This window comes from Artibeus jamaicensis, unplaced genomic scaffold (assembly GCF_021234435.1).
Source record: "Artibeus jamaicensis isolate MK-2021 breed Jamaican fruit bat unplaced genomic scaffold, CSHL_Jam_final contig_497, whole genome shotgun sequence".
Classification (NCBI taxonomy): domain Eukaryota; kingdom Metazoa; phylum Chordata; class Mammalia; order Chiroptera; family Phyllostomidae; genus Artibeus; species Artibeus jamaicensis.
The window spans coordinates 5,749,481-5,877,802 of NW_026521863.1; the positions used below are offsets into that span (position 1 = coordinate 5,749,481).

The following is a 128,322-nucleotide window of genomic DNA, read 5'->3' on the forward strand; positions in this document are numbered from 1 at the left end:
GTGTGAGTGGTGGGAGGAAAGCGGCAGGCAGCAAGGGGGTGGGACTTCGTCCTCACGGTCGCAGCACCGAGGACCCCCGTGCCGCTGCCTCTCGGTCGATTTCTACTTGGTCAAACTTTCACTGAGGCCGACCCTGGGAGAGTCATGGTTTATCCCTCTTGTCCTGGCGTCATTATCAGTTGGGTCCCCTTTCGTGCTCTGGTTTGTCCTTGCTCGGATGACATTATACGGCAAACTTCCGAGGACCCAACTCCTTCCCTCGTGGTCATTCGTCCCGGTGAAATCCTCAGGTCCATGGGGACATGCATGCAATACTTGTGGCACCTGTGAGGGCACCTGAGTGTCCAGCATAGGAGGGAGGACAGGTGGGCGCAGACAAGTGGGACTTCGCAGGTGCAGGGGGCAGGTGCCAGGTGACCCGCAGCAGCGCGGTGGATAAGAAAGTGGAGCTGCTGGACTGGTGGAGAATCAAAGGAGGTACAGAGCCTTATCTCACTCATACAAATGGAAAGTGTGTGTAGACAAAACCGTGCACATTTTGCAGAAAACAGCATGTGAACGAAGGCACACGTATTCAACACAGGATGACGAGGAGACAGAAAATGGAAAGAAACAGGAGTGATTACAAAAAGGAGCTGGAATTATTCTGACGGGAGAACATCCTGAGAGTTCTCTGGGGGTGAAGGGTCCGCGAGCCGCCCGCTGCCCGTTGCTGCCCCTCGGCTGTCAGCTGTGGGCAGCTTCCCGAGACTCCTGGTGCCGTGGGAGGGGCGGGGAAAGTGCCCCCCCCACCACAGCCTGCCCTGGGGCAGACCCTGGGTAGACCAGGGAGCAGGGACACACCCAAGGCCCTGCCTCCCACTGAAACACCCTCACTGGTGAAAAATTCTCTGTGATGTGACGAATTCTAAACATAAACGCCCAGACCAAGTACATCGAGTCACAAAGGTTTGAGCATCGGTTGGTACAGGACTTGAGAGAAGGGATCGCAGTTCGTCATTTAGGGGAAGTTGCTTCCCGAGCGGCGTCTGCAAAGAAGGACACGGCATAGTTGCTGCGATGGGGGGTCCCAATGGGGAAAGTGGGGGAGGCCAGGTGGGAAACAGCCAGTCGTCCGTGTGGAGGCAGGGACAGATCTTCTCAGCGGTGCCTCCCAGAAGACCAGAGCCAGGCGTTGGGGTGAAGGGGAGGGAGCAGGAGACACCAGCCTTCTGAGCCTCCGGAAATTCTCGAAACCGTTTCACCCCACCGGCCCGTTAGCACACACCCAACGTCGAGGACACAGAGGGTGACAAACCCCACCCTGAGACTTACAATCGCTTTCGGATTGTGGGTGGACAGTTTCACTTTTCTTTCGTAAAAATAATCTCAAAGTGAAAGCAAGTCTTAGGAAAGCTTGTCTAATGTCCCGCGTTCTAAGACGGCCAGGTGTCCTCGGAAGGGACAGCTGCCTGGAAGCGCAGTGGGTCTGTGTCCAACACCTGCCTGGCGCTCATGATCACCTCTGTGGGCTCTCGGAGCGGGTTGCGGTGGCAGCAACGAGCGATCACAGGCCGGTGACGAGGCTGTGGGACCTTGCTAGCTTAGATGCAAAACGCATCTGTGCTGGCAAGGAGTCGTGCAGGGAACCGGAAGCCGCCTCCTGTGTGGAGTGAGTGCAGAAAGGGCAGAGTGGGGGTGGGCTGTCGGCTCAGAGGGGACCTGCCAGGGAGCGCAGGCCTCAGCCAGTCCTTCGGCCTGCAGGGTCCACAACAAATGAGGGGGCCTTTCCCTCCCTTAAGTGCAAGAGTGACAATTCTCAGAATAGAAAGCATGACCCCCAGAACTGACTTCATGTGTGTGCAGAATGGAAACTTGTGGCCTGGGCCGGCCGGGGCATTTCCTACCACGTGCAGACACACGGAGAGCAGCCCCCACCAGCAATGTCACCTTCAGGGCGAGAACTTGCCCACTAGGACCGCGCTCGGCAGTGAAGCAGGTGTCACGTGGCGCCAGGCGGAGCCCAGGGGTCAGGCAGATGACCCAGCAAGTGCATCCGTGGAGCACGAGGCTGCCAGTGTACCCAGTGGAGTCTGGCCTGCAGAGTGTTTCAAAAAACATCCTAAATCATTGCTAACATTTAAGAACGGGGGGATTTCATGTTAAAATCAGGATTTCAAGCTTGTCTTGAAAGTTATACGTGTGGTAGGACAGGGCCCACATGCTAGTGCGGCAACAGCCGGCAGCAGAGGCTGGGGGTGGCTGGGTGTCCTGCCTCCGCAGTGACCACCTGCCTCCAGCCAGCAGCGTTCTTCTCCAACTGCCTGCTGCCGCCCGGCTTTGTCTGGGGCGACACGCCTGCATTCCCTGTTTGTGGGGGAGTTGGGGCCAGCTCCAGATGCGTGAGGCTGTCCACGCATTCCTGAATCAAGTTGCTGGAGGGTCACTTGAGGACCCAGTCTGAGGAGGCTGGCCCAGCGACATGGCTGATTTTATGGAAATTCATGGGAATCTGGTAGACCCCGAACAGCCAAAGGCCAACCATTAATGAAGTGTCATTTCGGGGGTTTCAACTGTCTGCCCCCACCCCCCCGTAGCTCAGTGCCTGACAAGGGGTAGGAGCTCAATAAATATTTGTCCAATGAAGTCTGTGGCTCGTGTTTCAGCCTACAGCTTTGCTTAGGATGCAACCGGGATGACTTCATTCTGGATCGGCTCCTTTCACGATTCACTAAGGTCCACGTGGGGCGGATAAAACTCATCACCGGCTACAGAAATCCGTTTGCGCCATTATCTAACGCCTTTAAATTTTTTTAAAACTGTCAATTCTCCGGTTCACATGTCAAATCTCCAGGACCCAGACAACGATGAACACATAGGAAGACACTGTCGCTACAGAAACTACACAGGGCTCAGGGCTCGTTCAGTTCGGTGAGGACTGACTGAGCCCCGCCGAGCGAGGGCCCTGCTCTGGGCGCTCGGCCACCAGACCTCGGACTGCGGCCTGGCCTTTGGGGAGCCCATAGTTTGAATGGGGGGCAGTCCAGGCGGAGGCCAAACTTGTCTGCGCCACGCTGGGCACTGGCTGCTTTTATCAACTTGGCTTTCACAGTCTAAAGAAAGAGAAGAAAGATGAGGATTGAAAAATGTTTCCTGTTTGTATTTTGCAGCCAAACAGCCAATTAATAAGTCTAATGTATTTGAGAGGCAGTTTGTTTCACAAAAGTGGATTTTTTTTCATGTGAAACTTAAATCCTGCTTAGAAAAGACACAGCAACTTGAGGACTTTGGAAGGGCTCGCTTTGCAGGGATAAGGCAGACTGGAGTGTTTTCCTTTTTTCTTTTCTTATTAAAAAAATTCTAAAAATAATGTGACGACGTAACACTCTATTAAATAATCTGGATAGTAGTGGGTATGTAGTTGCCTTTTGAATTATTTTCTGAAAACATTTAATAGTTTTTTTAAAGTACACAATGTCATGTTTGCTGATGATACAGAGCAGACACACCTCCCTCGTTTCCTGAGAAAACTAGAGCGTGAATGCGTCGCTGCCCTGGCCTCACCTTCATCTAGGGCTTCGGGGGCACGCAGACCAGGCCTCTCTGGGCTACGGGCCTGGTCACCTGGGCTTTGAGCTTTGCTCCGCTCTTCGCTGTCAAACAGACTGCCTCGTGGGTGTGGGTTTGTGCCTGAAAACAGCTAAAACGTGGACCTGCGGGAGGGTACCCCACCTGATATCGGAATCAATAGACTTTCAGAGAAACCCAGAAAGATTCTAGATAGATGCGTTCCTTTTTCTTCAATGTGTTGTTTACTGTCTCTGGTTTTCGACGGTGGTTCGCACTGCTGGGAGGCAGGTAAGCGAAGGGTTCCCCAGTTGGCCTTCCAGCAGACAGCAGGCGGTGTGCTGGACAGAAAGCTAGCCTGAGAAACCAGCGTGGTGCTAACTAGCACGGCTCATGCTTTCATTTATTCGACACCTACTTACTGGACACCTACTAGGCACCAGGCCCTTTAGTGCTGAGGACACAGCAGTGGACAAGGCAGATGGGAGCTGCTGTGTCTGTGGGCCAGGGCGGGGGGGGGGACAGAAAATAAAGATGCACACAAGCAAGACCACAGTGGAGACCACTGAGTGCCCTCCACACAGCAGGGCAGGTGGTGGCATTTAGGCAAAGACCTGGGAGGACAGAAAAGGCCAGGCTGGCAGAGGCGGGGGAGTGAGTGCCTTCCAGGCAGAGGAAAGTTGAGTGCGAGACCCCTGAGGCCCAGAACAAAAACCCAGGTGGCTGGAGCAGGGGGTCATACAGGAGGAGGGCACAGCTGGAGAAGCAGGCAGGAGCACCATCCCGCATGGCCAAGGCAGGGGCTCGACTCTTACTCTAAAATCCACAGCAGGGGCGGGGGAGACCCCGCCTGATCTATTCCGCAACGGGCTGTTAGGTTGTTGCGGTGGATGTGTGGGGTGAAGGGAAAGAGAGCAATCCAGGCTGACTTCCAGGTGCAGGGCCAAGCGACGGGGCCCCCGGCGGTGCTGTTCGTTGACTGAGACGGGGAGGGTGGCGGTTTTAGAAAAATCAAGGACACAGAAGACACACCACGTCCACAGTTGATGCCGGAGAGAGAAGTCGGGGCTGCGCATGCGGTCTCACCCTTGGGATCAGATCGAGGAGCCCGGCAGAGAGAGCACATGGATGAGCACCCTGCAGTGGGAGCCATGTGGGAGAGCCAGCCTAGAGGGAGGGACGAGGAGAGGGGGAGGGGAGAAAACAGAACCTCCCCAGGGAGCATCCGCAAGCCCAAGACGGCTTAGGAGGCCTGCAAGATGAGGCAGAGAAGCGCGGTGTCTGCACAGGGCAAGATGGCTGTCACCAGCGACCTCCACAAGAGAGGTTTGGGTGCAGGAGGGTGGACAATTCACTTGACCTCCACGGGGCTGTTTCTTCTCTAAGTGGAGGAGGGCATTGAAATAGACGGTGCGTGAGGTCCCGGCCACTACCTCCCTGTGCCACATGCTTTCAAGGTGAAACAAAAACTCATAAAGTGATCACGAATAAGACAAAATGTAATAAAAGAGCCATGCTATTTGGGAATTTGTTAGTGAAACCAGTTTTGCAGTCCTTAGTACCCCTTTACCTAAAAACTGCTATGGCTTTTTATGTAAATTATTTCAAAACCAAGGAAACCGAGAAATAATAATTTCATAAATTAATTGAAATTTATGAAATTCAATTAATTTCATAAATTGAAATTTCAATTAATTTCATGTAGAAATAGAACAACTAGGGGCCAGAACTTTTCTTTGAGGACCCAAATTATATAAAGTATATCATCGAAATAGTACCCAGAGGTAAACCGTCACCGCTCCAGCAGAGGCCTTCGTGTGGCTTCCCTGTCGCCCTCGTCCTCACCGTCATCCGGTCGCGGTCCCACCGCCGTGGAGCCCTGAAAAATACCCTAAATCCTTCTCTTGCCCAGGGCACTTCCTATGGCTCCCTGTTGCCTATCGACTGTCCTCTTGAAGTGACTGAGTCTAGAGGTCGTCCCACTATTTGCGAACCTGTCTTTCTGGGATGAGCCTGGCACCAGCATGGAGACAGGCTCCGGGGCAGTCTGATAGGAGGCCTGTAGGCAGGGGAGGTGGAAGTTCCGGGTGACAGTTCCCGTCCTTGCTGCTGCTGCTAAAGCTGCCTCGAGGGCTGCCCTGCCTCCCTGCCGCGTCACCTGCCTGCAGAACTCCCAGCACTTCACCGCCAGGCTCACGTATACACACGATTTCCTTCCTCCAGCTGAAAAACACAAACCTGCAACAAGGAGCCAGTCATCCAAGGTCACTGGTCTAAAACAGAGCAGGGAAGGGTTTCCAAGACTCCCGGCTCCAGGTTTCCTCGCTTCCTTGCTTCCTTCCTTGGCGCTGATTGTCAAATGTGAACAGAACTGTGACTTACAAAGACAGGGAATAACTTCACAAAAGGAGAGGCCAGATAACTGAATGTGTTGGGATCCTGCCACGCCCTAAACCAGGGGTCCTCAAATTTTGATGTGGACTTGTTAAAGATGTTGAGCCAGGGTTTACCTGAGGCTTTTTTTTTTTAAGATTGCATTTATTTATTTTGAGAGAGAGGGGCAGGGAGGGAGACAGAGGGAGAGAAACAGTGATGTGAGAGAGAAACATCAGGGTTGCCCCTTGCGTGCTTCCAACCGAGGACTTGGCCTGCAACCCAGGTATGTGCCCTGACCAGGAATGGAACCGGCGACCTTGTGGTTCGCAAGCTGGTACTCAAGCCACTGAACCACACCAGCCAGGTTCCCTGAGACTTATTGACCCCCAGTTCCTAAGGTGGGGCATGAGTGATTTTTATGCACATCAAAGCTTCCGTACCACTGTCCTAAATAATTCTTACAGATTCACTGAGCTTGTCTTCAGTGTGTGTTGTGGGAGGAGGGGGGCAGATGTGGCTGTGTGGTGGGGTATTAGGCTCTGTAAGTAGGTGACAATAAATTACCACTGGAAAGTCACCTGAAACCACTCATAAGATACAGTAAAAATCTTTTTTTTCTTGGGAGAGGGCTATATAGTAGCAAGTAAATATAATGTGTAATACTTCCCTAATGTATAATATATGAGAAATGCATATGCAAAATAGGACTCTATATTATTTTGACCAATGCAGGAAAAGTAGACCTGCAAGTCGAATTTGAGTAAATTAAACACTCCCACCCTGTGGCTCAGTGACACAAGAACAAGACCACCTCCACTCCACGGAGGAGGAGGAGGAGGAGGCGGGGGCTCAGGCTGAGAGTTGCGCCCAAGGGGACTGCTGCGAGTGCTCGGTCTGAATTCAGACACAGCTCTCTGCTTCCGAAACCTGCCATCTCCTTCGTTTTCAGCATTTCCCTAAAGGGTCAAGTTCAGAAACAAAGGTTGTGGGCCACTGCTATTCCAAATCTCTAGTTTAGAAGACAATACGCTGACATGAAAGACTGGGAGCATAGACTCTCAGCAGAGTTAGACCAAAAGTGGCCAGCAAGGCTCTGGGCAGTGACGAGAGGTGATGGTCATCTCCTGCAGGAAGATGTCTGATCCGAACCTTTATTACTATAGGTCACTTAGGTGTTGCTCCAAGTTTTCTTCCCACCACAGTTACCTTTTCATCTTCATTTGAATGAAAAAGAAAGCCAGCCTTTCCGAGGGAACAGTCTTGTCTGCATAGTGGACAAAATATCAGGAAAGGCCACCTTCTTCACCGGAACGCTGCAATGCCCTGGGCCTGCAGTGGGAAGGTCACAGGTGCCCACTAACGGTGGGGGGGGGGAGCGGAAGCAGCCAGCTCCTGTGGCAGGTCAGGCATCACCAGGAGCCCCACAGTGTGCTAAGCCTTTTGCACACCTGATTCCACTGAATCCCCACAAACCTCCGTAGGAGGGTGTGCTACGAGTGTCCCCGGTCCGCACATCGGGGGAGTGTGGTGGTGCTTTGCCCCAAGTCAGTGGTCACTCTGTATAGGGGTAGACTTGAGCGCTTCTATGTGCTAGGCACTTTTCTAGGCATCTTACATGTTATCACCTCCTTTGATCCTCATAGCCACCCCATGACATAGGTGCCATAATTACACCACAGGCAGTCAGTGGTGAGCCCAGGAAAGGAGTCCCGCAGGTGCTCTGGTCTCAACCCTCAGTCTGCATCACAACCACCTTGAGGGAAGACAAAGGCTGCTGGGCCCCTCAGCCCAGAGTTTCTGATTCCTAGGTTTGGGGGAATTCCTGGAAATGGCTTTTTCTGCAAATTCCCAGGGGATGTGTGGCGCTCCCGGTTTGGGAAGCAGAACTCCAGACCAGCTCTCTGAAATCATGGTGCAGCAAACCCTATTGGCCACCGAAGTGCATGTGTTTTTTAAAATCCCTGAGAGCTACTTGCAAAAGTACTGAAAATAAGTCCTTGCATTTCTCCCTCTGGAGATTTTTGTTACAGCTCCAAAAATCTGGAGATTTTTGTTACACTGTGTGTCCTTAAACGAGAGTGTTCAGCGATACAACGTCCTCACGCTCCTGCCCTTCTGGGCCACTTCGGACCCGGCTGGCCGGCCACGTGCACTGGGACACAACTGCCAGATAAAGTCCAGCCCAGGCTCCGGGTTCTCAGAACCCCGCCTCGGTCCCGGCGCAAGGACAAAATGACCTGACCACGGGGGCAGCCGCACCCCAGAACGGCCCAGCACTTCCACTGTGGCCACCGGTCCTCCAGGTTTATTTACATTTTCTTGATTTCCCTCAGTCCAGATGGGGCAGGCAGTCTCACACTTTACACCTGCAATCAAATTCGGCAAAGTTCTCCAAGGGCAAAGGGACGGGCAGCGAAGAAGGAAAGGTCTTTACGTAGAAAAGAGGCTGCGGGGCGGGTGGGACAAGGAACGCGCCTCACTCCGGTCTCCGCGGCCCCCGGGGCGCTGGGCGGGGCAAGGCGGGGCGGGTGGGAGGCGGAGGGCGCCGGGGGCGTGGGCAGTGGCCGCAGCCATCTTGCGCGCGGGCGCACCTCGCAGGTCGGGCGGGCGGGGCGGTTAGGGGCGCGGCCCCAGGACCCCGCCCCTCCGGGGACACAAGGCTGCACCGGCCGCGGGCACACAGCGCCGACGCACCGAGAGCCGAGGAGCTCAGCAGACCTTTGCACGCTCCGTGGGTGAGCCGAGCGAGCGGCCCTAGTTGGCGGGCGGAGGGGTCGGTCCGGGCCGGGGGATTAGCGACGCGCGCTCCGCGGAGGGGACAGTGGCTGGGGCTCGACGACAGGTGTGGCTGGGCCGGCCTGGCGGAGGGGTGGACGGCGCCTGAGCCCCGGACTAGTGGTCCCTGAGGGGAGCAGGCCTTGGGGTCCCGGGGTCCCGGGGTGTGCGGCCCGTAGGGTCGCCGCCTGGCCCCCAGCGCACGGTTCCTTGGTTGGCCCCAGTGAGCGGCAGGTGAGGCTGAACCTGCCAGTGCGGTCGCGCCGGCTGCTCCGCGCGCCGCCGTCTTCTTTCCTCTGCCCCCTCGGGCCCCCCTCCCGAAGTGCCGGCGGAGCCCGGGCTGCGTGGACGCGCCCCTGTCCGCGTCCCTCCCGCCTCGCCGAGCCAGGCGGGGACAGTTTTTAAAAAGTGTTTCTCAAAGGCTTGACGGTTGTGGTTTCAGCCGTGGGGCAAACGGTTGCTTCACAAAGTGAAACTTGTTTCTACCGGGCTCCCCGCTGGCTTCCGGGAAGCCCCGAAAAGTGCCCGGTGGACCCTGGCCCGGCCGCCCCTGCGTCCCCGCGCCGCCCCGCCCGCGCTCGGCGCCCGGGCCTCCGACACTCCGGGTCCCGGGTCCTCGCGGCCCGGCCTGCGCGCGGTCCCCGCCGAGGCCCGCCGCCCGCGTCCCGGCGCCCCTCGGCGCGCGCCCGCCCGGGCCCGTCGTCACGGCAGATTGGGCGGTGACTCATCCCGAGCGCGCCGCCCGGCCCGCGGGTTCTTAAGCGGCAGCGCGCGGGGCGGGAGGACGGGGGCCGCCTGGGCGCTCTAACGCGTGCGCCTGCCTTCAGGTCCCGAGAGCAGAGCCGTCTCAGCTGCCGCTGGCGACTAGTGTTTCCTGAGAATTGAGGAAAACCCACCAGGAACCGAAAATGCCGAAACCAGTAAGTAACCCAGCCTCTGAGCTGGGTCGCACCTTCAGGCTCCATTTCCGAGCGGAGTTAACACCTGGGGGAGGTGTTGGGACAGCTCTTTGTAAACAGGGTTCTTTTTGAGCCGCCAAGACGGCGGGAGCAGATCGTTTTGTTCCTTGTTGGTCGTTTCGTGAACTCGAAGAAAACGCAATGGGGGTGCTTTTTCTTTTGCGAGTCCCCCCCCCACCCCCCGCCCCGATAGTTAGGGACTTTTATAAAAACCAGAATCCCCTACTACACCGCTTCTGTCTGTTTAAAAAGCGGATTCTAATGCAACTTGGTTCTTGAAAAGAAGGTTGTCCAAATCGCAGGGAGAGCCAGGTGGCTTCCGGTGACGCACACAGACTCCAGTCCCTGCAAGTGCCCTGGACAAATGCGCCCGGAATCTGCCTGTGGCACTTCTCAGGGCGTCTGGCGAAGGAAGCAGTGTTGTGGCCGGCACTCGGGCCGTTCCCCCGGCCTGCGAGGCGGTGCTCGGTCACTCCGGGAATTTGCTAGTGCAGCAGGATTCCTATCTCTCCTTGAGAGGGCTCGTCTTGGACCTGAAGTGCAGATGAGGGAGGGCAGCCCTGGAGTTCGATAAGGTGCCTCTTCCCCGGCCTCTCTCGGCGGCGCGCGCCTGCTGCATCCCATAAACATCAGCTAATTAAAGTGCTGCCTAGCCGCACCTGTCCCTGAATCTGAGCGTGTCGCGTCTCGGTGAGGTTGCCGGCCAGGCGGAAAGGTGTTTCGGCTTTCTTTCTAGTTATGGGAAGAAGGCAGGTCCTTTGTGCGGGGCATTTCTTAGAAAGTTGTGTCTTTAACACAGGGAAACTGGTGGCTAGATACTGGGGAGAGGATTTACAGTTTTTTAATTGAGTTTTGAGCCATGGTGGAGAAAATATCTGGATTCATTAAAAATTGCAATAAAAGATTCATATGGAATTTATTTCTAGCGTTACAAACAAGTTCTGTAGTTAGTGCTCGTGAACTTTTTCTACTGTTAAATGTTAGATTTTCTAAAAGGAGCTTTTAATTAATATTTTATTTTACTGTTAGGTTAAGTAAGTTACTGTATTAATATGCCAATAGAGGCAGAAGCTAATATAGTTTTTGCCTAAATTACATCATAAAGATGATTCATTCATGCTACAAAAAGTTCTTTTCCTGCACGACATTCTTTTTTTATTTATTTACTTTTAGTGATAGGGGAAGGAAGGGAGAAAAAGAGGGAGAGGGACCACAGTGTGCGAGAGATACATCCATGTGTTGCCTCCCACGTGCCCCCAAACTGCGGACCTGGCCCACAACCCAGACAGACATGTCTGGGTTGGAATTGGCTAGGAATTGAACTGGTGACCTTTCAGTTTGTGGGCTGTAGCTCAGTCCACTGAGTCACTCCAGCCAGCGCCCTACGCAAAATTCTTCATTTCAAACTTGCAAGGGGCACGTGACATCCAGGCTCTTTCCGATGAAACTGACCGGAACACAGGCCCTCACTCAGGGCCCAGGGCCCTGCATCCAGGCAGAGCTGGCCTCGGAGCAGGCCTGCCGGAAGCGTGGTTTTCTGCGTTTCCATAAGAGAAAAGGTGTGCGGTTCAGCATTTACGATCTCCCTCAGAAAAAAGTCAGCACGCCAGTTCCCATCCTACTTCTCTTTCTCATTTCTCACACTGAACCTGAATTTATTTTATTTTTCTGTTTTTATTGTAGTTAAATGTACCTATCGTCTTACCAAACGGAAACTCTGTACCTATTAAACACTGCCTCCCCTTTCCCCTCCCCCCTCTCCCCTGGGCCCCGGCAACCACCCTCTCCTTCCTGTCTCAGTGAGTTTGCCTGCCCAGGGACCTCAGTAAGGAGAGTCACAGTATTCGCCCTTTTGTGTCTGGCTCATTTCACTCAGCACGATGTCCTCAAGGTCCACCCAGCTTGTCGCATGTGTCGGAATGTCCTTCCTTTTCAAGGCTTTTTCTCCTGGTGGGTACATTTTAACTTCATTTTGCTTTCAAGGTCTTCGGTGATGGATCAGACACTTAGAAAATGTTTTTCTGGCAAAGCGAGGATGGTTGTTCAGTTGGTAAGAAGTGGGAGTCGCCATCACCCCATGTGTTAGGGTCCTGATAACCAGAACCCCATTTTGAAAGACTGATTTTATATAATGTCTACAGCTGTAATTTCAAAACAGTGTTGGGGAGCCCAGGCTGGGGAGCTCAGTTGACTAGAGTCACCCCAATACACTAAGGTTGTGGGTTCAACCCCCAGTCAGGGCACGTGCAAGAATCAACCAAGGAAAGTGTAAATGAGCAGGACAGCAAATTGATGTTTCTCACCCTCTGTCTCTCTAAAATCAAAGCAGTGTTGGAAGGTCGCCTTTTAGGTGAACCACTTGGGACAGTCCCACCTGCCTACTTTTTGGTGGTGTGGGAGCAAGAGAGAGAGACACACACACAGACAGACAGACATGTGCGCGCGTACACACACACAAAAGGAAGCCTTTCTTCATCTGAACTGAATTAGGGCCACCCCGCAGGGTGGCTCTTCCCTGCAGGTGGCCGAGAAGAGCCTGGGAACTTGCACACGCTGGATATGTCCCTCACAGAGGGGTCACTGATTCTTACTGTTCAAGCCCAAGCTGAGCATTTTGTCCGGCGGCTTCCGGTGGCCTGGGACTGACCACAGGGCTGAGCCGAGCACCCTGCCCCGCAAAGACAGGTGCATCCGAGTCCCTGGGGTTTGGAGCCTCCACCTGGCCCTGGAATGTGTAATAAGTGTTTTTGATTGATTTGTCTAAACTGAGTCAGTGGATGGCTTACTCATAAAACAGTATAAATGAAACGATATGTATTTGCTTTCTCCAAACACTGCTTTTCCAATCGCCGCTTGTTGGAAAGGCGGAGTGCTCGCTCGTCCAGCAAGGCACGGGGAGCCCGCACAGGTGGCCAGGCCACGTCTGCCCCGGCGGGGTGTGGTTTGCAGTCATGAGTCCCCCACCTGGGCTCTTGCTGAAACACGGGCTGTGGCACGGTGAAGAGGAAGCCCACCTGGTGGGGGAGAGGGTGGGCCTGGCTGAGAGTAACTCTTCAGCTGAGTCTTGCCTGGGCCCCTGGGAAGGGACTGCTGGGCCCAGTGGCTGGCCTTGCCTTGCCTTTCCCCAGCTGCCTGGAGGCAGGACTCCTGCATGACTGGTAGAGGCCAGGGAGGCCAGCTGGAGGGCCAGCAGCCCCCACACCCGCTGCTCCTCGCAGCTCCCTGCCCCTGGGGAGCCGCTGGGGGTTGGTGTCCAGGTTCCCGGCTCACAGGAAGCAGCCTTTGTGCTCACATTCAGCCGAGGGTGATCCGCGGCGCTCCTTCCCCCTCCTCCCGTCCCCCCACTTGCTGTCTTCATTGTAATGGAAAGGCGGTGCGGGCATTAGAAAGGGAAACCTCTGCCATCCAGCGTGGGCCTGGAAAGGGGGACACGGCAAGCCCCCAGCTCTGAAAGCTCCTCTGAGGAGCTGAGGGCTGAACTGCCTCGAAGCGGCCCCAGCGGGACGGGGCCCCAACCTCTCATTCCTAAAGTGTTGGTGTGGAAGTTTCTAATAAAAAAGTACATTTTCCCTTCAGAGAGACACTCGGGAAGTGCATTCAAAATTCTGGCCCATGCCAAAACTTTCAAATAATTTCTGAGCTCGCCTTGGCTCTCTGGGAATACACAGCCTTTTCCTCGACAAGGTAACAGGGTCGGAGCTTGCTGAGTGTGCCGCCGGTCTGGCCTCCGCCCTCCCACCCGTGGAGGGGAACACATTGCATCTGTGTTCTGTCCGCCCTCCTCCTCCAACATGGGCTGAGCGCCAGGTAGGTAGCTAAGACTTTCCCATGTGGCGGTGGGAAGTGCTGGCTGGGGTTAGTCATTTGTCCTCGTCACACTGTAGGGCACAATGAGTCTGTCTGTCCATTCCCTCATTAGTTCAGGGAGTGCTGACCCCCATCCATCACTGTGCTAGGTGTTGAGGCTGCCGAGATGGGCAGGCACTGAAACAGCTCCCCCCACCTCTTCACGGTGGACTTACACTGCAGGGGGGGGGCAATGGTAATCACTGGTGACTTGGGTCTGTAATGATGTGCGCTGGCCACAGTTGGGGGCAGTGCTGGCCAGGGAGGTGAGGGAGGCCCCAAGGAGGAGATGGCTGTGCTGAGCAATGTGGAGAATGAAGGCGCCTTTGCTAGTGGAGGAGGAGGCGGCAGAGGCGGGGACTGGGCCAGGCTGGGGGCGGCCTCTGCAGGGGCCCCGTGGGCGAGGGAGTAGGCCGAGTTCAGGGTTCCCAATGAAGGCCAGCATGGAGAGAGAGGACAATGGAGGCCAGTCAGGCAGAACCTTCCTCGTGGGCTGTAGCCGGCCGTATCTGGGGCTCACCTCCAGGGGAGGCAGCGGAAGGAGGGGACGTGACCGGATCTCCCTTTGGCAAGGTCACCGCAGCCGCAGTGTGGGAGTCTGCAGGAGGCAGGGCGCCAGGGGTGGGGATGGTGGACCACGGGGGCGGCCCTGGGTGGTGGTGGTGGGGCAGGCGGAGAGATGTGGATGCGTGTGGGAGGTGAACTTGCTGGGCGCGGTGATGGGCGGGTGGGCGGACGGGCGGTGTCGGCCTGACTCCCGGTGTCTGGCTTGCATAACTGAACGGCTGGTGGTGCCATTCACTGAGATAAGGCACCTGGAGAAGGACCAGGCGTGGGAGGGAAGGCGGAGGGTTTGGTTTGTACATTTGTAACTGCCGCTGATGACAGAAGCCCTTGGCCTTTTTTCATTATTGTAACCACTGCCTCCCAAAAGGTACACAAACACCAGACTTTTGAAACTGCAGCATAAGTTTAATCCACGTAACGAAAAGTAATCAGCAGCTTCTTAGGTTTCTCCTGAGTGTGTGGACACACACACACACACACACACACACACACACACACATTCGAAAGTTAGGGTTGAGCCAGTGCGGTGCTCTTAACCTTGGGTGGCCATGATCGTGTGGAGACACAGAGGTTCCTGGGTCCCACACAGCGCTGCCGAATGTCCACCCCTGCAGCCCGCGGGACTGGGCACCTGCATGTTAAAGAAGCTTCCCAGGTGGTTTTGATGGGCCCCAGAGTTGGGGGACTGCTGATTTCACCAGAAAAAGGGCAGGTTCAGTGCAGCAAAGCCCCCGACAGAGCTGGTGCTGAGGGTTCTGTGTGTGAGCAGGGACCGGAGCCCATGGTGTGTTGAGGGGGCAGCAAAGCCTGGTGTCCAGAGGGTCCACTCAGGCTGGTGTGGGTGTGGTTGCACAGTCCCTTTCCTCAAGTTCCAGCGTCAAGGCCGTGGGCGCCATCATTGGTCTTGGAGCCTGGCCTGGCCGGGCAAGAGGAGATAGCGGGATGGCGTCGAACTCCAGAACGTCGGGGCCAGCCGAGGTGGACGATAGCATCTCTCTGATTTGAGCTGCTCTGTGTAGGGAGCTGGGGTGCAGAGCTTGTCTGGCAGTGACCTGGGAGGGGCTCCCACACTTTGGCTCTCTTTGCTTTTAAAGAGAAAAGGGGGTGGGGGCTTTCTGTCAAAGAGCAGGGAGGAGAGCGCCCCCTGCGCTTCCCTCTCTTCCTTGCACCCTGGCGCTTCCACACTGACCTCTCTGGTTAGTCCCGGTCCTAAGTCATGAGATCGTGGCTTCTAACAAGAATTTGAACAATTGTATTAATACCTATAGTTTGGGAAGGTAAAACAGCATCACTCTTTTTAGTGAATTACAATTTTTCTTAATCTTTTTGTGCTTAAACTTTTGTGTATCTTTGACAATTCAGAGAGTCGTAGGACGGTTCGGTATGCCCACCCACTTTGTGAGTGTTCAGTCATTTTACTTCTAGTCTGAAACAATAGACTTCAAAGCCTGCTTTCAAGATCAGTGAATGTGTTTTTTAATGATCCCTTATGCGTTCCCCAAATACCGTAAGTAGTTTTTAAGTTAAGCATTAGATGTGTTTGCCACCACTAGTTAAATGTGGAATATTTATTGAAGAGACCAGAAGGGGGAATTCTTTTCTTTCTAACATACTTTACCATTCATGCCTGTGGACATAAAGAATAGAGAGCTTATTCTGTACTTCTGTAAATAGTTTTTTTTAAGAAAAAAATCAGCATTGTGCTATAAGGTGATTAAGAGACGTTTATTAAAGTGAAATGCTTACTATGTAATGTACATATTTTTCCAAATACAAACGTAAATAGCCATATAAAGAGCAGTTTCATAATCAACTACTTACCTGTACTTCAGCAACCCATTGTGCTTTTTTGAATCAATTTTGTCATCTGTAAAATGGGAGTAAGGCTTTTAAATAGAAAGAATGTTACATGAAATAAACTGAGACAAAGCCTATGTCTATGAAATTCAGGTAATTTACCTTCAGGTACTGTAAGGGTTGTATATTTCCTGTGCACTTTTTCCCCTGGAAATTTGTTTCCCAGACTTTTCGGTGTCACCTATAGCTAAAACTAAGGGTTCTTGTTTCCAGGTTGCTATGAGCCAGGTGGTCGGCCCACAGGCCTTTCGGGGAGAACCGCTGGGGGCGGCGTTGGGGCTTGTGGTGAAGGGAGCCCTGTGACGGGGTCCGCCGTGTGTTCCAGTTGTCCCAACTCCCTTGGGGTCCCGTGGGTCCCTCCCTCATTATTGAAACCCTGTCGTGTGCCATGACTGCTGTATGCTGGGACTATGAGGAGGGACCCCTGAAAAAACAATGTATTTATTGCAAATTGTGCGTTTATTCTCACATGCTTAAACTTCGGTCACCTTTAAACTGCTCTTCATTTGATGCAGTACAGCTTTCGAGACTTTCCCCACTGCTCAAAGCAGTTTTGAACTCATCGATTTTGATGCCTGTTAGTGCTTCTGCAGTTTTTTGTTTCACCTCTTCCACATCTGCAAAACATTTCCCTTTGGGGACTTTTTTCATTGGGAGAAACAAACAAAAAGTCACTTGGGGTGAGATCGGGTGAGTAGGGAGGATGGCATGCAGGGTCCTGTCGTTTTTGGTCGAAAACTGCTGAAAACTCAGTGTGGTGTGGGCAGGTGCACTTGTAAGTCACCCATCGTGAAATGGGCAAAGGCATCGAAAGAGTCTTCAAAAAAAATGTCACTGAAGCCTAACACAGCCTCTCACAACAACACCAGCTGGTCCACTGATACAGATGGGTTCCTGCAACACTCACGTAGCTGGGGAAGCCTGTACTCCAAGGGAGCCACCCTCCAGAAGATAATTTGGGTTTTGGGGGGATCCCCTCATATAAAAATAAGGAAGATAAGTTTTGCCTTTAACAGATTCTCAGTCTAATAGGGGAGTCAGGCTGGTTAACAGAGAAGAGCATCACTGGGTAAGTTAGGTGGTAGGGGTGCACACAGAAGATGAAGTTCTGCCCTGCAGAGCTGGGGGGTGCAGGTGGGTGTGGAGGGACACATCAGAGCTCCCAGGACACCAGGGCAGAAGAGCGTGGAGGTGGTGGCAACGGTCAGTTCTGTTTCTCTTTAATTATGATTCACATTCTGATCTCTGAGCCTTTTTAACATTTTAGAGGTAAATGGCAATACTGTTTCAAAGGAAATGAAAACTAATTAACATAATTACCTTTTAATCTGTTATGTGAGGAAACAAACCTTAAACACAAGGTGGAAGTTCTGATCTTAACCTGTTATTGATAAAACAGAGGAACAAATACCACCTAAAGATCAAACCGCAGTACTGATTGTACTTGACTAGAAATGGTAGTTGGGGTACTCAAGTGTTCACATAAAATATTTGAGTTTTTAAAAAAAAGATCAAACTGCAGTAGCCAAATGTGTCAGATTTTGCTTATCTTTTGTTAAGTTTGAAGTCACTTTCCACATCCTATTTTTTTTCTATTTTTGCCCGAGAGATCAGTGTAAAACTGTCTGTCAAAACATTATCATAACAGATATTGCAAATAATTGTTTTTACTTGAGGATGAGATAGGCAAAAGCCAGATCTGGCCGTGGCCTGTTTTTGTACAGGCTCCCAGCTAGAAACGGTTTTTACATTTTTCAAAGTTGTTTAAAACAACAAGAACAGCCATATGCGCCAGACACCGAACATGGCCTGCAAAGCCAAAAATATTTATCTGGCCCTTTACAGAAAAGTTTGCCAACTGCTGCTTTTGGACAAACATAATTATTGCTGCTAAGCATTTGTTATACCTTATATATGTTTTATGATTGAGCTGGTAGTGCTTGGGAACATACCACCACGCCGTTCCCAGTTTAAAAACCAAAAAACACCTCCCAGGCTCTGAGCTGGACACGTTTGGGAGGGCTTCTCCAAGCAGGCACGGCCGGTGCCAAGGTCAGACTTTAAACAAGGCTGGTTGGTGTTGGTGGCCCTTGTTTCTATTGAGAAAGTCATAGTGTCTAGTGTCACACTTGCTAAGCCATTGTATGATGACAGGTTTTTGGCATGTGCTAAAAAAGAAAAAAAAAAAAGGTAGTTTGTACCTGATATTTGAGTTGGAAGGTGACTGATAGATACATAAGTAAGTTGCTTTTTTTTTTTGTCAGTGACCATTTAAAATTAACTCGGCCTCCCAGTGTGTGTGTGTGAGTTTCTGATGACAGACGGTCGAACGTCAGGCCCTCTGTCCAAGTTTAGGCCACTCTGTCCAAGCCTCCCTCACTGCCCGGCCTGTGCCCCTGCCCTGTTTTATTTCCTAGAACTTAAACTCCTGCCTATAACACCAATGTTAGATGCTCATTTCTTTGCCTCTGTCTTTTATGGCTGCAGCAGCGGGAGGCACTGTGGTTTGGGAAAGAAGGCATCGTTCTCTGCTCCTAGAACAAACTTTAAATTCTTGCTTTATTGGCAGATGAAGGGAGGGAGGAGGAGGACCCAGTGGGTGAACATGCTGCCTCTTACATGGGCGCTCTTGGGCGAGCGTCCCTGCTTCCTCCTCTGGGACACTAGGCCCAGGGACCTTCCCTGGCAATTCTGATGAGGCAGATGGGGCGGCCTGGCCCCTGTCCCCACAGAGGACAGAGTAAATTCTGTAGAAGACCCCACTTGTAATTACGAAAGCCAAAACTGATGAGTAGACTTGCGGTTCTCAGGACAGCATCCCTGTTTCCTGATTTGGCCCCACAGTCTGTAGATGTGACCTCACTTCCTGTCCTTTTGTTACCGCAGTGGGCACCACCGCGTCCCTCCACAAAAATTCATTCATTCATTCAACTCATGCATTCCTCATTCAGGACCCACAACAAGCCTGGGGTTTGGGCCCCGAAGGTACCTTGAAGCCCCCGAGACTGTGGGGGAGGGACGGCTCGCTGCTTTGCCAAGAGGTGCAGGCAGTTTGGTTCTCTGTCTTTGCTGGGTGAGGAGTATAAACTAGCGGGCAGAGCGGCTTCTGAGTGGGCAGAGTGTGACGTGCTTTTGTCTGCTTTTTCTCCTGGCCCGTCACTCTGACAGTGGACGTGGAGCCGGGCTGATAGCTCTCCAAGAGCTTGTTCTCACCTGGTTTGGTGGCCAGCACAGTGCCATGTGCTCCCCACTTCAGACCTTCCGTCGTTTTTCGAGCCTTGAGTTTCGGGGGGGTCGGTGCTTTTTCAGATAATATTTTGCCCGCTGCACCATCACCGACCGCATCTATAGGTTCCTTGTAAAACAGGCCTCTGAAGGATGTCCAGCCTTGTTCCTTATGATCTTAAAGAGGAAATCGGACCACCAACCTCTCGGTAAAAGCCTGGCCATAACTATTGGATGAGAGCCATCTCTGTGAAATGTTGTGCGTGTGAGTGTTGATAGTGAGCGTTTCATTGCCTTGGTTAAATAACTGCAGACGTCTCTGCTTCTGGTTGCGGTATCTGCTTACATCACACATTGCTATTTGGGTGAGACTCCCAAGTGGGACTGAGATGGGGAGCGCGGGTGGGGACACTCAGTGTTTGTTATGAAGGGACTGGCCGGACAGGGCAGTTTGGAAATGTGGTTTGGCGGCAGGCTGCACAGCGCGTTGCCTGGTCTGAACAGATGCCCTGTGAAGAGTTTGTGATGCAATGGGGGGAAATTGAATACTGACTACGTTCAGACTATTAAGGAACAGTGTTCAATTATGTTGGAAATAATAATGGTAGGAGTGTGTGTGTGAGCATCCAGTAGGCCCCATGCTGATGTTTTTACAAGTGAAATGATGTATATGCGCACCTTCAAATACGCCAGCAGAAATTTTTTATAGTGGTGGAAAGCTGATGGATCAAGAATGCTAGATAGTTAATGGTGTCAGAGCCAAGCGAAAAATACACGGGGACTCATTAAACCATTTTCTCCACTCACGTGGATGTGTCAGATTTTCCAAAACGAAAAGTTTGTTTTTTTAAGCATATTGAGGGTGGACGGGAAAGATGCTGTTGCATTTCCAAATCACTGAGTGCGGGAGTCCAGTGAGAGCCACGGTGGGAAGGGAGGTCCCTGGGGCAGAGCCACGGTTTCTCGGAGACCCTTGGTGTTCTGAGCAGTGTGGGACTGACGGACGGAGTCCCACCTGGGCCGTCGCTCCCTTCACACACAGGTTTTATTAAAAGGCGACCTCCAGTCACAGTTGCCGTCGACTGGGAGCACACAGAGCTGTTTGTTCCCAGCTAGCTCCGCTCTTACTCTGTATTCCCACGATTCTCCGGGTGGGGGAGGGGGGAGTGCTGTGACCCAACTGGAAACAGGTCACTGTCTCAATAGCAGCATTCTCACGGCTGGAAACTGGAAGTGAGCGTAATAATTGTGGGGCCTCACTAAGTGGAATTTTGTGCAGCCACTTTGAGAGCTCAGTGTAGTGGGGGGCTGGGCCTGGGGGGGTAGACACACCCAGTGGAGCCCCAGGACTTGGGTGGGTGATCGGCCTGGTCCCACCGGCTATCTGCACGCAGTTAGAATCTCATTCCAGACGTGACAAAGCATAAATTAAAGAGTCTTTTTTATTTTCAACTTAATATAATTTCAGAAATACAGAGTGGTTTAGAAGTTTTATTGAAGTTTGCTTATTCAATAGACTTTGTAAGCTTACTGATTTAGTTTAGATTTTTTAAGAACCTGCTCGGGTCTCACTCTTCATTTATGATAGATGGCAGAAGTAAAGACTGCTTGGCCAAATTCAAATACATCTTGTCTAAGCTTCTCCCAGGAGAAGTGTTCTTTAACACTGCACCTTATTTCTGCACATATTAACTAGGGGCGAAGATTTCCAGCAGAAATGGCACAGGATTTAAGTGTAGTTTATTTTATACGTTTTCCCCCAAAACAACAGGCTAGCAGAGTGGTGTGTTTCGGCATTTAGCTTTTCATAGCCTCCCCACGCCCCCTACCCTAGATTAGAAAGACTCTTGACAGACTTCTAAATTTACAAAGAAAATAGTGTATTCCAGGTGGAGAGTGAAGTTGAGTCTTTGTCTTTAATCGCCTCTGTTTTATGAGCCTGGAATTCAAAACCACTGTAGCGCGTGGTAGCCATCTTGGACCTGTCCCTTACCCTGCCTTTACGGGACCTCGAGTCTGTGGGTGTTACTAACCTCACTTCAGTGAGCTAAATCGGTGCTGAAGTACGTATGACATGGCCAGGAAAACTGAAGTCAAGACTTCAAGCTCATTAGACAAAGAGAAAGTGACCTTGAAGGCTAGTTGCTTTTGCCTGCCTTGGGGTCGGGAAAGGAGGGGGTAGATTATTTGTTTCTGAAAAGTAATAGTTGCTTTTGCAGAACGTAACATTTTTGACTATTTCTTTGCCCCTTCCTGTGTAACGTGGCGTCCACACATTCTGGTTTTGTTCCTGTGTTGAAAGTGCACACGGTCATTCCCAGCGCAGGGTCAGCTTCCACTTGGAGAGGCTCACAAAGAAAGATCTTGCATTGCACACGGGCAGCTCATGGCCAGCAGAACTGTTGTCCCTCCCTGCGATTGGCAGGTAAGGAAGTGCCCTCCAGGGTCACTCCGCAGCACCGACCTGGCACTGGGGTGACAGTCACGGCCCTCTCGTAGGTCAGAACCCCAGAAAGCAGTGTTGGACCCCCTCGGTCTCCTGCTCCCAGGAGCGGCATCTGAGCCCAGGATCAGCACGGGCTGTCCCCAGCACACTTTATAGTGGAGGGGACTGGCCACTTTTAAATGCGACTGCCCAGACCGGTCCCCTCCAGCTCTCCCAGGGCCAGATTTCCTCTGGTCATAGTGAGTACAAGCAGGACTGGTTTGTCCGCTTTCTGTGTTGGTAAGAGGCCTTGGCTGACAGGAAGTGGGTCTGGGGGCCGGAAGTGGCTTACTTGCAGAGGCAACAGGAGCTGTTTAGAAAGGTTTGGGATTTCACTACATGTTCTTGAAATCATGGGATGAATATTAGTTGATGTGGGCATTTCCTTATGCATAATTTTATGTAATTTTTCACCCTGCAATTTGAGGATACAAACTTTTCAGAAGTTTAAAACCATTGACTATATTGAAAGATACAACTTCAGGAATAATGAATAATGTTGGGGTGGTTTTTTTTTTAAGATTTTTAAAGTTTATTTTTAGAGAGAGGCAAAAAGAGGGAGAGAAACACTGATCTGTTACTGGGGACTTGACCCACAACCCAGGCATGTGCCCTGACTGGGAATCGAACCAGCAACCTTTCGGCTTGCAGGCTCAATCCACTGAGCCACACCAGCCAGGGCAGGAGTAATGTTTAAGAGCTACACAAATACAAATACTTTTAGGAGCCAGTTACCAGAAGTTGAGAAAATAGTGTAAACCTTTCTGAGCCTCAGTTTCCCCAGATTTTATAGGAAGGTAGTCAGATTAGGTAACTTTACACTTTTTACCAGGCAGTCTGGTTTAAAATTACCGTACAAAATAGTTACACCGTGTCACTGTTTTAATTATGCTACTCACAACATGTATTTGTAAAACAAAAAGTGATATAAAATGTAACAATGTCACATTTTATTTTGGCCTATTATCGTTATTATTGATGTTAAAGAATTTTAAAGAGACTTTAAAGGAAGGGAGAGAGAAGCATTTCTTTGTTGTTCCACTTATCTATGCATTCATTGGTTGCTTCTTGCTTGTGCCCCGACCAAGGATTGAACCCGCAACCTTGGCATATTGTGATGACTCTAACCAGCTGAGCTACATGGCCAAGGCTGGCCTCTATATCCTTAAATTGTAACATATCCTACCTGAGAAAAGTTAAAAGTTAATTGGAAATTCTAAGACCCAGTTTTCGTGTTAATACTCTGCCCTGTTGTTATCTACTATATATCAAGAATTTAGCTTTTAAGTTGTGTGCATGGCCCAAGGGTGGAGGGGACCGCAGCTCAGACAGGGAGGGAGGGTCTACAGTGTTCCTTCTCCTGAGTAAGTGACCCTCAGGGCTCCTTCAGGTGAGGTGGGACTCTGTGAAACAAGCTGGGTGCCCACGCCACGGTGTCACAACGCTCTCTGGGTGAGAGGCATGGGGCTGAGCGGGGGGCCGGCACCCCCACCCCCATTCCTCCGAGTTAAAGTTCATGCCCACACTTCCTAAAACGAAATAAGTGAGCACCGTGCTTACACGGAGCCGAGAAACTCCCCCGGACAGTCACTTGGTTTATGAGAGTTAGGTTGGCTCCCTTGCAGGTGAACTCTGTAGTTCGGACCTTGCTTTTCATTAGTAATCAGCACATTCGGCAAACCCTAACTGATGGCTATGTTTTTACACCTCCATCAAGAAGGGGTGGGGGGCAGGGGAGTGGCCAGGAATGTTCCAGTGCGAAAGGGTAATAAATGACTGGCCTGAGCCAGAGGCACCAGGTGGTGGGTGGTAAGTTAGTGAAGTTTCTTGACAGGTACCACCTGCTGGGAGAGTCATTCAGTCCCCACCAGCACCTGTCCACCCGTGTCCTAGCTTGGATTTTCCTTACGGGGAAATAACTGCCTTCATGAGGGCCAGGTTTGCCGGGCGCTCTGTGCTGGGCACCAGGAGGCCAGAGAGCAGCAGTCCGGGCACCACACAGCCCTCCTTGGTGACTTTCGGGACCTCCTGTTCCCAGAAGCAGTGTGACCGCCCGGCCACCATCCCTGGGTGAGTTACAGGGATAACCGAGACTATGGGCCAGCACTTTGACCATTTGGGAGTTGCCCAAGTGGACTCTTGTCAGCGCTGACATTTGGTGGCTTTATTATTCCCATTGCCAGGCAATAAAAGATGAGACTATCATCCCGGGGTTGGGTGATTGTATGAAGACTCATCCGCACACGTGCCCTGTCTCTATCCTGCCCGGCTGCCTTTGTCCGAGGGCTGCGCTGCGGGCAGAAGGACGGGAGGGGCTTCACCGCCCGGCCTGCCTGTTTGTCACGGGTCGCTCCACAGCCTTTTACAAGGTCTGTGGAGCCAGAAGACCAGTTAGTTCTCTCTGGCATCCCCGAGTTTTCCTGAGCCTCACTGGCCCGTCTCCTCACTGTCACTCTGTTTCTGTTTAACCTTGAAAGAGAAGACAGTATCAAATGATGTGATTGTGTGTCTTTTACACTTAAGATACAGAAGAGCTTGAACGAAAGGAATAGCAATAATATGGCATTTTCCATTAGTTGACAGACCTGCCGTAGGACTCATGTATTAGTGAGGTATTTTTATACCGCCACTTCCACCTTCTCTAAAGGTCAAGAAGCCTCGAGGAGTCTGGTGTTAAGAGCTAGAGCTTAAACACGTATCTGCGCAATTTCTGCCTTTGAGGCCAGCCTGCCCTGGGCCACAGTGACGTGAGACTCCTGCTAGTGGTGGGACCGAGTTTGGAAAAGGGACCTCGTGCCTGAGGAGCAGCATTGATGTCTGTGCTGGTGCAGTAGCACCGTGTATGGGACCGCACTCAGTCCAGGGAAAAATCGTGTTGTAAGGACCATGTTTCTCTTCTCTCTGAACGATGGCGGTGTTTTGATACGTTGATGAATACCGTCCTTAGCGACATGCTGGCTTTTACTTTGACGCCTCCGTTAGCAGAGTTGCGCCGGACAGGGCACTTTGGGGACCACCTTTCTTGGGTAGAAGTCGGATGCTTCTAAATGTGTGTTAACCAGCAACCAGAAGAGTGACATACAGTCGTTGGCTTTCAGTGGCAACTACTTTCATACAGTCTTGTTTACGTAGACACTGTTACCGAGAGCAGCATAGTGAACTGAGATGAAGGGTCATTCTGTATGATCTATAGAAACAAAGTTATCTTTTAAACAGTAGCCATTACTGTACCTCCCTGGCAAGGGTTGGTGATATGGAAAAGAGCTAAAAAACCAAATCCCACTTGCCTCTGGGACTTTCCAACGTTGCCCTCCTGGCCGAAGTGCCGGGGCTGCCCTTCCACACTCAGCCACGACGTTTGCTGATGAGTGGCGGTGTCTCACGGAGGGCGGCTCTGTGTTAGCCACCATGTGTCTCAGCTCACGCTGCAGTTTACTGAGTCGGAGTGATGTTTGGAGGCTGGCTTTTCTCTCTCAAGGGCAGGAGAGGAGGGTCCAGAGAGAGGACAAAAAGAGGGACCCGTCCTTGGGACCCAGAGTTCCGTTAAGGAAAACCTGCCTCTGCACATGTAGTCTGCACTCCGTGAATGTGAGCGACACTTTAGTGAGCCACCTTCCTTCCCATCATGGAGCCTAAATAGCAGCAGTAACTACGTTTAATCTGCCAGAAGGAGTCGGGGCCTTAGGCAGGTTCAGGATGCTGCCTGGTGCCTGAGAGCAGCGGCAGTCTGGGTGTGGCCTCACCTGTGAGCTGGGGCGAGCAGGAGAACCGCAGGCCTTGTGCCAGCTGCCTGAGTCAGAATCTCGGCCTTGGGCTCGGGAAACTGTTTGGACAGGCTCTCCCAGTGGTTCTGCACACTCAGGTTAGAGAGGCGCTGCCTTGGCGGCCCGTGTGCGGCCGGCCCGGGGAAGGGCACACGAGGGGCGTGGGCCCTGTCTCCCAAGCCACTGCGAAGGGGCAGCAGACTTCCCTGGAGCAGGCCTGGGATTGCCACGTTTCCTTGTGCAGCGGGTTAAGTCACCCAGCAAAGCCCGAAATATGCAGGCAGTGATCGGTGAAACAGGCAGGGCTTTGGGCACCTAAGTCGAGCGCCAGCTGTGTGGTGTGTCTGGTGCCGTTGCAGTTAGATGTGTAACAAAAGACTCAGCCCCTCTTAAAATTTCAGGAGAGGGCATGATTTGCTTGGGAGGACCCTGAACAAGAGTGAGGTTCTCACCTCTGCTCCCGGGGCCGCACCCCGTTTCTGGTGAAGACGTGGCTGGTACGCAGGCGGCTGCCATGACCTCTGGCTCCAGGGAGAGAGGGTGTGGGAGGCTGGGACGCAGCATTCCCACCGGGTTCACATCACTTCGCTTGGCAGTGGTGCCTTCTTCCTGGGAGCACAGACTGCTTCTGCTTCATGGGTTGAAAACAGTGAACCGAAATTGAACGTTCGTTTTTTAAAAATTGACTTTCTTTCATTGTTGTTTTCCCCTGATTTTTTTTTTCCTTACCCATGTGGCCGTAGATCATCTAGTGCAAAGCTCACTGACCAAAGGGGCCTGACCAGGCCATGGAATGTTACCTGGCAGTAAAGAAAGGGACAGGGCGCTGACCTGCTGCGTCAGGGTGATCTGGGAAACCTCAGGCCACGGGGCCGGAGCAGGTCGCACCGGGTTACACGCTGAGTATAGGAAGTGTCCAGAACAGGGACACCTGCAGAGACAGAGCCTGGGTCTGTGGAAGCCAGGGCCGGCTGGCCGGAGTCGGGAGTGGCTGTGGTGGGCATGGGGTTCTCCGGGGGTGATGAAATGTTCTAAAATTAGGTCGTGGTGTTGGTTGCATCACTCTGTGAAAATGCTAAAAAAAAAACCCACTCCTCTGAACAGCACAGTTTGAATGGGCACGCTGTACGGCTGTAGGTTATATTTCAACAAAGCTGTTATTTAAAAAGTACATGTAGCACAGCATGAAAGTCAAAATACAGTATTATCTCCGTGATTGTTCAATTAAGTGAACCAAGCTGGCATCTGAAGACGCTTCTCCAATTCATTTATCGTCTGCCCCGAGACCGCGCCTGGCCTACGCCCCTGCCTTTCCCCCCATTTGCGGGAGGAGGCAGACTGCAGCCGCTTCCTATCAGAGAGTCTCCAAGTACTCGAAGGTCTTATCCAAATGTTTGAGGGCTGCTCAGAGTTGCTGAAGTGGCACCTTGGGAAGAGGGCTGGGGTGTTGGGGAAAGGCCAGGCTCTCGGTGTGATCTCGGTGGTGCCTGGAGGGCCCCGCACAGACTAATTTTTGAGTAAATGCAGGTGTGATAATACAGGGGTTAGTCTGTTATCGCAGAATCCAGTGCCTGAAATTCAAACATTCACATGTTACATGTAGAGTTTCCTGTGTGTTCTAAATGGTCCCCTGATTCTTCTCAGCCCGTGGAGAACCAGCACGGCCCCCGGCCCCGCAGGGCCCTGACCGCTGACCCGGAACGGGGTGGGCATGGCTGCTTGTTTGTCAGGTGTCTGGTGGGTTTGGTCTGGAACTTTTCCCTCTTGGCTTGGTCTTGAGCACAGTTCGGGTTTATTCTGTAAAAGATATGATTGGAGAGGTGATCTTAACCAAGTTTAAAGTGTTTCAGGAGGAAGTGGACACCTCCCCAAGGAAATACCGCCCAATATTTATTTACCAAAATGAGGAAAATAATAAAGGGAGATAATTTGACAGCCCAAAATTAAGCTGTCTTCATGACTTAGAGGTAAAATATTTCATTGTTACCTCAATGTCTTTTTTTTTTATAAGCTGTTAGAAGGCAATTTAGATACACCATTTTGAAAAAGTTAAGCTGAGAAGACTCAAAAATCATGTTTTTCAGGTGTATTCTGAAAAATACTGGTCCTCTGGGGTAGTCCGTGGAAAAGCAGCCCCTGGGGGCAGAACGATCTGGGAAATTTTAGACTGTGGCCCCGTCCTGGGATTTCACAATTTGCATTAACACAGCAGAGACACTCAAAAGCCTTTCAGTGAAAGAAAGAAAAGAAGCAGAGAACCTCCACTTCTGTGACCTCGAAATACTGCCGTGCCCCCTCCCCCACCCCCGGTGTGTCACCTCTTTGTCGCTGTCTCTCTACCTGCAGATACTTTTGCAGAGAGCTGTGCAGAGAGCCCCTGAAAGGCACTCGGGTAATTTCTGAGTCACAGAAGGCTGGCGCTGGAAGATCCAGTGCAGATACAGTCCTTTCCAGCTACGCCCAGCCCGTCCCGGGATCCATCCCTCCACTGCTGAAGGGAACCAGCAGAGCAGTGGGTTTATTTTGTGTTAGCAGGGTGCGTTGTTACTGGGTTGTGTGAAAAAGAAGATGGGGGTGTAAACACCTCTCATTCTCTTTTATGTTGTTGGAGATGTCGGCTGCATCGGAGCAATAAAACCTGCACCGCTGTGCCCCCTTCCCAGGGACTCTCTCCCCTCCCGGAAGTGTGAGCACGGCGGCCGAGCTTTTCTTTTGTCCAGGATGGCGGTCTCCTCTGTTATTTTCTCAAGGTCCTCCTGGCTCTCAGCTCTAATCCTCAGCTTTAATCCTCTCCTCTGGGCCTCTGGACCTCAGACCTCACATTCCAGAGCTAGAGAGGACTTCAAGGCATCTGGTCCCAACCTTTTTGCAGAGCAGGGGCCACGGTCCGGGAAGGGAAGTCATCTGTGTGAGATCCTTAGGAGGTTCAGCGTCAGGTCTCGAACCCAGGCCTCCTGACGGCCATGCTTCTACCCGCCTCCGTTCAGTGAATTTGGCCAGAAAGTGAAGTGTCTGTAAAGCCGCTGTGGGGGCTCAAGCACCTGGTGCAGGGCGGCTACCCACGGTCCATCTCTGCGTGTTCAGCCGTACGAGGCTCATGGGCCGGGGCGGTCTGACCCCTCTCTGTGTCCCTGGTGGGCATTTGCTTGGTGTTTGCCAGTGCGTGAGCCTCGGGGCGCCAGGGAGGGCTGGGGAGTTCAGCAGTGTGTAGGACAGGCCTTGGAAATTTAAAAAAATTTTTTTTTAAAGATTTTATTTATTTTTTTAGAGGAGAAGGGAGGGAAGAGGGAGAGAAACATCCATGTGTAGTTGCCTCTCGTGCACCCCCTCCCACTGGGGCCCTGGCCTGCAACCCAGGCATATGCCCTGACTGGGAATCGAACCGGCCACCCTCTGCTTCTCAAGCCGGCACTCAATTCACTGAGCCACACCAGCCAGGGCTCAAATAAAATTTTTTTTAAAGGAGATTATTAAGCCAGAGGGAGGATAATCAAGACTGTGAAAATTAGGTTTTCATTATCTTCATTGACTAAGGCAAAGGAATTTTTATGTGTTGAATCCTAATCCTAAATAATATATGTGTTATATACTCAGGTGATCTACAGAAAAATACCCATGAAACTCTGGACACTATTCTTGGGGAGGGGGAACATGCATAGCATTTAGCTTAAATTTAAGAAGTTCTACCAGCCAGTTTTGCTCTTGTTTTAGAAATAAAACTAAATTCCTATTTCTGTTTTCAGGTATTTGTCTGTTGCATATACTGATATTTTAGTAACAGATCAGAAATTTACTTCTACTGAAGTACAACTACAACTCACCTACTAAGCTAGCCTACTGTGTGGGGCAAAAGAAGAAGAGTTTTCTGCTGAATGTAATTGGTGTGGAAAACACACATATTCACTGGAACCTCATTTCCTTTGAGGGCTTTAGGCATCTTCAGTACCGAGTTTTCCTGACTTGTGTCTAAAATGAAGTAACTTCATTCTAAAATTCTGACACGGTACATCGCTGTAAACACCCCTCGTTGCTTTCTTCCTTTATTGTTCAGTGCAGTTGTCCCCATTTCCCCCCATGGCTCTCCCCTGCCCTGCTGTTTCCTGTCAGTAGGTGTTGACTCCCACACCTAAACTTTCGTGTGCATTCCCGTCGTAAACAGTGGTGTGGGTGGTGGGTTCCAGCCCATGGCCCTCTGGCCTGTTGTGGGCCACCTCCCATTTGTGGTGCAGAACCACGCAGTCCCCCTTCACTGCAGTGGCATCGGCGCCAGTGTGAGCACCAGCTCTCACGCAAGTACGTCCAGGTCACCGAGGCAGTCACTGACCATGGAAACCTGTCCTGGGGGCTGTGAAAACCAGAGTGGGGATTTAGATGTTTCCTTAATTGCCAGAGCCTGAATTCTTTTAAAGCCCCTGGATACGTGGACCAAAAAAAAATGTGTGTGTGTGTGTGTGTGTGTATAAATAAAAGGTCCAGTCACCTGCGTAAATGCTTTACTTTCAATACTGTTCAGAACCTGTGCTGTATTCCAGCACATCGCTAAAACCCTTTACAAAACGGAAGCCAGCTTCAGCCCTCTCTGCAAACGTGGGACTGCTGGGCGTGCTGGTGACTGAGGCACGACCACGCTGTCTGTGGTCTTGAATCTGGGCGGGAGCCTCCCTGTCTCCGAGAGCATTCGGAATTGTGTGTGCATGGGCGGGGGCGTCACTATCATACGGCCCAGTGACAAGGACGCCTGTGTTGAGTTTGGTGCTGCACACCCTGCAGTCCTGGATATGGTCTTGCAGAAGGGAGGCTTGGGTGGCCCCGAGTGCCAGTTGTGTCCCCGAGAGACACCACTCAGGTGATGACCATCGAGCCACCCTGAAGGTCGAGCAGCCTGGCCATTGGTCAGAAATGCTGTTCATGTTGCATGGAGTTCATGCGCTCGTCATCTCAGCCTGTGTCACGGTCAGGCAGCACGCCCTGTAGCTGGCACACGCATAACATGGATTGAAATGAGCTTGGAAGTAAAGCAACAAGAGCTGCTGAGATCGGGGTATTTAAAAGTTAAACAACGTAAGTTTTCTGCCGTGGAGCCTGATACCAAGCAAACCCTCCACAGCAAACACATGCGCCACAGCGGAGCAGAGCAACGCCAGGAGCTCCTGGGCCTGGAGAGCCACTGAGAACCCTAGATGTTTAGAGTTAAGTACAAACGTGTACAAATGGCAGAGCATTCAAAGCAATGTGGAAAATGAGGTGTAAAAGCAAGGATTCTTTTCAATGAGAGGAGATGACTTTATTTGTATACATTAAACCAGTTGAGGTCTGTGCAGCTCCCAACCTGGCCGTGGTCTGGAGTTGCTTTCTGCCTCATAAAGCAAAGTAGAGGGTTTGTCTTCTGGGAGGACTAAGTGGTCTTCTCCTCTGAAAATGCCTCCTACATAGTTGGGGAAAAAAACAAATGTCTTTTAAAGTAGGAATATAGATACACACACATACATATACATTTAAATTTTAAAAAGTAAGGTGTTTAAAATATAGGACTGTCAAAAATTCAGTCCCAACAGTGGCATATCGCATGTTTGATAACACCAGAAAAGTGACTATGGAACAAGCACCGTGTGTGAACATATATACACATATTAAAACCAACTCGATTGTGTAATCTTAGGGGGGGTTCTGAACGTGTCTGGGACGCCCCACATCAGAGCTGGGCAGTGCTCCTGTTGACAGGCAGGCAGACTGGGCGGTGGAGAGAGAGCCTGTTTGCTTCCTGCGGCTTTGCCCCATTCCGCGAGTGCTGCCCTGGACCGGGCCTGCCCTTTGATTTGCCGTCTCCGAGGGTCTCTCCAGCCTTCCCGACTGCCTTGGGTGCTGGAGCACATGGAAAGGAGTCTGGAAGGGCCAGGCAGCCTGAACTTGGCAGAATGGCTGGTGTGGGAGCTGCTGACGGTCGGATCAGTCCTGCCGGCAGGTGTAGATGCTACAGGTTACGCGACCTCTCACTGCGCTTCATTTCTAAGGAAGCCACTGCCTTCATGTTGGCTTATGGTGCCCACCCTCAGGGAAAGGGTCCCTTTTACTGGGTGTCTGCTTTTCCAAAGAGTTGTGTGAGGTTTGAGTCACGAATCAGCCTGACTCAGAACTTCAGAACAGGTTCTTCTAAATTCCTTGAATCATTTTGCAAAGTGGTTACAAGTTGGTGTGATGTTCACCTTTTTCTGTTTAATTACTAGCTTTGGTTTCGGGAAGTGCCATTTTCTCACTGCTGGCAAATTTAGAAACGATCAAGGTTTAGAATTTAGAGTCTGAAATCTCCTAGTCAGAAACTCTGGTCTTTTATGTTTGGGTTAACCAGGGTCGCGGCATCCGGTTCTGTTTCCGCGCCGGTAAATAGCAGAGTGAGAAGGCACAGCTGAGGCCTGGGGTCTGCTGGCGCCCCCCCCCCTCCCACCTCCGTGTCCGCTGCAGTTCTGAGTGCGATGTTCACGGTGGGCTTAGCTGCCCATGTGTGATCTGGAGCTGCGTTTGTTACTGGAATATTCGACTGGGGGGCTGCTTGTTGTGTCTCTAAGATGTTCTCTTACTTTATGTTATGCCTCATAGCAGCCATTTTGTGATTTATTTTTAATTTTTAATTTAATACCTGGGGCTATGTGTAGTAATCTGAGAGCGACAGACAGACAGATATCAGTGTGAAAGAACAGTGATTGGTTGTCCCAACTGGGGATGGAACCTGCAACCCTTCGGTGTTCTGGACAATGCTCTGCCCACCTGAAGAATTCAATACATGCCTGGTCTTGCGCCTCAGCAAACTTCAGTGCTTTAACTTGTGGATCTGAGATTGGAGGGCAACGACTGTTAAGACTGGAAATGCACGCCTCATTTCCTTTGCTAGTAATGTCCACTGCAGACCCTTTCGGACTTACTGCCTATGCACCGAGCCCCTCCCCGTTGCTGCAGTCTTGAGTGCTAGAAAGAATCGTGGTTCATAAAGACCGATTTTGTTCCCAAAGTCAGAACTAACGTGAGGCATCGCGCGTGTGTGTGCACTGAGAGTGGTGGGGGAAACATGCTAACTGTCATCGAAGTGTTTTTGTAGAGAAACGGCCTAGGCAGAAGGGTGGACGCACTTGGCCAGAGGAGGGCGTGTGCGTGGATTTCCGCTGTGTGCAGGTGTCTCCCCTCAGCAGTGTGTGCGCGCGCACGCGTGTGGTGAGCAGCGTGGGGATGGCTGTTGGAGAGGAATGAATGCACGCGTGCACGTTCCTGGGTAGCTTGGCGTTCGGGGGAGGCTCGGGAGATGATGAAGAGAAAAGGCGCTCGGGTAAGTGTGATTTGTTTTGTTCTGTCCCCTAGATCAATGTCCGGGTCACCACCATGGACGCGGAGCTGGAGTTCGCCATCCAGCCGAACACGACAGGGAAGCAGCTTTTCGACCAGGTGGGCTTCTGTGACCGTGAGAGAGAATTCTTATTTAGAAAAAAAGTTTTACATCAGCACAGTTTGTTTGCTAAGCATATTCCTTTGGCTCACTGCCCACTTCTGTTTGTGGAACAGACCCTTGTCCCCCTGCCAGGGGGCCCGCACTGTGAGCTTCCCCGGGGCACCTCTCCTTCACATCCCTGGGTGGGGACCTCAGGGGACACTTGAGCAGCACAGGGCTGCACCCAGAGCTCTGGCCGCCCTCTCCCCCCAGGGTCCTTGTGGTCACCCTGGCTGTTTCCTGCCATCTGGTCTGTGGGCTGGGTGCGGCGGGGGCCAGACACTGCCCAAGGGCCCCAGGGGACCCGAGTGGGCCACAGGTTCTGGGGTCACCCTCTCCCCAGCCCTCTGACTGAGCTCGCTCAGACCCTCGACCCTGAGTGGGGCATATTCTTTCGGATTTGTTCTTGCAGCCTGAAGGTGAGCGCGGGGCGCTCTAGAGAGAACAGTGAGCTGCTGGTAAGGCTGTGATAGCTCTTCTGACGGACAGGTCCTTACAGTGAGGACAGGTCCTTACAGTGAGACCGGCTGTCTTCGCTAAGTCAGGGCGGCTCTGGGGCTGGGGTCCAGCAGGGCAGCAGGACGGGCTGTGAGTTTGCAGGTCCCCTGTGCCACACCTGCCCTTCTGAGGCCCCCCTGGGAGTAGACCGATGTCCTGTATCTGGGAACTAGCCCGGAAGTTGGATGGGCGCTGGCGGGGAAAGCTGGGAGGTGGATTCTAGCAAATGCAGAGTATGCGGGTGACTCCTCTGTGCTGCACGGGACCTGCCTCGCATTCCCCCACCCCCAGCCCTGGCCGAGCGGCCCCAGGGTGACAGGTGACAGGGTGTGCCCGTGCCTGCAGGGCGGGTGGACACCGCCTCATCTCTCCTCATCGCTCCCTGGCTCTCCCTGTGCTAGGATTTTGAGGTCCCTCCCTGGCTCTGCCTCACCCAATAAGGATAAAAATATTTACTGCTCTGGGCGGGGCTGGACTTGGGGTGAAATTCTAAAGGTTCTCCAAAGAATGACCCATAGCCGTGGGCACTGGGGTGGGGGTTGACGGGGGGAAGGGTGAGCAGGAGAGAGCAGTAGGGGGGTGTTGCTCTGCAGTAGAGCAACAATTTTAGAAAATGGAAACACAAAAAAGAGAGAGATTTCTCCTGAAAGACAATCCTTGAGGTAAGTTCGCCAGCGCCAGCTGACCTGCAGGGAGGCACAGTGGTCAGGGCCCAGACCCGGTGGGAGGCCCCAGTGCTAGTGGTGGCTGTGCCTGCAGGCACCTGCCCCTGGTTCTGGAGAGTCCTCGTCTGTATTGAGTGGCGGCTTATTTATGAAGCAGAGCCGGGAAGCTCTGTGTTAGGAAAGGTGGAAAGTTCTGGTGTGTAAGCCACTTAGCTCCCCTCGCCTCCATCTCCCACCTTCCCTCCCTGGGTTGCTTTTTGGAGACGGCGTGAAGAGGCCAGTCAGAGCTCTCGGGGCTTGCTCTGCGCGCTCCGTGGGGGCCCCCGGTGGAGGGGGTGGAAGAGAGCGGGGCTCACCCCAGCTCCTTGCTCTCGGGCCTCAGCACCGCATGCTTTTTTCTAACTGTGCGCCTCTGTGCTGGGCAGGGAGCTGCACCCCTTGCAAGACCGTCTCAGCTCCCTGACCTGAGGGACCACGTTGGCAGAAGGCCACATGTCCCTAAAAGCTGCATAATTGCAGTCAGTTTGGTGTTTACGTTGGTTTCAAGCCAGGTGTTCTTCTAATACTAGATTAGCTGCTCTCTCTCCAGGAACGTGGAGCCCTGGGTTAGCAGGTGTGTACTGGTAGCCTGAGCTCAGCCAGTAGAGAGGGGTTATTTAAAGAATCTAAACACACAAACCCAACCAGCATGGCAAGCTTTGATGGGCTCTGCATCCAGGTTACCCTGAAGCTCCTCAGTCTCCCATCAGCCACCGCTGCGAGCGGTATGACTTTTGCTGTATTACTTTCCCCAACCCTGACCTCCCCACCCCCCAAAAACAAAGTCCCCTGAACCACAGGCTAAAGAGGAGGCGAGGCCGAGCCTCACTGTAACAAGCACCCCAGAGTGGCCCTTTGGTCCGCGTCTCAGCCAGCCCCCAAGACAGGCCTGGGATCCCACTGCCCATGAGAATTGAGAGGCGGGGTCTCTCTCACAGAATTCACGTTTCATTTTTCTTCCGTTTTGTGTATTCCTAATGGAAAAGTGCCACGCACCCCGAGAACTCTGGGGTTGGCGTGCGCCTGGGGGAAGGCCAGGTCCCCGTGTTGTGAGTGGTGGGGGCTCTGAGAGGGACTTACTGCGGGCACACAGCACCGGGGCGAGGAGCCGGCCCCCTGCCTCTTCCCCCTCCTCACACTTGTCTTGTTGCGATGCCCAGGCAGGCTCCCTGGGGTTCCATCCCACCCCCGCCCTCCTCCCACCAGCAGCGCCCCGTTCTCCTGGGTGGTGTTTAGGGCCTGTGGGCTGCACGGGACTGTGTCCTTTCTCTGTTGCTGCCCTGTACCCCTTCTAGATCTGGGAAGCTCATTGGTGACCCACCCGCCAGTCACTAAAATGTGGTCCTCGGTGGACTAGGTCGAGAGTTCGTCTTACCCCCTCCCTGCACCCCGTCTGTCACTGAAGTCCCCTCAGCAGAAACCGGCCAGTGCGGTGGCCATGACTCTGGCCTGACAGAGCGTGTCACAGTGGCCAACAGCCACACAGGAGGCAGGAGTGGAGCTTTTCCTTCAGGTGGCAAGGAGGGAGTTGCGCAGTGATCACGTGTGCCCAGCGTCTCCATCACCAAAAGCTGCCCTCCAGCTCTCGCTGGAGGTGGAATGAAGTAGACACAGCCCAGCCTTTTCCCTCCCCCAGCCTGCCACTGGACACGCCGCTGCTCACCTGTCCAGGTCCTGCCTCCCTGGGGAGGGTCCACTCGGGTGGAGCTGAGGCCCACAGAGGGATGGGGAGGTGCATTCTCCAGGAATGTAGGGCTTCCCTTGTCCGGAGGACATCGAGGTCGGTCATTAGAAGGGACAGCAGAAGGGAAGGGTGTTTGATTGCATTTCATCATTTGGGGGAAGCTGCAGGATGCAAGCGGGGCTTTGAGGCACACGACAGCTTCCCTGGAAGTTGATGGAAGAGTGACATTGTGAAGACAGGTGGTGGATCGGGCACCGGGGACAGACCTTCACCAAAAGAGTGGGGCTCTCAGGCTCCGTCCATGGTGTGGTTCCCCAGCTGGACCTGTTCCGGGAAGGGGGCTGGCCACATTGCATCAGATGGGTGGGAGGAATCTGGGCTGTGGTCCTGAAAATCCGCAGTGGTCTGCCGGGGATGGGGGAGGGACATCAAGTGGACAAGTGTGAATTGTTTCACACCAGCGAGAAGCTGGGCGGAGGCAGCAGGTGGTGGGTGGAGCGGAGGGACTGGGGCGGAGAGGCAGTAATTGCTTCATATGTGGGGCCTTCTCGTGTGGCTTTGAAAGAACCCAGAAAGTAAGGCAAGGCAGGTCTCGTATGGAGACACCCAGATGGAGACTCTCGGGAGTAAGAAATTGGCAGAATCAGGCACAGTCGGGTCCTCAGATTGGCTTTCTCTGCATTTGGCTACCACAAAAGCAGGACATTGGGTTTTGTAAAAGACTTGCCAGTGAAGCACTGTGAAAGAGTCCAGTTTTCTGTCACATCAGCGCAGGCGGGGAGCCCGGTAGTGCCATCTCCTCGCCGTGGGGTGAGCAGAGGAAGCCCCACCCCACAGCAAACGAGGGGGCACATTCCGGGCGTGTGACCTGCACACTCCCGGAGGTCCAGCGAGGGTCCGTCCCTGCCGGTGAGGAAGCAGGCCCAGAGCAGGAGTTTGTTTTGAATTTCAGGTTTTATTTTAACAAATGCTCCAGGTGTCCTGATTTGTCATTTCTGGTGTGTTCGATCCTTTCCCCCTTTAAACATGATAGAAGCCATCAGCCGGAAGGGTGGGATCCAAAGCGGTTCGGCAGCACTCCCAGACTCGGTCTTGATGGTGTTGGACAAGTAGGCACAGCAAGTCGCCCTTCTGTTTCCAAGACACATGAGTCAGCAGGGTGGGGCCACAGCAGACGTTTTTTCTGTCCCCGTGGAGAACTTTCCAGTGTAAAATCCTTTCTGTGACCTGTGGGTGAATTCCACCTTTCTATATCAGAATTTGGAGTTTCTGGAGGCTGAGCGAATGCTGGTCACCCTGGGCATGTGTGAGCCAAGCGCCCCTGCCCCCCTTCCTGGCAGGTCGCCACCGCCTGTCTGCATCTCCCTGAGACTGTCAGGCCCTGCTCTGGGGGGGCCGGGGCAGCGGCAGGGACGCAGGGAGGGGCGGCCAGAGGAGGCCCAGGGGGTTCCCTGGCTTCACACTGGTAACTTCAACCCCTTTTCCACATGGGCACACCTGACAGGTGACACGCACACCTGACAGGTGACACGCTCGTGCGCCCTGGGTCATGCACGATTCTGTGCTGGCTGCTGTCACCTGCCCTGCCGTCCTCACTCGGCTGAGTGGGGTGTGGAGCACAGAGGGGCAGGAGTGAGACTCCATAAGATCCGAAGACCCTGTAAGATTGAAGGTTCACCTCAGTTTTAACAGCCTAAACTGTTGTTAAAAGTAAACACTCCGTGGCCCTGGGGTAACAGCCTGTGTCAGTGCTGAGCCACTGGACACACGCAGGCCAGGCCCCAGCGTGGCTGTTCAGAATCTCATGCTCTCCCCCCCCCCCCAGGTGGTTAAGACCATCGGCCTGCGGGAAGTGTGGTACTTTGGCCTCCAGTACGTAGACAATAAAGGATTTCCCACCTGGCTGAAACTTGATAAAAAGGTAATCCAAGTTAACTCTTTGCGGGCCGTTGGTTGGGTGCCGGCGCTCCGTGCTGACGTGCAAACTCGCACGCCTCGCCTGGTCTGGGGATTTGGTTCCTTTGAGTTCTTCTGCAGTGTCTGCGGGCAGACGGGCCGCAGGGCTCCCGTGGACGGGCCGTGGGTCGGGAACTAGGCCCTGGCGTCTTCTCCTCTCCACTCAGTCATCGGTGTCAGCATTTAGGTGACCTTAGTGTTTTTTTTCAATGAGGTGGTTAACCGTGTAAACCATGAGTCACCCACTGTTTTGTAAGGACCTGCCTGTAACAGGTCATCTCCCAACTCTAGAGACTAGATAAGTCCATAAATGATCATCAAGAAAAGCAGTCAGCTAAATCCCCCCCCATTTGGAAAATGTCCCTTTTCCAAACCCTTGCTCCACATGCCCCCCCACCCCAAATTATGTAGCAAGTCAGGAGGGCAGCTGGAGCTGAGAACGAGGGAGGGGCCTGTGGCATTGTTAGCGGTCAGTTTCACAGTCCAGGGCTGGACCCGCTGCGGGGACCAACTCCTGGTTCAGGAGGTGTCTCCGAACTGTGAGTTCCCTGGAATCGATGGCAGTGTCCCCACAAGATCAAGGCTGCACCGAAGGCCCTGTGGGCCAGCACCTGGCTGTTGCTAGACTCCAGCCACCCGTGGGAGTGGAGTAGGACTTTTTCAGATGGCTCTTTTTTTTTTTTGTCTTCTTTGCTAAAAAGGTGACTTTCGAGGTAAGCACTATCTTTCAGAAAACTAGGCTGAAGGATCCTTTTTGAGTCCATGGTTAGAAACCTGGGTTTGGGAAGGCAGGTCTTTGTCTTCTGAACTTGTAGTGAATGTGTGGCTCTTGTCGTCCAGGTGTCGGCCCAGGAGGTCAGGAAGGAGAATCCGCTCCAGTTCAAGTTCAGGGCCAAGTTCTTCCCTGAAGATGTATCTGAGGAGCTCATCCAGGACATCACCCAGAAGCTCTTCTTCCTCCAAGTGAAGGAGGGCATCCTCAGCGATGAGATCTATTGCCCTCCCGAGACGGCCGTGCTCCTGGGCTCCTACGCCGTGCAGGCCAAGTTTGGGGACTACAGCAAAGAGACGCACAAGTCCGGGTACCTCGGCTCCGAGCGGCTGATCCCCCAGCGGTGAGCCAGCCAGGGGCTTTGTCGAGCGTGGGCGCTGGCCGTTTCCTTGTCCGTGCGTCGGCAGTCACGTGCTCTGGCCACCTGCAGGCACTGACCCAACACAGCGACTGTCCTACAGCAGTGGTGGCCTGTCCACCTGGTCCGGGCCTGACCCAGCCGCCGCAGGGAAGGGGCCACACCTTGTGGGAGCTAAAGAGGGACTGCGTTAGTTGAGGATCTTCTGAAGCAGTCACATTTCTCACGGTCTCACAGCTTCGGTCTTCGTGGTGTGGAGTAATTTCGCCCCTGTTCAGTCTGTTTTTATTCACAATTAGTCCCATAAACTGCCCCCTTGGGCAGAAGAAACCTCTTAAAATAAAATGCCCTTTTAAATTTTCTTCTGGCAGGACTGGGTTCTCGATTCTAAATCATCCAGGTTCTTGGTTGTCATCAGTAGGCAGTGGCCCGTGGGGCGGTAGAGACGGGGGTACTTTGAGGTGATTTTATCCAAAGGAAAAGCCGAGGTTTGCATGAGGGTGGGCGGCGGCTGTCACTCGCCTCTGACAGCCCTTTGGGGTGACGGTGCCACTCCCTCTTCCTCTGCGACCAGGGTCATGGACCAGCACAAGCTCACCAGGGACCAGTGGGAGGACCGCATCCAGGTGTGGCACGCGGAGCACCGCGGGATGCTCAAGTGAGTGCTGGCGGGCGGGCATCCCCCTCACTCCTGACCCCGCCCCCCCGCCCCATGCACTGGTGGAGGCTGCTCCGGGCCTCACCACGCACTGGAACGTGACCCGTGTTTCTTCTCCCCAACCAGAGACAGCGCAATGCTGGAGTATCTGAAGATTGCCCAAGACCTGGAAATGTACGGAATCAACTATTTTGAGATAAAAAATAAGAAAGGAACCGACCTTTGGCTTGGAGTGGATGCCCTTGGACTAAACATTTATGAGAAAGACGATAAGTGAGTTGGACTTTATAACTACCTTCAGTTGGTGGGGGAGGCGGTGGCAGCTACGAGCGAGGGCTACTTTTGCGGCATTTATCCGGCAGCTCTCGGGCCCCGTGTGGGAGTCCGAGGGCTTTTTGGCTGTGACGTGGCCGCCCTGGGGGTGGGCTCAGAGCTGTGCGCCGTTGCTCTCCTGTCACCGTGGCCACATCCCTGGTGCATGTAGCATGTGCCGAGGGGTCCAGCGGCGACCCCAGCCCCACCCCCACGCAGGCAGCCCGGCAGTGCTGGGCGGCAGGAGTTTGTGCTAATCCGACCAAGACCGTTCCCGGAGCCGTCAGAAATTCCTCCCTCTGCACACAGTAGCCTTTGTGCACGGACAGTGGAGCCCTGGGGGGGATCCCACGACGGCCCCAGGCGGTTCTTCTGTCAGGTACAAAGCCAGCAGGTGAGGGTCAAGGGGGCCTCCCCCCGACTTGCCGTGCCCGCCCCTGTGGTGGCCGACACCGACTTAGGCCTTGTTTCTGCCAAGAAGCTGGACACAGAAAAAAATCCTCTGGTTCCAGTGAAGGCAGTCTCTCTGGGGGGACTCCTTGAGCTCAGAGGCTAAGCCAAAGTTCTGGATCCTTCCCCTCCGGAGCTGCCCTGTCTTTTTGGGGACAAGAGGGGAGAGGCTCCTTTTTATCCCTGGAAGGTCTCTCTAAAGGGCTTCCCTGAACAAGCCCTGCTGAGGGTCATCAGGTTCAGGGTCCCAGCAGAATGGGGCGGCAGGTCTGGCCGAGGGGGCTGGGGTCCTGTTCCATGGACTTGGGGCAGAGCAGCCCAGAGTTCCGGCACCTTCACAGGCCCCTGCACCCGGAGTGGAGCCCAGGCGAGACTGCTGCCCCGGGCTCCCCTCCTGGCTTGCTGCGCCTCCAAGCCCCATCGGCTCTCCAACACGTCCTACGTGTGCCCCACCCGCCCACCTGTGGCTCCCCCCGACCCCGGGCCCCCACCAAAGCCCCTCTCTGGCGTTCATGAGGGGCACAGCCCTGCTTTTGACAAGTGACTCTGCGTAAAGAATATCCGTATGCCCCGCCACGTGTATTCTTGCCAGAACCCGAAGAGCAGATGCGGTCATTTGGGCAGGAGCCTGGGTCCAGCCGTCCTAAACCTACCACCCAGTGCCCGGATTAGACAGTGGTGGGCTTGGGCCCTGCCAGGAGGATCCCAGCCAAGCACCGTGGGCTTGTCAGGGAATCCCGGGAGCTCTTCTGGAACCTGGGAGTGAGTCCCAGGGAGCGGGAGGTGGTGGCTGGTTTGCAGGGCTGTGTCTGGGAGCCGAGCACAGGGATTACGTGTGGGAAACTGCCTTTTCTTTGAACGCCTTTCTCCAGTGACCAGATTTTGTAACCCAACCACGACCAGGGCTGTCCCAACAGGTTTTTCAAGTTACAGGGAATGGCCACAGGCAGGAACTTGCCGATGTCGGCCTGTAACTGCCCCCGGCCCACACAAATGTGCATTTTTCCCAATTAAAATTGGAGCTGCATGTCTCCTTCCACCCTCCTCACGTACCCTTTGCCTCAGTTCAGCAGTGACACTGGCAGTCCCCTCAAAGGGGGGGGGGACTGGCCGGTGGGACTGGCCAGTGGGACCAGCCCCCACTGTGGTGGAAGGCATCCCCGTCCAATGTAAAAAAAACACTCAAGCAGCTGTTCACCTGCCCAATGGGCCCAGCGTCTCCTTTTAAACAAATATTGACAACTGGTTACCAGCATCAGCAGGGGCTGTGACTCAGGTCTGAGGAATGCCGTGACAACTCCTAGCCGTTCAGTGGTGACTTACCACCCTTAGCAGGGCTCAGAGGGCGGCATTGGGAGTCTGTGCCCCACTCCTGCCTCTGGGCTGGGGTCAGCTCTCCTTCCCCCTGAGTAACGCACAACGGGGTCCAGCCCGTTCTACCGCCCCAGACCTTTTCTAGATGTTTTAAATAACAATTTGCAAACAAATTGCACAGCGGAAAGGATTTCACGGCAAACACCATATGCCCGCCACCAGGGTCCATCTGTGGGCACCTCCCTGGCTGGTCTCCCACCCACTTGTCACCGCACCCTCGGGCCCTCCCTCCCTCTCAGACACGGCTCCAAGTGAGACTGCAGGCATCTGCATGCTGCCCGAGAAATGCACGGTGTGGACTAGAGTGCAGTGGGTTCCGTTCTTCATCTGATGTAAAGTTTAAATGCAACGAAACGCACAGTTCTTCAGTGTTTGTGTACTGAGTTTGCACAAACACAAACCTATGAAATCCAGCCTCCTATCCAGATGTAGGACGTTGTCATCACCCTCGGGGGCCTCTTTTGAACTCTTAAACTGTTCATTTTGAAGTCATTTCAGACTCTCCAAAGGTGTCAGAAATTGCGAGCACAAAGGAGTCCCGCAGGCCCTTCGCCCAGCTTCCCCAAACGGTCACGTCTCAGAGGAAGCGGCACTGCTAGGAGCCTGCTGACCCCCTGCAGCCCACGTCACTGTGGTAGTCCCTTGTCCACTGGCGTCCTTCTTGCCCCGGGATCCCCCCAGCACAGCGTCCATGCTGATTTAGCCTGCCTCCCAGTCTCCTGCCGTCAGGAACGGTTCCTGAGTCTGTCTGTCCATCATGACCTCAACACTTCTGAAAAGTGCTGACCACTGACTTCGTAGAAAGTCCCCAGCTCAGATCTTTTTTTCCCAGGATTACATTCCCATTTTGCACGCTGGGCGAGGACTCCGAGGGTATGCGTCTGTCCTGGGTGCCCCCCCGGGGCTTGTGCAGCGTTGGCCCACAGCCCCGGACAGTCTCGTTCCCGGTGGTGCCGACTCCGACCCGGATCCAGGCGGTGCCTTCCAGGCTCCTCCTCGCAAAGTTACTTCCCTTCCCTTCCGTACGGACGAGTGCATTTTGGGGAGGCACGTTGAAGCTGTAAATATCCTGGTTTCCGTGCTTTCATCTGTTAACACTAGCACCGTTGGTGGTTCTTGCATGAAATAGTTATTACTCTGAGAAGTGTTGATTTAAAAGAAATCATTCCTGTTACGTGTGTTCTTGGAATTCTAATGCAAGGAGACTGTTTCTCTTCTCCATTTCTCTTGGTTATTTCTGTTCACATGGGCTCATGGATACTCGTTTTATTCTCTATAAGCTGACACTTTGTTGCTCAAATTGTTTGAGACTTGCCTTTACAAGCCCTCTTGAATTATCTACCGCACCCTTTCGATACGACCCCCTTACTTCTGGGGTGTTTTCTCTTTTACTTCAGAATATTTCAGCATTGTCTTGTACTTTTCCCTGCTCCAGGCCTGGAACCATCTATTTCTCGAAAGAGCTCTTGCCCCTATGATTCAAGAAGCTCACTTTTTTATTTTTATTTTTTTAAAGACTTTATTTTCTTTGGAGAGAAGAGAAGGGCGGGGGAAAGAGAGGGAGAGCAACAACAGTGTGAGTCCATCCGTCGGTTGCCTCTCCCACTCCCCCAACCAGGGACCCCGCCCACGGCCCAGGCTTGTGCCCTGACTGGGGATCAAACTGGCAACCTTTCGGTTCACAGGCCGGCGCTCAGTCCACTGAGCCACACCAGCCAGGGTTCACTTTTTTTAATGTGTGGCCTAAGCAACGAGAGACTCAATATAAATCCTTTAGAAGTGGCCCTGGCTGGTGTGGCTCAGTGGATTGAGCACTGGCCTGCAAATGAGGGGGTCACCTGTTTGATTCCCTGTTGGGGCACATGCCTGGGTTTTGGGCTGGTGGGGGGCATGTGAGAGGCAACCACACATTGATGTTTCTCTACCTCTCTCCCTCCCTTTCCCACTCCAGAAATAAAATCTTTTAAAAAATCCTTTAGAAACCTTGTCTGTGGGTCCTTCTCTGTTCAGGTCCTATGGGTGAACTCTCTCTTTAAAGAGGGAAAGAAATCCTTGTAGAGTTTAATTTCCTAACTGTGGTCGAGAATTAAAGGAGGCTGCCGGACCCGCTCTGAGTCGTGGCTCCGGGTTGAGTCCTCGTGTTTCCACACTGCAGTGGAGTGTGTGAGTGAAGGGCTGTGGACTGTGAACTGAGGTCTTGGGGCCTTGAAAAGACAAACCAAACCCTCCAGACGCAGCAGAAAGCAGGAGGCTGGAGCCATGGTGACAGGACCCCCAGCCCTGGAGAGAAGGGTCCCCGTCTGCCTGAGGGGCCCCGTGTTCCTGGGTCGGAAACCGTTTCTGCGAGGCCCGAGAGAAGGGTCTCGCCTCTTCAGAGCTTTGGGGGTTGACTGTAAGGCTGAGAATCGAGCGGCCATCCTGTAGGCCCTCTCTGGTCATGCGTGTGGCTCCCGTGTCTTGGAGGGCTGCACCCCAAAACAGAGGGGTCTTCCTGGCGTCCCGGTGCAGCCCCCATGTGTTGAGGATGCAGGTGGGGCTGGGCCGGGTGGGGCCCCGAGTTTCTTCCAGGTGCTCAGGGCCCTTTCAGCAAGGTTAGCTCTTGAAAAACTCTGTATATTCCTGCCCGAGGTGAAAATGCCACAGCACACTCCGCCTGTGAGTGTTCAAGTGTGAGGAAGCGTGTTGGCCAGGTAGGCCTCAGTGGGCGTTGCGATTCTGTGGGATAGGACCCTGAGAAGGACTGGGCACTTAGCACCAGAACTGCCACCCCGGCAGTGCCCCGAGGTCATTGCCCCAGCTGTGTGTGACCGCCGTGTCCCAGAAGGGCCATCAGTCGGGCTTAGATGGCTTCTCCAGGGTTCCGAGGCCGCCCCTCCCCCAGCGCACGCACACAGACACACAGGGACATACCCTGTCATGACATGGCTTCCGTTGTCACAGCAAGGCCTGCGTGACCCCCTGGACTTGGTGTGACACATGCTGGTGGCAGGAGGTTCCTGCCACCCTGCTGTTTTCCAAATTGGAGGTTTTTCTGGCGTCTGGGCAGGGACCGTTTTGGACGCAGCGTCTCAGAGTGGCGGCGTGAGGAGGGTCTGTGTTTCTTTGGGAACGGTGCCCGTGGGGGACGTGCCGAGAATGGGAGGTCGGGAGTGAAGCAGAGCAGTGCGATCTTCGGACGGTGCGGCGACTTCCCCGGGAAGGCCGATCGGAACGCCGGCGTCTCAGCCACCGTGGACTGCTCCCGAGCACGCAGGACGGCCCTGGGGCCTTCGTGAGGTGCGCGTGGTCAGTCTAGGCCATCTCAGACCTCGGAGGGTGACACGGGAAGGAAAACACGCGTCACGAAGAAGCAGAGGAGCAGAGTCCATCGCACGCCCTCAGCCCATCGGGACAGCACGGCTGTAAGTGTGGACGCGCCCAGCGCAGAGCTCCCGAGCGTGCCAGGCACAGCCTGACATCTGCAGGAAAGACGCCACAGCAGCGCAGTGACAGTGGGGCCGCTCAGCAGAAAGCCAGCAAGGAAACGAGGGACTTGACCCTCACTGAGCAGCCGCTCGCCCTGCGGCGTATGTCTTTGCCACAAGAAAGCGTACCCGCCTGGCTCTGGGAGAGCTGAATAATACCTCGAGGACTTAAATAATACGAGGGGAGTCATTGGGCAGGATGAGAGGGGGAGACTGGGAAGAGAGAGAGCAAGCAGGCCGCCGGCGCAGGTCCCAGCCGGGTGGGGAAGCGGGAGGGAGAGCCTTCCAGACGCCTCGGCGACCGTGTGTGGCAAGGGTGGGTCCAGCCAGACCTGGGCCAGGGTGGGCGGCTCTTGGATGCTGAGCTGAGGACTACAGGTCTCACCTGGTAGAAACGGGGGAGGGGGGTAGACATCTTCGAAGCAGGAAACGGACTGACTGAAAGGAACGTTCATCGGACAAGGAGCTGGGCTGGGCTGCCTGCACCTGAGAGGCGGTGTAGGGTGGCGGCATGCGAGTGGCCTGCAGAGACGGCCCGGGGAGGCGTCTCAGACCACGCGTGCGTGGACGTGTGTGGCCAGGAAGCGAGCTGGCCTCGAGGTTCCAAGCCAGGGTGACTGGACACGGTGTGGCATCCAAAACTGAGACAGGCTCAGCGATGGGAATGCGTGCAGTGTCCTAGGGCCTGAACCTTGCGAATGGCCACCTGACTGGGCTGGGACGGGTGGGGACTTCGTGGTAATGAGTGTAATGTGTGTTGTGCTTCCTGGGCTAGCATTGTACTGTTTAAAACTGAACAAAAAAAACCCTGAGCATGGATTTGCATGCCTCTCGTAGCCAATGCAAGTGCTCCTAACTGTCTGCCTTTTTAACCTCAGGTTGACCCCAAAGATTGGCTTCCCGTGGAGTGAAATCAGGAACATCTCCTTCAATGACAAAAAGTTCGTCATTAAGCCCATCGACAAGAAGGCGCCTGTAAGTTCATATGGAGCCTGCCTGGGTGACGAGGGGGCGGTGATGCTCGGAGTTGTGTGCGTGCACCCATGTGTCTGGGGAGCTGCCAGCGGGTCACAGCTAGGGTCAGGGATCTCTTGTGACACGTGGCTGGCTGCTGCGGTGGGAGGCTGTTGTGGAGGCCAGGTCATCAGTCAAAAGCTAGTGGATCGTCACCTGTTGTCAGAGGTCTTCATTAGGAAGAAAAGAGCCATCCTGTGTCGGTGACCTTTGCCACACGATACGTATTTCCTGGCTTGGGAAAGCGGACTGCGCTGCCGGGGTGTGGGGCTCCCGCGGCACCTCTCCAGCACCTGCCTGGAGCATGGGCGGTGATGACCACCGGCCTCAGGCCCACTGTGACTCCCAGAGCGGTCCTGCCACTTCGCCTGTCCGTGCTCTGGAGGGTCAGACCCCAAGCCCCCAGAGCGCAGCTTCCCCCACAGTCCCGGCACCTCGGCTGCTTTTCTTGTGTGGACGCAGCCTCCGGTTTTCTCTGACCCCTCGGCCCCCTGAGTGATCTTCACACAGGCACCTTCCTGTGGGCACCGGGGTCCCAGAGGTGGGAGTGGAGGGCCATCACCCTGGGAGCGTTGGCTGGACACGAGGCTTCCTGTCCTGGAGTCTGAAGAACGCGGTGTGTTTGCTGGTGGCCGCAAAGGCTGCTGCATTGTGGGAGTTCACTTTGGTGTCAGTATTTGTTCTCCTAACACTTAAATTCCAGCCTTTCTTTGCTCAGACTTGACGCACACACTCTCACACTCTGTAGTGTGGGGGGACCGTGAGGAGTTTGCTTTCTAACCAGAAATCTGGTTCTTAAGAAAAATCGCCGCTTGAGAAATTGTTACCCTCCTCAGGAACTTGTCTTTTCTGGTGCAAATGTTCCCTGCTCTTAGCGACCCCTCCCCCAAGCCCGAGGGCAGCCTTGCAGACAGTTCAGGTGACAGCTGCACCTGGCACAGACTCCTGAGCCCCGTGATGCCAGGGCGTGTCTCGCCGCGCCACGAGCGGAGGTCACGGTGCACCAGGAGCAGTGGGCATGAGGTCGGGCGGTGAGAAGGGCGAGGGCACCTGGCAGCCCAGGGGCTGCTCTCTGCTCAGGGGGATACGGTGCTGATTTTTCGGTCTTGTTAATTTGACTGACAGAAGCAGGAATTCTAGACTATGCTTTCTAAGAATTAAGTTGATGTTTCAATTTGAAGTAAGTGTAGCTTTTGCAAAGAGGGTTGGAACGCCTCCGGGTGAGGCAGCCAGTGTACTCTGGCTACAGAGGGGCCTGTGTGTGGCCGTCATGTAAAGGGGAACATGGAGAGGAGCGTGTGCTGGTTGCCCACGCACGTGCGTTGGGCCCCAGGTCAGGACAGCAAGAACCAGACGGGCCCCGCCCTCGTGAAGTTTCCATTCTGGAGGAGGAGGAGGAGGGTGGAAACAAGGAGATCAAGTCCTGTGCTCTCGGGCAGTGACTGCAACCCCGAGCTGTGATTAAATAGTAAACCAGGGCATTCGCTGGTTAAAGGAGACGTGGGACCAGGGACAGTGCGATCGCTTCAGGTGGCTGGGTCGTGTAGGCCCCACCGAGGAGGCAGCTCCCTGTGAGCGCCACACCGCCCTGGGGGTGTGACGGGAGCAGCTGGCGAGGGACTGCGTCCTCGGGCCCTCTGCACCTCACAGGTGGCCTCAGTCTTTTGCCTGGGGCAGTAGAAAATCCGATTTCTAAGTTTAAGTTTTTCCCTAGAAGCTGAAAAGGAAACCCCAGAGGCCTAGTGGGCGGCCTGTGGGGCCACGTTCCTCGTCTCCTCCCACGCGCCAGCCCCGGCCCGGCACCCGCACTTTCTGCAGACCCCCCCACCCCAGTGGGCCGTCATGCTGGCCAGGCCCCGAGAGCAGGTGGCTCCCTGCGAGCTGGGTCCTCCTCCCTGCCAGCCTGCACGCTGCAGTGCAGGCCGAGTTCTGACTCCTGTGGCGGGACCTCAAATACCATGACGGTTCACAGCCTGCCCTGGTGGCTCTGGCAGGGGCAGAGACCTCGGGGGCCAGGCAGAGGGCTCTTGGCACTGAACTGTCTAGCAGCTTTTGAAATGTCTGAGGAATGAAAACTTAATATTTGACTGTGAGCAGCTCTGCACTTGGCTTCTTTCCCCATGACCTTTGTCCCCACCCCCAATCTCTGGGCCAGGGAGCCCCTGGATGGGGCCCTGGGTGGGGGACCATCCTCGTTCCCCTTGACACTTCTTGGCCCTTTCCAAGGTTGCTTCGGGTTCATTTCCTCGAACGTTGCTCGCACCTACAGTTTCCATTTGTAAGATGTTCGTTCTCTGCCGTGTTCAGAAGGCTGGTCCGGGGTCACGCCGGTGCTGTGGTTTTGCACAAGGACATTGGCTAGACACTTGGATTTGGACACTTCTAATCATTAATGTCAGCTTGTAGCTTTTAACTTGAGGTCAGAAACTGTCCTCCCGAGGCAGTCAGTGCGAGGGCTTCCCTCCCCGCGGTCTGCAGGGTGTGTCTCTGCGAGATGAGATGCCAGGAGGGGTTGTCACCTGCAGCCCCTCTCTCTTCACTTGTTTCAGACCGACTTTTTCCCACAGAGGAGTCGCTGCTCGTCAGCTTCCTCCTTGCCTTGCTGGTGCTCAGGAGGCACAGTCGGGACCGCTGGGTGGTTTGCCTGTCTCTGCCTGGCTACAGCCTTGTTTTCTCTTGTGCAATGAGAGATGGGCGGGTAATAAAGGTGCCTGCTCCTCCCAGCTCGCAGACACCTCCCTGGGAAACCCGATGACTTAATGACAAGGTGTGAAACCCCAGGGAGAGCCCCACCCAGGAAGTCGTAGGCTCTGGGGCTTGACAGTCTCTCTCCCCAGCGTTTCTGGGGCAAATGGAAAGAGCCAGAAGCTAAGCAGGTCCTTCCCGGGCCTGCGGACGAGCCGGCCTGCACGCGTCTACGGGTTTCCGAAGTCGCAGTGGCTGTGCTGCTCTGCGCCTTCGTTTCAGCCGCTTGCGCCCTGGCCCAGTGGCCAGCGCCCGACGGGAAGGCCCGCAGTTGGGAAGAGGAAGGGAAGAGGAAGAGGAAGCAGGCAGGCATTTTAAATCACTCTCGGCAGGAGTTTCTGCACCACATTCCCCTCTTCTCTGTCACCTGTTGATCACAGTGGCAGCGAGGAGCCACCCCTGATGTCATCCGTGTCTTGGACCTCTGTGGTCACTAGTCATGCAGTTCTTGGAGTGGCCTCTCTCTTTTTAAAGAAGCTTCTCTGGCAGCCAGTTCGTAGGGCGGCCAGCCACCTGAGCGAGCATCTGTGGGCGCCCCAGTTTGTGTCACACCAGACAGCATTCTGAGGCCTTGCAGGGGTGATCTAGCTTCATCACAGTGACCCCGTTAGGTAGCTGTCACCCCCGTTGCAGAGTTGAAGGCGCTGAGGCTTGGTGACCAAGTGGCTCACTCTGGGTTTGGGGCTTGGATGTGGCAGTGCTGCATGAACTGCCGGTTGCCTGGCGTCCGTTCACTGAGCGCCGGTACTCATGGAGCACTGGTGCGGTCGGAAACACCACGAGTGAACGTGGGCCTACCCTCGGTGGGGCTGACCACCTGGTGGGACAGAGTGTCCTCACCTGGTGGGCACCAAAGGTAAGGGCAGCAGGCACAGAAGAAGGGCCAGTTTACTGTGCGAGGAGAGGAGGTCACGGAAGCATGTGAGGCGGTGCCTTAACGTCGTCCCGTGGCAGTGCTGTGTCCTCGGGTACGTGGCATTGGTTGTGACATCCCAACCAGGAAGGACTGTTCAGGGAAATGTTTATGGGTTTAGAAGGGCACAGGGTAGGTGAACGGGGTTAGGCTGGGGCCAGAGGGGTGGTCTTCACGTGCGCCAGGCCACAGTGTTTGAACCTGGCCCCGGTGCAATCAGGATGGCATTGAGGTCCACAGGTCGCCTGACCCATATGCCGGTAGCGGTGGGAGGCGGCAGGTTGAGGCGGAGGAGACGGGAAGCTCGTAGGAGGACCTGGCAGAAGTCCAGGCAGGAACCGGGGCTGTGGCTGCGGGACTTGGGGACCCTGGGCTTCCTGAAGCTGCGCAGCACTCGCTGTGGGGCTGTGCTTCCACGTATGTGCCCATGCACACCTCCCTGCACTTGTCCCATGGCACCCAGAGTGTGCACTGCTGGCATCCCGTCTCTTGGGGCTGGTGGCTCTGTGTAGAAGTGTCTTCTGCTCCTGTTCTGTGCTCCACGAATTCTCCTGGAAACAGCATCTAGCTCTGCGTGCAGCTGGGTTCAGAAGCAGGAGCCCCCGAGTCAGCGCCCGTTTTCTGCTGCAGGACTTCGTGTTCTACGCGCCCCGCCTGCGCATCAACAAGCGGATCCTGCAGCTCTGCATGGGGAACCACGAGCTGTACATGCGCCGCAGGAAGCCCGACACCATCGAGGTGCAGCAGATGAAGGCCCAGGCCCGGGAGGAGAAGCACCAGAAGCAGATGGAGCGGTGAGCAGGCTGCGGGGTCAGCGGCCCCGTCGGGAGAGCCTCGCTGTGGGCTGGGAGCGGGAGCACTCGGGGGAGCAGGGGACAGCGGGTGGCCAAGAAGCAGCTGCTCCTTCCGATGGCTGCGGTGGAGACGGCCTGGCTTCAGGCTGGTGGCAGCTGGGCATGTCGCCGGGATGGCTGCGTGTTGCCGAGTGTCTGCAGCACACGACTCTGCCCAGTCTGAACACCCGGCCCCCCTGCCCCGGAACAGGCAGCAGCTGGAGAACGAGAAGAAGAGGAGAGAAACTGTGGAGAGAGAGAAGGAGCAGATGATGCGGGAGAAGGAGGAGCTGATGCTCAGGCTCCAGGACTATGAGCAGAAAACCAAGAAGGCAGAGAAAGGTGGGCCCATGGTGTCCCATGGGAGACCTCCTCCGGACGGATGGGGCACACACACACCGCCAGGGGCAGTGTCCATCCCCCCAATGTAGTGGCCAGGACACAGAACAGACTTGGAGAGAGACAGGACACTGGGGGGTGGGGGGCTGGAGATGGTTCTGGACTTTGTTGCCATCTGTGCAAAATGCTTTGTGGGCGTTATCTTTTTTAACATTCCTTCAGCCCCAGGTGGTGAGTGCTGAGTTGTCCCGTGTTAAGAGGATGTTAAGCTTTAGCAGGTAGAGTAGGTTGCCCCAGATCCCAAGGCCACTGAGTGAGTGTCTAGCAGGGGGACAGAGCCAGGCATGGTGAGCACGGCTCCCTGTAAACACAGAGGGCAGGGGTGCAACAGGTTCCCTCACCCTGAGACTCAGTCCACTGCCCCTGCCCCCACCCAATGCCCCCTCTCCCCCCAGCCCCGACCACTGGGCCTTGGGATGGGACTGCAGGTCAGTGGCTGGTGTGAGCGGCTCTGGTGCTGTCCCCTCCAGAGCTCCAGGACCAGATTCAGAGGGCCCTGCAGCTGGAGGAGGAGCGGAAGCGTGCGCAGGAGGAGGCTGAGCGCCTGGAGTCCGACCGCCTGGCAGCGCTGCATGCCAAGGAGGAGCTGGAGAGGCAGGCGGCAGATCAGATAAAGAGCCAGGAGCAGCTGGTAAGGAGTCCCCCTGCGTTTCACGGTGCTGAATTATGAAGGTGCTGCCTCTGGGGACTGCAAAAGTGACACCTGCCTGACCATGATTTCCGTCTGGGCTGTAAAGTGATCTGCCTGCCCGTGTCAAGTCGCTGGTGGGGAGGGGCCCTGCTGGTGGCTGGGCCTGGACAGCCCTAGTGGTCAGGGAGGGCGTGGCCTCTGACCCACGGGTGGGCAGGCGGCAGGGAAAGCGAGGGATGCGGCCATATTATGAGGGAGGCCGTTCATTCACAAATGGCCTCTGTTGAAAGCGGTCCAGAAATCATTTTAGCTTCGCCCCTTCGCAGGCAGCGGAGCTCGCAGAGTACACCGCCAAGATTGCCCTCCTGGAGGAGGCGCGCAGGCGCAAGGAGGACGAGGTCGAGCAGTGGCAGCACCGGGTGAGTGACAGCAGAGCTTCGGGTGCACCGCCCACAGGCCTGGTGGGGGCGGGGCCAAGCCTCTGCCTGCACTAGACTGGCAGGTCGCATCGAAAAAGCCTTCAGATTGTGTCGCAGTGCTCTGCTGATACTAGCTGTCCTAGGACAGAAATCCCCACAGGAATGGGCTTGCCCCTGTGCACCAGGGAGCACGTTGTTGGATTAGCAGGGGAACAAAGAACCACAGTTCGCTTCCACCGACTGTGCTCTGGCCACCCCGAACTGTTCAGCCCCACCAGGCACCAGCTTTAAATTGGGTTAAGTGGGTGCGCCCAGCAAGGAGCCACAGTGCCTGAGACGAGCCCTCTCTGTTACCCTCCCGACTGCTGGGACACGCACATTGGCACCAGGGAATCACGCGGACAGGGGTCTCCAGACTTGGGGGAGGGTCTAGGCTCCGCCCCTCATTTGCCGTGTGGCCAGGGCGCACAGCCTCACCAGTCTGCGCCTCGTTTCCTTGTTGAAGCTGAGTATCAGTGCCCCCCACTGGCGAGGCTGCTCTAAGGGCCCTGCAGGGAGGGTTAGTGCCTTGTCGCCTTGGTAGTGAGAACAGGCTGCAGGCCGAGTCCTGGAGCCTTTCTCTGTCTGTTAGGCTTCCGGCCCGTGGGAAAGCACAGGCCTCAGCCAAGCTGGGGGGGCTCCTCCCCCCCCACCTGCCCTTTTCCATGCTTCCTCATCTGTGGCAGCCCCTTCTGGGGATGCCTGGTACATCCCCCTTGCTGGTCCCCACCGCCTCACCCCCACCCCCCAACCCAAATTCTGTGCAGAAGGTTTCATACAGTCCTTAGGTTTTTGGAGAAAGTGCTTATTATAAAGAATCATGTGAGACAAGTTGGTTACAAAACAGGTATAAACTAAGCTCACCTGTGGGGCCAGGGCAGCCATGCAGTGGGAGCGATTCAGTGTATGTACCTGAGAGATTGCTGGAAGCACCGGGGAGGTGGGTAAGGGACTCCCTGCCCACGGTGCCAGCGGGCAGGGAAAGGGCGAAGCCACACACCAAGACCAACAGCGGCTCTTTCCAGTAGTCAGAGTTGTTTTTAATAGTTTTCTTTTTTCAGAAAGATGTACAATGAGCATAATGGAAAAATGTCAAGCCTCTGGCACGAGTTTCTCTGTGCCATGGGCATATTTGGTCACTACCTGGAGGACCAGGAGTCCCAGACCCGGCCGGGGGCCCTCAAGCTCAGCCGTAGTCTGCCTCCGGTGGCAAGAGGAATGGGCTCCTTCGTAAAGAAATGGTGGTTCGCAGGGAGTGGTCCAAACACAAGGTTCTGTGTGAGACGTTCTCACGGCCTGTTACTTGTTTCGAAGGCCAAAGAAGCCCAGGATGACCTGGTGAAGACCAAGGAGGAGCTGCACCTGGTGATGACGGCGCCCCCGCCCCCTCCACCCCCCGTGTACGAGCCCGTGGGCTACCACGTCCAGGAGAGCCTGCAGGAGGAGGGTGCGGAGTACACCGGCTACAGTGCCGAGCTGTCCAGCGAGGGCATCCTGGATGACCGCAACGAGGAGAAGCGGGTCACCGAGGCCGAGAAGAACGAGCGTGTGCAACGGCAGCTGCTGGTGAGGGGCGGGGTGCCGGGGACCCCCACCTTAGTTCTCTGGGACCTCCTCGGCTCCCAGGTGGAGCAGGCAGCTTTTGGACAGGGCGGTGGGACGAGCCTCCCACCAGCACCCACTTCTCCTGGGAGGGACACGGTGGGGGGGTGTGCAGCCTGCCTGACCCGTGCTTCTTGTCATCGCAGACTCTGTCCAGTGAGCTGTCCCAGGCCAGAGACGAGAGCAAGAGGACCCACAACGACATCATCCACAACGAGAACATGCGGCAAGGCCGGGACAAGTACAAGACGCTGCGGCAGATCCGGCAGGGCAACACCAAGCAGCGCATTGACGAGTTCGAGGCCATGTGAAGGCCGGGCTGAGCCTGGGCTCTGCCGAGGGTCACGCAGACTCTGAACTTGTATGCGTAGTTCTCCAAATCTAGACCCCCTCCCCGTACTCTGTCCCTTTAAAGAGAGAGTAGCTGTTTCCATGGGAAAATTCTGGGGCTGGGACCAGCGGAGGCTTCCCTGGTTTATTCTCCCCATGTGTATCACTGTGCCAAACGGGCCTGATTTCTGTTGTTATTATTACTGAATCACTTCCGGTCTTGTGCTTGGCGCAGGGCTGACTGAATTAAGGAGGGAGAGGTGCCTGTGAAGTCTTGAGTAACAAATTCCATGCCGGCATGTGCATTGCGGCACAAGATTCCATATAATTAAAACCACACCGTGGCTTCTATTCTGTGCCATACTTTTTTCTGTATTTGAAATTAGCTCAAATTGATTGATTTGTACGTGATTCTATGAAGGATGCTTCGCTGTATATTTTTGTTTCTGGAGGGGTGCACTCGGAGGCTAACACGCTCTCACACGCGTGCACACAGCGGTTTCCTCCCTCGCGGACAAGACCCTGCGGTCGTTCGGGGCCCGCACCGCAGGAGGGCACGCCACTCTTCCACCCACTTCTCTTGGTTTTCATTTTTTTCACAGTTAGAAGGCAACATTGTTGGACTTACCTAATTGAGGATCAGCTCTAGAGTACAGTATTTATATATAAGCAACAATATGGGTTTGTAACATTAGTTTAAAAGAGGAAAAGTTTTGTTCTGTATATTTTGTTACCTTTTACAGAATAATAAAAGAAGTACATATGAAAAACCACAGCACTTGATCTGATCCGATGTGAGGGAAGCTGGCCGGCGGCCGGACCCCCACCTGTGAAAATGGCCCTTTCACACTCTCCGTGGGCTTCGTGCGGCAAACGTTCCTGCCAGTTCAGTTTTCCACCCACACGTCTTGTTTGAAAAGTGCACACACACTTTTGACTCCAACTCCAGCCGCAAAGGCGCACTCTGACCCGGCGATTGCCGGCCCCCCCAGGAACCTGCCTTGTCCCTGGGGGGCCGTGAGTGTGGCAGCAGCTCCCGCTCTGCCCATTTGTGCCCTTCCTCACCTGCTCTGCCTTGTCGTTTTTGGTTAAGGTGCCGTGTGCAGGTGAAGCCCCACTGCAGACGTGAGCGGCAAGGCTCAGCACAGTGTGCCTGGCTCCCTGCCATCCCGCAGCAGTGCCTCGTGGGGCTGGGTGTCCCTGGGGTGGGAGCTGTAGAACTGACCCACCCTCGAGGGGAGTCTACCCCCAGGTCTCCATGGGGTTGGCTGCCCTGCCTCCAGAAACTTTTGCAGTAGAATGGGAGGGATCAGATATGCGATGGGCTCCTTTTTATTTTCTTGGAAACCACATCACCGGGCTGTAGTTTTCACTGATTGATATTTCACTGGGAAACAGAGGTGATGACCAGCATTTATTGGAAACTGGGACACATCCCTCAGGTAACAGTGATCACTGCTCTGACTTACACTTGCACAGAGGGATCTGGAAGAACCTTCCAGCTGCAGGTGGAGGCGCATCTCCCTCCAGAGGGCCTTTGCCGCCATGTGGCCACCATTTCTCAGGCGAGCCGTGTGCGTGCCACTGGGACCCGCCACTCACCGACACCTGGGCTTCAGTGCAGGACCAGTGTCATGTCTGTCCACAGGTTGGGGCTGGAAAGAACCTTCTGCCACTGACACTTTGACTGTGAGCCTGAGCCAGCACGGCCAGCAGGGTCTTCCTCTGTGATGTGCATGAAACAAGTGTTAGGAACACTGGGTCTGGACACCCCTCCCCGCCCCCAGCAAAGCGTGTCCAGAACGGGACAGCTCAGGCCCCCTCCCCAGGGACTTGGGGTGTCAAAAGCCCAAAGCTGTTGGCTTCCCCGTTAGTGAGGAGTGGGTGGGTGGTGCGGGCTGGCTCCTAACACTTCACCAAGTGCCGGATCCCAGATGGGGGCCAGGTTTACTCAGGAGGAGGAGTCCTTCATGGGGAGGGGGTTTGCTTTGGACTCTTAACACAAACAGTAACTTAATAGTGAGTCCTGTTTCCCCTGGTCCTCAGCCTCAGAGGGGAGTGCGGGTGTTTTGCTCATCATAGTGTTTGGGGGCCACAGCCGGCAGTCAGGAGGGCCGGGCCCTCAGTCGGACAGGGTTGTCCCCCAAAAAAGGCCTGCTAAGCAGCACGGGAGCACCGCCCTCTGTCCCACTCTCGGCAAAACTTTCCGAATCGCCAGTTGTGTGCATTAAGAAGATATTTTCCTTCAGGGGAATAATCCTTTTATGATTCATGCCAAGAACAAAAGCAAACACTGTACCTAGCCCAATGTGAGGCCTCTTAAGTTTTGTTTCTTTAGCAGATCTTAAATCTGATTTAAATTGTTGAAATACTTTGCTGTATTACTGCCCCACAGCACAGTGAGAACTGGACAGTGTTCTCCACTTGGGGCAGGTGAGGCAGCTTCAAGGCCAGTTAAACCACCTGCCGAGGTGGGGCATGATTTCTCACTGGCATTTGTAAGACAGTCTCTGGGGACCCTGGACGCACTTGAGCCCAGTAAACATCTCGAACGTACTTACTGGAACCAAGGCTGGCCTCTCCCAGCAGGCGGTCGCTCAGGCCGAAGGCGGCCTGGTCCCAGACCGCCAGCTCCAGGCTGGCCTGCCTCAGCTGGGCAGGGCTCACCCCGTCGAAAACAAAGGAGTGCTTCCACTGGGGACACGCTTGCTTCTTCAGGACGGGCGACCTCAGCCTCAGCTTTCGCTTGTCCGGCAGAGTGAGACAGCTGCAGAGGGGACAGACGCAAACCCTGGTGCCTGGCCTGCACACAGTCCCCGCCCTCTTAGGACTTGCTCATCTCTGAGGCTGTTAGTGCTAAGGGGGCTACAAGCGCCACAAAATAAAAACTCCGCCCACTGAAAGAGCAGGAGACGCGGGATTGGCTGAGTGATCTGGGCTGGGAGGTTCTCGATTTGGAGCTGCTGCAGGTACGAGGGTGGTTGGGAATCCCAGGCTCCATGGTGCTCACCTGGCTCCACTCCTTGACTGCCTGCCACCAGGCGGCAGCCCACTTACTAGACCTGCCACTGGGGACCAGAACGCTGCACCCGTGTCATCTACCTCATTTTATCCTCAGGAGAATAAATTCAGAAGAGCCGAGTAGCCATACAGATAAATACCGAGGGCCAACTCGGCTCCATCCCAACTGGAAGGCAGGCCACCATTTTCTCAGGGCGGCACTGACTGGGATTTAGTGATCCTGCCTCACAGTGGTGTTCGCTTTACTTCTGAGAACCACACACCTGTAGTGAGTAAAGTGAGAGTGAAGTCCGCTGAGACACCCACCTTACTGTTACTCCAGGGGAGATGGAAAGCTGAGGAAATACCAGGAGGGGCCCAAAAAATATCTCCTGGAGGGCGGGCCCTTGGAGTACAGGCTTTCCCCACCAGGTGAGAGTCCTAGGAGCCCATCTCCGTCAGTGCACCAGCTGGCGTTGTGAGAGGCTGCGTTCGGCCTCAGCACTTTTTTTTGAAGACTTTCATCGCGTTTGCCCATTTCACGTTGGGTGATTGGCGAGCGCACCTGCCCACAACGTGCTGAGGGCTCAGCAGTATTTGACCAAAAATGGCCTGACCCCCTGGTCCCCACCCTCCCCATTCACCTGATCTCACCCTGAGCAACCTTTCTTCATTTCCCTGGATGAAAAAAAGCCCTCAAAGGAAAATATTTTGCCGATGTGGAAGGAGTGAAGCAAAAACCCGCAGGAGCACTAAAAGGCATCAAAGCCGATGAGTTCGGAAACTGCCTTGAGCAACAGAAAAAAACATCTCAACAGGTGTATTGCATCCAATAGAGAGTACTCTGAAGGTGACTGACATTTCACCGTATAAGAATAAGTACACAAATTTTCACAAATAAATCCTGGTTTTGGGTCCCCCCCACCCCGCCGTATAAACACAACTTTTTCCATGGTCCAGCTGTCAGTGAGTGCTGACCCACTGCTACAGCGGGACTAGGAAGACCTGGGTTCCAGGTGAAAGCATGGTGCTCTGACCCTGGCCTCCACGAATTCCTGGAGGTCAGAGCCCTTAACAAGACATGTTGGGTTTTTGCAGGAAAGCTAAAATGCAACAAGTTCCCAATGGCTACACTTCTTGGTGTTTTCTGCAGCCCCGAGGACCATGCCCCACTTGTACCACAACTGACCAGTAAATGATACTTGATTAAATGAACACCTACCCCTTAACAAAGGAGTTTAGGGTACCATCTGACCGCACAGGCAGATCCTTGGCTCCCAGCACCACCAAGCAGAGCTGACCGTCACATGATGGCTCCTCGCCTGTCCCTGGAAGCAAAGCAGGCATTTGAGTCCACCCTCCGGCACGCTGCGCCACCCCCGCACCCCCAGCTGGGAGCTCAGCAAGAAGATGTGTGATGGGAGAGCTCAGACCCCGCGAGAGCAGCCGGGAAGTGGAGCAGGGCCGTCCAGGGGCTCTGCCAGACCTGCCCCCACACTGGTCCCCCAAACGGTCAGCGTGGAGTGCCGGGGCAGCAAGCTGCAGGAGGCAGGACCAGCCCACGGACAGGAAGCTCCTGTCTACTGGGAGCCAGTGGTGGGGGGAAGGGGGCTCGCCGCTGGTCTGCTGGTGCAGCGAGCTCTTCCAGTCCAACAGGAAATCACTAAAACACGGGAATCTCACGTTCTCCAGGCCTTCACTCCCCACCTCACCTTCCCGCACGCCCCACGTCATTGACGTTAGTTAACAAGGACGTGTCACTGGCTGCTTCTCTTGCTGGCCGGCTGCGGCTCACGTGAGTGGGAGCCTGGACCTGTTCACGTGGGGCCCCAAGGCCTCCATGTCTCCCAAAGGGCTGAGAGGGGCTGCAGCGGGGTAGTGTTCACCGGGGCGGCCGTCCGAGTCAGCCCCTTGAGAGGAGGCATCGGGCTGGGGTCCTGGGAGCCTTGGAGAGTGGGCAGCACTGCTTGGCCTGTTCCGGGTCATTCAATTCCTTCCGGGTCATGAGTTCCGGAGAGCCCGTTTCCCAGGCCCAGCTCCACGGCTCTTGATGGGACCAGTGGGTGGCAGACAAGAAGTGCTAGGACCCATCCCTCAGCCTGCCTGCACTGCAGGCTTTGGGGACAGGGACCCAGGGACAGAGGAACATCTGTGGGGCTGGAGACACCTGCCTTCTTGAGCATCCAGGAGCTTGCTGGGCCTCGCAGGCAGCACGAGCTTGGCCCGGACCGAGAGTTCGCCATGGTTCAGAGAACTGCTGTCTTCATGCTTCTCTGCCTGTGGGCCAGAGGCAGAGCTCAGAGGCCAGCATCCCAGCCCGTGCTCAGCCCCCAGGACCTTCTGGGACCCTCTGGCTGCCCTGGCTCTGTCCATAAATGCCCCCTCCCCCACTTACCTCATCCCTGCAAGGCCTCACAGGCCTTGGAGAGCCCTGGGTGGCGTGGACATGCCCAAGGCAGGCTGCTCGTCCTTCCATTTGTGGGGGCCTCGCTCCTACCATTGTCACCCTCGGTGTGGGAGAGGCAGCCCAGCCGCCCAGCCGCCCACCCCTGCAGACACAGATGGCCCATCAAGCAAAGGGGCTCCAAGGCCCTGGTACATTCCCGTAGGGTTGTACTAAGAAACCTGGACATAACCTGAGTTTGAAAGAGTAAATAAAACCAAGACCCCCAGGGATTCCACTCAGGTCAGTAAGGGTTCAAGCTCCCCTCCCGTGCCAGGGCCACCGAGGGCACCGGACACCAACAGGGTTCCAGACTATGTGCCCGGGGCACAGGGATGGCCCTCCAGTCTGGGGGACTCAGCCCCCCGTTCCCAAATGCCCCCAGAGGACACCTCCCTGCCTACTCAGGTCGTTTGTCTCATCACGAGTGGTTGTGCCAAAAGTGAGGGAGAGCAGGGCTTGGAGAGGGAAGACCGCCCTCCACGGGTGCTCTCTCTCGCCTGGGGCTGGGCTGCCCCTGCCCCACACAACTCTCTGTGGTCTCCTGGCTGCCCCGAAGCAGGAGGCAGAGGAGGGGGCAGGAGGGAACCCTTGGTGCCAAATGTGATAAGACTGCCCCCCCCACTTCTGGAAACCCATGCCAACCCCACGACCGCCACACTGCCCCTCCTGTCAGGACCCAGGGGGCCGGCCCCTGAGCAGACACCCCAGATCAGGCGCCAGGGTCGCATCAGGACACCTGCAGCCTGCCACTTTCTGCTTCTAGCCCGTTTGCCAACAGGGGACCAGTCCCTGGGCGGCCAGCCCCTCTTGTCCTGAGTGTGGGATCCGGGGGGCAGAAGTGGGGCAGGCCGCCTCAGCACAGGACCCTGTGGGGAGACCTGGCAGGGAGCGTCGGAACCCTTCGTGGCAGAGTGGGACTTAAGCGGAGTCTTGGGCAGACCTGGGGCCAGAGAAAGCATCGCAAGTGGCTATTCTGGGTGTGGACCGAGGCTCTGCGAAGAGAAAGGGCCCACACCGGGGGCTGCACAGACCCCACACAGGGCGAAGAGTATGGGGGGGAGGACGCCCCCCCCCCCGCCGAGCACCCGTGAAGGGACATAGTGACTGATGCGGTGACACAGCAGGGCTGACACCTCCGAGGACATTTCCCAGGAGGCAATGGAGCCCACCCTTCCTCCCCCTTCACCACCTCAGATGGACTCTGCCAGTCTCGGGTCTTGGCACAGAAATGTGCATCGCAGCCGCCAAGAGTCCTCGACCTTTCCTGCGCCTCTCTCCCTCCCGGCACTGCCAGCACCTCTCGGCCTGTCCGACCCCACCCCGAGCTGGACCAGAAGCCCCCCGTGGTCAGCGCCGCCTCTGCCCTCCTGACGGCGTCTGGTCCAATCGTGTGCACCTGTTGTTCTGGCTGTGGCCGGGGCGCGGAGCTTAGAAACCACGTGTTCTAGGCCACAGGAGGGGCTGCAGGCCCACGCAGGGGCAGGCTGACGAGCCGCAGGTCATGGACATCAGCTGCAGCACCATGAGAAGGCCGAGGCCACCTCAGCTGACACTGAGTGACCCTGAATTCGGGGGAAGGGCACAGACCAGCAAGGCCATCTCAGGAGCACTGAACACCTGGCCTGAGCTGGGCTGCCACGTAGGCCACACTGAGGACAGGGCTGCGCAGACGTTCGAACAAACCTGAGCAGGTGGGAGTGGCTGGGCCGAGCCTCACCTGGAGAGCTCGGCGGGGCCTTTTCTCCCTAGAAAGCTCCTGCCTAGAAGCCTGGCAAGTGCCACCATCGTTTGGGGTCCCAGGTTTCCCAGGCAGGTATTGTCATTTCGGGTCCCTTTGTAAAGTGGGCGTGGGTCACCCGGTCCCAAACCAGACATCACCTTGGCCCGCAGTGGATGCCAGCGGAAGGCCTGTGTCGTGCTGTCTTCAAAGTCCCACGTGGCCAGAGGGATGATCACTTCTCCAAGAAAGACTCTCCGAGCGAGCGTGCCCAGGTGCCACACAGACACCTGCAGGCACCGGGTTGCCAGCTGGGCGGGCTCCACCTGGTACTGCAGAGGGGGGACAGGGGCGTCAGCCGGGGCTCCCCGGCCACCTCCCAGGACGAAGATGTCCTGGCAAGCACTCTGCTCAGAAAACTACAGGTTCCAGAGCCTCAGCTGTCACTTGACAGCCCCTCCACCCGGAGTGTCATGCTGGTGTCCCGCCCCAGACTGTCCAGACCACCTCCATATCCTCCCCTCGCCTTGCCCCCCGCTGTCTGGCCTGGCGCGCTAAACAAGTAGCGGTTGGAAACACTGATTTCTGCAGAACTCTGAAAGACTGGTCAGCTTCTCCACCTTCCTGTGTGTTCTGTCTCATAAGCGTTTATGTCAAGAGTATGTCCGAATGTTCTGAATTTAGAACAGACTGCGGACACTGATTCTTTTCAGTGTCTCTGGGAAGTTTTCCAGGACAAACATAGTATTCACAATATACTGGATAAGAGCAATGTGTAAAATTTTTAGGTGACTTCTCCAAGATTCTGCATCCATTTTAAATAAGTTAAACCTTAAAAATCCATTTGTATAACTAAAAATTTTGTATAACCAAAAATCAATCAATTTTTATAACTAAATATTCATCTAAAATGTAGTCCATCCTCAACTTTATCTTTCATAAAACATAAAATATATATCTACCTTAATTAAACTTATAGGCAATTTTAGATATCAACTTAAAATGTGTGAAGGGGACGCCAAGCTTTTCAAAATTCTTTTTTAAAGATTTTATTTATTTACTTTTAGAGAGAGGGGAGGAGAGGGAGAAAAAAAGGAAGAGAAACATCAATTGGTTGCCTCTTGCCTGCCCCCTACTGGGGGGCCTGGCCCAAAACCCAGGCACACACTCTGACTGGGAATCAAACCAGTGACCCTGTGGTTTGCAGGCTGGCTCTCAATCCACTGAGCCCCACCAGCCAGGGCTCGAAATTCTTTTAGCAGGTCTGCGAGCAAACCCGCTTGCTCCCAGAGGGGTTGCAGCCCAGCTGCATCTCGAGCCCTGGCCACACCTGCTGAATCACAGTCCACTTTTCCTTTTAAATCCCGTGAGGATTGCTGCACGCACGCGTGCGCGCGCGCACACACACACACACACACACACACACACACACACACACACACTTTGAGGACTGCTAGCCCACTGTGGGTTCGATAAGCCTCAGGTTCCCCTGAGTAACGAGGGTCAGGGAGGGTCCTGATCCCTGGCTCAGGGGGTATGTAAAGCACATGGCCACAACAGGGGCAGAGAAAACAGTGGCTGGTGTTATTTAACAAATGGGGCTCTTGTACCAGCTGCCCAGATGAATGCCCCTTCTCAACAAGGGAGCCAAACAAAGCCCTGTCTTTTCCAGTCTTGACACAGGGGGTCCCCGGGCTTCTCCACCCTGACTGAATGTGTCTCCATGAGTCTGGACTGTCCCTCCAGGCTGGGGCCTCCCACACTTCACCTGCAACTTGGCACATGGACTTCACTGCCCTTCCTCCAACCCGGGGCAAGGTGGCCTCTCTGCATCTCTGCCCTCAACCTCAGATCATAGTTGTTGGCACCAAGGAAGGTGAAAACCCAGAAAAGTCCTCTAGAAAACTTTTTTAATAAAATGACTGTTTGTTTTTTTTTTCTTGAAAACAAGAAAGAACCTGGGTTTCCCGATCCGACACTAAAGAAGCACTTTTACAAAGACAGTAGTAACCTGTAGTTTAATGCACAGTGCATCTCTCAGAGGGCTACAGAAACTCGACAGGACAGATTTTAAACATTGAGAGGCGCCAGGTTCTTTTCATTGTCGTTGTTATCACTTACTTGGAAATCATTAACCGGAAGTCCTGCAGACTCGGCACTTTTCCTGTGCAAAGGCTGACATTTATTTTTTTACCACCTCGCCACTGATTGACAGGGCCCTGCAGAACATACAAGTGCCTGAGCTGATGTCTAACATGCACAGTGTTTGGAAGAAGCTGCCGCTGGACTCTGGCCCCGTGCACCCAGCCCACGGCAGGAAGACAGCACGTGGCTATTCCTCCCACAAGTACCTTCAAGGTCTCCTGGAAGGTCGGATTCACCGTGTTCTTCTGGACACCAGTCTTGCGCTTGCCCTGGGAGGATCTGTCAGGCAGCAGATAGGTCTTCACGTACCTAGAGGCCAAATGCAGACAGGGCGGAGGAAGCTCAGGGGGTGCCCAGAGGGAGGAAGAGAACCCTACGTTTATGCGGGGCACTGTGGCATTTGGCGTTGACAGAAAGGGCTCGGTGGCCCCCACAGACAGTGAACAATGACATGCTGGGTACCCAGCTTCTGTTTACATTGCCTTTGGCCATCACCTTCTGGAATGTTCCTGGGGGAGGTGGAGCTGCCAGCTTTCCTCACTCCCCACCCCTGAAACCTGCAAGGCCCATCACCTGCCACTGGGGAGCAACCATGGAAGCAGGGGCTCTCGGGGCTCCACAGTGGCAGATTCTCGGATCTACCTGGACATAGAGACCATGTGCCAGTTTGTCCTTCCTCCCCGTCACTGCCAACCAACCCCTCCCCCCAAAATAAGTGCAAATGGAAAGTGTATGCCTTACCCTCAAATCTTCCCTCGGGGGCCTCCCTGCCTGTCCTGACTGCTGAGGCCCGGCGTCCCTGAGCCCTCTCCGCTGACCCCGGGGGCGCGGCTCTGCTGCCAGGGGCAGCGTGACAGAGGCCATCTCTCCACCAGCACACTGCCCAGCCCCCCAAATCCTGTTCTGGGTTGATCCCTCCACTCGGGTCCCACGACTGCCCTCCCTGGCCCCTCTAGTGGCTTTAGTGGTGACAATGCCCCCACTCGTCCAGGCCCTGTCCCCACAGGCTAGGAGCAGGCTCAACTTTCCCAAAGCAAAAAAAAAAAAAAACAAAAACGGTCACCATTCCTTCAGCTGGGACCCTCCCGGGAGCTCCAGAAGAGCTCAGGCCTCTTCTTCCCCGTCAATCAAAATTCCTGGGAAAGTACTCAAGGCTCATTGCCACCGATTCCTCACCATTCATTACTCTTAACTGATCGGTCATGATCAGATCTCACATGTGTAAAGCAGGGTGTATAAAATATACCTACGTCGAGTGAAGGATTAAAAGGAAACACACCCCAGGCATCTGACTGGTTTCCCACGTCAAGGCGCCTGCTTCCTCCTGTACCTGCCGACGGGGCACTCTGCCTGCCACAGAGCAGAGAACCGGGGCCTCTGAGCACCACTGCGGAGCCGCTTCTCCCTGAAACTCTGTCCGTGTTTTGCGTCACCTGTCCTGATGGGCTGTTATTGGGTATACAGACATGTATAATTTTATGTCTCCTTGCTGTATGAAACCATTCATTAATATGTAATGCCCTTTGTCTTTTGTAACCTAGTTGATCTCATTTTGACACTAATATAGCCACTGTGGCTCTTTTGCTTGCTGTCCCCGTGAAATAGCTTCTGTTGTGTCACCGCATGCACGGTGAGCCTCTTGCAGGTGACACGTAGTTGGATCCACAGTTCTTATCCATTCTGCCAGTTTTTGTCTTTCGATCAGAGAGCCTAATGCGTTTACATGTGAAGTCATCACTGATGAGGTGGCACTCACTTCTGCCATCTGTTGCTTGTCTCTGTAGTCCTTCCCGCATTTGTGCCCTCATTTCCAGCACTGTTCTACTCTTGTGTCTTTAGTCGATTATTCGACTGTGAAATTTTTTAATTCTTTCCTTTTGTATATGTCCTATAACTACGTTCTTTGTGGTTACCAAGGGGATTGCATTTACTGTCCTAAAGTTAGACACTCTACTTTGAATTTACAGCATTTTCGCTTCAATAATGTAGAGGCTCAGCTCCTTTTCAGTTCCGTCCACAGCTCTCTCCACTGTTGATGCCACACAACGACACGTTACGTGCTGCGTGACCAAAATCACAAATGACTTCTTTGAAATGCATTCCTCTCTTAAATTACGCCAAAAACCAAATGTGATGTTACAAAGCAAAGTTATAATAATAAGAGACTGATGTTTTTTACCCTATTAGTCACTTTAATCATGGGAATTACACATGGTACTATTGCCACAGAAATGCTAGCTTTTATGGTTGCCTGTGTTTGTACCTTTATTGAGACCTTTATTTCGGACCAGTGTCCTTTCATTTTCCCCTGAAGGACCCCCAAGTACCCCTCACAGGGCATGTCTAACAGGGACACAGCCCACCAGCCTTTGTCTGAGAATGTCTTCATCTCCCCCTCACTTCTGCAGAACGGTTTTGCTGGATATGGTGTTCTTGGCCGTTGGGTTTTTTCTTTCATCACTTCGAATATATTGACCTTCTGGTCTGTAAAGTTTCTGATCAGAAATCTGCAGATGATCTTCTTGAGGACTCACTTCCCTCCTGCTGCTTTCAAGATTCTCTCTGTGTTTGTTTTCCAGAAGTTTATCAATAACGTCTCGGTGTGTGTCTCTTTGAGTTCATCTTACTTGGAGTTCAGTGGGCTTCTCTGAGGTTTATAGTCATGCATTTCATCAAATTTTGGAAGTTTTCTACTGTTTCTTCAAACATGCTGCCTCTTGCTCTCTCTTCTCCTTCTGAGACACTCGCATGCCTCTGCTGGTCCACTCGACGGAGCCCCTCAGGTCCGTGAGATTCTGTTTGCTTTCCTTCAATTTTTTTTCTCTCTGTTTCAGACTCAATAACTTCCACTGACCTTTCTCGAATTCACTGATCCTTTCTTCCCATCTGCTCATCTCTGCCTTCCAACCCCACCAGTAAATTTTTCATCTCAGTTATTTGTGTTTTCAGCTCCAGCATTTCTTTTTGGTTTCTTTTTAGGTTTTCTGTCTCTTTATCGATATTTCTGCTTTGCTCATACATCATTTTCTTGATGTTCTCCAAATCTTCCTTTAGTTCTTCAAACATCTTTAAGATGGTGTTTTAAAGTCTTTGTCCAGGAGACCTGCCATCAAATCTTCTTTAGGGACCATCTCTTTTGATTTATTATTTCCCTTGGAATGGGCCATACTTTTCTGTTTCTTTGTATGTCTTGTTATTTTGGTTGAACGCTGGACATTTGTGTCTAATAATGTATTAACTCTGGAAATCAGAGTCTCCCCCTTCCTCAAGGTTTGCTGATTTTTGTTATTGTTTTGTTTATTGATCCTTGACAAGGATCAGCCTGAGACATAAACTAACAGTCTTCTCAGGTTTTTTCTGAGTCGGCAGCTTTTCCTAGGCATGCATATTTATTTTCTAATTTTCCTTTTATATGAGGTCTGTCCAGGAGGTATCCAGCCATGTAATATGAAAAGTAAAGACATTTATTGAAGAAGATATAAGATGCACAAGAAACATTGCACAGGACAATGACACCTCAGTCCCCTCCAAAGCAGGCACCTTAGGACCTCACACAGTTTTCCCAACCTCCATCAGCTGTCCCATCGTATTTTCCCAAATCTCATCAAAGGTCTGAAATCTTTTTCCTTTTAAAGGTGATTTTAGTGTTGGGAAAAGCCAGATGTCACAGGGCACCAAATCTGGGCAGTAGTGGGGCTGAGCCACCTGGGTAATTTGATGTTTCACAAAAAACTGCATGAGACACAATGCATGAGCAGGTGCGTTGTGGTGATGAAGCTGCCAATCACCATCTACCCACAGGTGCAGCCTCTGAATCATCCAAATAGTTTCCACAGGGGAATATTCAAGCTTAACACACAAACTGATGCAGATTCGTTGCATTACTTGCTCAGTCATTTTGAATGTGACGGCCACACCGTACACACCCTCACTCAGTTGCATCTACTGCCCCCACTGACTAGTACAGTAAAGTCATCATTATTCACGCATGCTCATTCCAGTCCACTCTCCTTGGCTGCCAGGTTACACTGATGTGCAAACTTTTCTTGTTATATTAACACTGGTTGGACTTTTTCAGGACAGATCTTGTATGAAATTAATTCTGAATCCCTTAGTCTGTAGTATCTGGCTTCCAAGAAGAGAAAAATGAAAAAGGGAGACAAATCAGGGCACTGGCCCTTAGAAACCCCAGAAGTTACATGGGCCGGAGGAGGGCCAGGACTGCCACAAAGGACGGAGAAGAGACAATGGCTGTGTGCCTCTCCGTCTCTACCCACTGTGGTCAGAAGCAGCAACCAGCGATGGGCAAACAGAGCCCTGCCAGCTGGAGCACAGGATCCTCTCCGCCCAGCCCAGCTCCCGCAAGCTGCGTGCAAGCCACGCCGGGACACGTGCACAGCTGCCTCCAAGGGGATGGGGGTGTAGGGTCGGCACCTGCTACTGTGCCAAGAGCTGAAATTGGCCAATATTAACTCCAATTTACCATGGGAGCCCTCTGCTGCAACCTGCAAGCCTTCACAAGACCCAGAATCTTTACATCGGGCGATTCTGCCAGCGCAGTTACTGGTCTCTGTGGGCAGAGGGATTCCTGATGCCTCCCACCTGTTCTGCCATCTTTCAGAGGCAGCCAGTCCACAGAAGGGAAACCCTCAGTGGCTGATACGTGGACAAAAAGTTGTTTACCTTGGTTACTAATCAAGGAAGTGCATGCTAAAATAATGATGTAATACCATTCGTATCTATTGGCTGGAAAAATGTAATCTGCTTATGGATTGTGTGAGGCAGGATTTTAATTTTATTTTTCCTATATGGAAAATCAAATTTTCCAGCACCATGTGCTTAAGTTCATCTTTCCTGCAATGGTTTCTAGTAGCCTCTTGATTATGTAAGTTCCCACAGATGCTAAGGTATCTGGACTTTTGATTCTGCTCTGCCCACCTGCTTGTCCAGCTTTGCATCAGAAACACACTGTTGGAATTACTGCCACCATATAATAATTCTTCACCTAAGTCTGTTTATTTTATGCCTCTTTTCATTTTTACAATTGTCTTGATTATTCTTGGACTTCCCGTGTAAAACTTTAGAGTCAACGTGTCTACCACCTTAAGTCAAAGCTTAGAAAAGGCAACTTACGGATTGCACCTTTTCTTCCTCTCCTCTCCGTATGCAAGGTTCTTACAGGCCTCGATGCAGATTTCCAAAGACCGGGACCTGGAGTCGTACCGAAGGGCCAGCTCTATTTCTCCGGTGACGTTAGCATCATCAAAATTGCCGATCTCTGTGCAAGTGCTGTTAATGCTAATTACACTTCCCTGGAATGAAAACGGCAGATACAATAAACTACTCCACCGTTAATCAATTCTCTTGCAGTCCTGATTGCAAGACAGCAGATAAACCAGAACGCACGCAGAGCGTGCGTCCTGACTCACATTAAGTTAACGCTGTGCTGGCTCGTTCGTTGCCAAAGAAGTTACCACACACTCTGTTCTAACAAGATGGGGAGCCCTTGGAAGGTCTTGTCTTGCCCAGACATGGTCTCTGCTTAGCAATAAAGGCATACCGTTTTATTCTTTTTATTTTAAAAAATCTCAGTCATCTCATGAGGATATGTTTTATCGGTTTTAGAGAGAGAAGGAGAGAGAGAGAGAAACATCGACCCGTTGCCTCCCTCACCTGTCCCGACTGGGATCAAACCTGCAACATTCTGGCATGCAGTAAATAGTACTTACTTTAATTTGGCTCTGATTTAACTCGTGGGACATTGAGTTGTTCCCCCTATTTATTGCCTGTCTGTGTTTCTACTTTGGTCCTACTTAGAGATTTTGCAAGCTTGTTTTCACCCCCAATTTCCCGTTCCTTAGAGAAGGGAAATGCCCCTCAGGGGAGGGACAGGCCTTTGGGCAGAAGCAGTCCTGGGTCGTTTGCTTTGTGTGAGTTTCTCTGCCTCACACCAGCACTGCCCGGGTCTAAGGGGAACAGGTTAGGATTAAAGGCACAGTGACTCAGTCTCCTGGTGAGGAACGTTGGGGGTGAGAATAGAGACTAGAGACAGGCTCTGAGATGGATCCACACCCCCGCACCCCCTCACCCCAGCCTCTCCCCGCCTGACTGGTAAGGCTCTCCAGGTGGGCACGGGCCCCAGGTGAGTGAAGCCGGACCAGGAGGTGGGGGCAGGAAAACCACTCAGTTGAAGAAGTCAGTCAGCCCTGGGGATCTACAAAAAGCCTGGTCTTTGACTCCCACTGTGACCCTATTTCCCCTCCCGGGACATGATAGTGGCACATGGCAGACTTTCAATAAGTCATAGCTATGACCAGGACTGATCCAACCTTTCCACAAATGTTTAACGAGTCCCGGGTAAGGAGCAGGCACCGCTCGGGGCGCTTGGGAATCACAACAGATAAGCCGATTGCATAGCCAAGGTGATAAGAAGATGATTAAACAGGAGCAGGTGAGGACAGCGGGAGGGCAGAGGGCTGACCTCCGGGGAAGGTGACCCTGGAGCAGAGACTTGAAGGAAAGAAGGGAGTGAACGAGCTTGGGGCCTGGGGGAGGGGACAGCCACAGAACCGCCCCAGAGCAGGCAGGAGCCTGACAGGGCTGAGGGCCGGCAAGAGGCCAGTGCGGCCGAGGGGGTCGACAGAGGGGAAGTGGGGACAGCTGGGCGGGGCTTGCCCCGTCACCCCGGGGGTCGTCTGTGGGGCGGTCTCTGCCTGTGTGCTGGTTTCCCAGCACACAGACGCAGACTCTGGCCCTCGGGGAGCTGAGACTCCAGTCTAGCAGGCCCCCGGGCAGTTCGGGGACAGCTGCCCCTCGGGTGCCCTCTGAAGGGTTCACCTCTGTAGTCAGTCTTATAAAGGCTCCAACGGGCTGGGACCCGTGGGGTCCTTCGTCACCTGGGCAGAGGCAAACGACCCGGGATCTTACAAGAGCCTCCCCGAGGCGGCCCCTATGGTCTCCCCATCTCACACCCACCGTAGGCTTCAAGCCTAGAAGAGAATGTTCTAGAGCGACCCTTGCCTCCCCAGCCCTCAGTACCTTGATCTTTCTGATTTACTCTCAAGTATAAACAATGCCTCGTCCTGAAGAAAGATACCAAGCCCCCTTCCAGCACACGCTCCCTGAGATACCCCTGCAGGGCCATCTCAGACCCACAGCCTTGGAGCACCCAAGAGGCGGGGCACCAGGCCCCACCCCTGCGTGTCCCAGGCCAGGTGGCCGTGCCCAGCCCGAGTTGGGAGGGACATGTGTGAACCACACTGCGTTGGAGAGAGTCCTGGTCCGTGACCGTGTGGACGTGCAGCCACGGTGCGGGGCGGAGCGGAAACAGGGCCCTGCGTCCCAGGAAGCTCACGCCACTTGGGAAGAGGGCCCCCAACCCAGGGGTGACCCCAGACCAGGGCTTCTGGCAGAAATGCCATGGGAGCCGAGATGCAGGGAAAATGCCCTAGGGCTCACATTTTTAAAAAAGGAAAATAATTTTAATACTACATTGTATTCATGGAATACATCCAAAATACTATCGTTTCAACAGAAGTCAATGTAAACATTAGTGAGACGTTTTACATTTTTTATATCTCAGTTTGGATCAGCCATATTTCAAGCGCCCCACGGCCCCGGGGAATAGCAGCTACCGGACAGCGCAGAGCCCGGGGCTGTTAAAGAGGTGGCCTGAGTGACCTCACCCACTGCCTGGTGTGGAACTGCCAGGGCCCCACCACGGTTTCTCAGACCTCACCGCTTTCTTGTTAAATTGCAGACCCTGACCTGGTAGGTGAGGGTGGGGCAGAGGGTCTGGGTTCTGACCAGCTCCCGGTGACTCGGAGCTGCAGAGCCCACATTCGGAGCCGTGGGGGTGTCACAGTGGAGCCGTGATGGGGCAGGACCACGCGTGAAGGCGGGGACGGGAGCTGCTAGCGGGCAGTGGATGGAGTCAAGGACGCTGGCTACCCTTCACTGCACGAGGTGCCACTGGACATGCATGGGGACAGGAGGAAGTGTCACCTTCTGAAACGAACACCATTTCCCATAAGAAACACAACCCCCGAGGCACAGAGAGGTTCAAGGTCTCACTCTGGGTCCGAGATCCTTGACACAGAAGGAGCGCAAATGCGAGCCAAGAAGTTGGTTTCTAGAAGCTAAGTTAGGAGAAGCTCAGTGTCACGCCACGACATTTTTGCATTCATTTCATGCGCAAAGCCATCCCGTGAAGTAGAAAGAACAGCTCTGATGCTCATGTCCTTGAGGACGACTCTGAGGGCGAGAGTTTCCGTGGTCAGGGAAGATCACTTACAGAGCGGTGGCCGTCGCCAAGGCCATGTGACCCTACCCCGAGGGTCTGCCAGTCAGGCCATTATACCACAACTTCAAGCATGACATAAGCATCGGTTTCATGCTTTTGAGTAAGAAAACGAGCCCATAAACGGCCTGCCTGTGAACAGATACCACACTGAACACATCACAAAGCGACCTGGAGAGAGAAGACCGAAGCTGAGATTAAACTGCGTGATTTCAAAACTCCCAGCAAATTGACTGCAATCTGGACAGGGCGGCCTCGACATTCAAGGACAGAGAAAGGGGTCGCAGAGCAGGATAGAGAACCCGGAGGAAGTTCCACATTTTTTTCAATAAAATCCCCACAGTCCGTGGAGAAATAAGAGGGGGGGTTGTTTGTTTGTTTTTTTAATGGTGCTGGAACAACTGGGAATCCGTAGGGAAAAATTGAACCTCCATCTCTACCTTCCACCATTCACAAAAACGAAGGAGTTGGATCAAGACCTACAGGTAAAAGCTAGACTCTTATAAACGCTTCTAGAAGAAAACATAGAAAAATATCTTCACGACTTGTGAGTAGCTAGGACAGAGAAATAACCATGACAGAAAAAGTTGATCAACTGAACTTCATCAAAATGAAAAACTTCTCATCCAAAGACACCATTATCTGTTATTACTCCCTGTATATACATAAAAACGTTCACATTAAGATGTTTGAAAAAAGGAAAACCACCACCCAAGGACAGAGAGGTTTGTCCATCTCCCTATCGAAGTAAAATAATCTTTTCAGGCTCTCTGGTCTTGCCCCCTTTACCCCACACGGGACAGCACTCACTCCCACCCTTGCCCACCAATCAGACTCAACATCACAACGACAGACACACCTCCTGTATTAATTAAGGGCATCAGACGGAGACTCACCTGTCTCGAACCTCCTGAAAATAAAGGGCCGGGCGTTGTTGGATGGAATAAGAGATTTCCTTGCCCCAACACAGGGTAAGCAGGGCATTTGGGACTCCCTCGGTTGAGAGATTGGAGGATGTCTGGCGCACTGACCTTCTGGAAAAGAAAACACAAAATTAATAACGCAGTCTGCGCTCCAGTCTGACCTTGTTCAAACGTGGTGACATCAGCAAGGGCAGACTGTTGCTGGCATCTACGGCTGGACGCCCACTCCCGGGTGCTGAGCAAGGGGCGCCCTTCCAGTGGGCAAACACCCCCCCCCCGTGGGCCTCGGGCAGACCTGGTCAATCTTCAGGATGTTCACAGACAGAAAGGGGTGGGTTGCCTATGAATTAGCAAAAGTGTTTAAGAAACTGAAGTCCATGTTTTGGGCTTAATAATGACCCTGGCATTTAATCCCATGAAATATCATAATCACCAAATAGGGAGAGTTTTAGCCCAGAGAAAAACAGGGGGGAAATCAAAATATATCTCTAAATCTTATAAAATGCTTCTTATAAAAAATGAGCCCTTCTGTAAAGTTCACAGCCGTGCTCTCCAATGTGGTAGCCACCAGCCACACGTGGCCATTTAAATTCAAGTTCCAACTAGCTGACATCGAATAAAATGAATAAATCAGCTCCTTGGTTGTACTGGACACGTTTTGAGGGCTCCATAGCCTCACGTGGCCGTGGCCAGGGAGTTCTGTCGGTGCCAACACAGAACTGTAACCACAGGGGGCCAGGTGGGGACAGCTCTCTCCCCACCTGAGTGGAAAGTTTCTGAGTCAAGGCCTTTTTTTTTTTCTTTGCTGCCTTAGATAGAACTTGAAAGTGCAACAGTCACAACACAGTCCTGATTTTCAGGAATAAAAAACGAGGTGAGAAGTTTGGAGAAGAAATGAAAAAAAGGATTGCCTCCAAATCACTGTTTTTGCCCTGCCTCCGCAGGACATCGGCTCAATTCATCAGACCACGTGCAAACCCACCACCCAAGTCCTGGGTGCAGGGCTTAACGTCAACACTCACTCGGGTATCGGAAAAATACCCAGGCCAGGCTTGACCAGTAAGACACGCTCTGAGCAAAGCTAAATCCCAGCTGAAGAGCAGAGCCCCTCTCCTGGGGCCACCAGAAAGACCCATGCTCCTTCCATCTGAGGACCAGGTGCTTTCACGGTTGAAACCCAAAGCTGCTGCCTCCCTTCTCCGGCTGCTCAGCCTTTGAGGCGTGGCCAGCAGGTGGCGCTGTGCAGGGAGCCCCGGGCCCTGGGGCCCGGGTTGGGCGGGAAGGGGGATTTTTTATTTTTTTATTTCAGGTGTTGGTGATAAAACTTCACATGACACGACAGAGCATAGAATGAAATAAAGTCCGCTCCACCTCTGTCCTCGGTCCCTCTCCTCAGACAGAGCCCCTCCTAACAGGTTTTTTTTGGTTCTTTCCTGGTTAACAAGTGCATGTTTTTATGGCCCGCACAGATCCACCACAGGTCGACAGGAGGTACAGGGCAATCCCCCGAAATGCACAGGAAACCTCCAAGGACGGGTAGGAAGGACGGTTTCCTGAAGGGCCCTGGCCCGGCCACGTCCGTGAACGTTTTCAGTCCACCTAGCTCAAATTTAAGCGACACAGAAGAGATCCTGAGCTGTTTTCTCAGTTAACATCCTGGAGTCACCGTGTGGCTTTAAGAGAATCACCCACTATTTCTGGCCCCCATTGCCACCACCTGCAAAGCGGGCTGACACCCGCTCCGTCCAAGGGCACGGCGCTGCGTGCTCAGTGGGGCAGGAAGCGCCGTGACGCCGAAACGTGAGCCCCGTTCGTGTGGGCTCGCCACCAGGGCGGGAGTCACTGCAGCCTGACAAACGTCCTGTTTAAAGATGTGCTCCTCATACTTCAACCCAATAATTATTTAGCATGTGTAGATCACGCCATGACTGCCAAGTCCTTTGTACACGTTGGCTCAATTGCTCCTTTAAGCAGTCACATCCTCAAGTTAAGAGGGGACAGACGTGCTGCAAGAAGTTGTGAGCATGTCCAGCCAAGAGTGTGGCAGTGGCGTGGGCGCTCCCAGGACGAAGCGGGGCCTCGGCAGCCATGGCCTCTCCTACCCCTCCTCCCTCCTGCCCTCGGGCTCCCTGGTCTCACCACAACCTTGCAAGTGCCCGGCGGGCTGTTCCGGGTGCACAGGCGGGAGGCAGGGGGGGACCCCACCGACGCTGGGTGATGTCCACTTCCGAAAGCCAAAAGTGAAGTGTGGGGATGTTCGGACATCCAGCCACGTGGCAGTGACGTCAGAACTGGGAAACAGGCAGGTGCCCAAACTTTGCCGGCGCCGCTCTTGGCAGACACTACAGTCGAGGCCCCTGTCGTGGGCTCTACGTGGCCCTGCCCCTTCCCACCACAGTGCACTCTCCGCCCTCTCCCTGCCCCGGGTCCTCATCTCTGATGGGACAATGTGAAGGGCTGTTTTAAACCTGGGAATGGCGCCTGTTACCCCTTGACCCCTCATGTTAGCCTCGGAGGCTCCGTCCCGCGCAGATGAGGGAGAGAGCCATGTGTGCGCCCAGAGCCACCTTTCTGGACCCTTCCCTTCAGCAGTGCCTCCCATGCCCTCCTTGTGTGGGGCATCCGATGTGGATGTGCAGAGTCTGGGACCTGGAATCACACAGACCTGGGTCTGCTCCTGGTCCCGCCTCTATGAGCTACGTGGCGTCAGACAAGCTGGTTCACCTCCCACGAACACTCAGGTCCTCCATCTGCATCATGGGAGGAACGCTATCTTTCTCGGGGTTCTTGCAAGACTGACGTGTGGTAAGCGTGGAACAATCGCCACTGTTGCCCCGGAACATGGTGCTCCCGGAGGGCACGGTAACCTCTCCTGTCTGCTGAGGTGGGGATGGCCGCCAGACGGGGCTGACCTGCACCCTGGCAGGCCGGCAGGAGCACGCTTGTCTGCACTTTGGGGTTGCAAAGGCCTTCCGCATGCGTGTCCACAGTCCAGAACCTGCGCCTACAGTGAGGTCCAAGGCCCAGCAGCGCTCAACCTCCTTAGAAATGCCTCTGAGAGTCTGCATCTCATGCCCACCCGGGTTGACTGGATCGGAGCCTGCTGTCCAGCTCCCCAGTGACTCAGAACACCCCGAAGTCCAGCTTCCAAAGCAAAGCTGCCCACCATTTTGTGGTTACATAACCAGGAGCATGTGACATAATGTCCCCAAGCCTCAGTTTCCCTCAATGTAACAGAAGGGAATGTGGAGCCAAACAACTGCCTCATGGGGTGGTATGAGGATACAATGAGACAGTCCAGGTAAAGCTTTCAGTTCAGAGTCTGGTGCAGAAGAAGAAACACTGGCAACTGGGACCCTCCATTTAGGTAACTTAGACAGCAATTCAGACTCCATGTGATCTCGGGGGTCCTTACAAGAAACCTGTGCCCTGGAAGGACAGGGGGCAGCCTGAGTCTCGGGAGCTCATGGGCCCTGCCCAGGGTCGGGGGGAGCTGAGGCAGACAGGACTGGAAACCTGGAGCGTGTCTGTGTAAGTCCCCGCAGGAGAGTGAGGCTAACCCCCGCCCTTTGCCTAAAACACAGTCTGTCTGCAGACCCCTAGGATGGGGTCGCAGAGAAGAGGGACCCGTCCAGCCAACCGGCACAGTCACATTGGCCCTGTCAACAACCAGCTGGTGGCACCTGCCAGGTCGCCGCTACTAGAGTAGCGCCCAGGGTGTCTGACCTAAAGCATCTCAGGCTTGGGAACCCTGCTGGAAAGGCAGAGCAATTCTCTCCCTAAACGTCCTTCCTAGGTGACACTCCCCTGTGGTTTAGACTGGGGGACAGTCGCCCCGTGGTTGTGCCTGATCACACGCATTGGGTCTCAGCCTTGACAGAGACCTTGACAGAGACCTGCCCTCATGGTTTTACGCAGAGGATGTTGGACACAGGAAGGAGGACTCCTCTGACTCTCGGGGAGGGATCCGCAGACCTTGGCACGGCCGGCTGGCAGTCTCAGCCCTGCAGGGGGCCCTTGGCCCCAGCGGTGGTGTCCCCTAAAGCAGGGAGCTCTGGGAAGTGAGGAAGCCCCAGGGCTCGGAGTCAGGCTGGCGCCTTTCCCTGTTCTGAACTGTTTTTGGAATTGACCTTGGATTCTCACCTTGGCCTCTGCACAGAGAGGGCTTCACAATGATGTCATTCGGACTGCTAGTGTTGTGTTAAGAGAAGAGAAGAGAAAAGAAGGGAAGGGAAGGGAAGGGAAGGAAGGAGGAGGGAAGGAGGGAAGGGAAGGGAAGGAAGGAAGAAGGAAGGAAGGAGGAAGGAAGGAAGGAGAAGAAGAAGGAAGGAAGGAAGGAAGGAAGGGAAGGGAAGGAAGAAGGAAGAAAAGAAAAGAAAAGAAAAGAAAAGAAAAGAAAAGAAAAGAAAAGAAAAGAGAAAAGCCTGTAGAGAAACTAGGCTGGAGAGCAATTTTGCGGCGGCCTCGTGGCCGCAGGAAATACCCTGGTGGAGACATTGATGGCAGTGTCCGACTGGCTCCTTCTCTCCGTCCAGGCCGCACCCTGCACGGGGCTTGTGCTCAGGAGCTGCTTGTCAGAGGTCATATCATTCTGGGACTTGGAGAGCTCTAGAAGACAAATACAAAGGGCGACAAGTGGGCGCACACAGCTTCGCTGAGACCAGGGGCCCTCCTTGGAGAGCCCCTCAACCACACAAGGAGGGGCCCATGAGGGCAAGCAAACGGAGGGGCGAGGGTGGCGTGTGCCCAACGCCAAGCTCCGGGCCCTGGGGGAGCGTGGACAAACCCAGAAGTCCCCAGGCACTGCGTGCTGGGCTCCGGGCCACTGTGGTCTGCACAGGGCAGAGCAGCTGGATTCCTGAAGGCAACTGTCGGACCACCGCCTCTGTGGGCTGAGGGCCACCCTCAGGGTGGGGGTTACAGGAGGGCCTTCCGGGGCAGCCTGTCCTGAGCCTGGGCCACGTGTCATGGGTACAATGTCCAAACACAGGGAAGGTGGCCTAACTAAGCAGCTGGCTTCCTAATGTTTCCTTACAAAGATAATCACTACAAGTTATTCTGACTTTTCAAAGAGAGGAATCCTTGTAACTATTTCAGTAGAAGACCTTAAGTTGGGTTGGTTTCGCCATCTGGATAAAGGTGCATGAATGCCCTGCAGTGAGGGAGCCACCTCGGAGGCGAGTCCCACCCAGCACTGCCTGCCTTCTGCACCCCCCGCCCCTTCGCCAGGCCCCCTCCCCCGCCAGGCCCTCATCGCTCTCCAACGGCGACCTTGACCTATCTTTGGATGTGGGCATTATGTGCTGCCCACAATGATGCGGCTCATGACATTTCAAACGTTCTAGGGGCAGCATTTAAGGAAGGAAAGGGGAAAAGGTAATATAATTTTAAAATTATATTTCATTGAATGAAATATATGCACATATTGCTAAAACACATCATTGATCTTAAAGTTATTAATGAAATTTTAAACTAAGTTTTTAATACTAAGTTTCTAGAACCTGGTGTTTTGCTTTCCACACGGGCAGGCCACTTTCACGAGCCGCCCGTGGTTGGGGCCACCGTGCAGAACGGCGCAGCCCAAGAGCCCTGGAGCCCTTCGGTCTTCTGAGCCCCCGGGGAGGGGGCACTGTGTGTGTGGTGGGGGGGGGGCTGTGCCTCTAGAAGGTGCTGCAGAGAAGTCAGCCTTGGTGTCGGGGAGAGGAGCTGGCAGCTGAGCCCCGGCGGCTGCCACAGTCGGAAGCCATGTGGCAGGGCCCAGCCGAGCAGCAGGGTGAATTTAAACCTCCAAACTCTTAGAGCTAACAGGCCCAGAAATTCGGCTGCTCCCCATTCTGAGCAGCGAGGGGCCGACTGTCACAGAACACAGCCACCTCTCTGCTCATCTGAAAGGCAGCTTTCATTTTGACTGGCTTCATCCAACAGCTCTGAATGGCTCGTGGGAAGCACCGAGGAGTAATTCAAATCAAACGGTAAGGCTGCCCCGGGCCAGGCACAACACGGAAACCACCCACGTGCCGCTGCGGAGACAGCTGATGAACGCGAGCCGCACGGAGCGTGGAGAGAGGGAGTGGAGACCGGAGACCCCGCTCCTGCTAAGAGCCTTTCCAGGAGCCTGGGCGGCTCTGCTCACCTCGGAGGCCCGAGAAGGGGCCTGTTCTCAGACTTGAGTTTTAAGATAAACAGGAAGAAATATCTGAGCGGAAAGAATGTAGAATGAACAAGATTTCTAAGCAGCAGTTCTGGGCTCCTTGCAATGAGCGTGATTACTGCTCATTGGAGAAAATTAATTTACCAACGAGAAAAGGAGACTCAGTGGGTAAGGTCACTTGAAGGACAGCAATGGGGCCCTGCCCGGCCTGAGGGGTTCCGGTCTGGGATTCGCTGGAGTTGCATCTCTCTGGTTTCATGTGGGTCCCTGGGAGAAGCTCGGGTGGGGCCGGTGCTGGATGCGAGCTCCGAGCCCGATGCGCTGACTGGTGCGAGCAGGAACAGGGGAACGGAGCCAGCCTAGCGAACTGAAGGGGTCCCCTCTTACCCAGGCCCCAGAGGCCTGCTCCGTGGGTGGAGGGGTGAGGGGCAGGGGACTGGCTTTCCCCAGAAGCAGAGACAGAGAGAGGGGCGCTGTCACAGCCTTGGCTCGTGGGCTTGGCTGCCCCAGGTGGTCCTGGGAAGAACATGGGTGGAAGCAACCACTTACTTTTCACGTGGGTGGTAACAGACAGAAACAAATTTTCCACGGACTTGTTAAATCCTTTGAGGTGACTGAATTCCTGTAACTGAACAGAGGCAGGAGAAGAGTGTGAGTTACGGGGGACGACCCGCGCCCGGCCCCAGGGGCCTCCAGGTGGCTGTCCCCCCAGCACCGAGGGCAGGAGCAGGGGTGCGCGTGTGGGTGCCCAGGGTCCTGGGGGTGGCGTGCGTCTGGAGCGGGGAGGGCTCTGCCCACTCGAGGGGCTGCTGCCCTCCCGACTCGGCTTTTCTCCTCCGAGCTCTGACACTGTATTAAAGGAGGGGCTTCATCATGGGGCCGTGGACAAGGAAATAACGAGCTCTGAGAAACAGTGACTGACACTGCATTGTCGTAAAGAGTGTCCCCACGCAACCTGCTTCTCTACTCCCGCCCCAAAGCCACGCAGAATGCACATGTCACGGGGTTGCCAGCGGTACTGGCACGAGGTGACCGGCCTGAAGCCACGGGTTAGTTTTGCCTCCAAAAGTGGAGAGAGAAGGAAAAAGGAGAGAAAATAACAGAAAGAAAATCACTTCCCTCTGCAAGTCTCATCCATCTGTCCATCTGTCTATCCATTCATTCATCCATCCACCCATCCATTATCCATCCATCCATGTAACCATCCATTTGTCCATTCACGCATTCCTTCATCCATCCAATCTGTCCATACGTCTGTTCATCTGTCCATGTATCTATCCATCCATCCATATGTCCTGAACACGCTGGTGCTCAAATTGCTTTGGAGAATTTAAAATCTCAAGGAGCAGGTACAGCAGGATCTCGAAGGTATATTTTCTCTCGCCAGCGGAAGCATGTGTTCTATACACAGTGGCCCCTTGCATTCAGAGAAGGCTGACAGTAATGAAATGATCAAGGCCACACGTTTCCATGGCAGTTTAGTTTGCAGGCACCAGCAGAGGCATCGTTCCTTTCACTGCTCACACCAGTCATGGGGGAGGGGGAAGCCGGGTGAGTGTTGCCAGCCCCACCTCTGAGGTGGGGACCCAGGGAACGCTCCCCGCACCACAGGGCTGGTTTCTGTGGACAGAAGTGGCCCTGGCCTGCACCCACACCTGCTAACGATCAGGACACACGCACGCGTCTCCAGGGGCGCCCCACTCTCAGACCCGAGCACCAGCCCATCGCCCTTTGCAGGCCCCGAGCCCCAGCAGGGCCCACACTCAAGGGCACAGTGCCCACAGAGGGAAGAGGTAGGGGTGGGGTGCGGGTGAGGACGTGGGGTGCAGGCAGGAGATGAGCCCGCTGTGGATGCAGATGGCCCTGGAGTCCCCAAAGCCCAGTGGTGGCAGCACAGACACTGGGGAGAGCCCCGTACGTTCAGACCCCGATTGGCCCTTCACTCTCTGCCTCACTCATGACGGTTCCAGCCACAGGTGGCTCCCTCTGCCAAGAAGTCCTCCGCCCAACCTCCCAGCCCCCCTTTCTTCCTGGGGAGGCCCCCAGAGTGGACACATTACCCTGCCAGGGCTGCCGCTGCACCAGCTTTCACTGAGTGGAGGTGGGGTGGGAGGCACCACGGAAATTTTGCTGCCAAAGAAAAGCACAGGAATGAGAAATGGGTTATAAACAAGGTAAGTGCGTCTTACAAACACACAGGATCCATTTCACCCCCTAAGTCAAGTTCTCTGCCTTTGGTGTTTTGTTTTGCTTTGTTTTGTTTTACTTCCTTATTTTTTTTAGCAGAACGCCCGCCTCTTGGACCTGCTGCACAGTGAAGGGCGCAAAGTCCCGGGACCTGAATATGGAACCGAACAGCGTGCAGACCGGCGGCCGGCCGGTGCACCGTCGGCGCCCCCCACACACCACCTTCCACGACAGCTGGTGAGCTCAGGGCCTGGCGGGCAGCCTGGCTGCTCCGGGATCCAGACACGGTGCGTGTGGGGCTCCACTTGGACTCGCTCGTCTTCTCGGTGGAGAGCACATGGGCGGGAGCGCCAGAAACGCCGTGGATGTGAAAATCGACCACGAGAGGAGTTACTGGGCCTGGCCAGGAAGTGTGTTTGGTTTTTCCTGTGTGACGGCCCTGGGAGCGCCCAGTGGTCTTTACCTTCATTGGAAACAATGTTCTTAGATTGTATGGTGACAGCTGTCATGTCAGCATGTGTTAAAGAAAAAAAACTTATCAACATTGGTGAATTTTTGTGCAGCCATTTTAACATTGAAAATGGAAGAAAACACATGACATTTTCAGCGTATTGTGCTTTATGTTTTCAAGGAAGGTTGAAACGAAGAGAAAAGATTTGTTCCATGTATGGAGAAGGAGGTGCTGTGAATGACTGGCTGTGTCAAAAGCGGTTTCAGAAGTTTCTTGGTACTGTTGGCACTTTGGCCAAATGGTTCTTTCCTGTGGGACTGTCTGATGCAGTGGAAGGTGCTGAGCAGCACTCTGGCCTCTCCCCACTAGAAGCCAATAGCGGGAGACAGCCGACACACTCAAAATACCCAAGTCAACCACCTTATTGGTGAAAATGAAGAATGTGTCTTTTATTTTGAGGAAAAAACTAAACAGACTTTTTGGCCAACCCAGTAGAAGCTTGTGTGAAAAGAAGTCACACAAGGAAGAAGTCGGGGAGTAAAAAAAATGAAAAAGCCCTGAGATTGGAAAACCTCACTGTGGCCAAAAAAATAACTGCTGGAGGAGGGCGGAGCTTCCAGTAACAGTGGATTTGGAGGAAGCAGGTGTGCATCTACCGTCTTCGTCCAGAGTTCAAGGTGTGCGAAGGTCTGGGTAATAAAGCGAACATCGCTCCGGCCCTCGTTCAAGTCCACCAGTGTGTATCCCACAGGTGTCTCCCCGAGTCAGGCCGGGGCACGATTCTGGAGAGAGCAATGATTCATAAAAGCAAGGGCCGGGTTTAGAATTTCACTCACCATGCCATCAAAAATAGTATTTTGTTTTCTTATGACACTTCAGGAGAATTTAAGAAATAAAATGTTTAATGAGAAAATACTACACTAGCTTCTAGAAGGCTTTTCATAAGAACTTGAAAATATCTGTTTCCATTTTTTCCAGGCACTTTATTAGTAAAAAAAATTACATCCCAGAGCAGTGACCCCTGAAAGTCAAGAGACCCGTGGCCCCTCGAGCGGGCCCTTCCTGCTCCAGGGCCAGCGGGCCCAGAACGGCCTGTCTTTCTACCAAACTCACCTCAGCTTCTGATAAGATTGCAAGAGCTTTGCTCCCGCCGTCTCGGGTCTGCCTGCAAGAGATGGCAGTACAGGTCAGTGTTATAAGAGCATAACCTAGAGGATGCAAATACAGGAAGGAATAAGTCACAGTGGTTATTTCTCTAGTGTCACTTCTTACAATAAAAACGTAAGATGTTGGGCCGATAACGATGCTGTGAAATCAGATCTCGGGGACCGTTGCATAACTGTAATTCACCGAAAATCATTATTCACTTAAAGAGGTGGGTGTGATGCCACGTGAAGCGCGTGCTACTAAAGCCCCTGTCACACACACGCACCCCACCCCCACCCCCCAAACACACACGGAAGAGGCCCTAAGTGCTGGGAATGGCGGCTTTTACTAAAAGTTGGTGTTGGAGATGTTCTAAATCTGGAAAATTTGAAAAATACTTCAGGCTTCCAAGCTTCTCTTTGTTCTTTGGAAATATTGTATAACTGAACGACTGACTATATTCCTTTAAATGTTGCTTGTTCTGGAGATTAAATTAATCTTTTAAAAAATGTAATCTACTTATTTCTAGCCATAAAGGCTAATTTCCTAAACAGGGCGGCATCTAACACAGTGCTCTTTTTGTTTCAGGGAGAGGGGATTTATGACGTATTAAGACCCTAAAATAAAACTTCGAGTGTCCAGAGTTGGGTGGCCACAGTGTTTCCTGGCCCAGGGCAGAGCGGGAGGCCAGCCAGCCCAGCCCGAGGCCAGAAGGCGGAGTCCCCTGCTCAGGGCAACGTCCCCAGAGGGCCCACGCTGCCTGCAGTCCTAGGAAGTCCTCTAGCTCCAGTTTACCTTGTTCTGGAGGTTTCAGTCCCCCCTGAAGAGAGGCATGTACTTGAGTTCTCTCCGTAAGTCCGGAGGGAGGGCAGGGCCAGAATCAGGGCCAGCAGGAGGTTTGCAAGGGGGCGGACAGCATCTGACACTAACCTGGGAGGCCGCTGACCCCCGGCCCACCTGCCGACCCTGACCTGTGCAGCCCCGGGGTCCTCACCTGGGAGGGGCTCAAGGATGGGCCAGGCCCGGCTACCATCTCAGATTCTGAGCCTACCTGCCCAGGCACATTTTTCTGGGGCTCCTGGCAGTGACCCTTAGATTCTAAAGGAGGCTGTGTGCCCTCTGCCTGGTGACCCATGCTCCCTGAGACAGAGCGAAACTGGCAAAGCCAGCTTGCAGTGTCGAAGCTGCCTCTGCAGGGGTCCCGGGAAGAGAAGGTCTAGGCCAGAGGCAAAGAGACAGCCAGCCACCCCTGCTGCATCATGGCGGTGGTGACAGCAGAGGAAAAGAGGAAAAAATAGCCCTGGGGGACAGCACAGGACCCAAGCCCAGTGAGTCCTGGCCCCAAGCCCTGCCTTGGTTGGGCTGAGTCACGATGCCCTGTGGCTGCCCTGCCCTCGACATCATCATCATCGTCGTGACCCTGGACTGCCTGCTACAACAATGTCCCCAGCCACCAGAGGTACAGCCGTCCCCCCAGGTGTGATGCTACGGCTCTACCGCCTGAGGCCCTCCAGCAGCCCCACTGCCTTCTCCGGTCTGAGCCCTGCGTGCAGTCCTGGGCCTGCTCCCTCCCCTGCAGGCCTTGTCCTCTCTGCTCCGCAACAGGAGAGCCTCTTACTGCCCTGCTCACCCTGGGCCTTGCTTACTCACTCCTACTCACCCCCACTTCCTCTCCTGCTAACTGCCCCCACGCTCCCACCTGGGGTATCCCCACCTTAAACCTCAGCTTAGTCCCCCTTTACCTCATTTCTGAACACCCCACCCGAGCTCCGGGGAAGGCCAGGGAAACAGCTCTCTGCTGCCCTCTGCCGGCCACTGCACCCTTGGCCTGTGGGGTGGGTGCACCCTTTTTGTGAAGGTCAGTAGTAAACACTGTCCCAAATTCTTAACTGCCCTCTGACTGCAGTCACAGACGATATTAAAGGGAGGGTGTGTCTGTGCGCTGACAAAACTTGTGGACACTGAAATGTGCATTTCACGCATTTTTAGATGTCACAAATATTCTTTTCACCTTTTGGACATTCTCCGCTCACAAATGTACAAAATCAGGCGGAGGGACAGGTCGGGCTGGCGGGTCCTGGCTGCCCCCAGTCCTTGCTCCTCCGGGTGTGGGGCCGGGGGAGGGGCGGGGGGCTGGGTAGCAACACAGGCCCCTCACCCGCCAGCCCTTCGGGATCCCAGGGTCAGAATCTCCCACTGCATCTCCAGAAGCTCCGCCCATGCGTCTCTGTCCTCTTCACCTTTTAATTCCCTTTTTATTTTCTTCTATTCCTCAGTTGTTTCTTACCAGAGGCTTCCTTACCAGCAGTAGATACTTGCTTTTGTTAACACTTTAAAATAAATTCCTGTGACTTCTGGGAGGAAATGCTCAGAGAAATGGGTCCCCCCAGGTCCCCCAGAGGTGGGGCTCCTGGCAGAAGGCCCCCACCCCGTCCTGCTCTGGCCAGAAGCCTCGTTAAGAAAGTGGCTTTCCTGGGTGCAGCGGCGCAGTGGGGCCCCCGTGAGAAACGAGGGTCCCAGGCCACATTCGGGAAGGCCCCGCTGACACTTAGGAGCAGCTGACTGCACGGGGTCATCACCAGGTGTCACCCCAATGTTATAAGTGCAAACCGAGGCTCAGGGACCCAGAGTCACAGCTTACAAACAGCACCACCTCTTGCCTAAAAGCTGGGCATACAGGAGGCAGGTGGGACAGCAACCGAAGTGAAATGGGGTGATGGATGGGTGACCGGTGCACAGGGGGGTTACATTCTACTCATGCTCGTGTTTAAAAGTTTCCCTAGTAAAAAGCAAGGGGAAACCACACATACGTATAACCAACAAGAGAGCGACTCTGCCCGGGCACGTCTCTCTGGGTGACACTGCTCCCAGGGAAGAGGGCACGGCACCTCGGTCGCCCGGCCTGACCCCAGCACTGGCAGGGGGCTGAGGGGCCTCGTGTCCTGCCCGGGGGTCTCAGCGGTGAGTCTTCTCCCCAGACGTGGCCCCTGACCTCCCTTCCTATTTTCGGTCTCCAAGCAGCCTGTCCTAAGGGGAGTCACACCCCGACAGCAGCAGGGCTAACCCCCACGGACACAGGGCAGGGGGCCGCCCAGGCCACGGAGCAGGGCAGCATCCTGGGCAGGAAACCAGACCCTGGGGGCCCAGGTGTGGCCCAGAGCAAAACACCGGCAGGGTCCCCACACAGAGGCTCCCGGGGAATGTGCCGACGGGCCCCTTCCTCAGGGTGGCTTACGTTCCCCCCCAGGGGTTGGCTGTAATACACAGTGCATGTCAGAACACCCTGCGCTGCACCTTCCGGAACAATTGCCGAGATGCCCACACAGACGCAGGGTGTCGGTGCCGGTGCCGTGAGCAGCACCCTCACAGCCGTGGCCCCACTGGCACTTGTGGCTCCTCCCCCTTGGCTGGAAACGGCTGGGTGAAACGAGGGTTGGAAGTGGGGCGGACAACCGCGTTGAGTTTCAGGACGAGATTGCAGCTCTCTAACCCAGTCTTTGGCCCACAGGGGCAACAGGGAAAGTCTCTCAAAAAGTTTGAGCTTGAAATCCCTTGTCACATAAAGAGTCACAATGTGTTGCCCTGAATGGCTTCGGGTCTGGACCCCAGAGCCTTTCCAGGTGTGTTTCAGAGACGTTTGGAGCTTAGAGACAGAGCACCAGGGGCTGAGACACTGCCCGGGGGTGAGGGCAGATCGAGCACACGCCCAGGGAGCAGCAGCTGACGCCTCCAGAGTGCGGAAACCTGCCCCAGCAGACCTACCATCCGCTGGCGACGGCAGCCCTCCTCCTGACCCTTCGGCGGCCGGATGTGCCAGAGGGGAAAGAGCTCTTCCCTTTAACCGGGCTCCCCACGGTCTACCAGCAGATATTCTGGATGGTTCCGTGTGGACCATAACCTCCGAGCGCTGGGCAGGGGCTCTTCCACACGGGCGCACATGAGAGTGGGGGACGCGGGCCAGGTTTGCGGGGTGCCTGGGACAGTGGGGTGTGAACTGCGTTTCAGCACCCTGTGATTCCCTCTAAAAAGTCAGCGTGGGCTTTAGGAGTTCTGTCTCCTGAAGATCCTGGATGTTAATCCTTCATCGGGGTACGTGACCTGCAGACCTTTTCCTCCATCCCTGGGGGCCTTTCGCTCTGCTGGCAGAGTCCTCTGGTGCACACAGGTCTTTCATTTCAATAGAGTCCAGCTTGTCTCTTTTTTCTTTTGTGGCTCATGCCTTCCCTGTCATGGCTAAAAAACCATTCTCAAAGTCAATGCCACCTTTCCTCCTACGCTTTCTTCTAAGAGTTTCATAGTTTTAGGTCTTTGATCCATTTGGAGCTAATGTTTTGCACACAGTGGTGGGTGAGGGGCCAACTTCATTTTCTGGCTTACGGACATGCAGCTTTCCCAGCACCGTTACTGAAAAGACTAACTACCCTTTTCCCATTATGTGATATTGGCAACCTTGTCGAAAACCCTTCGACTTTATATGCAGAGTTTTTTCCTGAGTTCTCGATTCTGTTCTGTCTTGACGGCTTTCTTTTCGCCAGGGCCACACTGCTTGCATCACTACGGCTCTGTAGGGAGCTTTGAAATCAAGAAGTGAGTCCTGCAGCTTTGTTCTTTTTCAAGGAACAAACGAAACAACCCAATTCAAAAAGGAGCAAAGGACTGTAACAGACAGTTTGCTAAAGAAGATATACACAAGACCAACAAGCCCCGGAAAAAAATGTCTAACATCACTAATCATCAGAGAAATACAAATCAAACCATGATGACACAGCCACTATGGGAAACAGTATGACGTTTCCTTGAGCAATTACACGTAGAACTTCTGTGTGACCCAGTGAGCCCCGTTCTGGGAAGATGTCCGAAGGACATGGAAGCAGCATCTTCAATACATGCCTGCACTCCCGTGTTCGTGGTGGCGCTGGCCACAGTCACCAAGCCACGGGAGCAGCCTGAGTATCCACTGGAAGATGACTGGACAAAGAAAATGCGATGGAATACGTACGATTTGGCCACAAACGCAAGGAAACCCTGCGGCGTCAACAACACAGACGGACCCTGAAGGCATCACACTGAGTAAAATGAATCAGACAAAGATAGGCGCTGGGTGATCTCACTTACGTGTGGGATCTAAAAACAGCAAACTGTGTCACAGAATCGGAGAGCAGGAAGGCAGTGGCTGGAGCCAAGGAGAGGCGGAGTGGGAGAGGCTGGTCCGAGGTCACGGACTGCTGGTAAAAAGACGAACGAGTCCTGGGGTCTCGTGGCTAGTGACCTCGGCGACCACAGTTGATGGCACTGCACTGTGTACTCAAAAGAGGCTGCAAGAGTAGAGCGTTCGTGTTCTCGCCGTAACCGCAGCAACGGAACAGGAACGGGACGGGATTACGCGAGGCAAGGAGGCGTCACCACGCCTGACTGTGGGAAACACTTTGCACTATGGACCTGTTCCCGATCAGCAAAAAAAATTCATATGCAGACCAGAATAAATGTCGGGTTTGCCAAACGCATGCGTGCCGACGGCATGACCAAAACAGCCACAGTGAGAAGCCACACCACGCCCGTGGGGTGGCCGACATGAGGCACAAAACCAGGTGGGCCAGGTTCACACGGATCTGGAGAGACGGCCCCTGTCGGGAACGCAACATGGGGGCCGGTAGGGAAAAGCGAGTGGCCACCCCTCCCACACTGGAACACAGAGTTCACTCCTGGGTCCAGCATTTCCACGTCTGGGCAGAAACACAAAAGAACTGAAAGCAGGGACTTGAACGGGTGTCTGCCCGTCAACAGTCACCACAGCACCACTCACAATTGCCAACACAGGTATCCCAGGTGTCACCTGTGTCCCAGACTCATGAGGGGATGAACAAAACTCGACACATACAGACAAGACAATGTCCGGCAAACCCTGGTTGGTGCAGCTCAGTGGGCTGAGCCTAAGAACCAAAAGGTCTGCGTTCGATTCCCGGTCAGGGCTCATGCCTGCGTTGTGGGCCAGGTCCCCTGGTGTGGGCATGTGAGAGGCAACCACACATTGATGCTTCTCTCCCTCCCTTTCCCCCTCCTTTCCTTTCTTGCTAAAGAAAATAAATTAAATCTTTTTAAAAATGAAAATAAAAATAAACCACAGAGAAAACTTTAAAAAATATATCATTTAGGTTCAAAAAGAAATTATGATACTTGCTAAAACACAGATGGACCTTATAGACAGGGGAAATAATAAAGACACGAAGGGAGAAACATGCCATGTTCCACTTACACGGGGAAGCTGGAGTGACCAAGTCCACAAAGACGGACAGTCGAGGGTGGGCACCAGAGGGGGTGGGGGGGCTGGGAGCCCAGGGGGCAGAGCTGCTGCGTGGCGGGGGCAGAGGGTCAGTTTGGGAAGAGGAGGGGGTTCTGGAGACCGAAGGTGGTGACCGTGGCAGAACAAAGTGAATGGACTTAAAGATACTAAACAATATACTTTAAAAATGGCTAAAATAGTAAATGTATATGATGTATATTTTACCACCATAAGAAAATAAATGTGGAGTTCTTAAATCCCAAATGATTTCTTATTTAAGTATATATGTGTTTGGTCTTTTGAAAAATGTATTCATATAAAGACATAGTTTAATGTCCAATTGTCAAGGTACTTACTCCCTGGAAATAGCCCTAGTCAGTCATTCAGTCTAAATGTATGAACACGTGACTTCTTAACTCAGAGATCCTATTCTGTTCAACCTCCTCACCTCGGCTTCCCATTTTGTTCTCTTCAATAGGAAAAATAATGTCACCCAAAAGCTGTTGCAGTTTGTCAGATAACCATCCAGAGTCAAGAGCAGCAAATGTTTTCGGTGAAAGGTCCAGCAGAGAATTTTGGGCTTGACAGTCATACGTGCTCCGTTGCAGCCACAGACCACCGCATTGCCAAGGGGCCACAGACAGAAAGGAGAGAGCACGGCTGTGTTCTAATAAAACTACTCAGAAAAAGAGATGGTGGGCCAGATTTGTAGTCCGCCCACCCCCAATAAAGCAGGGAGTGTTACATAAAATAAAAAATACCGACTTGCCCAATAACTAGGCCATTTAATCTTGGTTCTCCCTCCAGGTTCAAAAGTAATAGATCAAAACCAGAAGAAGCAAGTGGAGAGTGAGGTGCCCATGACAATTGAGGACTGCAGGTGGAGACTGCCCAAGGTGGCCTTATCCCCAAGTGGTGACAAACAGGGCACAGAGGACAGTGGGAGAGAGAGACGAAGAAACAGGTGGGGACCAGAGAGCGTCAGGGAGACTCCAGTGTCCTGGTGAGATATTTGAGATCACACGCGCGCGCACACACACACACACACACACACGTGGGTTTTAAGTGCCCCGGACTGTCCAAGCAACTTAGTGTTTGAACTGCTACTTTGTCGAAAGCCAACACTGTTGTGAAATTGAAACTGACTAAAATCAAGAACCTGCCCCTGGAAGGTTATTACCTGAAAGACAAAAGCACATACAAAATTCCGTGCCTGGGAAACACACCTGAAGAGCCCCCTCGTGAAAGCAGGTGCTGAAACGAGGCTTCCGCAGAGCCGTCAGCCGAGTTCCGGGGCTGGGGGTCTCTCCGGAGTCTATACAGGAAGCAGATGGGTGACAAATGCAGGGCCTCTGATGGAGCCACTAATAATCACTGCTCTTAATTCATGACCCTGAGTGTTTGAAGGCCACACGGCTGGCCGGTTGCTATCCCGACAGCCCCGTGATCAGATGGACCGTATCCAAGTTGCCCGTGTAAAAGAATAAAACTCTGAAAAGTCACTTGAAGGACTAAATCACATCCTGGCAGGAGGCAGTAGTAGTTACTCTCCTTCATGATGATCAGACAGAGTAGCATCCTGGGTGCTTACGCGATGGACCACTATCCACTATCAGGGGCTCTGTTAGGGGGCAGCCTTCCCAAATCACTTTATTTCCCCAATCACAGCAAAGTGGAAGCCACCGTAGACTGTACATTACATTTAAGCAGTTTTAACCTGAAAAAGTATTAGCGCTGAAAGTATTAATATCGCCATCTTTCTGCTTTTAAGCTCAAATTCCAAGCAATAAAAGTCATGGTTGTAAAACACTGTAAAATATGAGCACTTACAGGAAGGAGCCAGAAGAGGGCACACTATCTTTACATGCTTAGCAAACACCCAGGGAATTATAATCAAGACCAGTTTTCACGTGCAGTTTTCTAGGTATCCGTGATGGAGAAAATGACCATCGTCACTGTGTATTAACTTCGCTGCATTACCAGTGGCTCTCAAACTTGAAGTGCATAGAAAGAACTACTTGGGAGCTTGTTATAAAGACACTCCTGGCTCCCACCTGGTTCCACTGAGTCAGGAACTTTAAATTTAAAATACTTCACAGCTGACCCTGGAGCCAGGGTCCCAGAAGCCCCTGTGGGGACCGTCAAACGCCTAAGGGCGGAGGGGCAGGAGATGACAACACCGGACACCCAAAGACACGCCTGGAGACCCCATGAAGCTCCCTATGTTTTGACTGTTCCCACGCACCACAGAAAAAACACAACCATGGCACAAGGGGGAACCGTGTAAAGATGAGAAAACTAAATACTGAATTTTAAAATCTTACAGAAAAAAAAGCCAGTCTATAATAAGAAAAAAGAACTTTTTAAGGAAAGTAAAATGTTTAAAATACTTTATGTACCCTGTCCCTGCAAAACAAAGAATTTTGATTCAGTTTTCTAGGTTTTTAATCTTCTTTGATGATTGGAAAATTAGCACAACAAACTGCCACAATTAGTAGTTAGTATTCTTCTTTGTATTATTACTTATACCTTGTCCACTTTCCAGGACAGAATTTATTTGAAATGGCACATATTCAATAAGATCATTAAAACAGAGATAAGTGAAAGCACATTAAAAATTGAATGACAGAAGGCATCGTGATTCCTGGAATCACTTTAATGGAACTCCAAATTTAGCTAGCTCTAGGCTTCTAGACGATGCCAAAAAGGAAAAGAACTGCAACTCTTCGCTTTTAGTGCCTCCCCGGTGCTGAGCTCTGACGGTAGGATCTCCCACGGGGAACGTCCACTTCAGCCCCGCAGCCCTGTCCTCACTTTTCCACTCACTGCCTCGTCTCAGAGCCCCTGTGCTCCAGAGCTGAACTCCTGGTTAGGGCAGACAACCAAGAGCTGCAGGGGAGCAGGGCAGCCTCCGCGTGGTACCCAGGTGACGGAGAGCCCTGGCGCTCCGGGCTCAGGTCAGGGGTGAGAGGCGTCCAAAGCCATGCAAACGGATGGCCCTGGGCTGTAAACCCACGGGAAAGGGACTCACTATGTAACGGATGGTACCGGAAAAACTGATGATTGGGCGGGAAAATTAGATCAGCCTCCTCATGCATGGTAAAGACTTAAATGTAAATAAAACTATAAAAATTAGGAGATAAATGTGGATATCTTACCTATCATAGGATGAGGAAGACGTCTCTCAGCATGAAAGCAAAACAAAGTTGTACAGAAGGTACATTTGACTACAAACAAGAAAAAACCTCTGTATGTCCAAAACACATAAACATACACGGTACAACTTACAGGACTGAAAAGGGCTAATAGTCTTAACATCTGAAGAACAGCTAGCAGAAGTCAAGGTAGTAGAAATATTCAACCGCACCAGCAGTTAGATGGATTCAAATGAAAATAACAAGAAACCATTTGGGACTGCCAGTGTGGCTTTCCCATACAGACAAGGCTGTTTTCAAGGGCAGTTCCTATTGCCGAGAGAGGCACATGCCTTTTGGAGGCAATGTTCCTAACATCTCTCCTTCCTTCTGTTTGTAGAAATAGCCACAGACATGACACAGACTTAACTACAGGAGGGTCACTGCACTTTATTTACTATTTTAATAACATTATAAACTCAAAAAAAAAGTAACAGCAAAACTGGAAATTCCCTAACTACCCAACAATAGTGATGATGTTTAAGGATAGGGAGATCGAGACTTCCGGTCAAGATGGCGGCGTAGGTGAACCCAGCTCACCTCCTTACACAACCACAGCAAAATTACAGCTAGACTATTGAACAACCATTGTTCAGAACCATCAGAAATCAAGTTGAATGGAAGTCATACAACTATGAAATTAAAGAAGAAACCACATCAAGACTGGTAGAAGGGTTGGAGACATGGAACAAGCTGCCACATGTGGCAGATAAAAATTGGGGAGGGGATTTGAGGAGCAAGGGGTCCCAGCCCTACATGACACTTATCAGCTCAGGGTTCTAGTGCCAGAAAGAAAAGTATCCATAACTTCCGGCTGTAAAAATCCAGTGGGGATTGAGGCTATGGAAGACAGAAACTTCTGGAGTCCCAGGCAGTTCCTCTTAAAGGACCCTTACACAGAATACTCACTCATTCCCTCTGAGCTCCAGTGCAGAGGAAGCAGATTAAAAGGAATCAAAGATATACGGGGAGGAACTGAATTGCCCAGCATCAAGGCGAGAGACGGGGGGCAGCTTTCTCCAGGACAGAAGGGCTGGCAGAGGCCCTTTTTCCTTTTCTGAGCCCTTCCCACAGCCACAGAGCTGGCAGCTGGCACCGTACTGAGATTTCATCAACTCCACTCACACTGTCTGCCCTACCCTGGCAACTCCCTGGGGCCCCACCCCACCCGACTTTCCGGCCCACTCAAGGTGTTTCCAGTGTCTTTTCCATACCAATGGCTTGTCTTGGCCCATGCTTCACATTTTCCTAAATTCTCTCAAACAAGCAGCAAGTGGCTTTAGCGAGCCCCTTACCTCTCACTAAGTTTCCCCAGGCCCGGCCTCACAAGTTCACACCTGGGCTCCTCCAAACCCAGCACAAGTAGCAGCCATCCGCTCACCACTTTGCGGCTTATGCTGTGTGACCCTGGACAGAACACAGGTGGTGGCTGACCTTGGATGTGCCAACGGCCACCAAAGCTCCACTACAAGAGGAGGTTGGACTCAGCCCACACAGTGGGTGCACCTTGAGTACCAGCTTGGGTGAGAGGGGAGGCTGTGCCCCTGGACCCTGCTGGGCACCTCCTACATCAGACCATGTTACCAAAACACAGAGTCAAAGCAGCTCTACCTAATACACACAAACACAGGGAGGCTGCCAAAATGAGGAGACAAAGAAACATGGCCCAAATGAAAGAACAGATGAAAACTGCAGAAACAGAACTAAACAAAATGGAGGTGAGCGATCTGTCAGATGCGGAGTTCAAAACACTGGCTACAGAGAGGGTTTGGATGGTTGCCAGACAGGAGGGTGGTGTGGGGGATGGGTGAAGAGCTGAGGGGATATGAAGTACAAATAGGTAGTGACAGAATAGCCACGGGGATGTAAAGTACGGTACAGGGAATGGAGCAGCCAAAGAACTTACACGTATGACCCATGGACGTGAACAATGGTGTGGGGATGGCCTGAGGGAGTGGGGGGTGCTGGGTGGAGGGGCCAATAGGGCAAAAATCAGGACAACTGTAATAGCATAAACAATGAAATACTATTTTAAAAAGGATGGGGAAGATGCTCTTTATAAGTTATTATGTGAAGAAATACCAGAATATAGGTTTGTATATAGAATTTGATCCCAATTATGCAGACATATGAGTCTGACTCCCATAAAATTTCCTCTGTTCTTCATTTTTTACCTAAAAAATGTACATGTTCACTCACAAACGTAGATACAAATACTCACTGAAGAACAGAAGTGATATACAACCAATTATTAACAGTAACCCTCAGGGCAAAGCCACTGTGTTTTTAACATTACTTGTAATGTTTTTCTTCATGTTTCACTTTTTTAAGTGAATATGTACTACTTTACATTCAGAACGAAATCACGAACGTCATCGGAAATTGTGTCTGAAGGGATAGGCCTTCCTGGGGCCAGCGTGTGGCGAGAGGGTGGTCCAAACACCCCACGGGGTAGTGCCGATGGGCACGCTTCCCAGGGGCAGCGGGCAAACGTGTGAAAGCCTTTCAAGTGTTCACACCTTTGACCACTCCTGCTTCTTCTAAGAAGCTGCCCGAAGGAAAGAGACAGAGGTGCCAAGATGTCCGCCACAGAGCTACCTGTGACGTGAAAGCCTGAATACAACCCCCTGCCGTATCTGATGTGTCGTCAACATACGTTGGAAGAAGTCTTAATAGCACAGGCAAATGTTTATGCTAAACTTAATTTTAAAAGCAAGCCAGAGCCCTGGCTGGTGTGGCTCAGTGGGTTGAGCACCGGACTGGTTAGATTCCCAGTCAGGCACATGCCTGGGTTATGGACCAGGTCCCCAGTAGGGGGCGCTCGAGAGGCAACCACACATTGATGTTTCTCTCCTTCACTTTCTCCCTTCCCCTTTCTCTAAAAATAAATAAAATCTTTAACAAAAATAAAATAAAAGCAAGCAGAAACCGATAGTCTGATCACAAACACAATCAATGGTTCTCGCCTCCTGGCATTCACACCAGCACCGTCCCCTCCCACCCGCAGAGCCCTGCTGAGTAGCCGCAGGGTGGAGCAGAAAGGACAGGTGTGACTTCTGAGGCCAGGCCGGCAAAGACACGTAGGTAGAGACAGAAAACACGAGGTAGAACGGAGGTTACCGGGGACTCTGGGGAGGCGGGCTGGGGCAGGAGTCACTGCTTCACGGGAGCAGGGGTTCAGCTGGGGAAGAGAACGAGTTCTGGAGGCGGCAGTGATGGACGAACAACAGTGTGAGCGTACTTACCGCAGTTGAACTGCACACCTAAAGATGCTAAAATGGGACACTGAACGTTATGTATATTTTGCCACAACAAAAACAATGTTTAAGGTGCTGCAGGGCTCTGTCTCCGTCTCCCCAGGGCCATGGGGTGGAGGCCAGCGCCCAGTCCTGGGGGCCGCTCAGAACCCCTGCCGGCGGTCCAGGTGTGCAGCGATCCGCCTCCCACCCACGGTGCCAACTGGCCAGGTGTGCCCGGGAGCCCCTGACCAAGCCGCCCCTGCCGCCCCAGACGGCATCAGCTGCAGACGACGACTCTGTGAAATAATAGTGTTGGTTGAAGCCACCCCCCGTTTGGGAGGAATTTGCTGTCCGGCCCCAGGGAACTAAGGCCCAGAAGGAAGCACAGATGTGAGCTGCCTGGAAGCCTCCGTGGCCTAAACATCATCTTCCGTTCACCTCCACTTGGGATGCAGAGGGCTGAACAGAGCCGTGCACACACAATCACGACAAAAACACTAGGCGCCACGCAGATCACAAATGTTCTAGAAGGTGGCAGAGATCCACGGTTGTAGCTGGCTCCCTCTTAGGGCCCATGGGTGGGAGATGGGGAGTCGGGAGGCGGAAGACGGGCGGAGCCTGCCGTTCCCGTTGACGGTGCCCTGGGTGCCGCCTGCTCCCTGCCATTACCATCCCTGGCTCCCTTTTTGCCTTTCCAGTCCTCTGATGATACCCGTTTGACCAATTCCTGAATGACATTCTTTGTTTAAATCACCGCCCGGTTTCTGTTTTCCTAACTGGCCCTCAGTGGATACAGAACACGAACAAACTCAGTTCAGCAGGCCAGTGACTGAGCCAGGTTCCGTTTGAGGGGCACAGACGCAAGTCAGGGGCCCCCGCCTGTGCAGGAGGGCCTTGATCACCCCGCCCTGATGGCCTCTCCCACACGCGCCTGTGGTCTGGCTCACAGTGCCACCCAGGACCCTGCTTCTCCTCGTCTCTCATGCCTTCCCAGCCCAACTCGACTAAAATCCAACAACAGGAAAACGAGACTCCTCGGCATTTGTGAAACACGGCAGAGGAGGCAGGATTTGTTTGTTTCTTTGTTGTCCGTTTGCTTTACCCCTTGGAAGAAACAATGAAACAAAACGATTTGTGTTTTAGCTGAGTTTCACTGTTCGAATTTCGTTTTTCTTTTCGTTTTTCACAATCGCGATGTGTTCAGTTTTGTGGAAAGTCACGGGAGGAGAAAGAGAGGAGGTCGGTCTCACCTCTTTTCTACTCCCCCACTTGTCTCAGGCAAGCCCCCTGGCGCCGCTTCTTCCACTCAGGGAAGGAAGTGTGCCGGCAGGGCAGGGCTGACCAGTGCCTGAGAGCATGCACACGCATGCACACAGTGTATGTACACAGGAGCGCACACACCACACACACATAGGGGTGTGCACACATGCACGTTTGTAAACACAGTACACGCGGGAGTGCACATACCACACACGCAAAGGAGTGCACACCGCACACGTGCGTGTGTGCAGCACACATGTCACATGTGAACAGGGGTGCATGCAGCACACACATTCACACACGGGGTACATGTAGGGGCACACACCATGCACCCACTGGAGTGCACACGCTAACACAGCACATACATCGGTGCACATAGCACGTGCACACCGGAGCACACATGTACACAGCACAAGCACATGCACAACAGAGCACATGGGAGCACACATATGTGCACACATACACACAAGTTCTGGTCTGCATAGTAATTTAATAAATTGAAGTAATGATACTAAAACTTCCAAAAAATGTATTTTTAAAAACATCCAGGAGATGCCTTCACAGCATTGGTATTGAGAAATTACAGAAAAAAATACAATGAAGATTTAAAAATAAACAAAAGGACAAAACCCCAAATAGACAATAAAGACAATCACAGAAATCACAAAACACTTAGTGACAAACGTCATTTGTGAGAAAGGCAGATGTGCGTTGAGTGTGCCCCACGCACTACGGAATATCGTGCACCCGCTACTCAGAGATGTAAATATTACACTTGGGTATTTCTCTATAAAACTGGGCGAAATCACAGAAATTTCACTCGCTACAGCTTTATTGTTTGTGAACTAGAACCAAGTGAGAGAAATGAGGGTCTACCCACCACCCGAAGACACCAGCCCCCCAGCAAACACGATTTAAAGAAACGAGGCAACACCCCCAATCTGAGAGGTGACCCCTGGGCCATGGCTCCGCCTGGCCGGCTGTGCGCTACATGGGCTGACAGCCCATCTAGCCCACCCCTGAGAGGGGACAGGAGCCGGGGAAGGGCTGGGGAGAACCATCTGCAGGAGCTATGACACTCACCTCGCCCTCTCTCCGGAGCAGCCCTGTGAGTGAGCGCTGTGTTTTCCTAAGGATTTCCGGTAAACCGGGCAGACGCACCCTTTTGTCTTGAGTGAGAAGAGTCAGGAACAGAATCAGGGAGGATTTTGTGACAACTGAATGCAAGCCTCCGTTCACAGCACCTTTTATAAAGGCCGAGCGTCCACACTCAAGCCAGGGCTGCCTGTACTTGACACACTTTGGTTGATATAAAATGCCTTACTTCTCTACCTCAAACCATCACTTTTCTGGTGGGTCGGGGAGGACGCCTTTCCAGCAGCCCCATTCCCTCCAGGGCAGCGCAGGCTCCCGAGTGCAGTCTCCGCGGGCGCACATCACTGGGGCGCACCCGCCCGTGTTACCCCCATAGCTGGACGCAGTCTGCAGAGCACGCTGGCCCCACTTTATTTTCACGGCACGTGTGTGCACCTTTAATCAGTTACTCTCATACCTGCACGGCACACGTCCTCTGTCACGGCACCTCCATAGCCACGGCACCATTAGTTCTCCCCACTGTTCCAAGGCCCAGCTACTGATCACACCGTTGTGTCGACGGTGTGAATGTTTTATGGGATATTCCTGGCCCCAGGCCAGACTCACCCTTCCACTCACATAATCGTGACATGTCACTTCACAATCTGCTCAGTTCTAATGCTATCCACGTGCTGGGGCCTTGGGCTGCCCAGGCGATTACTCTGGTCAGGCGTTCGGAACAAGGGGCTGTGCTGGTGCGCCCCCCACACCACCTATCCACTGCACCCCCCCCCTCCGAAATAAATTTGATGATACTTGTGCAGCACTGGAAGGGGCTCACTGGGTTTTGAAGCACAGGTTCTGCCCGTGGAGAGAAGGGGAAAGAATCACGCAAATAATGGCGTCATCTACGGCACCTCCGACGATTCGGGGGCATGCGGACCAGAGCTGCTGGTATCTCAGGGGCGGGAGACATCGCTCCCAGAAGCAGGGCATCGGGGAAAGGGGAGGGGGGTTAGGTGGGGGAATGCTACCCTCCAAGGTGGGAACAGCAGGGGAAACTGAGAACAAGTGGGCCGGGTGGACGGGAGCCGGAGACCTGTCTCCCTCGCCCCGGAAAGTTGTTTATAGCCCAAAGTTTTAAGCCAAATATTTTAATACTAGAAATACGTCATTTTAATTTAGTAAAGATGTTGACAGCACTTACCTTCAGTTGGAAATTTCTTGGCTCGTTCCTCAAAGAACCATTCTCCAGTTTTTTTTCTCGAGTTTCTGAAAAGCAACAGAAGGAAGCATCAGCTGGGGGGGGGCGTGCCGGGCGGGACCCATCACAGCCACGGGGAGAGTGTCCCACAAGACCAGTCTTGCAAAGGACCTCGGAGCTCAAATTCCTGGCCCCACCCCTAGCTTTGCAGGTTTCCCAGAGGGGTTAAGGGATTCGACTAGTTAGCAGCAAAGTGGGGAATCCCTGCATGGGTACCTCTTACCTTATGTGTTACATGTACATGTAATATACACGCCTTAACCTATGCATGTGCCCAACACACGGTAATGCTTAATGTTTGCTGAATAAATATACAAGGAGAACCAAAACTGCCATCGAAATAATATGTTTAATTGAGTATACAGAGGTCATATTATGAAGTTTTATACCTGAAATTTATATGCTGTTACTACCAAATAACATTTAATTTTTTAAAATAAAATAAAAAATAACAATTGATCGTGTTTATGGTGGGAAGCAATGGCATGAAGGAGAAGCTACAAAAAAGTTTTCAACGCTGCCTGTTTGCTCAGATCATCCTTAGCTTAGTTTAGGGTGAGGCTGTGTTAACTATAACCTTTACCAAGAACCACCAGAGAAGGTTCTGGAAGGACATGAAGTCTGGAAATGGGGGCCCACATGCTTCCATGGAGATTTTGGGGAGCGTGGGTCCTGGTGGAGCACAGGAGAGATGGGAAATGGCTTCTCGGGCAGCTGGTCGGGCAGGGGCTCCCCGGGTCCGGCCCCTTCCTTCCGTCTTAGTCACACAGTGGGCAGCAGGGGGCGCTCTGTGTGTGCCCTGCCTGGCACTCCTGCCCAAGCGTGTTTTACTCTGGACGGTTTCCAAATTTCTGGAGAAAGCACCCTTGACCTCTCAGAACGTCGGAAAGGTAGCCCCTTCAATGGCCTCAGGAGGCCGTCACCTTCGACAGGAGGTAAAAGGGTAAATGTACGGAAGTTGTCAGTTGTTCCCACCCTTAAAATAATGGGCCATAAAACTCATCAATTCCTTGGTTATTTAAGAAACATGGAAACGTCCACTTACGGTGGTTCTCACCTATCAAGTATTTACTGAGGGTGGTTCTCCTTTAGGTTCTTTGAAGTTACATGCGAACACCAGGGGATTTTTTTAAGTCGAGGCTTATAAATGCTGTTACTGTAAGTAAATTCACAAATACACTCCACTGCACGGGTTTTAACTAAAACAAGTCCTGTCTTTACGCTGCGTAGCTCCAGGTGTTGTCGGAGACACGAACCAGCTTTCTCCCCTTCCCCTGGTCCGAAGCTACTCCGTCCTCTGGCTGCTGCGTGAACCACTCTTTCCCACACTGAGTGACTGGGACCAGAGATCTCGCAGCAGCGTCTATAAATCGTGGTAATCAGTCACCCCCACGCAGAGCCGGAAGTGCATAAACTGTTCACCGCACCAGTCCCCGGGGCGATGAGGGAAGCTGGCAGCCACAGACTCAGAAGCGTGAGCATCTGATCTACTGAGCCAACAGAAAACACCTGAAGGACAACTCGGTGTCTCAGCAGATGTTCCCCTCTGGCCCGCGAGGTCAAGCACAAGGTCCCGACCCGGGGAAGTTTGGAGAGGTGAGCAGGACTGTTCTGTTTCTGAGGGGGCCTCCTTCGTCCCTAGAAGCAGGATGAGGTCTAACCATCGGGCCAGGCGGGTAGGACAGCAGAATCAACGGCGGCCTGGAGCCTCCCTCTGATAAACACACTTCACTGCCAGGGGTCCCTTCCTCGTAGTGGCGACCCGTCCCGGCTAACCACGCTCTCACACTCTCCAGGTGGTCACCCTGGGACCAAACACATCACAATGTGAGACAGGGCAGGGGACCAGGTGAGGCCTTGCACTGGGAAACAGCCCAGAATTCAGCACCAACCGGTCGGTGGCCCCCTCTGCAGTCCCTGAGCTGGCCAGTCATGGGCTGCCATTGAGAAGCGAACACACACAAACTCACAGTCACAAAAAATGAAAAACAGTGAAGGGGAGTGGAAAGAGGAAGGCGAGGAAACCACCCAAGGAAACCACCGTCACAAATGATTACTCTAGCCCTGCCTTCTGAACCTAGAACGGGAGGCAGGCAAATTAAATGCTAGTCACCTCGGACTAGAGTCTAACGTAACTAACTAGTCACCTAGTGCTAGTGTCTAACACAACCATCTAACTAGTCACCTTGGGCTAGCCATCTAATGGAACCTTCTAACCATCACTTGCAAGGTTCCAGGGGGAACAATTTGGCCGGAGACACGTGGCCACAAACTCACTGGCCTCCCAGGCTCCCCCGTGATGAAAGGATGGAGGGGAAAGGACCACAGTCCTGGACCGTGTGACCACCAGCCCCTTGCCTGTGAGTTTGTTTTCTGCGAGAACGAGATGGAGTCCAGCTGCATCTCTACAACCACTTATTCACGCGGGGGCAGCCATTTTGTGAGTGGTGACCCCTCGACACCTTGCAGCGGGGTTCCCTGTGCACACCCGCCCCGGATTTTAACAGGAGGCCCTCACCACTCTCACCACCTAAGGCGGCTGCGCAGACCGCACCGCGGCTCTGCGCCCATCCGGGCCCTCACGGGGGAGCCCCACTCAGCGACCAAGGCCAGCCTTCCTTAGCTCTTCCCAGACGAGTGCTGGAATCAGATGACAAGAGCTTCGGGGCACATTTCCTGAGCTCAGCAAGAGGTTAATGCACTTATATTTCTCAAACAGAGGCATGACTTGCTCCCTAAGGACTTTTCAAGTCCGTCAGTGTATCTTGAAAAGTGAAAACTAGGTGGCAGAGGGAACAGAGGAGAGTGAGTCGGGAGACTGGGTGCCCTCAGGGTCTGACCTGCCCACGAACTGCACGAGGGCCCCGGAATCGTGGCCCCGGAATCATAGCCACGGCTCTGGTACGTGGAAACTCTCAGCACATGCCCAGCGGTGCCCGCCACCATTTCCATAGCCGGAGTTTGCTGCTGCTGTCATTACACAAGCGAATGAGAGATGCCGGTGAAAAGCACTTTGCAGAGCCGTGCACATGCACGTTCAACAGTACGATGAATGGAAACCCTTAAGGGTTCGACCTCTTACACTCATCAGGCAGTGAGCCAAACAGTCCTGCTGGATCCATTCTTACTCTGCATCCGGTTACTTGCATCGGAAGGTGGCTAAGCCAGCCACGCTCTGTGCTCCAAGAAGTCAGCGGGATATCCCGGGAGCTGCTCAGTGTATTTCCACCACTCAGTGGAGAGGCGGGAAACTGACCAGTACGTCAAGATTCTTCCAGTGGCTGAGAAGCCCAATCCTGGGGACATCTGCTCCCCAGCCAGTGCCCTAGTGGCAAAGAAGCATCCAGAGAACCTGGTGGCTCGTAAATGAAGAAGGCTCGTATTGTAAAACTGAGACCAACCTAACGGCTTTGTGCTAGCTCGTCCAACTGCCAGGAGATTCCCAGCTAAAACTGGTCCTAAGCATGCATGCCACCGAAAATTGTTTTACTTCAAATAATCTTGCATCTGAGCTGGTTTTTACTTACAAAGCAAAATAGTAAGGGGTTTTCTTCTTGTTTTTGCACCAGCCCTGTTGATCTGATTGTCTGATCAGAGCATCTTACAGGAAGAGAGACCGACCACTGTGATTAAACCCTCGGTAACTGGGAGAAGAGTCAGAACATCGAGATGAAGATAAAGAAACAACTGTGTCACGCTGCTACCACCACGTGGGGCAAAACACTGATAACTCCCTTTACTCGGCCTCAGAGAGAAGACAGCTCCCCTGTGTCATGTTCTGTGTGACAGTCACAGCCCCAAGCACAGTGGAGGCCCGTGGCAAGGGCCAGGACATATACATGGCTGGCAGGTGAATGAACATCCCTGCGTCTGCAGGGAGCACCCTGAGAATCGAAGGGCTGAGGCGGGACCCACCGAGGCCGAGCCCCGTGACGCGTGCACTGAGGGTCGTGCGTGCCGTGCCCTCTCATCAGACGCAGCGGCTGCCACACTCGCGCTCCCGGCAGCACCTGTGAACGAGGGGAGCGGGCTGGGGGTGAGACAACAGGGAGGGGCAGGCACCGAGGCGAACCGGAGCACCTGTGTCCCCGTGTAAGGCACTGAGATGACAACTATCAGACATTGTGTGGGCCGAAGGAACAAGGTCACGAGTCTGCGACCCCGGGTTGTCATTGCAGGTCACTGGTCAATGCGAGTGAGAAGAATTCTGGGGCTGCACAGAGCCAGACTCGCCGAGGCCTCCACAGAGAAAACCCAGTGACAGGCTGCATGTCCCCTGTCGTCCCCGCAGACCTAAACAGGGGTCCCCTCCATCAAAGCGGTCATGAAGGGGCGAAGGACAAGGAGCAGCCATTCTCTGTTGGTGAAACCTCAACCCGGACATCTGAGGCGTCAGCCAAGAGCCTCGGCCACGATGCCACGGGCAGAAGAAGCAGCCCCGAAGCCCAGGAAGCGCTCACTCAGTGCCCCAGGGAAAGTTCCAGAAAGCAGTCAGTCTTCAAAAACACATAAGACCTGCCTCTGCCTCTAGAGAAAGGACCCGGAAAGACATCAGGGGAAGCCAGGCTGCAGCAAAGAACAACGCACTGGAACAGAGAAAATTGTAGGGAACTCGCCACTTGAAGCAGAGTGAATGGTGTCGGCAACGGAAAGGACAGGACTGAGGCCAGTGCGGCTGGCCGAGCAGAAACGCCTCCCCAGAACACGGCAGAAAAAGAACAAGAACTGAGTAACGAAGGAGAAGGACAGAGAACGAGGCCAACCTAGGTAAGAAAAGTTGCGCCTGAGAAGCAAGGGCAGGAAGTATTGTGAATAATCAGACCTGATTGGAGAAAACGGTACTCAGTCGGGAAACAGGCCGCCTAACTAGCTAGTGATGACTCCCTAGTCACGACTAAAACAAAACAAAACAAAAACACAGACAACAGCAAGTGTGGGCGAGGATGTGGAGAAGCTGGCGCCCTCGCGTGCTGGCGGGATTGTCTCTACACACTGGCGCATCTGCTGTGGCACAGAGTAGCCGTGCCTCGGAGCATCAGACATACAAACAGCGTGTGATCCAGCGATCCCTCGCCAGGGCTACGCACCAAAGACTGACATTATGTTTGTGCCGCCATTGCTCACAGCAGCCAAAAGGCGGAAGCAACCCAAGTGTCCATCGGCAGATGACCGGATGAAAAAACGCGGTCTATATGTACAAATGAATGTTACTCAACCTTCAAAAAGAAGGAAATTCCGACACGTGCTACAGCCTGGACGAACATTAAGGACCTTATGATAAGTGAAATAAGCCATCACAAAAAGACAAATACTGTAAGATTCTATGAGATCCCTTGAGTAGTGAAAATTCACAGAGTCAGGAAGTAGGCGGGTGGCTGCCGGGGGTTGGGGAGGAGGGAGCAATGGGGGCATTTATTGGGGACCAAGTATCTCTCCGGAAAGGTAAAAAAGTTCTGGAGACAGATGTTGGTGGTGGCTGTGCAATAATGGGCATGTGCTTAATGCCGCCGAGCAGTCCACTTAAAAATGGTTAGGATGGCAAGTTTTATGTCCTGCATATTTTACCACAATTAAAAAAATTAAACAAGCAAACCCAAGGGACAGTCAGCTCAAAAGAATGGTCTTTATTTCATAAAACTCAGTGTGGAGTAACTCATACCAAAATAGGTGCTAGAAACTATTTTAAATTATAAGGATATAGGAAAAAATCTATTTCTAGTACATAAAAACCAGATGACAAAGAAAAAAAATGAAACTAGCCTCAGAGGTCTCTGTTACATTAACCTCCAAAAGACAAGAGTGCATCACTAAATTTGGAGGTTAGCAGGTTGGGACTCCAGATTTACCACCCACTGAAGTCATCATCGCTCGTGGGGAAAGGCTCCGGAAGGCATCTGCAGACACGCAAGCCTGGAACACACACCGCCCACACGCTCTTCTGGGGACAAGTCCTCGAATCAAGATACAGAAGCTGCAAACTGGGAAATCCTCATCTCAAAAGGTTGGCAATAAGCCCTTGGATCAGTTAAAATATAGGGTCAGCTTAATAATTGTTGTAAATATATGTATAAAACAATGTAGGTGACAAAAGTAAATACTGGAGGAGATCGTCTAAAAGAAAAATATAAAAGAATATAGATATTTTTAAGTGATTGGTGACTAAATAAAATTGTTTATAAAACCTTTCTGCCTCTGAATTTGCCCACTCTAGGTACCTCAGGTAAACGGAGTAATGCAGTATTCGTCCTTCTGCGGATGGATGATTTCACTTAGCATGACGCTCGCAGGGCTGGTCCATGTTTTAGCACGTGTCAGGATTTCATTCTGTTCTACGGCCGAACAGTATTTTGCACTGTTTACACACCACGTTCTGCTTGCTCATTCACCTGCTGAGAGACACCAAGCTGCTTACACTTTGTGTCTGTGGTGAGTGATGCTGTTCGGAACCTCGGCTCATGGTTTGAAGCACTGTTTGAAAACTATGACATCATCCAAACCAACACTGATGTCTTCATGCTGTTTTTTTCAGATGGGAGTGGCTTTTGTAAGACACTAGCTCTTGGGGCCTGTGGGCATTTATTACAAGATTCAAATGCTCATTTCCTAAATAGAACTTGACATCAGCTCAGGTGCCTCAACCACGTAAAGCCATGTGATGCACCTCCTGCCCTTTTCCCAAGCACACAGGTAACAGACGTACCACCCTTCGCTTGTAGGGCTTGATAACTTGTCAAATTAAATTAAATGGCAATAACAGTTCCACTGTTTGCGAATTTTTACAATTTTAAAAGGAAGAACGAACAGCTGCTTCTTATCTGTGGACTTCATTACCTTAAGTTATAAAAGTACTGTTTATATGAGTAGCAAAGTACATAGAATTAGGCAGACTACTGCTTTCCTTTTAAGAAGCAGTTTTACTCATTTCTTTTTTAAAAAATATTATTATGTATTGCCCAGCAGCAATAATTCAAATTCCAACCTGAGAACTAAGAACGTGGCCATAATGCCAAGGTCAGCATGAATTTGAAACCAAACAACTCAAGTTTTTCTTCATCAGCACTAGGACAGCAGAGGAAATGTGAGTGAGCAGTCCAAGAAATTGCCCGGAACTCAGCCATACCACCTGCCATAATTTGAGACTCTAAGTGTAAAACCTCTGCTCTAATTACTTTACGAGCAGTAAAATGTTCCTGATAAAACAGAGGAAGCACACCCATGAGTATCTGAAGCTGAAGAATAAATGATTGCTTGCGGGAAAAGCCAATTACAAAGCAAGAGAAAAGTCACTTTTTGAAGGAAAAAGTCCGAGCAACTGTAATTCCTCAGCCAATCCATATGGAACTTGATGTTACTGCACAGTGTACGATTTTGAAGGGAAAAGATCGATATAAACCTAAGTCTTTGAGTTCAAGCTTTGTTTTAAATTAAGCTAAAATAAACAAGCAAATAGAAAGCTTTGGGTCCTCCTTGACGTATCAACATAGTTGTTAATTTGGGCCATTTCATTGAAGAAATTATCAATAAATTCTAATGGGGAAAGTCAACCAAGAAGCAAGGATAAGGTGATGTTTCTGAGTGTCTCCTCTCCTTCCTCTCCCGAATCACCGTCGTCCAACACTCCCACTAAGGACGTCACACGGCCCTCGGTGCTGCGAGCCATTTCCAACCAGCTTGTCCTGGTTTCCTGTTCTCTCTGCCTCTCCTTCACTCTCGCTGTTTCTTTTAGCTTTTCTGATGCTCTATGAGCAGGTTAAGCATAAAAAAACTAGTCCTCACAACCATTTTTGACCGTTCCCTCTCTCGCATCCCCATAACTAAGTTCCACCACCCCTTTGTTGAACTGTCTGTCACATTTGCCATCTGTACCACCACCAGCCTCATCGCCTCGTGCCTGGGTCCACAACAAGGACGTCCACGTGGCTGGTCACTTTATTTCCCCTTCTGAGTCCGTCCTGCCCAACAGCCAGTTTCTGTGTGGTTTTCTTCTGGCAAAACACACATGTCCCAGATTCAGACCCTTCTGAGTGGCTCTGGGGAATCTGCACTGGTGGGGGAGTCTCCCAGCAGACAGGAGGGGGGCTCAGGGCAGGAGGGGATGGGACTCTGGGGACCGGGATTCTAGTTGTACTGAGTTCATGGCCATGGGCTAACTGTTTGGTGTCTCTAAGCCTCCATAGCCTCATCCATAAAATGAGGTTCACAGTAGTGGCTGCCCCGTAAGACTATCTGAAGATCTAAATAAGACATTCAGTGTAAAGAAACGCTTCGCCCGGCACCTTGCATGCGGTGAGAGGTCACCGCTCATTCCCACGTCACTTCTTCTCCCTGACGGTGTCCGACCCCATCTCTAACCCTGACCCTCTTCCAGGAATGCCCCAACTGCAGATGTTCTGTGAAGCCACCTTGAAAAACCAGCCCTGGAGGCAGAACACTCAGCTGACTCCTGACACGCCACACAAGGCCAAGGCCCCCACAAGCCTTACACTGTCTGCAGCAACCTGCCAGTTGGATTTGCTTTTATTTATTTTTTAAATTTCTGCCCTAGAGCTCCCCCTTTCCTGGCTTTAGGACCCTGTTTCCCTTGTTCCATCCTCACAAAGATCCACTCATTCCAGGGGGACAAATCTCAGGCTGAGGGAGAAGCGGGTGGAGGAAAAGGATTGGGCTCAAAACCCTTGTCTAGGTCCCAGTTCAGCTACGAATGTCAAACAAATGCTCTAAAGTTTCACCCTAAAATAGGACACAGCGCAGAGTGGACCGACCGGGGAGAGGTCGGAGGGCTGCGAAAAAAGCAAGCAAAGAGAAGGGGGGAGGCTGGGCTGTCAGCAATGATTTAGCTCTCCCGTACTTGTCCCGTGCGGGCACCCACAGGGTTAGGTAATTGTCCTAGGTATTTCGAAAAACACCCTTAGTTCAAAATGAGGAAGCTGGGGCTATAGAAGCCACACTGGGTGTGCTTGGGGCGTAAAGTTTCAATATCCAGGTGTGACACCTCTCGGGCAGAGTTCAACACGGCCGGCGTCCTTGGAGACTGGCTGGGCCCCGTCCTCCTGTTTTGATTTTTTGCTTATAGTTGAATTATTAGGAGAAAAAATGCTGAAGGATTTAGTATCTTACCAAGCAATGTTTATCACTAGACTTCAAATACATGTGGTTGATTACACTGGAGGAAGATCTTAAGGCCTGGTTTTTGTTTATCCTGAAGACATGATTATTGATTTTCAGAGAGACAGGAAGGGAAGGAGACAGAGAAAGAGAAATGTCAATCAGTTGCTTCTCACATGTGCCCAACTGGGATGGAACCAGCAAACCAGGTAAGTGCCCTGACCGGAAATCGAACCTGCAACCTTTCAGTTTATAGGACGATGCTTCAACCAACCGAGCCACATAGGCCAGGGCGATCTTAAGATCTTTGGAGAGATTATTTGGAATGGTCACCTACCCTTTCAAGAGCCCAGACCTGCAGGAGCACGCGGGTGGCCAGGGCTCACCTCAGCAACTCTTTGCTTTTTCAGCTCAAGCTGGGCAAAGCCTGAGGGCAGCAGCTTCCACAAACCAAAGAACCCTGAGATGCATGGAGGGGCTCTGAAGGGAGTCAAAGCACCTTCGAAGGCTGCAGGAGAAATGGGAGTTGTGCAGCTCGGGACCAAGGAAATCTGGCTGGATGACCTCACTTTAGGCCGTGCGAAGGGAGTGGAAATTTTAGGAGATTAGTGTCTGGGTGCTCAATCACCACAATCCTCCCTAGTGAGGGAGAGAGGAAACCCAGCGCCCATGCACACCCCGTGAGGCCTCTGCCGGCCTTGACCCTGGCGCTCTGCCTCTGAGGAGATGTTGAGATGCATTTCCAGACCTCAAGGCTGTGACTGCACTTGGAGATGCACAGCAGGTCATGGCTGCTCCTGTCCCCTGGGTCCCGTGAAGGCCTGAGGCGCACTGTCCCCAGCAACCAGAAACACTCCATTTGGGTGTTCAAGGACAGAGGACCAACCTGTGCTTGTTTTGAACAGGGGGAGCCCAAGCCCGATGTGGGTAGTTCATTTTCCGTTTTCAAAATGGGTAGTTCAAAATACCAATTCTGCCCTGGCTGGTGTGGCTCAGCGGATTGAGTGCCGGGCTGCGAACTCAAGCATCACCGGTTCAATTCCCAGTCAGGGCACATGCCTGGGTGTCAGGCCAAGTCCCCAGTAGGGGGCGTACAAAAGGCAACCACAAATTAATGTTTCTCTCCCTCTTCCTCCTTTCCTTCCCCTCTCTCTAAAAAGAAATAAAATATTTAAAAAGAAACAACTCCATGTTAAATTTTTTTTTAAACCTCACACCACCGAAAGACTAAAATAAATGCAGGTTCAGTCTATCACTAACAAGAAGCATACCCAGATCTTTATTTGAGGGTCCAATAAAGGCTTGCTGACCGCCTTCCAAAAGGCCTTATTAAAGCCGCACAGGGTCACACTAGTGTCCCCCGCTACCAGGCACCTCCTTTTCCCGGAGGAGATATGTAAAGCTCTAAGAAAACTAAGGTACCTACTCAAAAGCCCAAATGAATCCTACCTCCCCGTGAACCCTAGCAAACAAACTTTGGTAAATTAAAAAAAAAAAGGCAAAAAAACCTTTTTTACACAATAAAATTGATTTTTAAATGACAGTGACTTCCAAGTCTCCAGAGGCAACTCCACGGCAGGCCCTGTGTAAACAGGTACCCACTGGACTGGAGGTTGTCACCCGCAAGCCACCTGCGAGGCGTCCCGCCATCCTCACCTGCCCTCGTAGCACACGGTACACCTCCAGACGCGGGGCGTGCCCGGGTACACACGGCACTGGGAGCACACGCGGTGGCTGCAGCCCTGGCACACGGCGCCGCGGTTCAGCAGCAGCCCCAGCGCACGCCGGCAGCGGGCGCACGACTTCTCTCTGTACTCCTGGCCCGAGCTCCTCGCGCCTTTCCACCGGAGCTGCTGCAGGTGCGCCTTCAGTTTCCTGTGGCCCAGAGAGTCCAACAAGAGCCGACTGAGTGGAGGGACAGACGCCAGACACCCTCCTCCACCGCTGGGCCCCAGCAGTTCCTCAAGCGGTAAGAGAGAAGGGGCTTTGGCATCGGACCCCCTCCCCCCTCCAACCCCAGGCTCCACCTGGCAGAACAAGAGGCTCAGAGGTTCTCCCAACTCTGGAACAGAGGCCACCTTGCCCCTGGGGTTGCCGTGAGGATTAAAAGGCAAAGCATAAACAAGAGACCTGGCCCGGAGGGTTAGCTGCTAACTTGTTCTAGATTCTTCCCTCCATGCCCAAAGGGCACTATAATGGGAAGCAAGAACAGTGAAAGAAGAGAGGGGAAAAAAACACAGAAAATGACATTCATTCTAATATGCAAGGCGTGGGAAGATGTACACACACCCAGCATGCATGCCTGCTGCTGCCTTTGGTCACCTAATAAAATTACTTCCCCGATGCTTTGCTCTGCTGCTTTTTTTATGGGTGCTCCAGTCCCCTTGCTCCGGATAACAGCTCCAGTGCCAGGGGGCCCCCAAGATGCACCATTAACCAGAACACTGAACTATCTCTGTTATCTGCTTTTAGAAACGAGAAGCCAATTCCAAGAAGCAAGCTCATATCAGACTTTCAGGATTGGCCCCAGAATCTGTCCCCTCAGGAACAAAATGTCCTTACCACAGCTTCCAGTTTTGTTGGCATCCAAAATGAGGCTTCTAAGTCATTGAAAGGTCTTTAATCATCAGAGAAACACCCCCCCACCCCCGCCCCGCTGTGGTCAGGGCACTCCTCCTCCCCGGGGAACAGAGTGTAAGCACATTTAGAGGGTCTGGGGACCAAAGGAGGGGACAGAGCCAGCTGACCAGGGCATTTCCCATCCCTCAAGCATTTGGTTGTCCGAGGGTTTATTTTATGGGCACATTTTTCTTGGAAGACTCTGAAAGAGTTCTGCCCTTGAAAACAAACCAACATCCAAAGCCTGTTCCATGGCTTTTCTTCTAGACCTCACGTTCTCCGTGAACACGGACAAACAAAGCCATGACAGCTGTTTAATCTCCTGAGTCTGTTTCGAGATGGACGACAGCTGACAATGGACAGTGCTTGGGTACAGCCCAGCCCTGCTTGATTAAATATTAACGAATGCCCCACAGCCTATGTAGCTTGGAGACGGGTGAGCAAAGCCACTCCCTGTTGACAAAGCAGCCCGAACAGGCCCAGCAGGTTCCTGTCTTATTCTCCCCTTTCCTCACAGCCAACCTGGAAGCCAAAGAAGCCAAAGCAAGTGAAAAAAAACAAAAAGGAGAGAGAAAGAGAAATGGATTCCAGCAGATTTGCTGTTTCCAAGCTGCTCTTTTGCTTTTCTTTGTGCCTTTGGGTATCACCAAAGATAATGTAGGAAACCCTGAACTGGAGGGCTTGCCCGGGAAGTGTGTGCTGGAAGCCTGGCAGTGTCCCCAGAGTCACTCACACAAAGTGGGCAAATTCGTCACAAAAAAAGACACCATTTTAAGTGAAGAACGAAAGCAGCCTCCCATGTCCCTTCCCGTCTGGGAGGCAGAGCTGGACAGGGGAGGTAATGTCCACCCACCGCCCGTCAGTGGGACCCTTAGCAGGGCAGAGGCTGAGTAATAAGCAATGAGCCACAGAACAAGCTCCTAGAAGCAGGCCCCTAGCAGAAAAAGCCAGAAGCCCACAGGACCCCGCATCCGAGGCACAGCGTACCGTATCCTCTCCTCCTCCATGCTTTGAACTGCCCGGTCTCGGTACAGGACCGGGAGAATCACCTCCCATTCCGATTCCTGGAAGGAGCTCAGGCTGACTTCCTGGGCCATCTCTCTCTCGCTTCTGAGACCCAAGGTGACGTTTCACTCCATGAGCTGGCGCCCGTCCTGTGGATGAGCTGGGAGTTCAGCAACAACCACACGTTCTTGGACTCTGCTCCTACTTCATTTGGCAACTGTGTGGCCTGTGGCCCTTTTTTCCCTTTTTTAACTGTGTCACACTACTCAGAAGACAAAGCCCCAAAAGGCCGTCCGTCCCACTGTTGGAGGCTCCGAGAGCCTCAAGCGCCTGGGAGGCGGTTTCACCAGGCCCGGCCGCAGCCTCTAACGTCCGCCTGAAACAGAAGCGCACCTTCTTCTGAGGTCGTGGCAGAGATTGCTCTACACGATACACGGGTCCACACAGAGGGTCGCCATGGAGCAGAAGTGACCTGAGGGAACGGAGGAACAGCAGCAGGGAGAGCACCAGTGACTCACAGAAGACAATCTTCCCCTTCAGACATCGTTAGGGGCCCCGGGTGACAACGGGCAGCCCAGCCAGCTCGAAGCCTGCAGAAAAGACAGTAAGAACAGCGTTTTCCTGGCCCAAGAGTTGCTGCAACATTACTTCAGAAAAGACAGAATGTTCTCCACGGACAGACGTTCGCATTTCCTACCATGGTGACAGAATAAGATTTTAAATTTTATTAAACTGGTCTTCCCATGTTTCTAAAGGCCTCAGTTCCCAAACTGGAGTTTCCTTAGTCCCACGTCTGTGCCTCCAGGGGTTAGACACACAAGGGTCTGCGTCTCATGTGCACCCTCCTGACTGAAAACACGTCAGCCGAACAAGCCCTCAACTGCTAGCTACTATAATCTTCACAATTAACTCCGAAACTCCCCAAAATGTGACCGGTTAGGGAGGTCTGAAGGTTAGGGAGGACGTCAGGCTGCCCGCGCGTGGGGCCTCCTTTCTGTTTAGTGCTAGTCCAAAGCTTTGCCTACATTTCTCCTACTTTTTTCCCAATCAGTGATGTCGGGCAGCTGTCACCTTCACTCTGTTCCTCCCCCAGCCGAGGAGGTGGCTGTGGATTGAAAAAACACTGGACAGATGCAGAATAATGAAATGCAGAGACTGTAGCCGATGGAATCGATATACTTTCCAGAATGCCGTTTTGTTATCAAATCGACATGAATTCCTTAGTCCTAAGACTTCCTTTTATTGCTTGAGAAGCTCAGCTCCCTCTGTTGAGCTTCAAAACAAACCCCGCTGTATTGATTTATGGACCATAGCGAATCGGTGAACAAGAAGTTAATGACGTCTGAAGGGACTACTCTCTTTGAGCAGTGATTCTTAACCTCGTTTTTCTAATCTTTGTATAGAAAGATGGATAACTCTGTATATTTAAATGCATAAAATTAGACACAGTAGTTACAAAGAGAACTGATTATACTGAAATATTTTTAAAAGTGTACTATAGTCATGTATGTGTCCGTTGATGCCTGAAATGAGAGCCAGTGGTCATCTCGTGACTGCTGTAACCTCAAAGCAGTGAGGACCATAAACCGCATTTTGAGATGCCTGTCACATCCCATGGGGCATGAAAATAATCTGATTTCTGTCGGCAACAGTCACAAGTCCTGCTAGTTCACTGTGGTTCGATGCCTTTCATAATGGAAGGAAACGCCGCTAAATTTTAGAGGTCAATAAAGAGGTCATTTTTTCCCATCCAGGTTCACGGACTTAGAGGCTAAGGTAAGGACCCCTTGGGTTGTTGGTGTCTCTGTGGTAAGAGAAAGTTAAAATCCATCACTCCCCCCAGGGGCGGAGGTTGCCTGAGGAGCAGAAAGACCCTGAGCATGGAGTAGGGCTGCTCCCCGCCTCTGGTCCGAAAGTTCTCACACGCGTCTGCTCTCAAAAGGCTTCCTGTCCGGGCGCTGGGAAAATGACAGAGTGAGGACGACTTTGGGCTCCACCTCAGCAGGGCTGGGAACTCACGGGGCCACCAGGGGCAGAGCCTCACCCCTCCCCAGTCCCCAGTTTCTGGATGGACAGATGGCACTAGCAGCTCTTGGTTCCCTGAGCTTCTGAGTCCCTTGAAAGAGCACGCAGTCGGGTGCAGAGTGGCAAGGTACCCGTCAGCCATCGCGCCCCCAAGGTGGCGTCTGCTTCTTCTAAACTTGCCCTCGATTTCTGCTCCAGGAACAACGCTGATGGACCAAGAATTACCGGGTTTGTTACCTGGTTTGTCTGATTATCATGTATTTTATTATATTTTTTTAAAGAATTTATTCATTTATTTTTAGAGAGAGTGGAAGGGAGGGAGAAAGAGAGGGAGAGAAACATCAATGTGTAGTTGCCTCTCACATGCCCCCTACTGGGGACCTGGTCTGCAACCCAGGCATGAGTCCTGACTGGGAATTGAACTGGTGACCTTTGAGTTCACAGGCCGGTACCTAATCCACTGAGCCACACCAGCCAGGGCTGATTCTCAAGTATTTTAAATGAAGATTTTTGCATTGGGTTCAACACAGGTGATTTGTGCACCAAGCTTCTGTTCACGCAGCTCTTGTGCTCCGAAGTCCCGCTCTGGGGGGACCAAGTGCACTTACCGGGGAACCGGAGCGCTCACGTGTTCACTCATTCAGGTGGCCGCGTCTTACCCGGTTCGGAAGCTCGGGATTCAGTTACCCTCGGAAAATGTGACTCCTGCTCTACCAAATCCATGCCTGTGGGACTCAGTGCCCTTTTCACAGACCGGTGGGAACGCATCCTTTCCTCAGTGCCACTCACTGCTACTCACAGACAAGTGCCATGCAGTTCATTGCCGGATCCGTCCATCGTTCATTCATTCAATAACTGTTAAGCACCTTACGAGTGCCGGGCGCTGCTCAGGGGCTTAGGGTGCGTGACTGGTAATGTACACCCAACACCCCTTCTAACAAGAATACGAGGCGGTTCACAATAAAAGCACACAGAAGACACATTAAAATAAAGTCAGAGAAACACCAGCAGCCGGAGTGAAAAGCCACTGTGCTTGAGCATTAGCTGACCTGCCTAGTAACCAAAGCGAAACAGAACAAAACAAAACATCAAAGCGGTATCTACAGTTCTGACAAACTGAAAGAAAGAGAATGGGAGCAACACGCTCAAGGTGAGAAACACGTAGATTGAGGACACAGTGCTCTCTGTGTAAACAGCTGGTGACCTTGCCATCTTCCCAAACGGGTTACATGTACAAGTCCCATTATAGCCTTGTAATGCACTCCCCTCCAGTCCCCCTTTACCACGGTGATGACATTCTCATCGTTACCAGTGTAGACAGGCTATAGTATATCCTATACATAACCTATCCTTCCAGTGGAAGGTGACCTACCAACTTTCCCTATGAAGAGAGAACCTGGGGTCTCATAATTTATGAACCACTAAATGAGATGATCTGAGAGGATCTGGTCATTTCTGAGGTCACACACAAATTAAACCATACACCTCCCTTGTTCGTTCTTCAACAGACTGCCAGGTTCGTAGGGGAGTGAGATGGGCAGATGGAGCGTGGCTGCTGTTGTTTTAGGTTGTGTTTGACACTCACCTTCCCTGTGAGTGTGTTCCCTTATGGAACCCCTGGTCTGGTTTCTAGGTTATAACTAAGAGCTCAGAATTCCTCCTTCAGTAGAAATTTTGTCAATAATTCCAGCTGCATCTTTCAATCCTGCCACACAGAGCCCGTAGCCATCCTCGCACTGATCCAACTGACTGCTGACTCGGACATTCCCGTCTGTGGTCCATCTTCCACGTTGCTCAGAGCCAAGTCCCTAAACCCATTCTTCCCTCACAGTCTGTTTATCCAAGACAAGGTGCCCCCTGATCCACAGCCGTCATTTACTTTGTGTAAGTTTTTAAAGTTGTGTTGTTGTTGTTGAGTGAATGTCTCAGTTCATGAGGGTTTCTAGGGTTGAGATGGAGTCACTGAGGAAGCAGGTGGGCATCAGCGGGGTAAGGTGACCTTTGCAGGTTCTGCTCACCTATGCTAGCTGGACATTAGCAACCACGCTGAATTGTTTCTATAGTCTTCAAAGCATGGATAAAACAAATACCCTTCTCTTTCGGACGCTTTCGATTTTCATAATGTTTTGGAGTTGGAGAAGGCAGTAGTGCAAGAATTCTACGAACCTGATCCACGTGAACGGGCACGGTCCCTGCGCTGTGCCAGGTCCCACTGTCCAGGACGACAGCGAGGAGTGGGGATGGCATTCGAAGTGCTCACAGAGTGTTGAGGGGCAGCCAGCAGGGTAGAGAGCCTGCCGTGCCCAGCAGCCGGCACTGGGATGGCCGTAGGCAACTGGGGGAGCTCCTGACGGGACCCATGGACAGGGAGACCCAGGGACACTCGACTCAGGACACACAGGACAGAAAACCTGCGTGGCAAAGGTGACTCCCATTGAGCCTGGAGGAGCGGACCGGGTCTGAGGAGCGGGAAGGAGGCCTGGACGTCCATCTCTAGGCCGAGGGACGGTAAACTTAACAATGTGGAGGAAGGCACACACCATCCCTCCTCCGGTACAGGGGCCCAGGTTCTCCAGAGCCCAGAAACAAGCCCTGAGGTGCAACCGAGGCACCGCCGGCCCTCCCTGACCTGTCTCTTCCAAATTCTCCACCCTCGGCTCCCACCAAGCATCCAACGCTCCAGTGTCGAATGCACTGGGGACCGTTCTGAGAACACATCGCGTACTTCTCCTTTTCCTCGAGTCTGCTCCTGTTCCTCCTCCTGCCTGTTCTGAAACCCTGTTTGCTGGGAGGCAGAGAGGGCGGTCAGGGGCCAGGGCTCGGAGCCCAGCCATCGGGCCGTGCAGTCCCGCTCTGCCCGCGCTGACAACGGAGACGCTGGCCCCTGGCTTCAGCCCTTAAATGACTTCCTTTGCTGCAAAGGAGAGAGAATTGCACACCCACTTCTTACAGCTGTTGCGAGGGTTAACTGTGCTGATACACACAGCACTTTGGTCAGAGTGGCGAGCGTGTAATGAGCTGTCAGTAACACAGAGAACTGGCTGGAGGCTGACTGAAGCTGGAGTGGTCAAAATGGGCAAAGGGGGTCAAAATATACATTTGTGGTTATAAATAGGTCACAGGGATGTAATGTACAGCCTGACAACTGTAATTAAAAATACTGTATTGTGTATATGAAAGTTGCAAAGAGAGTAGATCTTAAAAGTTCTCACAAGAGAAAAAATTCTGTAACTGATGAAAGTTAACCAGACTTACCGTCATGGTCATTTTGCAACACACAGGACTGTATCACTGTGTTGAGCATCTGAAACTAACATGGTGGTGTGTGTGTCACTTACACCTCAATTAAACAATAAGCGCTCCATGAATGTTAAGTGTTGAAATGTAAAATAGGTCATTATTGTTCGTCATAGTATCATCATTATGATTGTTATCCTTCAGGGCCAGATTAACTGATATCTAATTCAGGAGCTTTCTCTTCATTTCCCATCAGAATTCCTTGCTCCTTCACTGTAACTCCTTCTACTTTGCATGTTTCTCTATTGTGGCCCTCACTTCATTTGGTCTCGTATTCAAGCGGCGACCTTGGGTCTTAGGGATCCCTTGCCACCCAGCAAGTAGGCGCCGAAGGTTTGGCTTGGGTTGAGAAACCCGGTGACCACGGTGACACGCGAGTTAGCTTGCCAAAGCAGGAAGCGCGAATTCAAGCAGAAGAAGGAAGGATTGTCAGGTGGGCGAGCACCCGCCTGCAGAAATCTGACGGCACAGGAAAAGCGGAGGCATCGCCGGATCACAGAAGCACACAGAAGCAGATGGATACAGCCGTCCGGATCCATCCTTCTGTGACTGTCTCCCGCGCTGTGACCCAAGCGTGGGGTCAGGCTCTGTCCTCGCCCCCATGGCATGGAGGGCAGCCCCCACCTCCTTTTTCTACGGCAGTTTTGTGATTTCATAACGGTGACACCCTTTGCATTAGAGCACTCCACCCAGGAGTCCAAGTTTAGTTAACAATTAAAGCGTGAGACCCGTACCACAGCACCACTCTGAAGGACAAAGCCTCCACAGCCACTTAGAGACGGGCTCCACACCAAACCGTCCCATCTCCACGTGTCTCCGTGTCTCGGGAGTCAGTCTGGGATCAAACACCAGCTCCAGAATCCTCTAGGGACAGCTAGAGCAACAGCTAGAACACAGCAGGCAGGACTCGGAAGCACAGGGTCCGGCAGAGGGAACACCGCTAAGCGTGGTCAGCAGGGGCCGAGAATGTCTCCCACAAGACAGACAGCAGTTTGGCTGTTTCACCTAAAACGTCACATGGTGGGCTTGAGTGTGATATTGTTACGTTACAGAATCACATGCTTAGGAATGTGTAATAAAGGATTTTTATGTCATAAAACAGGGGCGTTATTTGCCTGGGATCCTGTAGTCTCCTCGGTCTTTCCCTTCGGGAAGGCCACAGGCAGGAAGCCAAGTGTGTGTCTGGGGTTGATAAGGACTCGGGCAGCAGGGTGGGGGCGCCCTTCTACACCCAGCACGGACGTCCCTCCACACTCCCCATGTCCTCTGCACGCAGACACGCTGGGTCCAGGGGAACTTGGGCCTGTGCACAAACACTGCTGATTCCAGTGCTCAGTGTGTCGGTTCAAGGACCCCAACCGCCTGGGCCTGCTCGGGGCCAAGCCCATGGCAGGTACTGAGCACCCAAAACGAGACCCAGCCTCTGCATTCAGGAAGTTCGCCTTCCAGCCAGAAAAGAAAGGACAACTCAACAGAGAGAGCAGAAACCCCCACTGCTCCAGAGACGGCGGGTGCTCAGGGGAAGGCTGCTTTCTCTCCGAGGGGCCAGCGGAAGTGGCCTGGGGTCTGGGAGGGCGCCCCAGGGGAGGAACGGGTGGGACCACCTTGCCCAGGGACCCAAATACCCCATCACCTGCTGCATTTTGAAACTGCTTGCGTTCCTCCCTCAACCTCAGAGTAAGGCACGCCTGTGGCTTTCAGACCCCACCCGGGGGGGGGGGGGTGCCAGAAGCGCAGATGAAGGGTGAAGAAGGGACGGGAAGTGAACGCGAGACCTGTAGGCTGTCGTCTCCCTTCATTTCTCCCGGGGATCTGTCACCTCTGATCAGAGACCAAAGGAAAGACAGCCTCCCCTCCCGTGATGGAGGGAAGTGACACTGTGATGGACAGGAAAGTGGCAGGTGGCTGCGGCCGCCTGTGTGTGAACAGGCCCATCATCACAGCCTGGGCTGCACGGGAAGCCACAGCCTTGCAACGGCTCCCAGCGCCCCTCACCTCCTGGCAGCCGCCCCCACTGCTGTGGGCCTCACCACAGCTGTTTCCTTGAGCAGCTGCCGTTCAGAACACAGCCTCGCACACGGGAAAGTCCGGGACTCCAGCGGCCTTAGAGTGCTGCCGCAAATGCCGAAGGCAGGTAATGAGTGAAGACCAGCCTTCTGCGCCCTAAGTTTCAGCCCAGCTGGGCTCAGACTCAGGCTTGACGGATACACTTTGGCAAAGGTGAGATAACACGTACGTGTGTCCATCTCAAAGTCGGAGCCCAGATGGAGGTGTGCGCTTGTGAGTTCCCTTCCTCCCTGTTACTTCACGGGAGGAGGGTTCTGAAAGCCAGTGAGCTCGGTCCTCGCACCCCTCACCCCCACGGCCCAGCCAAGGCCCGGCACCTACTTCAGATTCCTTTTCTGTGAGGACCCTGCACAAGCTCTATCAGCTTCAGTCCCTCAAACCCTGCCCATCAGCTATGAAGTTGCACGTATGTGGGGTAGAGCTGGAAAACGCAACATCGCGCAAGACAGCGGGACGAGAACACGCATTTCATCCTGAAAACCCCCCTCGGACTCACTGGGGTTCCATCAACACTTCCTCTTTCCAGTCAGGGAGCTGTCCTGCCACCAAACCAAACCAAACCAAACCAAAAATCCCAAAACTCTATTTTTAGAATAAAACATTATGATAGAAATAAAATCCTGGTTTCAACATGCATCATGGAGGAAGTACACCCTTCTTACAGATGAGAAAAGAATGGCTTGGGGAGATCAGGTAATTTACCTGAAGTCACATTCTAACCTGGGTCTGTTGAACCCCAAAGCTTCATGCTTTGTTTAGGCAGAGAAATTAAGAAGTTAGAATCTCACACTACCTTGACTGAATAATGTTTTCCACACCAATTCTAATTTAAGAGACCTGTAATAGCTGATGTGCTTTTTCCTCTTGTAATCGCTCCTCTTGCCAAGAAATTTGTTTGGGCGTTAAGGAAGCTTAACTGAAAGAAATGTACATTAGACACTGGCTAATTTAATTTTTCACTTTTAAATTATACTTGTTTCTTCTCCAAATAGAAGATTATGGGTGGTCAAAATCAACTGAATTTATGCAGTAGATTCAGAGCAGAACACAATAAACTATTCATACAAAAACTTACAAATCAAAGAAGAAACTGAACATTGTATGTTACCTCCTTAAAGAAATTCACACCATATTGCTTTTGGATAGTATTTTTGCTTTGTTTTAGTCTGTTTGTTTTTTAACCAACTCTCAAGTACCTCCTCCATTTCATTTAAATCATTAGTACCCTGAATTTTAAATGTATGCTATTCAACAAAAGCATGTTACCCTTTGTCTAGTTTACCGCTGTTTCTGTTTTCCCCCTTTTAATGTCAGCAGTCTAAGAAAAGTTACCGTGTCATCTCCACCCACCCCACCCCCAAAACAACCTGCCCGAATGGCTACACCTGGATGCTCAGCCTACCTTTGAATCAGCTTCACGGGGGAGAGACCAGGACAGTCTGTTCTGAAGAGAAGGAAGTCGACTTTCCTTTGTGTTAGAACAACTGACGTATTTCTTTCCTTCCTGTTGGGCATGAGGCTGGCCCTGGGTGCCTCTGTGGCTGCCCCACGTCACCGAGGACCCCGAGAACAAAGCCCCCCCAAAACCACACGCAGAGGCTATCACATAGTGACAGCTCGCATTTCTCGTGAGAGGAAAGACCAAGCCGCTGCTGCCGACGTTACTCCTGAAATGTTTCACCCCCACCGAGGAAACCCCCCATAGATGGTAGAGGCTCCAAATACTCAAAAGTTTCCATGCTTGCAGGGGTTTCACAGTAACCTCTGGTGTGAATGACTGACCACATCTCAAGTGACAGCTGACAACTCAGCGATCACTTTAGAACAGGACTGGCAGGGACTTTGGGGGCTCAATGTCGCTGAAGTTCATCACACATACAAAACATGATGCAAATCATGTGCGCCGCTTGGTACCGTTTCCGAAACTGAACACCCTTCCATCAAGACACGGAACTTGGTCAGCATCCCAGAAGTTCTCACTGGAGAATTAGATTTTATTGTATGACCATCAGAAAAAAATCGACCTGCTGTACTATTGATGGGCATTGGTGTGATTCGTCATTTTTGGCTATAATGAAGAGCGTGGCTGCGAACATTCTCCCATAGTCTCTTGGGTGAGCATCGTACGTGTTTCTGCCAGCAGTGTACCTGGGAGCAAGACTCTTGTGTCATAGGTCAGATGCGTGTACAATGTCAGTAGATGCTGCCCACACTTTCCCTAAGTGGTCCTTCTCACACCCCTCACCAGCCCTTGACATTGTCTGCCTTTCTGATACTCTCCACCCCAGTGGCTCTGTGGGGCACCACATCATGACTTTAATTTTATTTCCCCAGTGTTTTATGTGACTGAGTAATCTGAGCCTCATTTTATGTTTCTTGGTCATTTGGAAACCTACTTTGATGTTGGGCTTGTTCAAGTCTTCTGCCTACTTTTCTACTGGGTTATCTGTTTTTCTGAGAGTGATTTGTAGAAGTTTTTAGATATTTGGGACAAGAGTGCTGTGTCAGGAGTTAATATTGCCCATGTGCTTTTCCCACTCCGTGAACTGGTTTTCTCATTCCCTTAATGGGCTCTTCTGAAGGTCCCAGACGCCCTCCTGGGGGTGAGCGAGTGTGACCTCTAATGGAGAAGGCGTGACTCAGGCAGCAGGCTGACGCTGCGTGGCCCTGGGGTCCCTCAAGCTCTCTGAAGGCTCCTGGAACCCGCTTCCTCATCTGGGAGTGGGGTTCACTTTGGTGGCCCCTTTGGCTCTCTGGTTCTGAAACCTCACTCTTCCCTGGCCGGAGGACCACAGCTTGAGATGGTGACTTCCATCAGGTGAGGAGCAGGAGTAGGTGGGAGGGGATGGTGGGCTGGAGAGGGAGGGCTTAGAATGAAAAAGAGAAGAGTGAGTTAAGAGGGCAAGTTCTGGGCTGAGACAGTCCGGAGCGGCCCTGAGCAAACCACTCGCCTCTTTGAGCCTGCTTCCCGGTGCGGGTCCCAAGGCTTCGCTCCTGGTTTGGGGTTCATTCGATTCACTTACGAGTGTTTAAGGTGCATCTACTAGGTCTGGCGTGGCCAGTGGTCACAGGGTCCCTGGCTTAGGAGGATTCTTAATAAATAGTACTAATATTACTATTCTGTAACATAAGATATTGACTAAATCCATTCAGGAATGTTTGGGAAAAAGTGTTTTAGAAATGAGGGCTAACTGGAATAATTACTATTTTGCTAAGGCTGTTGTAATGAATACAATAGACTGGAGAGTTAAATAACAGAAACTCATTTTCTCGTAATTCTGAGGCCTAAAGATCGCGGTATTGGCAGGGCTGGTTCTTCTGTGAATGTCTCCCCTTTATCTGTGTCCGAATCTCCTTTTCTTACAAGGACACAGTCATTTGGGTCAGGACCTGCCCTGATGATCTTATTTTAACTTAACACCTTTAAGAAATATACTTTATTTATTTATTTCTAGAGAGAGGGGAAGAGAAGGAGAGAAACATCAGTGTGTGGCTGCCTCTTGCACACCCCCTACTGGGGGCTTGGCCTGGCCCACAACCCAGGCACGTGCCCTGACCGGGAATCAAGCCAGTGACCCTTCAGTTCACAGGCCAGCTCTCAATCCATTGAGCCACACCAGCCAGGGCTTAACTTAACACCTTTTTACAAAGATTTCCTTCATTTATTTTTAGAGAGCAGGAAAGGGAGGGAGAAAGGGAGAGAAAAATATCAATTGGTTGCCTCTCCCACATCCCCAACTGAGGACTGGCCTGCACCCCAGGCATGGGCCCTGGCCAGGAACTGCACCAGCCGCCTTTCAACTTGTGGGACGACGCCCAACCCGCTGAGCCACGCCAGTAAAGGCTAACTTAACGCCTCTTTAAAGGTCCTATTTCAAACTACAAAATGTCCCATTCTGAGGTACTGGTAGTTAAAACTTCCGCATTTAATGTTCGGAAGGGCTGTAATGCAGCTCATAACAGAAAATATTTGGAACTTCTATCTTTTTTAAAAAGCTAAAACTTCAGCTTTATTGTTTAGGAAATGGATTCCCAGTTTAATATAGCGTAGTTGAAACACACACCTCTGCGTTACACGCTCAGAAGTTGTTCCTGGACGCCTGGTCCACGGCAGCACAGGAACACACAGCTGGCCTCCTCGCACAACCACATCAAAACTACAACTAAGTTATAGAACAACCATCGCTCAGAAACGTCGGAAATCGAGTTGAATGAAAGTCTAACAACTATGGAATCAAAGAAACCACATCTATCCAGACTGGTAGGAGGGGCAGAGACGTGGGGTGGGCTGGTCCCACATCCACGTGTGGTGAACAATCAGGAGGGAAATTTCGGGAGCAAGGAGTCCCAGCCCCACACCAGGACGCCCATCCCAGGGTTCCAGTGCCAGGAAGATAAGTCCCCACAAACCACTGGCTGCAAAAACCAGCAGAGATCAGGTCAGCGGAGGAAACTTTCAGAGTCCCAAGCAGATCCTCTTAAGGAACCTACACTCGAGCCTACTCAGACTCACTCCCTCTGAGCTCCAGCACTGGGGCAGCAGCGGGGAGGAACTGAAGTGTCCGGCATCAAGGCGAGAGCTGGGGGACAGCTTCCTCCAGACCAACACGGGCAGAGGCCATTGTCCCTTTTCTGAACCCTCCCCCCAACAAAGCCACAGAGCTGGCAGGTGGGTGCCTTATCTGAGACTATTAACCTGGCTAACACTCTTTGCCTCACCCAGAGAGGTCCCCGAGAGTCTCTCTCACCCAACTTACAGTCCCACCGAAGTTGTTAAGAGAGACTTTTCCATATGAATGGCTGATCTTGGGGCAGGATTCACAACTTCCTAAATCCTATCGAACAAGCAACAGTTGGCCTCCGTGAGCCCCAGGCCTGGCACTAGCAGCAACCAGCCTGGATTCACAGCTTGGCTTCACTGGGAATCTCCAAGCCCAGCACAAGCAGCAGCCATCTTGGTGCTGAATAGATCAGGCAGGGTGGCTGCAGGCAAAATACATGTGGGAGCTGACTTTGGCCTGCATCACCTGGGTCACCCCAGAGCCTGCACACCCAGTGGGAAGCTACAGACCACATCCGAGCACCACCACTCTGCCGCTGCACTGCTGATCCTCCATGGAGGGTGGAGGTTGGTGGTCAATGGTCACAGCAGGTCCTTGCAGCTGACTGGCCAGGGTGAATCCCTCCCATTGATCTGCGAACAGTAATCAAGGCTCCACTACAAGAAGAGGGTGTACTCATACCAAGGGCTCACCTCATGTGCCCAGCTGGGGTGACAGAGGAGGCCGTGACACTGGACTCTACAGTACACCTACTGCTTTAGGCCACACGACCAAGACGGAGTCACAGCAGCTCTACCCAATACATAGAAACAAACACAGGGAGGCTGCCAAAACGAGGAGACAAAGAAACATGGCCCAAATGAAAAAACACATCAAAACTGCAATAAAAAAGAACTAAACAAAAGGGACAGAAGCAATCTACCAGATGCAGAGTTCCAAACACCGGTTATAAAGATGCCCAAGGAACTTAGTAGGGACCTCAGCAGCATCAAAAAGATCCAGGCAGAAACTAAGGATTTACTAATGGAAATAAAAAGCCATTTGCAGGGAAACAACAGTAGAGTGGATGAAGCTGAGAATCAAATAAATGATTTGGAACATAAGGAAGCAGAAAACAACCAATCGGAACAACAAGAAAAAAAAAAGAACTCCCCCCAAATGAGGGTAGTATAAGCAGCCTCTGGGACAACTTTAAGTGTTCCAACAATCGCATCAGAGGGGTGCGAAAAAGAGCAAGAAGTTGGAAATCTATTTGAAAAAATAATGGAAAAAAAAAGTCCCTAATTTGGTGAAGGAAATAGGTGTGTAAGTCCAGGAAGCACAGAGAGCCCCAATTATGATGGATGCAAAGAGACCCTCTCCAAGATACATCATAATTAAAATGCCAAAGATTAAAAAATAAGGAGAGAATCTTAACAGAAGCAAGAGAAAAGTACTTAGTCACTTACAGAGGAATTCCTATAAAACTATCAGCTAATTTCTTAAACTGTAGGCCAGAAGGGATTAGTGAGAAATATTCATAGTCATGAAAAGCAAAGACCTACAGCCAAGATTGCTCTACCCAGCAAAGTTATCATTTAGAATCAAAGGGCAGACAAAGAGCTTCCCAGACAACAAAAAAACTAAAGGAGTTCATCATCACCAAACCATTATTACATGAAATGTTAAAGGGACTTATTTAAGAAAAAGGAGATCAAAACTATGAATGATAAAATGGCAAAAAGTACGTCTCTATCAACAATTGAATCTAAAAAACAAACTAAGCAAACAAGAACATAGACAAAATCATGGATCCAGAGAGCATTTTGATGGTTGCCAGATGGGAGGGAGGTGGGGGGAGAACTGGTGAAGAGGTGAAGGGATTAAGAAGTACAAATAAGTAGTTACAGAACAGCCATGGGGATGTGAAGTACGGGGAATGGAGGAACCAAAGACCTTAAATGCACGATCCATGGACATGAACAATGGTGTGGGGATTGCCTGAGGGAGTAGGGGGTGCTGGATGTACGGGCGCAAATGGGAAAAAATCAGAACAACTGTAATAGCATAATCAATAAATTATAATTTAAGAAACAAACTGTGATGTAAAGAATCCAGTGATCTAGTGCTACAGTGGGTACCAGGAAGAGCCTGAGTGTTGACATGGGGCAGATTCAATTAGATCCCATCTGGAAGTAAAGTGAGCTGACGTGGGGTCAGCCTGGGAATTAGAGTAGATGGCAGTGGAAGTGAGGGGGCAGCCGAGTGGACACGTGGGCAAGAGTCAGGCAAAGGGAGCGTGAAGATGCTAAATCACCAAGGGAAACCTCACACGTGCCGTGTGCGGCAGGCCACAGCACTCTTCTCCCTTAGGTGGCCCTGCTCTGTAAAGACAGGAGTGGACAAGAGACTTGCTCTGGACGATGAAACGTGTGCAGAGGTGATACCTGCCTCTTAGGAGCAGCACCTTCCCGGCCAATACTCGGCCACCACTCTCTCTCTCTCTGGGTGACTCTGGAGTCACGCTGCTCCATCGGCCTGGTCCCAGCATAAAGGGCAGAGCCAGGCAGACTCTCCACACTACTCATGTAGTGCGAGTGACAACGCATCTTCGTTGTCATCCAAGACCAGAGTCTAGGGTCTTTTGTTTCTGCAGCTGAGCCTATGCTGATGGACACAGTGTGAGTATTTGTTCATATACACAGCACTGTTACACTATTTAATACCTATTATAGCACCAAAATCCACCAGTCAGAAGACATACCTACCAGCTGAAGGCCCCTGGTGCTGCCTCAAGGTATCTTTAGTTGTTAATCTTAAAAATGGGGTCCCAGGGAAGTAGCAAGGTAGCCAGGACAGAGAGAAGAGAGACCCAAGGGGCTCAGAGCAACAGCCATTTCCAGTCGGTACAGAGGTATTTCTGTCCCACTGTGCCCGCGTCTCCCAGCTGACGGCATATCGTTATCTTGTGACTTTTTGGCTTAGGGTTCTCACTTTAGAAATGTGTCGGCCACAGGTTTATTTTCTGTTGAAAGCATTCAGTTGCTGAGACTAGGGTGTTTTAGTATTACTAGATTCACTATAATATTGTTATTATTATTATTATTATTATTATTATTATTATTTTATTGACTTAGCATGGTTCCGTGGTGCATTGTGGTAACACACTCCCAGGCGCAGGGAAAGGATGGAAAACTGAAACGCCCACAGGGACAGATCTGGATGGCGGAGGACTGCATGTCAATAGACTGCCCTGGGGGACCCAGCCGTGGACGTTGATGTAGTTCTCCAGGTGACATGGCCAGGATTATCGGGCCCACACTTGCTACATAAAGGTATTGTCAACACCAATCCCTATTTGTAGAGTCTGTGGTTAGGAGACCGGACTCAAAGGGAGAAACCACGCTCTATCTTCCAATCTACAGCTAACTCCCTATTTGAAAAAACAAACCCAAGATTCACTCCACTGACTTACTACGCAGCGACTAAACATTATTCTGAAATATGGCTGAAGCCCAGAGATTTAAGAGCAGCCATGAGTCTGGTGGACAGCTGTTCTTGGGTGATTAGGGCTGCTGGGAATGGCAGCTAGTGGACCAAGTGCCCCCGTGACTTGAAATGCCTCACCCTAGCGTGCCCATTCATCTTGCAGAATACGTTCCCCTATTGCTGCATCTTTCCAAACACTAACATCACTGAGCCTAGAGAATAGGCTCTTCAACCTCCTGCTTACAGAAAAGTAGTTTAAAAAATTCTCCATAGAGACCGTACCTTAGTCAACTTTGTTGCCTTCGGTCCAGCACAGAGGCTGATGCAAAGTGAGTGATCAGTGTATGTGCGTGTGAAAAAAAAGTGAAGAAATAGTTAAGAAGATAAAGAGACCAGTTTACCCACTTCTGGGGTAGACATAGTATGCCGAATGCCATAAGCATTTCGTGGATGTTCTTTCATAGCTAAAAATGGAGTGATACCCAGTGCGTATAAGCTAAGTCGTGCAAATCTTTTAAAATTCACACTAACGTGTTTTCTGTTGATTTATGCACATGCGGGTGATTTTCAGCCACACTTTCCCCAGGCCTCTGCATTACCAGTGCACCATCCCAGAGTCACTCGGGACCTTCATTTGACTCAGAGTTCTTAAAAGGCTGTGGAGCAATTTTTAAAACACGTCCCAAACTTCACAGTCTTTCATTGCGGATGCTTACCTGTTCACTCTTGCTTTGCACATCATCCTGAGACACTTAGTTCCTCCAGGTTCACAGAAGAGAAGAAAATTAGAAGAGACTGGAAAGGTCCCTGCTTGGCTCAGGAGTGTGGTGGCCCTGAGGGCCCCCGGAGCAGGCAGGTGGGGTCAAGTGATGGAGAAGACCACCTCAAACAGATCTCAGGGGAAGGTGGGAATGTCAGGAAGACAAAACAAAGACATGTGAGAAACAGAATCACAGGTACACTGAGGCACAAGGCTGAAATGTGGGGACAGGAGAGTTGAAACCAGATAACAGGAAGAGAGCAAAACTTAAAATGTCAAGAAAGTTCAGAATCCGAGAAGGAGGAACCAGGTGTGGGAGAGCACTCGGTCCCAAAAAGCAGGCCCCCTCTCTCAGGCCAGATGTCCAGGGCACAGCAGCCTGTGTCCTTCAAGGACCTGCCCTCCTCTCTCCACACATTTCCCACAAGCAGGCAGGAGATTGTATCTTCCTCTGAGCCCCCATTCTCTGCAGCTGGGTATGAGGCAGAACTTACACTTGTGGGGAAAGCATGCTTTCATTCAGCAAATTTTCACTGGGCACCTACTATGTGCCAGGCACAACGGAGGGGTCAGGGGACACATCAGTGAATAAGTTAGATTCTTTAGAGC

General features: G+C 52.6%; 2 protein-coding genes across 4 annotated transcripts; one reads left to right on the forward strand and one right to left on the reverse strand.

Annotated features, from left to right (window-relative positions):
• The first annotated feature begins 8,549 nt into the window (after positions 1–8,549).
• EZR (ezrin) lies at positions 8,550–54,804 on the forward strand. 2 transcript variants are annotated; one of them, XM_037126222.2, is made up of 14 exons: positions 8,550–8,657; positions 9,525–9,617; positions 32,748–32,831; positions 37,586–37,681; positions 38,557–38,831; positions 39,421–39,504; positions 39,631–39,777; positions 45,983–46,079; positions 50,407–50,570; positions 50,821–50,951; positions 51,479–51,639; positions 51,966–52,058; positions 53,412–53,663; positions 53,846–54,804. In XM_037126222.2, the coding sequence occupies exons 2-14, from the start codon at positions 9,606–9,608 to the stop codon at positions 54,008–54,010; spliced, it is 1,761 nt and encodes a 586-aa protein (XP_036982117.1). In that variant the 5' UTR covers positions 8,550–8,657; positions 9,525–9,605; the 3' UTR covers positions 54,011–54,804. The 2 variants fall into 2 exon arrangements, with proteins under 2 accessions (XP_036982117.1, XP_053524669.1); XM_053668694.1 differs by lacking the exon at positions 8,550–8,657 and adding an exon at positions 8,744–8,766.
• Positions 54,805–54,859: 55 nt separating this feature from the next.
• Positions 54,860–111,724, reverse strand: SYTL3 (synaptotagmin like 3). Of its 2 annotated transcripts, XM_053668696.1 has the most exons (15): positions 111,517–111,724; positions 109,567–109,785; positions 98,749–98,813; positions 82,462–82,513; positions 80,771–80,840; positions 79,260–79,338; positions 77,043–77,167; positions 72,533–72,670; positions 68,471–68,649; positions 63,544–63,646; positions 61,354–61,524; positions 59,201–59,306; positions 58,252–58,357; positions 56,591–56,796; positions 54,860–55,754 (listed from the first exon to the last, which is right to left on the reverse strand). In XM_053668696.1, the coding sequence occupies exons 1-15, from the start codon at positions 111,624–111,626 to the stop codon at positions 55,645–55,647; spliced, it is 1,839 nt and encodes a 612-aa protein (XP_053524671.1). In that variant the 5' UTR covers positions 111,627–111,724; the 3' UTR covers positions 54,860–55,644. The 2 variants fall into 2 exon arrangements, with proteins under 2 accessions (XP_053524671.1, XP_053524670.1); XM_053668695.1 differs by lacking the exons at positions 54,860–55,754; positions 56,591–56,796; positions 58,252–58,357 and having other exon boundaries at positions 58,761–59,306; positions 72,533–72,667.
• Between the last annotated feature and the right edge of the window lie 16,598 nt (positions 111,725–128,322).

Coding starts and splice junctions, on each gene's coding strand:
- EZR (XM_037126222.2), top strand. Junction 32,832..37,585: donor GGAAGCAGCTTTTCGACCAG/GTGGGCTTCTGT, acceptor CCCCCCCCCCAG/GTGGTTAAGACCATCGGCCT. Junction 37,682..38,556: donor GGCTGAAACTTGATAAAAAG/GTAATCCAAGTT, acceptor CTTGTCGTCCAG/GTGTCGGCCCAGGAGGTCAG.
- SYTL3 (XM_053668696.1), bottom strand. CDS start 111,626: ATGGCCCAGGAAGTCAGCCTGAGCTCCTTCCAGGAATCGGAATGGGAG. Junction 82,514..98,748: donor CAAGAAATTTCCAACTGAAG/GTAAGTGCTGTC, acceptor CATCTCTTGCAG/GCAGACCCGAGACGGCGGGA. Junction 80,841..82,461: donor CAATCTTATCAGAAGCTGAG/GTGAGTTTGGTA, acceptor TTTCTTTGGCAG/CAAAATTTCCGTGGTGCCTC.